The 144179-nt window shown below is 44.6% G+C and overlaps 3 protein-coding genes across 4 annotated transcripts; 2 read left to right on the top strand and 1 right to left on the bottom strand.

Annotated features, from left to right (window-relative positions):
* The first annotated feature begins 4090 nt into the window (after nucleotides 1-4090).
* Nucleotides 4091-12023, top strand: PHOSPHO1 (phosphoethanolamine/phosphocholine phosphatase 1). Its single transcript, XM_056547566.1, has 2 exons — nucleotides 4091-4479; nucleotides 8996-12023. The coding sequence occupies exon 2, from the start codon at nucleotides 9005-9007 to the stop codon at nucleotides 9746-9748; it is 744 nt and encodes a 247-aa protein (XP_056403541.1). The 5' UTR covers nucleotides 4091-4479; nucleotides 8996-9004; the 3' UTR covers nucleotides 9749-12023.
* A 35249-nt stretch (nucleotides 12024-47272) lies between these two features.
* Nucleotides 47273-111382, bottom strand: LOC130296576 (ABI gene family member 3-like). Of its 2 annotated transcripts, none has more exons than XM_056548254.1 (11): nucleotides 111220-111382; nucleotides 103584-103751; nucleotides 98290-98463; nucleotides 96108-96184; nucleotides 95233-95298; nucleotides 91149-91246; nucleotides 85268-85372; nucleotides 76933-77013; nucleotides 60157-60258; nucleotides 56748-56849; nucleotides 47273-48151 (listed from the first exon to the last, which is right to left on the bottom strand). In XM_056548254.1, the coding sequence occupies exons 1-11, from the start codon at nucleotides 111373-111375 to the stop codon at nucleotides 48093-48095; spliced, it is 1188 nt and encodes a 395-aa protein (XP_056404229.1). In that variant the 5' UTR covers nucleotides 111376-111382; the 3' UTR covers nucleotides 47273-48092. The 2 variants fall into 2 exon arrangements, with proteins under 2 accessions (XP_056404229.1, XP_056404230.1); XM_056548255.1 differs by lacking the exon at nucleotides 111220-111382 and adding an exon at nucleotides 107349-107470.
* Nucleotides 104756-137423, top strand: GNGT2 (G protein subunit gamma transducin 2). Its single transcript, XM_056548260.1, has 3 exons — nucleotides 104756-104834; nucleotides 129672-129893; nucleotides 137283-137423. Exons 2-3 carry the CDS (start codon nucleotides 129810-129812, stop codon nucleotides 137406-137408), a joined length of 210 nt encoding a protein of 69 aa, XP_056404235.1. The 5' UTR covers nucleotides 104756-104834; nucleotides 129672-129809; the 3' UTR covers nucleotides 137409-137423.
* The last annotated feature ends 6756 nt before the right edge of the window (nucleotides 137424-144179 follow it).

The following is a 144179-nucleotide window of genomic DNA, read 5'->3' as shown; positions in this document are numbered from 1 at the left end:
GTACAGATTGAGGAAGAGGATAATGAGTTGTGTTCTTCCCTCAGTAGCCATGTGTACGGATTGGAGAGCCTCTATGTGACAGATGTCGCCTCCACAATGACTTTGCACATTCTGCACAGGTGCATGCGTGAGAACCTGTCACTATAGATGGGAGTACGTCAACCCCCCCGGGAGAAGAAGGGCTGACAAACCTGTTCCAGCCTGACGAAGCCTCATCCCCCGGATATTAGAAGAAGCATTACTACACTGGAACTGCAGTGGATGCTGATCGTAGCCACTGCCAGGGCATGCTGAGCCATGCAGTCCACAACTAATGGAGAACCACAGGTTGGAGACCACTGATATATGTACTCGATGACTTCAATAGTGATATCTACAGCAGCAAGATAAGAAGGAACGTGCAGACAGGACAAGTAAAAGGCTGTCATAGAATGCTGGGAGTTCTAGTCTTACAACAGCTGGAGGCACCCTGGTTGGAAAAAACTGGTATATGTGGAGAACTAGACCCAAATTTATTAAAGGAGATATCCAGTGCTGAACAACGTATCCCCTATCTTAAGGATAGGGGATTAGTTTATGATCCCAGGGGGTCCGACTGATGGGGCCCCCCGTGATCTCCTGTATGGGGCCCCGGCTTGCTGGCCAGATAGCGCGTGTTGACCACTGCACGAAGCGGCGGCCGACACGCCCGCTCAATACAAATCTATGGCAGAGCCGGAGATTGCCAGAGGCAGCGCTCCGGCTCTGCCATAGAGTTGTATTGAGGGGGCGTGTCAGCCGCTGCTTCATGTAGTGGTCAACACGCCCCCTTCCCGCCCCGGGGCCCCGTACAGGAAATCGCGAGGGGGCCCAGCGGTCGGACCCCCCGCTATCAGAAACTTATCCCCTATCCTTAGTATAGGGGATACGTTTTTCAGCACTGGATATCTCCTTTAACCTGTTGGGGACGAAGGGCGTATGCATACGCCCTTGCGTCCTGGTACTTAAGGACGAAGGGCGTATCCATACGCCCGTGGGAATTTCGGCCCCCGCCGCGCGCCGGGCGGGGACCGGGGTGACTGCTGATATCTATCAGCAGGCACCCCGTGCAAATCCCCAGGGGTGTCATTAGACCCCCCCATGTCGGCGATCGGCGCAAATCGCAAGTGAATTCACACTTGCGATTTGCGCCGATTCCGGGTCATTACGGGTCTATGGTGACCCGGTGACCCGGAATAGAAGGGGGATCGTGGGTGTCTAAGACACCCACGATCCCCCTAAAGCGATAGGAGTGAGGTGGCAGAGTTGCCACCCCTCCTATCTCTGCTATTGGTGGTCTAGACGCGACCACCAATAGCAGATCAGGGGCGGAGGGGTTTACTTTCGTTTTCCCCGTCCTGCCCTCCCACAATAGGCGGGGCAGAACGGGGAAAACGAAGAGGAGCGGCGCCGGAGTCCACTTACCCCTCCAGAGACAGCGGAGCGTCGGGGATCGGCGGCGGCGAAGGAGATCTGCGGCGGCGTGCGGCAGAAGAGGACGGCTCCCGGATGCGACGGAAGCCGGTGAGTAGTTGCCTAGCAACATCTAGAGGGCTACAGTCTGACACCACTATAGTGGTCTCTAGACTGTAGCCCTCCAGATGTTGCAAAACTACAACTCCCAGCATGCCCAGACAGCTGTTTGCTGTGTGGGCATGCTGGAATTTGTAGTTTTGCAACGGCTGGAGGTCTGCAGTTTAGAGACCACTGCACAGTGATCTCTATACTGCCCTCTAGATCTTGCAAAACTACAACTCCCAGCATGCCCACACAGCTGTTTGCTGTCTGGGCATGCTGGGAGTTGTAGTTTTGCAACATCTGGAGGTCCACAGTTTGGAGATCACTGTTCAGTGGTCTCTAAATTGTAGCACTCCAGATGTTGCAAAACTACAAATTCCAGCATGCCCACACAGCAAACAGCTGTCTCGGCATGCTGGGAGTTGTAGTTGCGTACCTCCAGCTGTTGCATAACTACATCTCCCAGCATGCCCTTCTGTGATCAGACATGCTGGGAATTGTAGTTTTGCAACAGCTGGAGGCACACTGGTTGGAAAATACTGAGTTAGGTAACAGAACCCAACTCAGTATTTTCCAACCAGTGTGTCTCCAGCTGTTTCAAAACTACAACTCCCAGCATGTACTGACAGACCGTGCATGCTGGGAGTTGTAGTTTTGCAACAGCTGGAGGCTCACTGGTTGGAAAATACTGAGTTAGGTAACATAACCTAACTGAAGGTTATGTTACCTAACTCATAATGTTCATGAAACCGCATGGTCAATGGCAGAAACGTAAAAAAATACCAACGTCCAGAATTGCTGATTTTTGGTCACATCATTTACCAGAAAAAGGCATAAACAGCGATAAAAAAATTAATAAATAAAAAGTCCTATAAAAACAAAAGTGGTACTGATAAAAAAAAAAAAGACAGATCACAGCGCAAAAAATGAGCCCTCACACATAAAAAAGTCATAGAGGTCAGAAGAGGACAATTTTAAGCATACTCATTTTCGTACAAAAACTCGTAATTTTTTTTAACCCCTTAACGATGCAGGACGTAAATGTACGTCCTGGTGATGTGGTACTTAACGCACCAGGACGTACAATTACGTCCTGAGCATAACCGCGGACATCGGAGTGATACCGGCATCATGCGCGGCAGGTCCCGGCTGTGCATCGCAGCCAGGGACCCGCCGGTAATGGCGGACACCCGCGATCCCGCGGATGTCCGCCATTAACCCCTCAGATGCCGTGATCAATACCAATCATGGCATCTGCAGGATCGCGGTCACTTAACAGGATGATCAGATCGCCCGCAGCGCTGCCGCGGCGATCCAATCATCCTGCACAGTAGACGGAGGACCCCTCACTTGCCTCCGATGTCTTCCGGGAGTCTTCTGCTCTGATCTGCCTTCCTGCAGACCAGAGCAGAAGATGACCGATAACCCTGATCAGTGCTATGTCCTATACAAAGCACTGAACAGGATTAGCAATCGAGTGATTGCTTTAAATAGTCCCCTATGTGGATTATTAAAGCGTAAAAATAAAAGTTAAAAAAGTTAAAAAATAAAGTAAAAAAATTTGAAAAACCCCCTCCCCCAATAAAAACGTAAATTGTCCCATTTTCCCTATCTTACCCCCAAAAAGTGTAAAAAAAATTATTTTATATACATATTTGGTATCGCCGCGTGCGTAAATATCCGAACTATTAAAATAAAATGTAAATGATCCCGTACGGTGAACGGCGTGAAAAAAAAATCCAAAATAGCTGCTTTTTTATAACATTTTATTCCCAAAAAAATTTATAAAAAATGTAATAAAAGTTTTGTATAACCAAATATGGTATTAATAAAAAGTACGGATCACGGCGCAAAAAATTAGCCCTCATACCACCGCTTATACGGAAAAATGAAAAAGTTATAGGTCTTCAAAATAGGGGGATTTTAAACGTACTAATTTGGTTAAAAAGTTTGTGATTTTTTTTAAGCGCAACAGTAATAGAAAAGTGCATTATCATGGGTATCATTTTAATCGTATTGACCCAGAGAATAAAAAACACATGTCATTTTTACCATAAATTGTACGGCGTGAAAACAAAACCTTCCAAAATTTGGAAAATTGCGGTTTTCTTTTTAATTTCCCCACACAAATAGTATTTTTTTGGTTGCGCCATACATTTTATGATAAAGTGAGTAATGGCATTACAATGGACAACTGGTTGCGCAAAAAACAAGCCCTCATACTAGTCTGTGGATGAAAATATAAAAGGGTTATGATTTTTTGAAGGGGAGGAGGAAAAAACGAAAACGTAAAAATAAAATTGTCTGAGTCCTTAAGGTCCAAATGGGCTGAGTCCTTAAGGGGTTAAATTAAAGAAGTAAAATAAAACAAAACCTGTATAAATTGGGTATCTTCGTAATTGTATGGACCTACAGAATAAAGATACTGAGTAAAAACAAAAAACCTCCAAAATTTACAAAATAGCTTTTTTTTAAAATATTTTGGCCCACAAATATATTGTTTATTATTACAATGTGGTAAAACAAGTAATGTAATGCCGGAGCGTGTTCGGACATACTGGGAGTTGCTTGTAGTTTTGCAACAGCTGGAGGCACCCTGGTTGGAAACCGCTGAATTATACAAAACACACAGCACGGATAGAGGCGTCTCTTCAGCGTTACTTAACTTGTAGGCGTGGTTACAGATGTGGGCGTTCCTCTCTCGCGCCCACCTGGCTACTTGTGAATGGAAGTAGGCGTGGCTACATGGCGTGGGGCGCCTGACGCCCCTCCCTCTTGCGGCGTCCTCCGTTCTCCGCTGACGCGTCCCATTGGCTGCTCCGTCGGTGACGCGTTGCGATGCGATGCAGCCGGTGCTCCCTTGTGATATAAAACATCGGAGGAGATAACAGATAGAACAGCATCTAACCACTGACAGAAGAGAGCAGCCGTCAGGAAAAGAACGTAAGATAATCCTGTCTCCCCCCAGTGCATGACATGGACTGTCTTGACCTCCCATTTTAAATAATAAGAGGGGAGATACCACTGGGGGGTAGCAAGGGGGTTTACAAGTAGAGGGCAAAGCAAGCAATGGAAGCAACCACTAAATAGGGAGGGAGGATGATATTGTAATATTACATTTTTAAGAGAGGGGGGAAGAGGTCATTTATATTAGGGGTACATGGACATCAGCTGGCAATATTTCTTCTTTAATACACAATGTATCATATTGGGCATTGCTTTGGTGGCTGTACTGCATGTATTGATACAAGGATTCATAATATCTAGGTTTCAAAACTACAACACCCAGCATGCCCGGACAGCCGATGGCTGTCCGGGCATGCTGGGAGTTGTAGTTTTGCAACATCTGGATGTCCGCAGGTTGAAGACCACTGTACTATATCAATTTGGATTTGTCATAAATGCAACAATGTAGCAAAGTTCACATCTTGTTTGTGTGTGTGTATATATATATATATATATATATATATATATATATATATTTTATTTTTATTTTTTTATTACTAAACAAACTATAACTTAACTGATGATCACTAAGAGATATATTTTTTCATATATCATAGGGTTCAACACCAGATAATTTCATTGGTAAGGTTAACATCATGACCTCTATGGCTACTTTTACATATATGCCCCCTATGTCCTATGCGGAGGTGGGGGATGGGCAAGGAAACTGCCTCGAAACAGCAGCAAGCAAAACATGATGCAATGGTCTGTCAGGGATGGCATTACAGAGGCACTGAGAAAGTTACATCCAATTGCACCCAAGGGCATATGACACCATAAGGGCAGATCATGAGAGTGCTGTGGGGCCCTCAAAGAGAGGCAACCCCTTTTTGGTTGGTCCCATTCCTTTATCTACTGCAGTGTTTCCCAACCAGTGAGTCTCCAGCTGTTGCAAAACTACAACTCCCAGCATGCTTGAACGGACTTTGGTTTTGCAACAGCTGGAGGAACCCTGGATGTAAAACACTGATCTATTGGTAAGAAACTGCAGAACTCCCCTCTCCAGCAGCAGAGAGCAATGTGGACAGACTGGAAGGAACAACACAACTTCCTCTGGAGGATACAGCAGCTGATAAGTACTGGAAGGCTTTTAAAAAAGACAGAAGAAAAAGAACTTTCGATTGCCACCTACTGAAGGTAGCTTCCCTTCCAGGGCCGTTTGAAGGAATTTGGGGATCCCAAGCAAAATAGACATGGAGGCCCCCCCCCCCCCCAGATGAGGGGGTTCATCTGAGGGTACTACCTTCCTACTGGCGGGAAGAGGGGGTTAATTTCAGGGTACTACCTTCTTACTGAGGGAGGGGGTTAATCTGGGGGTACTACCTTCCTATTGGGAGGAAGAAACGGTTAATTTCAGGGTACTACCTTCTTACTGGGGGAGGGGGTTAATCTGGGGGTACTACCTTCCTATTGGGAGGAAGAGGGGGTTAATTTGAGGGTACTACCTTCTTACTGGGAGGAAGAGGGGGTTAATTTCAGGGTACTACCGTCTTACTGGGAGGAAGAGGGGGTTAATTTCAGGGTACTACCTTCTTACTGGGGGAGGGGGTTAATCTGGGGGTACTACCTTCCTATTGGGAGGAAGAGGGGGTTAATTTGAGGGTACTACCTTCTTACTGGGGGGAAGAGGGGGTTAATTTCAGGGTACTACCTTCTTACTGGGAGGAAGAGGGGGTTAATTTCAGGGTACTACCTTCTTACTGGGAGGAAGAGGGGGTTAATTTCAGGGTACTACCTTCTTACTGGGAGGAAGAGGGGGTTCATTTCAGGGTACTACCTTCTTACTGGGAGGAAGAGGGGGTTCATTTCAGGGTACTACCTTCTTACTGGGGGATAATGTGATTTTATTCACCCATCAGGTCAAAGGTGCTACGTTTTGGTCTGCACCATTAGACCTTTCTTAAGCCATTGAGAAAGGTCTCATAGTGCAGACCGAAACGTAGCACCTTTGACCTGATGGGTGAATAAAATCACATTATCACGTATTTGGAGTGCCGCTTCTTCTTCTATGGATATACAAGTCATGGGACAGTGAGTGGTGTCCCCAGCAGCAGAGTTCCAGAAACAGCACCACTCCTGTCCATAGATTAGAAGTAAATTATCACTCAGCCCTGTCTGCTTCAATAGAGCTGCAATACCAGCTTCAGCCTACAGGCACGTGTGGCGTTGTTTCAAGAATAAACTAACCATATCTTTCTAATCCTGTACAGTTCCTTTTTACGGAAATAAATCAAATAAAATCTGCCTTCTTCCAGAAACAGCACCACGCCTGTCTACAGGTTATAAGAGAAGCGCCTGCTGCGGACGGGACGTGCATTGGTTATTTCAATGGGAGAACCAGAGATGCTCAAGTACAGCGCTCGGGTCTCTTTTGCACTCCTCTCAGGGTGCCATTCAGGAGATAACGGCACCCTGGCATTCTCTGCTATCCCATAGATAGGGGATACGTTGTCTTTTACTAGAGAACCCCTTTAATAGAGATCTAGTAGGCTGTGACTGACAGCTTTACATCAGCATTGCCAACTGCTCTGCCCAGCAATTTGCAAGCCAGTTTTTTATTCGCTTTTACTTCCAGATCTCTGATCACTGTATGAGTCTATGTATACAATTAACCTATATTTAGCTGCTTATCTCTTTGGAACTGTGTTAGAGGGAATCAGTCACTAGGTTTAGGCCCTATCTGAGTGCAGCATAAACTGGTTACTGAGAAGCTGATTACAATGATCTATTACACACATTGTATAATGCAGCTGTTCCCATTCTCCTGGTATCCAGGTCCGCCTGCCCATCTGCCACCGATTGACAGCTGTAGGCTGTCACTCAATGGGTGGTGGGAAAGGGTCCTCCTGAATATGGAAGACTACTGATCGTTTCTAATGGGGAGGACTACTTCCCTGCCCTGCAAAGATCATCAATATCTGCATTGCACATACATCAACTTAAGCATCGGCTCTGTCTCTTGTTTATGCTGCCCTCAGTACATATACATATAGGGCATCTAAATATATACGATTCTTTATAGCTCGGGAGTACTAGATGTGTGTATATATATATATATATATATATATATATATATAGAGTAGCATTGCTATAATCCGGATATTATAATTGCCTCCTGCGGACCTCCCAAATGTTGCAAAACTACAATTCCCAGCATGCCTGGACAGCCGACGGCTGTCCGGGCATGCTGGGAATTGTAGTTTTGCAACATGGCTGCTTTCTTTTAGAAATATCATCCCAGCGATATTATGATATATCATTGATCTATGTGAGCAGATCTGAGTTTCCAGATTTCACCACTGTAATATGATGGATTATAGTTGCATGTATACCATTGGTACACTTGTGCATTCGTGTATCAGTAACGTGTTGTCATGTGCTGCTTCTGTATGGGTTGCTTTGAAGCTCCGACTATACCCATAATGCATCTCAAAAAAGTAGACCGCATTTATATAACACAGGTATTAAATATGTAACAACACAAACACAAAAGTCATTTACTCACTACCAAGCTTAAAGGGGAACTCCAGCCAATATGAACAAATCCTCTATTCACAGGATAGGGGATGAGTAGCGGTTGGACCCCCGCGATCTCCGGAACGGGACCCAGCTCTCAGTGGTGAGCGTATGTAGTAGATGGCACGCCATCCATTCCTATTTCTATGGGAGTGCCGAAGAGACCCGAGTACAGCACTCGGGCATCATCAGTGCTCCCATTAAAATTAATGGAGCGCGTGGAGTTGGGGTCCCGTTCCCGGGGGTGGGGGTTGTGGGTGGCGGGGGTCCCATCAGCCGGTTTAGTTCCAATACACACAAAGGGAATAAACATGTGTATAGCAAAAAAAGGTGTTACTGCAATCCTTTTCTGTGAGAAATACTTAAAGGAAAACTGTCAGATATTTTCTCCCGCACTATCCACACTACTGGTGGATAGTGCTGGAGATGCTGATTAAAACTAGCCCTACCTTACCCGGATCCGCCTGGCCGTTCGCCCGCAATTGTAGTTTTAATCTATGTGTATAGCTTGCTGTAACTGGCACGGGCGGGGCTTCTGTAGGTTAACTGGCACTGACATCAGTACTGCTTATGAATGTTCATCCCCCCTCCCTCCAGTTAGGAGCGGTGAAGAGAGGGAGAGCTGGAGGGAGGATGAATATTCATAAGCTGCGCTGACGTCAGTGCCAGTTAACCTGCAGAAGCTCTGCCCGTGCCAGTTACAGCAAGATATACACATAGATTAAAACTAAAATTGTGGGTGAACGACGGGCGGATCCGGGCAAGGTATGGCTCGTTTTAATCAGCGTCTCCCGCACTATTCACCAGTAGTGTGAATAGTGCGGGAGAAAATATCTGACAGTTTTCCTTACATTTTCTAGAAGAAGTTATGCGTCTAAGGAGTCCAAGAACAATGTTGTTGCTTGTACAATTAACTGACTGTGGCATTGTCTTATAGGTGACAAAGATGGCCTCCACCCACAAGTACCTTCTCATTTTTGACTTTGACGAGACAATCGTCAATGAGAACAGTGATGATTCGGTGGTTCAGGTTGCACCTGACCAGGAACTTCCTGACTGGTTACGCGAATCCTTCCAAGATGGCTTTTACAACCAGTACATGCAGAGGGTTCTCAAATATCTTGGAGATAAAGGAGTGAGGCTCAATGACCTCAAAGCTGTATATGAGAAAATCCCTCTATCACCTGGAATGCCTACTCTCTTCCGTTTCCTGGCCAAGAACCAAGATCGGTTCGAGATCATCCTTATCTCTGATGCTAATATGTTTGGCATCGAGAGCAATATAAAAAGGTATGGCTATCATTCTCTCTTCCGCAGGGTTATCAGCAACCCTACCAGCCTGGAAAAAAGCGGATACCTGACCCTCGGACCTTATCATTCTCATAGCTGTCCTCAATGCCCGGCAAACATGTGCAAGAGGAAGATAGTGGCCGAGTACCTCAATGAACGGTCCCAAGAAGGAGTAAAGTTCGAGAGCCTTTTATATGTTGGTGATGGGGCCAATGATTTTTGTCCAACTGCTATATTTACTTCCACCGATGTTGCTTTCCCTCGAAAGAATTATCCCATGCACAAACTTATCAGAAAGATGGAAGAAAAGCAGAAGGGATCCTACAAAGCTAAGGTGGTGCCGTGGGAATCGGCAGATGTGGTTGCACAGTATCTACAGGCGCTTCTGAACAAGTCTTAAGAGGAACGATAACATTTTATGTTAGAACAAGGACTCTGAGCACTTTAACGTGTCTCTGTGTCTATGCTCTGTCCTACTATGCAGTTATCAACTTCCAACAACCTGTCCATAGGGTTGTTGAGTTGTCCCTCGTATGCCAGTGTTCAACTATACTAATGTCTTCGCAAGGTACTATAGACTGTTCTTTCCTATACTCATCAGCAGAAAGACTTAAAATATTGTATCTATCTTCACCGAAGAACAAAGAATAGTAACTTTTTAACCTCTTAACATTGTCATTCGTTGCTTAAGCATGAAGATGCTTTTTCTATATACCTCTGAAATCTATACAAGACGTTCAGCATTCTGACGGAGAAGTGGGATATTAAAATGTACTGGGGGGTTCCCAGTATGGGAAATGATGTGGAGCCATTTTTTGCACACACTGCTCTTCATATCATAGAGTAGAAAGTTCTTGCATGGGTCAATGGGGCCATCAACTATTACGAGATCATAGTCAGCATGAAGGGGTTCAGGTATGGGTTCAGTACCAAGTAGTAGGTGCATGTTACTCTCTATATAGATATGTTCTTATCTTAGTATGAGTCAACTCTCCAAATAGGTTGTCGGGTTCCTAAATCATAGAAAGATATTCTAAGTTAATAGAGGAGGGATCCTCCATTCATTACCTTATCTACAATCTAGAGCAGTGGTCTCCAACCTGCGGACCTCCCGTCCGGGCATGCTGGGAGTTGTAGTTTTGCAACATATGGAGGTCCGCAGGTTGAAGACCACTGATCTAGAGTATTGTTTCCCAAACTTTGATCATCAGAACTAGTGATCGACTGATATCGATTTTTTTTAGGGCCGATACTGATAATCTGTCACCTTTCAGTCCGATAGCCGATAACTTATACCGATATTCCGGTATAAGTTATCGGCTATTTCGGCTGTCCAGGCATGCTGGGAGTTGTAGTTTTGCAACATCTGGAGGTTCGCAGGTTGAAGACCACTGAGCTAGAGTATTGTTTCCCAAACTTTGATCATCAGAACTAGGGATCGACCGTTTTTTCGGGCTTATACCGATAATCTGCGACCTTTCAGGCCGATAACTTATCTTGGCGGTGGTCTCTGGCCAGGGAGGCGGGGCATTATTGGCAAGGTAATTGCCGATACCTATAATGTCCAAAATCGTGAATATCGGCCGATAATATCGGCGAAACCGATAATCGGTCGATCTCTAATCAGAACATGATGGGAATTGTAATTTTGCAACAGCTGGAGGGCCACTGATTTGGGAACACTGACCGAGATTGTGGCTACAAGGAGCATCTCTTGTGCTGGAGGATCCAGCATGTTTGTAATTATTGACTGTCTGGGCATGCTGGGAGTTGAAGTTTTGCAACAGCTGGGGGGCCATAGTTTGAGACCACGGCTGTACAGGTACCAGAAAGCAGTGCTGACGAGAGGGGAGTAGGAGTTGTCAGAACTGCAGTATTTGGCTCCTTTCACATCGTTGTAATGACACGGCAGTGTGATGCCCGTCAGGGAAGCCGGGGAGAATAGAAGGAGAAAAAATACTGCTTGCTCCCGCTATTCCCTTCAAAAAACGGTTCCCGACTGACCTAATAATAGTAAATGGGAGCCATTGGGAACCGTTGTTACCCGTCATGAGAACGGCCGTTAACCCCTTAATTACCACAGACGTAAATGTACGTCCTGGTTTGGTGGTACTTCGCGCACCAGGACGTACATTTACGTCCTGTGTATGACCGTGAGCATCGGAGCGGTGCTCGCGGTCATACACGGCAGGTTCTGGCTGCTATCAGACCCACCGGTAATGGCCAACCATTAACCCCATGGTCCGCCATTAACCCCTCAGATGCCGTGATCAGTACAGATCACAGCTGATGCGCATGATAAAATAGAATGTGTATAATAAAATAGATGATCGGATTGCCCGCATCGCTGTTGCGGCGATCCGACCATCTGTAATGGCGGACGGAGGTCCCCTCACCTGCCTCCGTCCGTCTCCCGGTGTCTCCTGCTCTGGTCTGAGATCGAGCAGACCAGAGCAGAAGATGACCGATAATACTGATCAGTGCTATGTCCTATGCATAGCACTGAACAGTATTAGCAATCAAATGATTGCTATTGATAGTCCCCTATGAGGACATAAAAAGTGTAAAAAAAAAAAATAAGTTGAAAAATGTAAAAATAAAGTTTTAAAAAAGTGAAAAATCCCCTCCCCCAATAAAAATGAAAATTGTCAGTTTTTCCCATTTTACCCCCAAAAAGGCAAAATAAATTTTCAATATTTTTTTGCTATTGTCGCCTGCGTAAATGTCCGAACTATCAAAATATAATGTTAAGTATCCCATATGGTGAACGGCGTAAACGTAATTTATAATTTTTTTTAAAGTCTAAAAATGCAGCTTTTTTGTCACATTTTATTCCAGAAAAATTTCTAAAAAAATATATAAAAGTTTTATTTATGCAAATGTAGTATCGAAAAAAAGTACAGATGACGGCGCAAAAAATGAGCCCTCATACCGCCCTATATATGGAAAAATGAAAAAGTTATAGGTGGTCAAAATAGGTGATTTTAGATTACTGATTTTGTACAAAAAGTTTTAGATTTTTTATAAGCGGTACAAAAATATAAAAGTATCTAGTCATGGGTATCATTTTAATCGTATTGACCCACAGAATAAAGGACATATGTCATTTTTACCGTAAATTGTACAGTGTGAAAACAAAACCCTCCAAAATGTGCAAAATTGGGGTTTTCATTTAAATTTCCAACCTAAAAAAAATGTTTGGGGGGGGGTTCGCCGTACATTTTATGGTAAAATGAGAGGTTTCATTACAAAGCACAATTGGTCTCGCAAAAAACAAGCCCTTATTTGGGTCTGTAGATGGAAATATAAAAGAGTTATGGATTTTAGAAGGCAAGGAGGAAAGAACGAAAACGAAAAAATAAGGTGAAAATGGGCTTGGTCCTTAAGGGGTTAAAGGCACACACACACAACAACAAAAAAACGGGGCTTAATGACAGTGTGAAGGGGGACAGTGTGAAGGGGGACTTTGAGGTTAGGGTAGGTGAGTATGACTTCTTTGTAACTTTTGTCAGCCAAATATAAAAAAATTCTGCCCTTGGGAAACCCCATTCCTGTGGACTGCGTAATGCTACATTTTACCTGTGGTGGCGCTGCAGGGAAACTGAACACATGCTCTCACAGTTTACTGTTGATTGCAGGACACCCTAGAGACAGAGTTTTGAAAACTGTCTTTGTTCCCCATAGTAACCAATCACAGCTCAGCTTTCATTTTACAAGACTACAAAATGAATGCTGTGCTGCAATTGGTTGCTATGGGCAAAGTTTGAATAATTATGTCCCTCCTGTGATCAGTTTATCATCAATGGATCTTTCGGTTAAATAGATGGAATGTCCAAAGTAGACGACTGCTTAATCTTAACCCCTTAAGGACCAGGCGTTTTTGGTTTTTTGCACTTTCGTTTTTTCCTCCTTACCTTTAAAAAATCATAACTCTTTCAATTTTGCACCTAAAAATGTGTATTATGGCTTATTTTTTGCGCCACCAATTCTACTTTGTAATGACATCAGTCATTGTACCCAAAAATCTACGGCGAAACGGAAAAAAAAATCATTGGGCGACAAAATTGAAAAAAAAATGCAATTTTGTAACTTTTGGGGGCTTCCGTTTCTACGTAGTACATTTTTTTAAAAAAATTACACCTTTTCTTTATTCTCTAGGTCCATATGGTTAAAATGATCCCCTACTTATATAGGTTTGATTTTGTATTACTACTGAAAAAAAATCATAACTACATGCAGGAAAATTTATATGTTTAAAATTGTCATTTTCTGACCCCTATAACTTTTTTATTTTTCCATGTTCAGGGGGCTATGAGGGCTCATTTTTTGCGCCGTGATCTGAAGTTTTTGTCGGTACCATTTTTGCATTCATCTGACTTTTTGATCGCTTTTTATTCATCTTTTCATGATATAAAAAGTGACCAAAAATACGCTATTTTGGACTTTGGAATTTTTTTGCGCGTACGCCATTGAATGTGCGGTTTAAAAAGAGGTATATTTTTATAAATCGGACATTTCCACACGCGGCGATACCACATATGTTTATTTTTATTTTTATTTACATTGTTTTTTTTTTTTTTTTATTCTTGGAAATGCCAGGTGATTCAAACTTTTATTAGGGGAAGGGATAATTGAAAGGGTTAATGATTTTTTTTTTACACTTTTCTTATGCCATATTATAGCCTCCGGGGGGGCTATAACATTGCACGTACTGATCTTTACCACTGATTGATGCATCTCCATAGGAATGGATCAATTAGTGTTTTCGGCGATTGAATGCTCAAGCCTTGGCTTGAAGCATTCAATCGGCGATCGGACTGCAGGAAGGAAGGTAAGAGACCTTCCTCCTGTAGTACAGCTGTTCGGGATGCCGGGACGAACAGCGGCGATCCCGAACAGCTCCCTGAGCTAACCGGCACATTTTATTTTCACTTTTAGCCGTGCGGCTCAGCTTAAGGGTTAATAGGGCGCGGCACCGCGATCAGTGGCGCGCGCTATTAGCGTTGGGTCCCTGCTTCACTATGACGCCGGGCCTGCCGTGATATGATGCGGGGTTACCGTGTAACCCCGTGTTATATCACGGGAGCGGGACTAGGGGCGTAAGTTTACGCCCTTGGTCCTTAACAGGTTAAAGGGGTACTCCGGTGGAATTTTTTTTTTTAAATCAACTGGAGCCAGGAAGTTAAACAGACTTGTAAATTATACAAACACAGGCAAGAAAGGGGAGAGCACATTAAGGGCATATATCACCTGAACCGTAACATAACCAAACCTTGGTACCTATCTTCGTGTCTCCTGCGGGGGGCACACACACAAGTGTAAAGTATCAAAAAGGTACAAAAAGACAAAACGTAGGTGCACTCACCGCTCAATGGAGACTGTAGCGCGTAGGGGTCCGGTTCACCAGGAGCTGGATCTCAGCGACGGCGCAGGAAGTATGGCACACAGAGGTTATGCCGGCAGTTTCGCACGTGAGTGTGTGCTGCGTCCGGCCTCAAAGGCCGGCCGAAGCACGCACACACGTGCGAAACTGCCGGCGTAGCCTCTGAGCGCCATACTTCCTGCGCCGTCGCTGAGATCCAGCTCCTGGTGAACCGGACCCCTACGCGCTACAGTCTCCATTGAGCGGTGAGTGCACCTACGTTTTGTCTTTTTGTACAGACTTGTAAATTACCTCTATGAAAAAACCTTAATCCTTCCAGCTCGCTCTGCCGTGACTTTGTGACTGCTGGCAACACTACAGGACAGTACAGGAAGTGATAAAGTATTTTAGCATCAACATTTTTAGAATCATGATTAATAATGTAGGACTAGATAGATAGATATCTTCTTACATATTTATACACCCTAGATTCATAGAACAAGTCAATATAAGATTTTGCGAGAAATAAGGCAAAGCAAAAACATTTTCCATTTTAGGCTAAGTCTCCACTTGTTTTTTTGCACTGCATTTTTAGGGATTAAAAAAACTCCTGAAAAATCGCCAGTGCAAGTGACGTCATCATGCGTTTTTTCTGGCGTTTTTTACATTTGTGTGGAAACTGCACCTTGGCGTTTTTTTTTTGGTACCCAAAATTTCTTGGGTACCAAAAAAAAAAGGATGCAGCAGTGATGGAATTTTTTTTATTAAACGCAATGTATATATTTTATAACCCAATTTTTATTATTTTTTAATAAAGTGTGTGTTTCACTTTTTTTTTAAATACATTTTTAACATTTTTTATGTAGTACTACTACTCCCAGCATGGAACAGACTGTGCCATGCTGGGAGTGATAGTACCTGTACTATAGACATATATCGTCCATAATATAGCAGAGAAGCGAGCGGGTCTATACAGCGCTCGCCTCTCTGCACTATACTCCGGCCACTGATGTCAACAGAAATTCATATTTCCCACCCAGAGCTGTGATTGGCCGGATGGTTTCAGCCAATCACAGCTCTGAGGAAAAGATGAATGAGTGGCCGGCCCGGAGTATAGCGCAGAGCAGGGATGCGAGCGATGTATACAGCCGCTCCATCTCTGCTATAGACAGCCGCTCCATCTCTGCTATAGACAGGACCATCACAGCGGGTGTCAGTAGTGACATCCACTGTTATGTGTCCTTAAGCAGGCACTACTACTCCCAACATGGAGCCCACTCTGCTCCATGCTGGGAGCTGTAGTACCTGTATTAATAGACAGATCGCAGCGAGTGTAACTTCTGACACCCGCTTCGATCTGTCTATTAATGCAGGTACTACAGCTCCCAGCATGAGGCAGAGTTTGCTCCATGTTGGGAGTAGTATTACCTGCAGTTATGGAAAGATCACTGCGGGTATCACTCCTGACACACGCTGTGATGCTCCTGTATAATGTATAGATGCGGCGGCCGCTCTCCTATGGTCCCCTGCACGGCCGTATATATACACATGTTCCTATTTCTCACAGAGAGCTGTGATTGTCTGGAACCATCTGGCCAATCACAGTTCCTGCGGGAAATATGAATAAGTGTAAATATACGTCAGGGCAGGGGACCATAGAAGAGCGGCAGCCGCATCTATATATTATACAGAAAGATCGCAGCGGGCGATCTGTCTGTTAGTACAGGTAGTACTACTCCCATCATGGAACAGTGTGTTCCATGCTGGGAGTAGTAGTACTAAAAAAAAAGAAAGCAAAAAAGTGAAAAACACACACACAATATCATTTTTATAATTGTCGGCTACATTTTTATTTCCCCGCACACAGAAATTGATCCCTGTTTAAAAAGTAATATTTTTTTTTCTTCAATAATATACATTTCGTTAGATACAATTTTTTCCTTCACTACTGTAAATTTTTGAATTTTTTTTTTAATGGTACCCTACGAAATTTTATTAAAGACAGCTATCTACATCACTTTTTGGATCGCTAAAGTCCAAAAAAGATTAAAAAACGCCTGCAAAAACGCCAAAGTTAAAATCCACATAGCGCCACGATTTAGCAAAGCGCCACGATTTAGCCAAAAATCGCCGGTTTGAGGGAACTACAGCGTTTTTTTCAAAAGGCCAAAGAGTGGAAAAAATGCAGAAAAAGTGAAAAAACGCCAAAAGGATTAAAAAAACGCCAAAGTGAAAAAACGCAAAGTGGAATTCAAAATTTGCGATTTCTCATCAACTTACAGCTAACATCTGGCCGCAGCGTTTTTTGACCCAAAAAAACACCATGCGGCAGAATTGGCGTTTTATTTAGCGTTTTGCAAAAAAAAAAAAAAAAAAAAAACAAGTGGAGACTTAGCCTTAGAGTTCTCCTTTACCACAGTAGGGTCTGTTTCAGTATCACAAACTAAATCTTTTTCCTTTCTAGAAAAAACACCTTTCTTTTCATGGGCTGTTCCTGAAATTGCAGCTCAGACCCATTCAAGTGAACCTGCAAAGAAAGAAAAGAAAACCATGTAGCCAGTTAGGGCTATACATTTCAGATAGCTCTTGACCAAATGCCTATTTGGCGCACACCAATATCTCCTGATCCCACTATACAAGTAAGATAGCTGTTGACTGAATGCCCATTTGGCTGACCCCAATCTCTCCTTTATTCTCCTTTATACTCTTGCAGGCTCTGATGGCTCATCTCGCCTTAGAACAAAGGTATCTCCAACATCTGCTGTTCGGGAGATTCACGACTAACCTCAATAGTATGGACACCCAACCTTGCAACCACACATGGTGCCCAAATCTATAGAAAGACAGATGCACAGGCTATTGGATTATTCTGCAGTGTTATTTAGGTATAGTACGAATCTATTACTTTGGCACCACATGGTGCACCATAAGGGAAATAGGGCAGAGGAAAGGGAACACACAGTATCATGTGAGAAGAAGGCGAGTCAAGAGTCATGGCTAGCCTTTCCTTCACTAGTGGCAAAAGATCAAATTTGCTGTGCTAGTCCTTCCCAATAACCCTAGTCAAGACAGAGTGGCTTCTTGCTTCTACCTCAACACTCTTTGGCGCCCAACAATCGGGGTGCATGGAACCCTGCCCAGTTCTACGCTAACTTTGTACCAAAGTAGTAAAAAGGGTGCAGATAGGATGGCACAGATAGTAGGAGATGAGTAGTCCTATTGAACAGAGCTGAGAGTATGATCACTCCTATATGAAACTTATACCATATGCATAATTACCTTGTAACAGCATCATAATGCATACAAAGTTAAAATGATCAGATTGATAGGAAGGCATGAGATTCCCAAAGGGATTGTCCAGATTTAGAAAAACATGGCAACTTCCCACCCGTTCATTTTAAGCTAAAATGAAGCTGAGCTTAAATACCAGAAACAACATGGAGAGTGGTATGAAGCAATGTTTTCTAATCCTGAACAACCCCTTGAAACATATAGGCCCTCATTTACTAAGAGTGTTGTGTAGGTTTCTTTGTGGGTTTTAATTCCCTACAATTTATTTTCCACGGTATTTACTAAGGTTTCCCTACATTTTCCACTTTTCCCTACATTTTGTTTTTTTTTACACATGTTCTGATCTGTCTGGTTTTCCTCAGCTGAAATCCACCACATTTTATGTGGAAACCTTAGTAAATATGTTGTTTTTTTTTTGTGTGAAAATGTCAGGGGCAAGCCCCTTTTTGGAGACCACGCCCCTTCCCGACGGCCACGCCCTTTTTTTAAAGGTTTTCATAGCAAAATGGAGTTAGTTGGGGGTTTTTCAATTCTGGCGCAAAATCTGGCACAGACAGAATGTCTGGCGCAATGCAACAGAATCTGGCGCACAACCCGACAAAACATGTCGGGTTTGCAATAGTAAATGAGGGCCATTGTCTCTCATCAAGATGACCCCAGTACATATGACCTGTTACATCATATGGTAGTCATGGAGGGAAATGACAGGGTTTGATGTATTTAGAACTGGCATCTTCTGGCACTGCCATCACACCAGGGCTGTGGAGTCGGAGTTGAGGAGTCGGAGGAAATTTTGGGTACCTGAAGTCGGAGTCGGCAAACAATGCACCGACTCCTACTAAATTTAGATTGGAATAATAAAAAATAAAAAAGCAAGTTTAAATGTCCCAATTCACAAAAAGTTATAATTAATGACTTCTCTACTGTAAGAATAAAGACCAATGAATGCAGTGCCTCACGTAACCGCAAAACAAAACAAACACATTAAGTGACCGTGAAGAAGCTTTTCATGTGCTTCACTATATGGCACGCAACGCACAATTAGGAGCGGCAATACTTATACTTTTCATAGTGTTGTGTTCTGCTGTTACAGGGAACCCATGGGTAACCTAGCCTCTCACTGATAAGGGATTAAGTAAATATGTTTTTTGCAGGACTAGAGACACTTGTATAAGTGAAGGGAATGGATGGGTCAATAGTTCAAGACTGAAGATGTAAACGATTGGAAAAAGGCTATAAAAACTTGTAAACTCGATTGTTAGCTTAAAGGGGTACTCCGCCCCTAGCCATCTTATCCCCTATCCAAAGGATAGGGGATAAGATGTCAGATCGCCGGGGTCCCACTGCTGGGGACCCCCGGGATCGCCGCTGTGGCACCCCGCTATCATTACTGCACAGAACGAGTTCGCTCTGTGCGTAATGACGGGTGATACAGGGGCTGGAGCATCGTTACGTCATGGCTCCGCCCCCTTAATACAAGTCTATTGTATTGAGGGGGCAGGCCGTGATGTCACGAGAGGCGGAGCCATGACGTCACGCTGCTCCGTCCCCTGTATCGCCCATCATTACGCACAGTGCGAACTCGCTCTGTGTAGTAATGAAAGCGCGGTGCCGCAGCGGCGATCCCAGGGGGTCCTTTGGATAGGGGATAAGATGTCTAGGGGTGGAGTACCCCTTTAAACATGACTATGGGATTCTACAAGGGAAATCATGTTTTATAATAAATGCCCCTTCCTGGATCCTCCCACTACCCTATTTTCAGCAGCAGATCAACACACAAACTGTTCAATACAGTAGACTGTTGGCTTCCCAGCCAGTAGTCCTGTGGTAATGACATGTATGTTGCCTTTCTTTCCTTCAAGGAATGTATAAAATACATTCACATATTAATATAGAGGAGTTGGGGAGTCGGAGTCGGAAGTACAAAATACTCTGGAATCGGAACATTTATCTACCGACTCCACAGCCCTGCATCACACTTACTAACAAGCACAATAAGCAATAGCTCTAAGTATGTGTAAGCATGTATGTGTGTGTGTGTGTGTGTGTGTGTGTGCTAGACCTCAGTGCTAGTCTAAAGTCTTACATTAAGAAGGTATCATTTTTTAGACTAAATTATTAGGTCTCGTCGTTCACATTGCCGTCGGACTCCGCTATTCTTAGTTCCGTCGCCAATCCGGCCAGAAGGATGGGAGTTTAGCGGAGAAAATTCCTGTAAAATTACCAGATCACCAACGGACCGCATGCAAGTGAATGGTGTTCATCAGGACCCGGTAGTAGCTGTTTGCATCTGACCCGTTTAAGGGTCCAATCGGCTCAAAAAAGATACATAAAAGGAGCCGATCGGATCCTTAATGGGTCGGATGTGACCGGCAATGTGAACCTAGCCTTACCTAATTGGTTTTTTTGTTGGGTGTCTTTCTCTGCAGAAGGAACTCAGTACTACCAAGGCACAAAATAATTTTATAGAAAGGGATCCTCTTAGTATAATAATTTATTGTGGAGTTATAAGATGGAGCACAGACCTCAGGAAACTTAGTGACCAATAAGTGTATTTATTCCATGCATTGCTATGACATAATAGAGAATATGCTCAGATTGTCTGCTAATCTGTTACTTTCTATGTAACTATTTATTATTCAATCCAAGGTTAATGCCATTGCACTTTAGGAATCCACATAATAAACCTATTCAGATGATTGTCCTGTATCTCCATATATTCTTTTACTATATGTCCTTATACTCTCTCCATATAATCTTTCCCTATAACTCCTCCTATTACTCCATATAATCTCCCCCATATCTCCTCCTATTACTACATATAACCTCCCCTATATCTCCTCCTATTACTCCATATAATCTTTCCCTATAACTCCTCCTATTACTCCATATAATCTCCCCCATATCTCCTCCTATTACTCCATATAATCTCTTCTATATCTCCTCCTATTACTCCATATAACCTCCCCTATATCTCCTCCTATTACTCCATATAACCTCTCCTATATCTCCTCCTATTACTCCATATAACCTCCCCTATATCTCCTCCTATTACTCCATATAATCTCTCCTATATCTCCTCCTATTACTCCATATAACCTCCCCTATATCTCCTTATATTACTCCATATAATCTCCTCTATATCTCCTCCTATTACTCCATATAACCTCCCCTATATCTCCTCCTATTACTCCATATAACCTCCCCTATATCTCCTTATATTACTCCATATAATCTCCTCTATATCTCCTCCTATTACTCCATATAACCTCTCCTATATCTCCTCCTATTACTCCATATAATCTCTTCTATATCTCCTCCTATTACTCCATATAACCTCTCCTATATCTCCTCCTATTACTCCATATAACCTCCCCTGTATCTCCTCCTATTACTCCATATAACCTCCCCTATATCTCCTCCTATTACTCCATATAACCTCCCCTATATCTCCTCCTATTACTCCATATAATCTCCCCCATATCTCCTCCTATTACTACATATAACCTCCTCTATATCTCCTCCTATTACTCCATATAACCTCTACTATATCTCCTCCTATTACTCCATATAACCTCCCCTATATCTCCTCCTATTACTCCATATAACCTCCCCTATATCTCCTCCTATTACTCCATATAACCTCCCTATATCTCCTCCTATTACTCCATATAACCTCCCCTATATCTCCTCCTATTACTCCATATAACCTCCCCTATATCTCCTCCTATTACTCCATATAACATCCCCTATATCTCCTCCTATTACTCCATATAACCTCCCCTATATCTCCTCCTATTACTCCATATAACCTCCCCTATATCTCCTCCTATTACTCCATATAACCTCTCCTATATCTCCTCCTATTACTCCATATAACCTCCCCTGTATCTCCTCCTATTACTCCATATAACCTCCCCTATATCTCCTCCTATTACTCCATATAACATCCCCTATATCTCCTATTACTCCATATAACCTCCCCTATATCTCCTCTTATTACTCCATATATCCTCCCCTATGTCTCCTCCTATTACTCCATATATCCTCCCCTTTATCTCCTCCTATTACTCCATATAACCTCCTCTATATCTCCTCCTATTACTCCATATAACCTCCTCTAGATCTCCTCCTATTACTCCATATATCCTCCCCTATATCTCCTCCTATTACTCCATAAAACCTCCCTATATCTCCTCCTATTACTCCATATAACCTCCCCTATATCTCCTCCTATTACTCCATATAACCTTCCCTATATCTCCTCCTATTACTCCATATAATCTCCCCCATATCTCCTCCTATTACTCCATATAACCTCCTCTATATCTCCTCCTATTACTCCATATAACCTCCCCTATATCTCCTCCTATTACTCCATATAACCTCCCCTATATCTCCTCCTATTACTCCATATAACCTCCCCTATATCTCCTCCTATTACTCCATATAACCTCCTCTATATCTCCTCCTATTACTCCATATAATCTCCCCTATATCTCCTCCTATTACTCCATATAACCTCCCTATATCTCCTCCTATTACTCCATATAACCTCCCCTATATCTCCTCCTATTACTCCATATAACATCCCCTATATCTCCTCCTATTACTCCATATAACCTCCCCTATATCTCCTCTTATTACTCCATATATCCTCCCCTATGTCTCCTCCTATTACTCCATATATCCTCCCCTTTATCTCCTCCTATTACTCCATATAACCTCCTCTATATCTCCTCCTATTACTCCATATAACCTCCTCTAGATCTCCTCCTATTACTCCATATATCCTCCCCTATATCTCCTCCTATTACTCCATATAATCTCCCCTATATCTCCTCCTATTACTCCATATAATCTCTTCTATATCTCCTCCTATTACTCCATATAACCTCCTCTATATCTCCTCCTATTACTCCATATAACCTCCCCTATATCTCCTCCTATTACTCCATATAACCTCCCCTATATCTCCTCCTATTACTCCATAAAACCTCCCTATATCTCCTCCTATTACTCCATATAACCTCCCCTATATCTCCTCCTATTACTCCATATAACCTTCCCTATATCTCCTCCTATTACTCCATATAATCTCCCCCATATCTCCTCCTATTACTCCATATAACCTCCTCTATATCTCCTCCTATTACTCCATATAACCTCCCCTATATCTCCTCCTATTACTCCATATAACCTCCCCTATATCTCCTCCTATTACTCCATATAACCTCCCCTATATCTCCTCCTATTACTCCATATAACCTCCCCTATATCTCCTCCTATTACTCCATATAACCTCCCCTATATCTCCTCCTATTACTCCATATAACCTCCCCTATATCTCCTCCTATTACTCCATATAACCTCCCCTATATCTCCTCCTATTACTCCATATAACCTCCCCTATATCTCCTCCTATTACTCCATATAACATCCCCTATATCTCCTCCTATTACTCCATATAACCTCCCCTATATCTCCTCCTATTACTCCATATAACCTTTCCTATATCTCCTCCTATTACTCCATATAACCTCTCCTATATCTCCTCCTATTACTCCATATAACCTCCCCTGTATCTCCTCCTATTACTCCATATAACCTCCCCTATATCTCCTCCTATTACTCCATATATCCTCCTCTATATCTCCTCCTATTACTCCATATAACCTCCCCTATATATCCTCCTATTACTCCATATAATCTCCCCTATATCTCCTCCTATTACTCCATATAACCTCTCCTATATCTCCTCCTATTACTCCATATAACCTCCCCTATATCTCCTCCTATTCCTATTACTCCATATAACCTCCCCTATATCTCCTCCTATCACTCCATATAACCTCCCCTATATCTCCTCCTATTACTCCATATAACCTCCCCTATATCTCCTCCTATTACTCCATATAATCTCTTCTATATCTCCTCCTATTACTCCATATAACCTCCTCTATATGTCCTCCTATTACTCCATATAACCTCCCCTATATCTCCTCCTATTACTCCATATAACCTCCCCTATATCTCCTCCTATTACTCCATATAACCTCCCCTATATCTCCTCCTATTACTCCATATAACATCCCCTATATCTCCTCCTATTACTCCATATAACCTCCCCTATATCTCCTCCTATTACTCCATATAACCTTTCCTATATCTCCTCCTATTACTCCATATAACCTCTCCTATATCTCCTCCTATTACTCCATATAACCTCCCCTGTATCTCCTCCTATTACTCCATATAACCTCCCCTATATCTCCTCCTATTACTCAATATAACCATTCCTATATCTCCTCCTATTACTCCATATAACCTCTTCTATATCTCCTCCTATTACTCCATATAACCTCCCCTATATCTCCTCCTATTACTCCATATAACCTCCCCTATATCTCCTACTATTACTCCATATAACCTCCTCTATATCTCCTCCTATTACTCCATATAACCTCCCCTATATCTCCTCCTATTACTCCATATAACCCCCCTATATCTCCTCTTATTACTCCATATAACCTCCCCTATATCTCCTCCTATTACTCCATATAACATCCCCTATATCTCCTCCTATTACTCCATATAACCTCCCCTATATCTCCTCCTATTACTCCATATAACCTCCCCTATATCTCCTCCTATTACTCCATATAACCTCTTCTATATCTCCTCCTATTACTCCATATAACCTCCCATATATCTCCTCCTATTACTCCATATAATCTCCCTATATCTCCTATTACTCCATATAACCTCCCCTATATCTCCCCCTATTACTCCATATAACCTCCCCTATATCTCCTCCTATTACTCCACATATAACCTCCCCTATATCTCCTCCTATTACTCCATATAACCTCCCCTATATCTCCTCCTATTCCTATTACTCCATATAACCTCCCCTATATCTCCTCCTATCACTCCATATAACCTCCCCTATATCTCCTCCTATTACTCCATATAACCTCCCCTATATCTCCTCCTATTACTCCATATAATCTCTTCTATATCTCCTCCTATTACTCCATATAACCTCCTCTATATCTCCTCCTATTACTCCATATAACCTCCCCTATATCTCCTCCTATTACTCCATATAACCTCCCCTATATCTCCTCCTATTACTCCATATAACCTCCCCTATATCTCCTCCTATTACTCCATATAACCTCCCCTATATCTCCTCCTATTACTCCACATAACCTCCCCTATATCTCCTCCTATTACTCCACATAATCTCCCCTATATCTCCTCCTATTACTCCCTATAATCTCCCCTATATCTCCTCCTATTACTCCATATAATCTCCCCTATATCTCCTCCTATTACTCCATATAACCTCCTCTATATCTCCTCCTATTACTCCATATAACCTCCCCTATATCTCCTTCTATTACTCCATATAACCTCCCTATATCTCCTCCTATTACTCCCCATAACCTCCCCTATATATCCTCCTATTACTCCATATAACCTCCTCTAGATCTCCTCTTATTACTCCATAGATCCTCCCCTATGTCTCCTCCTATTACTCCATATATCCTCCCCTTTATCTCCTCCTATTACTCCATATAACCTCCTCTATATCTCCTCCTATTACTCCATATAACCTCCTCTAGATCTCCTCCTATTACTCCATATATCCTCCCCTATATCTCCTCCTATTACTCCATATAATCTCCCCTATATCTCCTCCTATTACTCCATATAACCCCCTCTATATCTCCTCCTATTACTCCATATAACCTCCCCTATATCTCCATCTATTACTCCATATAACCTCCCTATATCTCCTCCTATTACTCCACATAACCTCCCCTATATATCCTCCTATTACTCCATATAACCTCCTCTAGATCTCCTCTTATTACTCCATATATCCTCCCCTATGTCTCCTCCTATTACTCCATATATCCTCCCCTTTATCTCCTCCTATTACTCCATATAACCTCCTCTATATCTCCTCCTATTACTCCATATAACCTCCTCTAGATCTCCTATTACTCCATATATCCTCCCCTATATCTCCTCCTATTACTCCATATATCCTCCCCTATATCTCCTCCTATTACTCCATATAACCTCCCCTATATCTCCTATTACTCCATATAACCTCCTCTATATCTCCTCCTATTACTCCATATAACCTCTCCTATATCTCCTCCTATTACTCCATATAACCTCCTCTATATCTCCTCCTATTACTCCATCCATATAACCTCCCCTATATCTCCTCCTATTACTCCATATAACCTCCTGTATATCTCCTCCTATTACTCCATATAACCTCCCCTATATCTCCTCCTATTACTCCATATAACCTCCTCTATATCTCCTCCTATTACTCCATATAACCTCCCCTATATCTCCTTCTATTACTCCATATAACCTCCCTATATCTCCTCTTATTACTCCACATAACCTCCCCTATATATCCTCCTATTACTCCATATAACCTCCTCTAGATCTCCTCTTATTACTCCATATATCCTCCCCTATGTCTCCTCCTATTACTCCATATATCCTCCCCTTTATCTCCTCCTATTACTCCATATAACCTCCTCTATATCTCCTCCTATTACTCCATATAACCTCCTCTAGATCTCCTCCTATTACTCCATATATCCTCCCCTATATCTCCTCCTATTACTCCATATATCCTCCCCTATATCTCCTCCTATTACTCCATATAACCTCCCCTATATCTCCTATTACTCCATATAACCTCCTCTATATCTCCTCCTATTACTCCATATAACCTCTCCTATATCTCCTCCTATTACTCCATATAACCTCCTCTATATCTCCTCCTATTACTCCATCCATATAACCTCCCCTATATCTCCTCCTATTACTCCATATAACCTCCTGTATATCTCCTCCTATTACTCCATATAACCTCCCCTATATCTCCTCCTATTACTCCATATAACCTCCCCTATATCTCCTCCTATTACTCCATATATCCTCCCCTATATCTCCTCCAATTACTCCATATAACCTCCCCTATATCTCCTCCTATTACTCCATATAACCTCCTCTAGATCTCCTCTTATTACTCCATATATCCTCCCCTATGTCTCCTCCTATTACTCCATATATCCTCCCCTTTATCTCCTCCTATTACTCCATATAACCTCCTCTATATCTCCTCCTATTACTCCATATAACCTCCTCTAGATCTCCTCCTATTACTCCATATATCCTCCCCTATATCTCCTCCTATTACTCCATATATCCTCCCCTATATCTCCTCCTATTACTCCATATAACCTCCCCTATATCTCCTATTACTCCATATAACCTCCTCTATATCTCCTCCTATTACTCCATATAACCTCTCCTATATCTCCTCCTATTACTCCATATAACCTCCTCTATATCTCCTCCTATTACTCCATCCATATAACCTCCCCTATATCTCCTCCTATTACTCCATATAACCTCCTGTATATCTCCTCCTATTACTCCATATAACCTCCCCTATATCTCCTCCTATTACTCCATATAACCTCCCCTATATCTCCTCCTATCACTCCATATAACCTCTCCTATATCTCCTCCTATTACTCCATATATCCTCCCCTATATCTCCTCCAATTACTCCATATAACCTCCCCTATATCTCCTCCTATTACTCCATATAACCTCCTCTATATCTCCTCCTATTACTCCATATAACCTCCTCTATATCTCCTCCTATTACTCCATATAACCTCCTCTATATCTCCTCCTATTACTCCATATAACCTCTATATCTCCTCCTATTACTCCATCCATATAACCTCCCCTATATCTCCTCCTATTACTCCATATAACCTCCTGTATATCTCCTCCTATTACTCCATGTAACCTCCCCTATATCTCCTCCTATTACTCCATATAACCTCCCCTATATCTCCTCCTATTACTCCATATAACCTCTCCTATATCTCCTCCTATTACTTCATATAACCTCCCCTATATCTCCTCCTATTACTCCATATAACCTCCCCTATATCTCCTCCTATTACTCCATATAACCTCCTCTATATTTCCTCCTACCGTATTACTTCATATAACCTCCTCTATATCTCTTGCTATTACTCCATATAACCTCCCCTATATCTCCTCTTATTACTCCATATAACCTCTTCTATATTTCCCCCTATTACTCCATATAAACTCCCCTATATCCCCTCCTATTACTCCATATAACCTCCTCTATATCTCCTCCTATTACTCCATATAACCTCCGCTATATCTCCTATTACTTCATATAACCTCCCCTATATCTCCTCCTATTACTCCATATAGCCTCTCCTATATCTCCTCCTATTACTCCAAATTAACTCCCCTATATCTCTTCCTATTACTCCATATAACCTCCCCTATATCTCCTCCCATTACTCCATATAGCCTCTCCCTATATATCCTCCTAATACTCCATATAACCTCTCCTATATTTCCTATTACTCCATATAACCTTTCCCTATATCTCCTCCTATTACTCCATATAACCTCCTCTATATCTCCTCCTATTACTCCTTATAAGCTCCCCTATATTTCCTCCTATTACTCCATATAACCTCCTCTATATCTCCTCCTAATACTCCATAGAACCTCTCCTATATCTCCTATTACTCCATATAACCCCCCCTATATCTCCTCCTATTACTCCATATAACCCCCCTATTTCTCCTCCTATTACTCCATATAACCTCCCATATGCCTTTGATCCACCCCCATGCTTAACAGTTGGACAGAGGTTCTTTTAATTAAATTCTGTTCCCCTTCTTCTCCAAATGTACCTTTGCTCATTCCAGCCAAAAAGTTTAATTTTAACCTCATCGGTCCATAAAACTTGTTTCCAAAATGCATCAGGCTTGTCTATATGTTCATTTTCAAAGTTCAAACGCTGATTTTTGTGGTGAGGACGTGGAAGAGGTTTTCTTCTGATGACTCTTCCATGAAAACCATATTTGTACAAGTATCTCTTTATAGTGGAATAGTGTACCACAACTCCAGTGTCTGCCAGATCTTTCTGTAGGGATTGTGCAGTCAAACGTGGGTTTTGAATTGTCTTTCTCACAATCCTGCGAGCTGTTCTGTCTGATATTTTTCTTGGTCTTCCAGATCCTGCTTTAACTTCCACTGTTCCTGATGACTGCCATTTCTTAATTACATTCCGAACAGAGGATATTGACATCTGAAAACGTTTTGCTATCTTCTTAAAGCATTCTCCAGCTTTGTGAGTGTCAGCTATTTTTAGTTTCAGATTTCTAGACAACTGCTTAAAAGAACCCATGGTGCTGATTGTTGGGGCAAGGTCAGATGAGTCTTGGCATTTAAAACCTTTGAGATTGACATCAAAGGTGTGTGTGATATAAGAATTACGTAGGGCCACATGATAAAATGATGGATTGTATGTTCATCCCTCTTCTCCCATCGTATGTTGGTTGCCCATCCCTTAACAAAAGGCTCCTGGGTGTGGTGACAGCTAATAGGATTAAGACACCTGGAATTTGCAGCATTGCTCTATGTTATTTCTGACTGCAGAATGTGTACTTTTGTGGTCTCCTTAAATGGGGTTGCATGAGATTAAGGTAAAGTTTTTTTTTCTTCTATAAACAATCGAACTATTAGGTACAGGCTTTTGCAATGTTGCAATATTTAAGTGAATGGGACGGATCTGCAATACCAGGCATAAACCATGGATGAGAGGGGAGTTCTGAACTTCAGCCCATACTGTTAGGTCAAAAGGTAAAAATCAGTCATAAATGGTGGGCGGTATTATCAACAAGATGGCACCGAAATAGCTGAGTACAATTTTCGGTTGTGTCTGGCAGTTCCCATGCAGAATGAATGAAGCATCTGCGCAGATGCGAGACCTGCTGCTCCATTCCGACAGGAGACCCCAATAGTCGTAAAGGGGAATAACCATCTCTATATATAATATAAAACAGAAATAGAAAAAGAAACATAGCCGCACATCCACCATTAGTATTTTGATCTACTTGCTTCTCAGCATAAATTCAAAAACTAACAGGTTGTTATTATGGATTTTGATTAAAAAGTACAAGCCCACTCGCTACTCCACCTATTTAGAGTGGATCCCTAACCTAACACTGGCATAGTGCTGGGCGGCGAACACTGCCTCCGCGACACCATGCCGACAAGGGGAATAACCCAGTGGCCAGGCAGCCCCACTTCTGCCCGACTCAGCCCCTAGCTCCGGGCCACTCCACCCCACAGACAAAGCATCACAGTAATAATGATCGCCGCAGAGCACCACAACAGTGTGAACACCCACCATGTGCTCCCTGCCAGAGGGCTGGGAGAATGTTTGGAGGAAACCCTTTTGCAGTCTCCTGCTAATTAAAAACGCCTGGGCCGAATGGGTGGAGCAAAGTGCTGACTATGAAAAAGGGGAGAGACTATAATTGTAAAACACAAAGAGAAAAAGAAACACAGCCGCACAACCACAATTTGTATTTTGAACTACTTGCTTCTCAGCATAAATTCAAAAACTAATGTTAGTATACATATTGATCAATTCAAGCCCACTCGCCACATCAAGGCCACCTATGTAGAGTGGGTCCCCAACCTAACACTGGCGTAGTGCCGTTAGCCCTCTGGTGGGGAGCACATGGTCGGTGTTCACACTGGTGTGGTTCTCTGTGGCGGCCATTGTTTCTTTGATGCTTTGTCTGTTGGGTGGTGCGGCCCAAAGCCAGGGGCTTGGTCGGGTAGAAGTGGGGCTGCCTGGCCACTGGGTCGTTCCCCCTGTGGGCATGGTGTCTCAGAGGCAGTGGGCGCTGCGCCAGTGTTAGGTTAGGGACCAACTCTGACTAGGTGGCCTTGACGTGGTGAGTGGGCTTGTACTTTTTGATCAAAATGTATACTAACAATATGTACGTTTTTTAAATTATGCTGAGAAGCAATTAGATCAAAATATAAATGGTGGATGTGCGGCTGTGTTTCTCTATTCATGTTGTATCTATGTATAATATACCCCTCCCAATTACCATTTATAAAATTGGTGGTTTCCTATGTGGAAAAGGGGATTCTAGGAGGAGCAGTGGCCATCACTATGTTATGCATGATGCAGTCAGACTATATGTTATAAGCTGGTTTCAGACAAGTGTAATACTGTATTACAGCCTTTAGTCCTGGACTGACCACGTCTGGAGACCGGAAATGAAAGCCACAATAAACTCTCACTTGCCTCCGTAAAACAGACACAAAAATGCAGCTGTAGTACGTTCCTCCGGTACCAACCTTACAACTTTCACAATACCAGGCACACCATGTAAGAACACAGAGGACGACAGGAACAACTTTGCTATTGTTTTTTTTTTTTCTTATTTGGCTTTCATCCTTCAGATTGGGAGTTTTTTTTTCCTTCAGGGCTTCCAAACCAGAAATAATTACTTGGGGTGAACTGAGGACGTGTTATGTTGAAAGCAGAGATCATGACAATGCAACTATTATCCAAGACAGACATAGACCATTATAAAATCCAATATGATTTTGTAGTATTTCAGCCCGAGGAGTTGCGTGATATAGATGGAGGGAATGATCTAGCCTGGCATCACTTTCATGCTGCCTGAACTACGTGTCATCGGGTGGTTTCGGGTAGCTTCTCCCTGCCCCACCAGCCTTGATTGATCTCTCTTTGTTTGTATACAGGGAGAAATATATTAAATAAGGCTGGTGGGGCAGGGAGAAGCCACCAGGGACCACATGGTTCAGGCAGCATAAAAATGATTACAGGTTCCCTTTTATAAATGTTTTCCTTCCTAGGAAATTTGATCCTTAAAGGGGTACTCCACCCCTAGACATCTTATCCCCTATCCAAAGGATAGGGGATAAGATGTCTGATCACGGGGGTCCTGCCGCTGGGGACCCCCGCATTCTACCATGTGGCACCCACCTGTAACGGCTTCTGGAACCGCTGGAGGCTCTCAGGCTAATACCATCCCGACCATGTGGACGTAAGATCGTGATGCCACGACTCCGCCCCGTGTTACATCACACCCGCCCCCTCAATGCAAGTCTATGGGAGGGGGCGTGAAAGCTGTCACGCCCCCTCCCATAGACTTGCATTGAGGGGGGGGGGGGGGGTGTGATGTCACAAGGGCGGCGGAGTCGTAGCATCACAATCTTACGTCCCCATGGTCGGGATGGTATTAGCCTGAGGGCCTCCAGCGGTTCTGGAAGCCGTTACAGGTGGGTGCCGCATGGTCGAATGCGGGGGTCCCCAGCGGGCGGACCCCCGCGATCAGACATCTTATCCCCTATCCTTTGGATAGGGGATAAGATGTCTAGGGGTGGAGTACCCCTTTAAATAAGACCCTCAGCTGATACATTCCTAGTGTAGGCCACAGCCTGGTGGCGCTTGTTCCCAGTAGTCAGACTCTTACGTAGATCACCTAGTTATGCCCTATCTTGTGGAAAAGGGATGATTTTAAAATGTGGAATAAACTCTTTAACAGCAATAATGTTGTCACCTGATATTAGGAGGACCTCCTATACTGACCGACTGAGGGGACACAACGTTAAACACTGTTATACAGGCTGTGCACCCACTTCTTTATATTGTAGCAGAGGGTCATTTCTTCAGTGTTGTCACATGTAAAGATAGAAGAAAATATTTACAAAAATGTGAAGGGTGTATATACAAATGCAAACATATAAAGTTGCAGAAATTGATTTATCATATGTAATGGGTACAGGAACGCAGGTATTATAGCAAAAATAGACAAAATTTACAGCAAAATGCATATGAAAAATGAGAGAAAAACAAAAGAAATACAGTCATGGCCGTAAATTTTGGCACTCCTGAAATTTTTCAAGGAAATGAAGTATTTCCTACAGAACAGGATTGCAGTAACACATGTTTTGCTATACACATGTTTATTCTCTTTGTGTGTATTGGAACTAAACCAAAAAAGGAGGAAAAAAATTGGACATAATGTCACATCAAACTCCAAAATTGGTCTGGACAAAATTATCGGCACCCTTTCAAAATTGTGGAAAAATTAGATTGTTTAAAGCATGTGATGCTCCTTTAAACTCACCTGGGGCAAGTAACAGGTGTGGGCAATATAAAAATCACACCTGAAATCAGATAAAAAGGAGAGAAGTTCACTTAGTCTTTGCATTGTGTGCCTGTGTGTGCCACACTAAGCATGGACAACAGAAAGAGGAGAAGAGAACTGTCTGAGGACTTGAGAACCAAAATTGTGGAAAATATCAACAATCTCAAGGTTACAAGTCCATCTCCAGAGATCTAGATTTGCCTTTGTCCACAGTGCACAACATTTTCAAGAAGTTTGCAACCCATGGCACTGTAGCTAATCTCCCTGGGTGTGGATGGAAGAGAAAAATTGATGAAAGGTGTCAATGCAGGATAGTCCGGATGGTGGATAAGCAGCCCCAAACAAGTTCCAAAGATATTCAAGCTGTCCTGCAGGCTCAGGGAGCATCAGTGTCAGCCTGAACTATCCATCGACATTTAAATGAAATGAAACGTTATGGCTGGAGAGCCAGGAGGACCCCACTGCTGACACAGAGACATAAAAAAGCAAGACTACATTTTACCAAAATGAACTTGAGTAAGCCAAACTCCAAAAATGGGCTGGTCAAAATTATTGGCACCCTTAACTTAATATTTCCCACACACTGCGCTCCGGCCGCAAGTACCGGCCATGAGCGCATGGTCCCTGAATCCCCGACTGCCGGCGGGGCTGGGATTCACATCGTTGGACGCGCCCGCATGCAAATCCCAGCCCGTCACTCACCATGCTCCGCTGCCGCCTCCTCCTCTGTGTCTCAGCTCCGGTGCGCGCATTCCCTTCTGCTAAAGGGCCAGTACGCCCATAATTAGTTGTTACACCTGACACTACATTATAAAGTCCCTGCACCTCCCACACTTCCCTGCCGGATCTTCAGTGCCCCTAGCCTGAGATTAAGCAACCCTTTTAGCCTGTTAGCCTTACCCGTGTATAAAGACCTTCCGCTAAGTTATTAGACTCCGCACCTTTGCATCCTGCCTTGACCTTCTGCTACGTTTGACTACGCTACTGCCTTATCCTTCAGTACCTCGCCTAGCCCAGCTACCTGTGTGGTCGAGCCATGTCGGGGGGTAGAGACCTGGGTGTCACCTGCTGCAGCAAGCCGATCCTGCCTTGCGGCAGGCTCTGATGAAAACCAGCGGCACCTTAACCCCTTAAGGACTCATGACGTACCGGTACGTCATGAGTCCGCTCCCGATCTATAACGCGGGGCAACGGCGGGACCGTCATAGCGGGTCGGGCCCGGCTAATAGCCATGGCTAATAGCGCGCGGCATTGATCGCGCTGCCGCACGCTATTAACCCTTTAGACGCGGCGTTCAAAGTTGAATGCCGCGTCTAAAGTGAAAGTGAAAGCATGCCGGTTAGCTCAGGGAGCTATTCGGGATAGCCACGGCAAAATAGCGGCATCCCAAACAGCTTACATGACAGCTGGAGGATCCCTACCTGCCTCCTCGCTGTCCGATTGCCGAATGACTGCTCAGTGCCTGAGATCCAGGCATGAGCAGTCAAGCGTCAGAATCATCGATCACTGGTTTCTTATGATCAATGGGTGATCAATGTAAAAGATCAGTGTGTGCAGTGTTATAGGTCCCTATGGGAGCTATGACACTGCAAAAAAAAGTGAATAAAGATCATTTCACCCCCTTTTTCCAATAAAAAAAAACTGTGTAAATAAAAATAAACATATATGGTATCGCCGCGTGCGGAAATGTCCAAATTATAAAAATATATTGTTAATTAAATTGCATGGTCAATGGTGTGCGCGCAAAAAAATTCAATAAGTCCTATCAATGCAAAAATGGTACCGCTAAAAACTTCAGATCATGGTGCAAAAAATGAGCCCTCATACCGCTCCATATCTGGAAAAATAAAAAAGTTATAGGGGTCAGAAGATGACAATTTTAAACGTATACATTTTCCTGCATGTAGTTATGATTTTTTCCAGAAGTACGACAAAATCAAACCTATATAAGTAGGGTATCAATTTAATTGTATGGACCTACAGAATAAAGATAAGGTATCATTTTTACAAAAAAATTTACTGTGTAGAAACGGAAGCCCCCAAAAGTTACAAAATGGCGTTTTTTTTTCAATTTTGTCTCACAATGATTTTTTTTTTCCATTTCACCGTAGATTTTTGGGTAAAATGACTGATGTCATTACAAAGTAGAATTGGTGGCGCAAATAATAAGCCATCATATGGATTTTTAGGTGCAAAATTGAAACAGTTATGATTTTTTAAAGGTAAGGAGGAAAAAACGAAAATGGAAAAACGCTGAGTCCTTAAGGGGTTAAACTCCCCGATACGGTCCGAGTCATCAGTCACACAGGTTAGATGATCCACATCCAGCTCCAATACAATATTTGGTTGCACACCCTTTGGAAAAAATAACTGATATCAGTCGCTTCCTATAACCATCAATAAGCTTCTTACACCTCTCAGCCGGAATGTTGGACCACTCTTCCTTTACAAACTGCTCCAGGTCTCTCTTATTGGAAGGCGCCTTTTCCATCTCTCCACAGGTGTTCAATGGGATTAAGATCTGGACTCATTGGTGCCACTTCAGAACTCTCCAGTGCTTTGTTGCCATCCATTTCTGGGGCTTTTTGACGTATGTTTCGGGTCATTGTCCTGCTGGAAGACCCAAGATCTCTGACGCAAACCCAGCTTTCTGACACTGGGCTGTACAGTGCGACCCAAAATCCATTGGTAATCCTCAGATTTCATGATGCCTTGTACACATTCAAGGCACCCAGTGCCAGAGGCAGCAAAACAACCCCAAAACATCACTGACCTCCACCATATTTCACTGTAGGCAGGGCTCGAGTCCTGCAGGAACGTACAGTAGTAAGGATATTACATGAGTAGGAGGTTTGTTACAGTGTGTCACCCCAGTAGTAAGGAGATTACATGAAGAGGAGGTTTGTTACAGTGTGTCACCCCAGTAGTAAGGTGATTACATGAGGAGGAGGTTTGTTACAGTGTGTCACCCCAGTAGTAAGGTGATTACACCAGGAGGGGGTTTGTTACAGTGTGTTACCCCAGTAGTAAGGAGATGGCATGAGGAGGAGGTTTGTTACAGTGTGTCACCCCAGTAGTAAAGAGATTACAAGAGGAGGAGGTTTGTTACAGTGTGTCACCCCAGTAGTAAGGAGATTACATGAGGAGGGGGTTTATTACAGTGTGTCACCCCAGTAGTAAGGTGATTACATGAGGAGGAGGTTTGTTACAGTGTGTCACTCCAGTAATAAGGTGATTACATGAGGAGGAGGTTTGTTACAGTGTGTCACTCCAGTAGTAAGGTGATTACATGAGGAGGAGGTTTTTTACAGTGTGTCACCCCAGTAGTAAGGTGATTACATGAGGAGGAGGTTTGTTACAGTGTGTCACCCCAGTAGTAAGGTGATTACATGAGGAGGAGGTTTGTTACAGTGTGTCACCCCAGTAGTAAGGTGATTACATGAGGAGAAGGTTTGTTACAGTGTGTCACCCCAGTAGTAAGGTGATTACATGAGGAGGAGGTTTGTTACAGTGTGTCACCCCAGTAGTAAGGAGATTACATGAGGAGGAGGTTTGTTACAGTGTGTCACCCCAGTAGTAAGGAGATTACATGAGGAGGAGGTTTGTTACAGTGTGTTATCATCAAGATAGGGACATCAGGAGGTTTTTGTTACAGTGTATTATCAGAATGATATCCCCTTAAGAACATTGGGGGAGATATATAAAGACCTGTGCAGAGGAAAAGTGAAGCAGTTGCCCATAGCAACCAATCAGATCGCTTTTTTCATGTTACAGGGGCCTTTTAAAAAAAATAAAGAAGCGATCTGATTGGTTGTTATGGCCAACTGGTCAACTTATCTTCTGCACTGGTCTTAATAAATCTCCCCCATTGGAGGTAAATATACGTCTTGGTGCCCTGGTACTTAATGCACCAGGAAATACACTTACATCCTGAGCAGCAGATCAAGCGAGTGCAGGAGCTGTCAGCAGCCGCGCACTTACAGTCAATGACAGAGAACAGCCTTCTTGATGTCCTTCATTAACCCCTTAAGTACCGCAATCACTGTCTCCCTAAACCGATTGGACCCCAGCAAACATGTTGCGGCGTAGCCAATCAGTTTGCTCCCCTGTCTGAGTTCCTCTCACCTGCTCCGTGTGGGTCCCGCCTCCAACCTGCTGATAGAGCCTGAGCCTGGCTCCACTAGCAGATCACCAATAACACTGAGCAATGCTATGCAACAGCGCAGCATTACTCAGTGTAAGCAATCTGAAGATTGCATGTAAAAGTTCCCTATGGGGGACCTAAAAAGTGAAAGTAAACTAATAAAAATGTTGTTGTTTCATGTTTATTTTTTTAACCCCTTAAGGACCACAGGTTTTTGCACTTTTGCACTTCCGTTTTTTCCTTATCACCTTCTAAAAATCATAAAGCTTTCAATTTAACCTTCACCTACAGACTCATATGAGGGCTTATTTTTTGTGCCACCAATTGTACTTTGTAATGGCATCAATTATTTCACCACAAAATTTACGGCGAACCCAGAAAAAAATATTTTTGGGGCAAAATTTGAAAAAAAAAAACATTTTGTAATGGCTTCTGATTCTACGCAGTGCACTTTTCAGTAAAATAAAGACACCATATATTTATTTTGTAGGTCCATACTCAATTTATATAGGTTTTTCTTTATTTTACTACTTTAAGGACCAGGGGTTTTTCCGTTTTTGCATTTTCGTTTTTTGCTTCTTACCTTTGAACGCCGCATCTAAAGGGTTAACAGCACGCCGCACTGCGATCAGTGCCGCGCGATATTAGCAACGGGTCCTGGCCGTTGTTAGATGCCAGGCCCGACCCGCTATGACGTCGTGGCCCCGCGTTATAGATCAAGAGCGGACTCATGACGTAACGTTACGTCACTGGTCCTTAACAGGTTAAAAAAATTATAACTACATCAAAATTTGTATGTTTAACCCCTTAACCTCTTCAGGACATAGGGCGTATGGATACGCCCTGCATCCCGAGTCCTTAAGGACCGAGGGCGTATCCATACGCCCGTGGGAATTCCGGCCCCCACCGCTAGCCGGTTGGGGACCGGAGCCGGATGCCTGCTGAAATCGTTCAGCAGGCATCCCGGCATATCGCCCAGGGGGGTCATTATGCCCCCCCATGTCGGCGATCGCCGCAGATCGCTGGACAATTCAGTCCAGCGATCTGCGGCGATTCCGGGTCAATCGGGTCTCCAGTGACCCGGTGACCCGGAATTACTGGCTGTTCGGGGCCGTCTCTGATGGCCCCGAACAGCCAGAGCCTGCAGGGGTGAGGTGGCACTGTTGCCACCTCACGATCGCCCTGATTCGTCGGCCGGATTACCGGCCGACCAATCAGGGTGCCTGCTGCGGGTGTCACTCCCGCACCCGCTCCGCCCCTCTTCCGGAGGACGTGAGCGGGTGTGGGACGTGCACCCCGGGTGCTGGGGACCCCGATCCCCGGCGTTAATGTTGGGATCGGGGCCCCAGGAGCAGCTGCGGCGGCGGGACTGACCTGCAGCGTCTGGATCGTTGGAGGTGAGTGACAGCCTCCTGCTGTTGCTTAGCAACAGCTCCCAGCATGCAAAAAGGGCATGCTGGGAGCTGTAGTTATGCAACAGCAGGAGGCAGACCACCACAACTCCCAGCATTCCCTTATGGGCATGCTGGGACTTATGGTTTTGCAACAGCTGGAGGCACATTCTTTCTATGGAAAAGTGTACCTTCAGCTGTTGTATAACTACAACTCCCAGCTTGCACAAACAGCTAAAGTGCATGCTGGGAGTTGTAGTGGTGCATCTGCTGGTTGCATAACTACAACTCCCAGCATGCCCGTTGGCTGTCGGTGACTGCTGAGAGTTGTAGTTTTGCAACAGCTGAAGGCACACTGGTTGTGAAACTCAGAGTTTTTTTTTACCTAACTCAGTGTTTCACGACCGGTGTGCCTCCAGCTGTTGCAAACTACAACTCTCAGCAGTCACCGTACACCATGCACCGTACATGCTGGGAGTTGTAGTTTTGCAACAGCTGGAGGCACACTGGTTGTGAAACACTGAGTTAGGTCACAAACTCAGTGATACATAACCAGTGTGCCTACAGTTGTTGCAAAACTGCAACTCTCAGCAGTCACCGACAGCCAACGGACATGCTGGGAGTTGTAGTTATGCAACAGCTGGATGTCCCCCCCAATGTGAACGTACAGGGTACACTCACATGGGCGGAGGATTACAGTAAGTATCTGGCTGCAAATTTGAGCTGCCGCAAACTTTCTGCTGCAGCTCAAATTGCCAGCGAGAAACTACTGTGAACCCCCGCCTGTGCGACTGTACCCTAAAAACACTACACTAACACACAATAAAATAAAAAGTAAAAAACACTACGTATACACATACCCCTATACAGCCCCCCTCCCCTCCCCAATAAAAATGAAAAACGTCTGGTACGCCACTGTTTCCAGAACGGAGCCTCCAGCTGTTGCAAAACAACTCCCAGTATTGTCGGACAGCCGTTGACTGTCCAGGCATGCTGGGAGTTTTGCAACAGCTGGAGGCACCCTGTTTGGGAATCACTGGCGTAGAATACCCCTATGTCCACCCCTATGCAATCCCTAATTTAGGCCTCAAATGCGCATGGCGCTCTCACTTTGGAGCCCTGTCGTATTTCAAGGCAACAGTTTAGGATCACATATGGGGTATCGCCGTACTCGGGAGAAATTGTGTTACAAATTTTGGGGGGTATTTTCTGCTTTTACCCTTTTTAAAAATGTAAAATTTTTGGGAAAACAAGCATTTTAGGTAAAAAACATTTTTTTTTTTACATATGCAAAAGTCGTGAAACACCTGTGGGGTATAAAGGTTCACTTAACCCCTTGTTACGTTCCCCGAGGGGTCTAGTTTCCAAAATGGTATGCCATGTGGTTTTTTTTTTGCTGTTCTGGCACCATATGGGCTTCCTAAATGCGGCATGCCCCCAGAGAAAAATTTGCGTTCAAAAAGCCAAATGTGACTCCTTCTCTTCTGAGACCTGTAGTGCACCAGCAGAGCACTTTTCACCCCCATATGGGGTGTTTTCTGAATCGGGAGAAATTGGGCTTCAAATTTTTAGGGGTATTTTCTGCTATTACCCTTTTTAAAAATAAAATTTTTTGGGGAAAACAAGCATTTTAGGTAAATTTTTTTTTTTTTTTTTTACATTTGCAAAAGTCGTGAAACACCTGTGGGGTATTAAGGTTCACTTTATCCCATGTTACATTCCCCGAGGGGTCTAGTTTCCAAAATGGTATGCCATGTGTTTTTTTTTTGCTGTTCTGGCACCATAAGGGCTTCCTAAAGGTAACATGCCCCCCAAAAACCATTTCAGAAAAACGTACTCTCCAAAATCCCCTTGTCGCTCCTTCCCTTCTGAGCCCTCTACTGCGCCCGCCGAACACTTTACATAGACATAGACACATCTCGGAATCAGAATGATAACTAAAAGCATTCCAGAGTTATTAATGTTTAAAGTGACAGTGGTCAGATGTGCAAAAAACGCTCCGGTCCTTAAGGCCAAAATGGGCTCCGTCCTGAAGGGGTTAAGGACACTGTGTTTTTCCGTTTTTGCATTTTCATTTTTCCTAATCACCTTCTAAAAATCATAACTTCTTTAAATTTTGCACCTAAAATTCCATATGATGGCTTATGTTTTGCGCCACCAATTCTACTTTGCAGTGACATCAGTCATTTTACCAAAAATTCCACAGCCATTTTGTAACTTTTGTGGGCTTCTGTTTCTACACAGTACATTTTTCAGTAAAAATGACACCTTCTCTTTATTCTGTAGGTCCATACGATTAAAATGATGCCCTACTTATATAGATTTGATTTTGTCGTAAATTACAACTACATGCAGGAAACTTTTTTATTTTTCTGCGTACGGGCCGGTATCAGGGCTCATTTTTTGCACCGTATTCTGACGTTTTTATCGTTACCATTTTTGTATTGATCGGACTTTTTTATCGCTTTTTATTCATTTTTTCATTATATAAACGATATAACAAACGGTTTAAAGGAGAACTCCGGAATATAAAAATTGTCGCCCATACTGCCGGCAGTAAAAAAATAAAGATGTACATACCTCCCCCGGTCTCCGCCGCGATCCACTTCCTAGTTTCCGGTGGTCGGATGAATCATACTGCGCTCAGCCAATCACCAGCCGCAGTGAAGTCCGACTCGGCCGGCGATAGGCTGAGCGGCAGTGTGAAAACACTTCAGGGCACAAAATTCTTCACTACACCGGCACCTGCGGCCGGGGCCGAAAGCGTCACACTGCTGCCGGCAGTCGGGACTTCACTGCGGCTGGTGATTGGCTGAGCGCAGTATGACTCACCAATCACCGGCAACCAGGAAGTGGATCACGACGGTGGCCGGAGCCGGTTACCGAAGGCCCCGGGGGAGCGGAGGAAGGTATATACATCTTTATTTTTTTTACTGCCGGCAGTATGGAGGACAATTTTTATATTCCGGAGTTCTCCTTTAATTAACGATATATTTTTATAATTCGGACATTTCTGCACGTGGCGATACCACATATGTTTATTTTTATTTACACAGTTTTTTTTTTAATGGGAAAATGGGGGTGGTTTAAACTTTTATTAGGGAAGGGGTTAAATGACCTTTATTAACTTTTTTTTCTGCAGTGTTATAGCTCCCATAGGGGGCGATAACACTGCACACACTGATCTTTTACACTGATCTCAGGATTGGAGCAATCAATCGTCCTAGCTTATTGGGACATCGCGATTTTATTGCGATGATCCCGATCAGCCCGACTGAGCTGCCGGGAAGCTTTCACTTTCATTTTAGACATGGCGATCAACTGTGACCCTGCGTTATATACTGGGACCGGTTGCAGGGCCTACAGGTACGACCTGCGTCCTTAAGGAGTTAAAATTGTCCTCTTCTGACCCCTATATCTTTTTTATTTTTCCATATACAGGGTTTTTATCGGTACCATGATTGTTTTGATTGGACATTTTGATAACTTTTTATATATTATTTTAAGGTATATAAAGTGACCAAAAAAAAAGCAATTTTGGACTTTGGAATTTTTTTTTACGTGTATGCCATTGATGGTTTAATTAACATTATAATTTTTATAATTCGGACATTTATTTACGTGGCAATACCACATATGTTTATTTTTATTTTTGTTTACATTTGTTTATTTTTTATGGGAAAAGATTTTATTTAGGAAGGGGTTAAATCACATTTATTAACTTTTATTTTTTTAAAACTATTTTTACACTTTTTTTAGCCCCCATAGGGGACTATAAGGCTGCTTTCACACTGTGAAATAGTTCCGTTTGGGAACTTCCGTCAGAAGTTCCGTCACTATATAAGCGAAACCCGGCCGTTACAAAACCCCTGACGGTTTTACTCCAGCCTGCATGCAGTAATTTTTCCGCCACGATGTCCCGTCACTATATAATGCCCGTAATGAATTACGGGCATATGCGGGTGCAAACGGGCAGTTACAAAACCCCATAGGCTGCAATGCAATTTAGTCACGGCTGTCAGGGGTTTTGTAACGGCTGGGTTTCGCAGCTGTAGTGATGGAACTTCCTAAACGGAGAAATTCATAGTGTGAAAGGAGCCTTACTTGCAATCCTTTGATTGCATACACTGAACAATGCTATGCCATAGCATAGCATTGATCAGAGTAATCTGCGCTCGATTACTCCAGCCTGGATTTCAGACTTGGAGCAATCAAATGACGATTGGACAGCGTAGGGCAAGGTAAGGCACCTCCTGCTGTCCTCTCAGCTGTTCGGGACGACGCGATTTTACCGTGGCGCTCCCGAACGGCTCCGCTGAGATAACCGGCATTGATTTCTCCCGTTTTAGATGCCGCAATCTTTGATCGTGGCGTCTAAAGGGTTAATACCGGACATCAGCCCGATCGGCGATGGCCGGCATTAGTCGCAGGTCCTGGTTGCTGATAGCAACCGTGATCCAGCAGATACAAAGCGCGCTCAGTTTCTGAGCATGCTTCACATTATGGGAGCCGGCCACGGATGTAAATATACATCCTTGGTCATTCAGGGGTTAAAACACACATAAGCCCTCCCCTAATAAAGATTGGAATCATTCCCTTTTTCCATTTTTTAAATAAAAATAAATAAAAAACCCTTCATATTTGGTATTACTGCATGTGAAAATATCCAAATTATTAAAATATAATGTTTATGATCCCATATGGTGAACGGTGTAAATGTAAAATAATGCCAATGTCCACATCACAACCCAGAATAAATTGAATATAAAAGTAATCAAAAAGTCTTTTATGTGCAAAAGTGGTACTGATGAACACTACAGATCATGGCACAAAAATGAGCCCTCATACAGCCCCATATAGGGAAAATTTAAAAAAGTTATAGGGGTCAGAATAAAATTTTTTTTTTCTTTATGCTTGTTTTTTTTTCTTTTTTTAAGCAGTACAATAATAGAAAAACATGTAGGCATGGGTATCATTTTAATCATATTTACCCACAGAATAAAGATGGCAAATCATTTTTACTATAAAGTGCACTCCAAATAAACGAATCCCGCGAAAAACAAACTGCGTTTTTCTTTTCAATTTCCCTCACAAATTATATATATTTTTTGGGTTGCACCATACGCTTTATAGTAAAATGAGTGATGTCATTACAAAGTACAATTGGTCGTCCAAAAACAAGCCTCTTATGGGTCTGTGGATGGCGAGGAGGAAAAAATGAAAACACAAAAAAAGTTAACTTTCTGTGACTTCAAGGCTATAATGGGCTGTTTCCTTAATTCTATGAAGGGTTTGTTACAGTTTGTTTTCAGAAAGGTGATTTGTTACAGTGTATATTCTTGAGTCACAGTCACTCAGGGCCGTCACCACCACATTAGGAATGCAGCCGACCATGACCACTTTAACGGGGCAGTGGCTGCTTGGAGTAGACGTGCTGAGACAGTCACGTCTGCTAGAATACACCGGGCCCTCTGCTGCCCGCCAATGAGGAGCAGAACAGCCACTACTGTGGAGTCGGACTGTGATAGTAACTAACTTCGGTCGGGGCCTACTGCCATATAGGGGCTATACAGGAGGGCTAGTAATCTCTACAGGGGGCATTATTACTGTTTGGGGCACTATAGGTGCCTGAAAAGTGCAGAGTCTAAAATGTTTGTCTTGCAGGTTCTGTGGAGACGAGTTGTGTCTGGAATTAATCGCCATGACATTCTGGGCCGGATGAAGAAGAAAAAGGAAAGTAACCGACTCTGATCAGAAAAGACGTCACATGCGAGCCACCTGATGCAACTGTATATAATTGCTTATATGGTCTGCAGAGCCAGTGTGAAGCTGATATCTACCATTATATAGTCACCGTATGTGGGCATATTTGTAGAAGTGGAGGTAGGGTGCAGTAGTTACCTCTGTTCTCTCCTTCTCTGGCTACTATATATGGTCCTTTACAGTCATGGCCGTAAATGTTTGCACCCCTGAAAATTTTCAAGAAAGGAGGTATTTCTCACAGAAAAGGATTGCAGTAACACGTTTTGCTATACACATGTTTATTCCCTTTGTGTGTATTGGAACTAAACCAAAAAAGGGAGGAAAAAAAGCAAATTGGACATGATGTCACATCAAACTCCAAAAATGGGCTAGACAAAATTATTGGCAAAATGAGATTGTTTAAAGCATGTGATGCTCCTTTAAACTCACCTGGGGAAAGTAACAGGTGTGGGTAATATAAAAATCACACTTGAAAGCAGATAAAAAGGAGAGAAGTTCAATTAGTCTTTGTATTGTGTGTCTGTTTGTGCCACATTACATATGGACAATAGAAAAAGGAGAAGAGAACTGTCTGAGGACTTGATAACCAAAATTGTGGAAAAATATCAACAATCTCAAGGTAACAAGTCCATCGCCAGAGATCTAGATTTGTTTTTGTCCACAGTGCGCAACATTACCAAGAAGTTTGCAACCCATGGCACTGTAGCTAATCTCCCTGGGCATGGACGGAAGAGAAAAAAATTGATGAAAGGTTTCAATGCAGGATAGTCCGGATGGTGGATAAACAGCCCCAAACAAGTTACAAAGATATTCAAGCTGTCCTGCAGGCTCATGGAGCATCAGTGTCAGCGCAAACTATCTGTTGACATTTAAATGAAATGAAACGCAATGGCAGGAGATCCAGGAGGACCCCACTGCTGACACAGAGACATAGAAAAGCAAGACTCCATTTTGCCAAAATGAACTTGAGTAAGCCAAAATTCTTCTGGGAAAATGGAATGAGGCCTACAAAGAAAAGAACACAGTACCTACAGTGAAATATGGTGGAGGGTCAATGATGTTTTGGGGTTGTTTTGCTGCCTCTGGCACTGGGTGCCTTGAATGTGTTCAAGACATCATGAAATCTGAGGATTACCAACAGATTTTGGGTCGCACTGTACAGCCCAGTGTCAGAAAGCTGGGTTTGCGTCAGAGATCTTGGGTCTTCCAGCAGGACAATGACCCCAAACATACATAAGAAATGCACCCGGAAATGGATGGCAACAAAGCGCTGGAGAGTTCTGAAGTGGCAGCAATGAGTCCAGATCTAAATCCCATTGAACACCTGTGGAGAGATCTTAAAATTGCTTTTGGGAAAAGGCGCCTTCCAATAAGAGAGACCTGGAGAAGTTTGCTAAGGAAGAGTGGTCCAACATTCCGGCTGAGAGGTGTAAGAAGCTTATTGATGGTTATAGGAAGTGACTGATTTCTGTTAGTTTTTCCAAAGGGTGTGCAACCAAATATTAAGTTAAGGTTCCCAATAATTTTGTCCAGCCCATTTTTGGAGTTTGGTGACATTATGTCCAATTTGCTTTTTTCCTCCCTTTTTTGGTTTAGTTCCAATACACACAAAGGGAATAAACATGTGTATAGAAAACATGTGTTACTGCAATCCTTTTCTGTGAGAAATACTTCATTTTCTTGAAAAATTTCAGGGATGCCAAAATTTACGGCCATGACTGTACAAAAAATATAGGTATAATAAATGGAATAGTGATTCAAAAGTCATCATGAATAACTCCCAGCAGATAGATGTTCTTACAATGTGTCAAATAAATTATGCTCACTTTGAGGAAAATTTGCACAAAATAGACTAGGGGGCACTATGAGGTCATTTATTATTCCTGCACCTGGTGAATACTGCAAAAAAGTCACAAAAAATTATTTGCAAGCACCCACTTTGTATACAAATTTGACAATATTGAGTGGGCTAGGCTGACAATGGAGGGGGTGTGATTTCACACAAAGGCATGTGGTCGCCCTGCACGCTGAATTTACTACAATTTATGCACAACCCATTCTGACAGATTGTTGACATGCAGCCAAGACTGTGATCTCCTAAAAGGGGTCACCCCAAGATTGAAATGTATCACTCACTTATCCATAGGACCAAAGGCTATCCACAGAATATAACTAGCTAATCGGTGGTGGTCCGACTGCTAGGATCACCACCAATCACGAAAACGGAAGTCAACTATCCCCTGGGTGAATAAAGCAGCAGCGCACATGCTCGGCCTTTGCTCCATTTACTCTCACTGGGATTTCTATTGATCAGCTGGGTATTCTATGGACAGGTGATAACTCTTAATATTGGGAAACCCTTTTAAATTTTTCACCCCTTTTCTTCTTTTTCCTTTTTCTAGGAGGGGACTTAAAGGGGTAATCTGGCGCTTAGACATCTTATCCCCTATTCAAAGCATAGGGGATAAGATGCCTGATCACAGGGGTCCCGCCGCTGGGGACCCCCGTGATATTGCACACAGCACCCAGTTACAATCAGTCCCCGGAGCATGTTCACGCCGGGTCTGATTACTGTCGATCACGGGGCCGCAGCGTTGTGACGTCAAGGCTCCGCCCCGTGTGACATCACGCTCCCTCCCATAGGCTTGCATTGAGGGGGTGGAGCTGGATATCACACGGGAAGGCGCCTTGACGTCACAATGCTCTGGCCCCATGATTGACAGTAATCAGACCCGGAGCGAACATGCTTCGGGGACTGATTTTAAACGGGGTGCGGCGTGCAAGATCACGGGGGTCCCCAGCGGCGGGACCCCCGTGATCAGGCATCTTATCCCCTATCCTTTGGATAGGGGATAAGATGTCTAAGCGCCGGAGTACCCCTTTAACAAAATTAGAAAAACATAGATGCTTTCTTTAAAAAAACAGTGCCACCAGGGGCAAACTTTGGTATTGCAGCTAATTACAATTTCCTTGCAAGCCAAAAATGATCCAACTCCCATGCTCCGCACTCATTGACCTTATCTTCATTCGACAGGCAATACTGTCTCATTCCTCTCCAGCTACACCCTCTGGCTCAGTCTGGGTGCGATAAGTAGAGGTCTAAAAACATTAACAAAGGGTGACTAGCGGAAAATGTTGTATGTACTGCCAAAATCGATGAATCCATATTTACTGCTTGTATGTAGGGTGGAGTACTATCTACCAAGGTTATGTATATCAAGCTTATGTTAACATGGGCAGAAGATCATGACCCCCTGGCCTCAGTGCTCCGAAGTGACCTGTTCTGCATAGTCATCAAGATACCAAGACAATAGACTAACAGTGGGGAGATAAAGTTAAAAAAGCATTAAAAGCAGTGAGAGGCCAGAAAGAAAGTTGTGTAGTTCAGCACTTTCAATGATCACAAGTAAGTTACACAATGTCCCAGGATTTGGCGCCTCTGGCAGTACTTAGCTCTGATATAACACACCTTAAGTCTTGTGTAAACGTCTACGTTCCATGCTGCAATGAATCCTGCCAGCTCAACACTTCTTAATGCAGTGAAAGAAGACAAGAAGATCAGGACCAGGCAACAACCTGCGCTGGAAGCCAAAGTCCATCAAGTTTGAATAAAATAGTTTTTTAATAGATCTCAGGTTTAAAATGTGTTTTAAGGTTTAGCGACCAGCTACATTTCATTTTGTGAGCAGGCCTGATGTTCACATTTCAGACGGAGGGGGAAGATCATCCAAGGAAGTCGGGCTCTTCATGATATCAGCTGCAAAATGATAGAAAATGAAAGGTTTTATTAGTATGGAACTTGACTAGAACACATTCTAAAATGTACAATAGTTTTCCATTGGAGCTATTCATGAGGGAGTCATTTATGACAGTGTTAACAACATCTCACCCCAGGGGTTAACACCATCCTACCCCATCACTCACTGCAACACCCGTGGCCCTGCCACTAACCACAGTAGTCACCACAATAACATCTTCTATAATCCAAACCTCTCCCTCCTGTCTCCAAGACTTTGCTTGTGCTGCACCAGTTCTCTGGAATACAATACCCCGAACCCTCAGACTTATACCCAACATCCACAGTTTTAACCTCTTAAGGACTCAGGGAGTACCTGCACGCCCTGAGCCCGGTCCCTGTGTTTAAAACGGGGTCACGCCGTGACCTTACATAACAACGGATTGGTCCCGGCTGCTATTCATAGCCGGGACCCTGGGCTAACAACGCGTGTCAACCCTTCAGATGCGGCGATCAAAGTTGACCGCCGCATCTGAAAATGAAAGTAAACGCTTCCCGGCCGCTCAGTCGGGCTGATCGGGACATCGCGATAAAATCGCGATGTTCCGATCAGCTAGGACGCAAGCGGAGGTCTCCTTACCTGTCTCCGTGGCGTCCGATCGGGGTTTGATTGCTCCAAGCCTGAGCTGCAGGCTTGAGCAATCGAGCCCCTATCTGACTGATCCCTGCAAAGCTATGGCTTTGCAGGGATCAGCATAGGAGATCAGTGTGTGCAGTGTTATAGGTCCATATGGGACCTATAGCACTGCAAAAAAAAAAAAAGTGAAAAAAAAATAAAAAAGTTAACAAAGGTCATTTAACCCCTTCCCTAATAAAAGTTTTAATCCCCCCCTTTTCCCATAAAAAAACTGTGTAAATAAAAATAAACATATGTGGTATCGCCATGTGCGTAAATGTCCGAACTATAAAAATATATCGTTAATTAAACCGCACGGTCAATGGCGTACGCGCAAAGAAAAATTCCAAATTCCAAAATAGCGTATTTTGGTCACTTTTTCTATCATGAAAAAATGAATAAAAAGCGATCAAAAAGTCTGATCAATACAAAAATGGTACCGATAAAAACTTCAGAACACTTCAGAAAACTTCAGCCCGTATGCGGAAAAATAAAAAAGTTATAGGGGTTAGAAGATGAGAATGTTTAACATATAAATTTTCCTGCACGTTGATCATGATTTTGTTCCGAAGTACGACAATATCCAACCTATATAAGTAGGATAACATTTTAACCGTATGGATTTACAGAATAAAGATAAGGTGTTATTTTTACCGAAAAATGCACTGCGTAGAAACGGAGGCCCCCAAAAAGTTACAAAATGACATTTTTTCTTAAATTTTGTCGCACAATGAACTTTTCTTCCGTTTCGCCGTGGATTTTTGGGTAAAATGACTCCAAGGACAGAAAGACGTTCTTTTTAGCTGTTCCCTACTTTGGCTAGCAGATGGGCGCCCTTCTTGAATAGGGTGTTAGACAATGTGTCTGAGCCAGACAACCCCATTATTGTTCACAAGGAATGATGTAAGTTAGAAGAAAGTAGAAGTTAAGTAGTGATAATCCTCTACAAGTCACATGTACAATGTTCCTTTTCATAAGAAACACTTGATGACTGAGAAGCAAGACTTTTCTTAGAAACATGACTCAGGCTTTCTAGATTTCTATGCACTCCTTTCTAAAGCAGGTGAGAATTTTTCCTCTAGGTATAAAAACACAGGAATCTGAACCATGTCACACAAATGTCATTCAGTTGTATTTACATAGAAGGATAAAGATGGCCGATCGGCAATGTGAACCTGGTCACCCTGGTTCCTGCGAAAGTGATATGGTAGATGTTATCTTGCAGTGTCCTCCAGATTTTTTTTTTTTTTACATCAACTGGTGGAAAAAGTTAAACAGATTTGTAAATAACTTCTATTTAAAAATCTTAATCCTTCCAGTATTTATCAGCTGCTGTATGCTCCAAAGGAAGTTCTTTTCTTTCTGAATTTATTTTCTGTCTGACCACAGTGCTCTCTGCTGACACCTCTGTCCATGTCAGGAGAGGTTTGCTATAGGGATTTGCTCCTACTTTGGACAGTTCCTGACATGGACAGAGGTGTCAGCAGAGAGCACTGTGGTCAGACAGAAAATAAATGAACTTCCTCTGGAGCATACAGCAGCTGTAATGTCTGTTTATTTGTTTTTGTATTTTTCTGTTTAGGTGTGTTTTCACACTAGTTTGTTCTGAGCAGGTTGCTATTCTCCCTGGATAGGGAATAGTTAATGCTCTGAATGAATGAGAACTCAGGTGGGTCTATTTTAACCAGAGTTCGCCTGCATTCTAGCTGCTGGTTATTTTGTGCTATAATACTACTATGATGTCTGTTTGTGCAATTCTCTGACTATATCTGTTTGTGCAATATACTTCCAAGTCTGCTTGAGCATTTACCTTGTATTTATCTTGTTATTTTATCTGAGTTTTAGCCATGGTTAAAGGGGTACTCCGGTGAAAACCTTTTTTCTTTTAAACCAACTGGTGGCAGAAAGTTAAACATATTTTAAATTACTTCTATTAAAAAATCTTAATCCTTCCAGTACTTATTAGCTGCTGAATGCTACAGAGGAAATTCCTTTCTTTTTGGAGCACTGATGACATCACGAACACAGGGCACTCTGCTGACATCTCTGTCCATTTTAGCAACCATGCATAGCAGATGCATAGCAGATGTATGCTAAGGGCAGCATGGTGGCTCAGTGGTTGACTCTGCTGCCTTGCAGTGCTGGGGACTTGGGTTCAAATCCCACTAAGGACAACAATAAATAAAGCATTATTATTATAATAATGTCAGCAGAGAGAACTGTGGTCATGATGTCATCAGAGAGCATTCCAAAAAGAAAAGAATTTCCTCTGTAGAATTCAGCAGCTAATAAGTACAGGAAGGATTAAGATTTTTTAATAGAAGTAATTTACAAATATGTTTAACTTTCTGCCACTAGTTGATTTAAAAGAAAAAAGGTTTTCACCGGAGTACCCCTTTAAATAGTCTTTTTTATTGTAGATTTTAGTCTGTGTTATTTGATGGTTTTTAGGATCAATATGTCCATTCTGCTTAGTCGGTGTTCACATTGTGTTAGTCTAGTTTTACCGTGCTCTGTATGTACAATTCCTGTTTGGTATCCTGGAGTCTATTTAGATTCATCTGGTTCTGATCTAGAGTTTCATGTATTATATTTCTGTTTCCTACTGGGTCAGCATCCTGATCACATGGTAGAGTGTGCCTGCTGGTCAGTAGTCTATTTGGCTTTATTGTAATGTCTACTCATTTAGTGGAGTGGGTGTCCAGTTTGTTTGTTCTGTGTCCCAGTGTGAACAGTGTCCTATGTTCCTGATCAGTTTAGTGTTTTAGCTTTCAGTTCTTCTGCTCATCCCCTGCAATTCCTGGTTTCTGCTGTATACTCGTACCACCATGCCTAGTCTTGTTCATTTTATCCATGTTTGTTGTTTATCTGATATCTGGTATATGAACTGTTTGTTAATACACAATTTTCTGCCCTGTTAGTATTTGTATCCCGTCTGGTATATCTGCTTGTCTTGTAGTTTTCTGTTCCTGCTTCTGGCCTGTGACCGACTATGTATATAATTTGTTTTTATGCCACTGCACTGTAGCGTAGGGAGGGTCCCGCTCCATTCGATTCAGCACTTAAGGTGTATGGGCAAGTAGGCAGGGAGAGTGCCACTAGGGACAGCTTAGGGCTCACTCTCCCTGTTCCCCCAGTTGGTCAAGACAGCAACTAATAAGTACTGGAAGGATTAAGATTTTTTTAATAGAAGTAATTTACAAATCTGTTTAACTTTCTGGCACCAGTTGATTAAAAAAAAATAATAATAATAATTTTCCCACTGGAGTACCCCTTTAAAGCCCCGTTCAGAGGCTGCTTGTCACGTATCGGCAGGATAGGTAGTGGATCCTCTGTTCCAGAGAGGCGATGGCACGGGTTGTACTGGAGGACCTGTTCTAAGCAGTTACTGGTTTTCACCGGAGCCCGCCGCAAGGCGGGATGGACTTTTTGCGGCGGTAACTACCAGGTCGTATCCCCCAGTAACAACTTGATCTCTCTGGCAGCTGATATAGCGTGGTACACAGGGAGCAGGAAAGAGCATAGTCAGACGTAGCAGAGGTCAGGGCAGGCAGCAAGGGTTCACAGGCGAGTATACGGTAGCAATGGGTTCGGCAACTGGCAAGGCAATATCACAGTAGGGAACGCTTTCTCAAAGGCACTAGGACCAAAGATCCGGCAAGGGCAGTAAGGGGCAGATGCCTTTTATTGGGAAAGGCCAGTGGGAGGTGAGGAACCAGCGCACCAATTACCGGTGCGCTGGCCCTTTAAATTTACTGAAGCCGGCGCGCGCGTGCGTGCCCTAGAGAGTGGGGCTGCACACGCCGGGATCCAGGAGAGCAGAGAAAGTCAAACAGGGACGCAGCGCGTGAGCAGGGACCAGCCGCCACGCTAGCCGCGTCCCTACCACTGTGAGACCCGCGCTCCCGGTCAGTACATTTGACCGGGAGACGCCGAGGCCCCGGAGCAGAGGACCGAGGCAGCGGCGCTCCGGTCCGGAGGTGAAGACCGGAGCGCTCGCTGTGACAGTACCCCCCCCCCCCCATTAGGTCTCCCTCTCTTTTTGGCACCAAGGAAGTTGAGGATGAGACTGCGGTCCAGGATGTTATTTTCAGGCTCCCAAGACCTTTCCTCAGGACCGCAGCCCTCTCAGTCGACCAAAAAAAATCTTTTCCCCCAAACAAGCTTGGTGGCTAGGATTTCTTTAACAGTAAAAATATCAGAGGTACCAGTGACAGGGGTGAGAGAAAGAAGTTAGGAGAGAAGCGATTAAAGATAGCAGGCTTGAGAAAGGAGACATGAAAAAAGTTATGAATTCTGAGGGAGGGAGGGAGGAAGATGGAGCTGGTAGGACACCGGATTAATGCGGCTCTTGACTCTGAAGGGACCCAAGTAACGAGGGCCCAACTTGTAACTTGGTACCTTAAATCTGATGTACTTCGAGGAGAGCCACACCTTGTCACCGGGACTGAATTCTGGAGGAGCTCTACAACTTTTGTCGGCCTGGAGCTTCATACGGGTCGAGGCCTTGAGGAGGGCTGAGTGGGTCTCTCGCCAAATAGAAGTGAAGTCCAGAAGGAGGTCCTCCACAGCTGGTACAGAGGAGGGGCGGAGGTCCTAGGCAGAGGAGGCAGAGGATGACGGCCATAGACCACAAAAAATTGAGACATATTGGTGGCGTAAGATTGTTTGAAATTATAAGAGAACTCTGCCCAAGGGAGTAAGTCCGACCAATCATCTTGGCGAGAGGACACAAAATGGCGTAGGTAATCTCCCAGAGTCTGGTTCACCCTTTCTACTTGGCCGTTGGACTGAGGGTGATACGAGGAAGAAAAATCCAGCTTGACTCCGAGTTGACCACAGAGAGCCCTCCAAAACTTGGAAATGAACTGCACCCCACGGTCTGAAACGATGTGTTTGGGAAGATCATGGAGGCGGAAGATGTGAAGAAAAAACTGTTTGGCCAACTGAGGCGCAGACAGGAGACCAGGCTGGGACACAAAATGAGCCATCTTTGAAAAACGGTCAACCACGACCCAAATGACTGTCATACCATGGGAGGAGGGAAGATCAGTGATAAAGTCCATGGCGATGTGTGACCAAGGGGTCTCCGGAACAGGGAGGGGCAGAAGAAGGCCCGCAGGTTTCTGACGAGGAGTCTTGTCCCGGGTGCAGATTGCACAGGACTGGACAAATTCAGTGACGTCTCTGACTAGCGAGGGCAACCAATATCTTTGAGAAATTAATTGCAGAGACTTCTTTATCCCAGGATGACCGGCAAGGAAGGAAGCGTGGCCCCACTTGAGAACTTGCAACCGCTGGCGAGGAGGAACATAGGTCTTACCCGGAGGAAGAAGCCGTAAGTCCACAGGTGCTACCGAGATGAGACACTCAGGTGGAACAATGTGTTGAGGAGTGGGTACGTCGCCCACCACATCTGAAGAGCGAGAAAGGGCATCTGCCCTGATGTTCTTGGCAGCGGGACGGAAGTGAATCTGGAAGTTGAAGCGGGCGAAGAAGATGGACCAACGGGCTTGGCGGGGATTTAGTCTCTGAGAAGACTGGAGGTAGACTAGGTTCTTATGGTCCGAGAAAATGGTCACAGGGTGAGGAGCACCCTCGAGAAGATGTCTCCACTCCTCCAAGGCCAATTTAATTGCCAACAGTTCTCTGTCCCCAATAGCGTAATTCTTCTTGGCTCTATAATCGATGCAGGGTCGTAGAGAACCATCCTTTTTAGACACAAAGAAAAACCCGGCTCCAGCAGGAGACGAAGACTTCCTAATAAAGCCTCTCTGTAAATTCTCACGTACATAGTCCGACATGGCCTGAGTCTCTAGAGAGGAGAGAGGATAAATTCTGCCCCGAGGAGGAGTAGAGCCCAGTAACAGGTCAATGGGACAATCATAAGGCCTGTGAGGAGGAAGAGTCTCCGCTTGATTTTTACAGAAGACGTCCGCAAATTGATGGTAAGGCTTGGGGAGACCTGGTGGCGGAGGAACTGGTGGGACCCGTTTGATAGGAGCAGGCTTGAAGCACCGGTCAGGGCAGGAGGAACCCCAACGCAGAATCTCACCGGTGGACCAATTCAATACAGGAGAGTGGCGTTGCAACCACGGTAAACCCAGAAGGAGTTCGGAGGAGCAGAAGGGAAGAACAAGAAATTCCAGAGTCTCGGTATGGAATATCCCAATGCCCATCCGCAGGGGCTGGGTGCGGTATCAGGGTGACTCCAGCTGTTAAAAATTACAACTCCCAGCATGCTTGTAGTTATAATTTTGCAACAGCTGAAGACACCCAGGTTAGGAACCTGTCCTAGCCTAATGATAAGAGTGAGGCCAGCAGGTGATGACAGTTCTATGCCTTGTTTATCTGTAATAATGCTGCTAATCTTCTTTTTCGTTTTACACTCATAGGATCACATGGAAAATTCTGTCAGTATTTAGCTCAAAGAGGATTGTCTATACTTAATACAACTGTAGCAAATATCCAGCTCTGGGAAGTATTAGAGCTTTCAGCCTCTCCATATAAATGTGGTTTATATATTGACAATTATGAGATCTGCAATATGAACTAAGATCTCAAAAAACCCACCCAGAATTTCTGTAGTGTGAACAGGCCTATCCTCATCACATCCCATCCTCATATCCCGACCTCATATCTCGTCCTCATCACATCCCATCCTGATATCCCGACCTCATATCTCGTCCTAATCACATCCCATCCTCACATCCCGACCTCATATCTCATCCTCATCACATCCCATCCTCACATCCCGACCACCTTTCTCGTCCTTATCACATCCCATCCTCATATCCCGACCTCATCCCATCCTCATATCTCGACCTCATATCTCATCCTCATCACATCCCATCCTCACATCCCGACCTCATATCTCGTCCTTATCACATCCCATCCTCATATCTCAAACTCATATCCCGTCCTCATCACATCCTTATATCCCGACCTCATATCTCGTCCTCATCACATCCCATCCTCATATCCCGACCTCATATCTCATCCTCATCACATCCCATCCTCATATCTCGTCCTCATATCCAGTCCTCATATCTTGTCCTCATATCCCGACCTTACATCCCGTCCTCATATCCCGACATTATATCCCATCCCCATATCCCATCCTCATATCCTGTTCTCATATCCGGACCTTACATCCCGACCTCATATCCTGACCTCAAATTCCAACCTTATATCTCGTCCTCATATCCTGTTGTCATTACCTCAGTTTATATCCTGTTTTCATATCCTGTTCTAATATTCCGTCCTCATATATATTTCATAATTGAGTTATTACCGCACGACACTCCTATCCCATCCTCATATCCCAACCTCATATCCCATCCTCATATCCGTCCTTATATTGAGGAAAAAAAACAAGGGAGGAAGATTTTGACTGCATATCACGTCCTCATATATTGTTGTCATATTCCAACCCCATATTCCGTCCTCATATCCTGTCCTCCTATCCCGACCTCCTATCCCCACCTCCTATCCCGAGTTCCTATCCCATCCTCCTATCTCAACCTCCTATCCTGTCCTCCTATCCTGACCTCCTATCTTGACCTCCTATCCCGACCTCATATCTCGACCTCCTATCTCGACCTCCTATCCCGTCCTCCTATCTTGACCTCATATCCCATCTTCATATCCCGTCCTCCTATCATGACCTCCTATCCCGACCTGTAATATGTGTACCAGGTATTGAAATATCTCCAGCCGTACAGAAGTTATGTGGGAGCATACATTTCTCATTGATTTGGGACTTTAAACAAAAACCACGACCCTGGCAAATGGGGGTAGTTAAGGGTTGACATATAAGTAAAATGTGTGCCAAGTTTCATGTTAATATCTTTAGCCGTTTGGACGTGATGCTGTAACATACACACACACATTGAGTTTTATATAGATAGATAGATATATTGTCATCGACCCCTGACATACCATTGTTCAATGGCCATACTGTATTTGTCACTTCATAGTCTGGAGCAGGAGGTGGGGGGAGGTCATCGGCGGATAGTTCTCTGCACCCTGGGGATGTAAGACCTGCAAACAAATGGGTCCATATTAATATACAGTATATGTTGTATTATCATGATACAAGGATAATAATGAAAGGATAATAATGAAATGGGTGCAGAGGATGTGGTTATACCCAGGTTCAGGAGCCCATATGGTTTATATAGCTGGGGGCCCCTTTGCAGATTGGGGTCCTGCATCTTCAAGTTACGCCTCTGTTTAACCAACCTGTATGGTAGTACTCTGCTCACAGCTTCAGCTGCTATATGGCTTCTTTGGGGGATTTTCTTTCCCCTATACACTAAAGTAGAAGTTAAAGGGGTATCCTGTGCTGGTGTAGAAACTTCTTTCCTCTAAATGTAGAGGATGCCCCATTGTTATAGATACAGTCCTGGGTATAAATAGATCATAGGAGAGATCTCTGTACTGCCCCCTGATATATTTATACATAGTTATTAGGTCGCCCCTAAGCCTTCTTTTTTCAAAATTAAATAACCCTAATGATAATCTTTCTGGGTACTGTAGTCCTCCCATTCCCCGTATTACTCTTGTTGCCCATTCCCCGTATTACTTTGAACCCTCTCCAGCTCCACTAGATCTTTTTTGTACACTGGTGCCCAGTACTGTACACAGTATTCTATGTGTGGTCTGACTAGTGATTTGTACAGCGGTAGAATTAGTTCCTTGTCGTGGGCATCTATGCCCCTATTGATGCACTCCATGATTTTATTTGCCTTGGCAGCAGCTGCCCGACACTGGTCACTACAGCTAGGTTTGCTATTAACTAAGACTCCCAAGTCCTTTTCCATGTCAGTCGTCTTGAGTGTTCTCCCATTTAATACATTATCCCCACCTTGATTTTTCTTCCCCATGTGCATAACCTTACATTTATCAGTGTTGAACCTCATCTGCCACTTCCCCGCCCAAACCTCAAACCTATCCAGATTTATTTGTAACAGTGCACTGTCCTCTATTGTGATATCTACTATATACAATGCACAGTCCTCTATAGTGTTAACCACTTTTTAGTATACTCTGCAAAGATTGCTACTTTACTATACAGCCCCTCTACAAGGTCATTAATAAATATATAGAATAGGACCCAAAACTGACGCCTGTGGTACCCATATGTTACCTTATCTGTTAATGAAAATTAACTCTGTTTACTTGAATGGGGCTAAACTATAGTACCAGACATGAATACACACATAGAGGGTGCTGTGTTGGGTACTGCAGTGAAGGGACACAATGTTACAGCAAGTCTCTTCTTTCAGATGATTGGTTGGGGTCTCAAAGGATCAGATATCCAATAAACGGACTGTGCCGCCAACAACACTTATCCCCTATCCACAGAATACCTGGTGGCGGAGGAACTGGTGGGACCCGTTTGATAGGAGCAGGCTTGAAGCACCGGTCAGGGCAGGAGGAACCCCAACGCAGAATCTCACCGGTGGACCAATTCAATACAGGAGAGTGGCGTTGCAACCACGGTAAACCCAGAAGGAGTTCGGAGGAGCAGAAGGGAAGAACAAGAAATTCCAGAGTCTCGGTATGGAATATCCCAATGCCCATCCGCAGGGGCTGGGTGCGGTATCAGGGTGACTCCAGCTGTTAAAAATTACAACTCCCAGCATGCTTGTAGTTATAATTTTGCAACAGCTGAAGACACCCAGGTTAGGAACCTGTCCTAGCCTAATGATAAGAGTGAGGCCAGCAGGTGATGACAGTTCTATGCCTTGTTTATCTGTAATAATGCTGCTAATCTTCTTTTTCGTTTTACACTCATAGGATCACATGGAAAATTCTGTCAGTATTTAGCTCAAAGAGGATTGTCTATACTTAATACAACTGTAGCAAATATCCAGCTCTGGGAAGTATTAGAGCTTTCAGCCTCTCCATATAAATGTGGTTTATATATTGACAATTATGAGATCTGCAATATGAACTAAGATCTCAAAAAACCCACCCAGAATTTCTGTAGTGTGAACAGGCCTATCCTCATCACATCCCATCCTCATATCCCGACCTCATATCTCGTCCTCATCACATCCCATCCTGATATCCCGACCTCATATCTCGTCCTAATCACATCCCATCCTCACATCCCGACCTCATATCTCATCCTCATCACATCCCATCCTCACATCCCGACCACCTTTCTCGTCCTTATCACATCCCATCCTCATATCCCGACCTCATCCCATCCTCATATCTCGACCTCATATCTCATCCTCATCACATCCCATCCTCACATCCCGACCTCATATCTCGTCCTTATCACATCCCATCCTCATATCTCAAACTCATATCCCGTCCTCATCACATCCTTATATCCCGACCTCATATCTCGTCCTCATCACATCCCATCCTCATATCCCGACCTCATATCTCATCCTCATCACATCCCATCCTCATATCTCGTCCTCATATCCAGTCCTCATATCTTGTCCTCATATCCCGACCTTACATCCCGTCCTCATATCCCGACATTATATCCCATCCCCATATCCCATCCTCATATCCTGTTCTCATATCCGGACCTTACATCCCGACCTCATATCCTGACCTCAAATTCCAACCTTATATCTCGTCCTCATATCCTGTTGTCATTACCTCAGTTTATATCCTGTTTTCATATCCTGTTCTAATATTCCGTCCTCATATATATTTCATAATTGAGTTATTACCGCACGACACTCCTATCCCATCCTCATATCCCAACCTCATATCCCATCCTCATATCCGTCCTTATATTGAGGAAAAAAAACAAGGGAGGAAGATTTTGACTGCATATCACGTCCTCATATATTGTTGTCATATTCCAACCCCATATTCCGTCCTCATATCCTGTCCTCCTATCCCGACCTCCTATCCCCACCTCCTATCCCGAGTTCCTATCCCATCCTCCTATCTCAACCTCCTATCCTGTCCTCCTATCCTGACCTCCTATCTTGACCTCCTATCCCGACCTCATATCTCGACCTCCTATCTCGACCTCCTATCCCGTCCTCCTATCTTGACCTCATATCCCATCTTCATATCCCGTCCTCCTATCATGACCTCCTATCCCGACCTGTAATATGTGTACCAGGTATTGAAATATCTCCAGCCGTACAGAAGTTATGTGGGAGCATACATTTCTCATTGATTTGGGACTTTAAACAAAAACCACGACCCTGGCAAATGGGGGTAGTTAAGGGTTGACATATAAGTAAAATGTGTGCCAAGTTTCATGTTAATATCTTTAGCCGTTTGGACGTGATGCTGTAACATACACACACACATTGAGTTTTATATAGATAGATAGATATATTGTCATCGACCCCTGACATACCATTGTTCAATGGCCATACTGTATTTGTCACTTCATAGTCTGGAGCAGGAGGTGGGGGGAGGTCATCGGCGGATAGTTCTCTGCACCCTGGGGATGTAAGACCTGCAAACAAATGGGTCCATATTAATATACAGTATATGTTGTATTATCATGATACAAGGATAATAATGAAAGGATAATAATGAAATGGGTGCAGAGGATGTGGTTATACCCAGGTTCAGGAGCCCATATGGTTTATATAGCTGGGGGCCCCTTTGCAGATTGGGGTCCTGCATCTTCAAGTTACGCCTCTGTTTAACCAACCTGTATGGTAGTACTCTGCTCACAGCTTCAGCTGCTATATGGCTTCTTTGGGGGATTTTCTTTCCCCTATACACTAAAGTAGAAGTTAAAGGGGTATCCTGTGCTGGTGTAGAAACTTCTTTCCTCTAAATGTAGAGGATGCCCCATTGTTATAGATACAGTCCTGGGTATAAATAGATCATAGGAGAGATCTCTGTACTGCCCCCTGATATATTTATACATAGTTATTAGGTCGCCCCTAAGCCTTCTTTTTTCAAAATTAAATAACCCTAATGATAATCTTTCTGGGTACTGTAGTCCTCCCATTCCCCGTATTACTCTTGTTGCCCATTCCCCGTATTACTTTGAACCCTCTCCAGCTCCACTAGATCTTTCTTGTACACTGGTGCCCAGTACTGTACACAGTATTCTATGTGTGGTCTGACTAGTGATTTGTACAGCGGTAGAATTAGTTCCTTGTCGTGGGCATCTATGCCCCTATTGATGCACTCCATGATTTTATTTGCCTTGGCAGCAGCTGCCCGACACTGGTCACTACAGCTAGGTTTGCTATTAACTAAGACTCCCAAGTCCTTTTCCATGTCAGTCGTCTTGAGTGTTCTCCCATTTAATACATTATCCCCACCTTGATTTTTCTTCCCCATGTGCATAACCTTACATTTATCAGTGTTGAACCTCATCTGCCACTTCCCCGCCCAAACCTCAAACCTATCCAGATTTATTTGTAACAGTGCACTGTCCTCTATTGTGATATCTACTATATACAATGCACAGTCCTCTATAGTGTTAACCACTTTTTAGTATACTCTGCAAAGATTGCTACTTTACTATACAGCCCCTCTACAAGGTCATTAATAAATATATAGAATAGGACCCAAAACTGACGCCTGTGGTACCCATATGTTACCTTATCTGTTAATGAAAATTAACTCTGTTTACTTGAATGGGGCTAAACTATAGTACCAGACATGAATACACACATAGAGGGTGCTGTGTTGGGTACTGCAGTGAAGGGACACAATGTTACAGCAAGTCTCTTCTTTCAGATGATTGGTTGGGGTCTCAAAGGATCAGATATCCAATAAACGGACTGTGCCGCCAACAACACTTATCCCCTATCCACAGAATAGGGGATAAGTGGATGATTACTTTGGGTCTGACTTTTAACACCTTAACGACCATGGACATGTATACACGTCCTGGGGGGATGCACGTTCCCGCACCAGGATACATGTCCATGGTTCTGGTGGGTGCTGCCCAGTGCACCCACGAGATCGCGGCAGGGACTCGGCTGGAACACACAGCCGGGACCCTGCCGCACCGAAGTAAACTTCGGTCCCGGCAGTCTAACCCTTACAGACGCGGTCGGAAGTGACCGCGGGCTGTAAGCGTTTTGACAGGGAGGGAGCAGACAGCATATAACTGCAATGCTTTGGAATACTAAGTGTTCCAAAGCATTAACAAAAAAAAAGTGTAAAAAAATATTAAAAAAATAAAAGTGTAAAAATAAGTGTAAAAAAAAAATAAAAAAAAGTGTAATAAAATAAAATAAAAATAGATTTATTAAATAAATATGCATAGTAAAAAAATAAAAATGCATAATGTGTAGGATCACACGGCGCACATCCGCAGCATATTATATGCTGCGTATGCTGCCAGCAGTCACAATAATGAGCTCCCTACTGCGGCTGGGTAGCTTTGTGTGTCCACTCATAGCGGCGGATTTCCTGCCCTTGTGACTGCTGGGGGGCATCCACGGTGTGAAATATGCTGCGGATGCGCTCTATGTGACCCCTACACTGCGTCCTGTTCATACTGCGTTTCAGCAGTATATTACAGCCACGTGTCACTGCTAGCCGACCGGAGACCGATCAGAGCGGTGCCTGGTCCAGCCAAAACACTTGTAGGGGTGCGGTATTGTTCTGACAGCTCCGATCCTTTGCAGGCACGGGGTGGGGTCTATAATTCATATAATTATGCTGTGAAAGCCAAAGGGGGCTCCTCTCCTTCTTGGTCCTACCAGGTGGTCAGGCAAACAGATATGGCCTAAGTAGGGGTACTGCCCAGCCCAGAACGAACAGCGCGATAAAATATGGGCGCATTTCCTCCATTTCAAAAGCGACTTACCAAAATGATGTCCCACAAATAAAGAATTTGTGGGAAAAAAAGTTAATTGATATTTTTTCCACTGACTTTGAAATAATTCTAGCCATACAATAAGGGCTCAACGTACTCACTTTTGCCCTGGGTGAATACTTTAGGGGGTGTAGTTTCGAAAACAGATGTCACTTCCGGGTGTGCAGTATTGTTCTGACAGCTAGAATGCTTTGCAAGATGAAGTGCGGGCTATAATTTGTATAATGATATCCTGGAGGCCAAATGGTGCTCCTCTCCTTTTGGGTCTCACCATATGGCCATGCAACCAAATATTGCCTAAGCATGGGTGTTATCGAATAAAATATGGGGTGCATTTTCTTCTTTTCAGATGCAATGTACAAAAAATATGTCCTACAAATTATGCATTTGTGAAAAAAAAAAAAGAACATTAAAATTTTTCCACTGACTTTGTAACCATTACAGCCACACAAAAGCTCAAAGTACTCACCTTTGGTCTAGGTGAATACTTTAGGGGGTGTAGTTTCCAAAATGGGGTCACTTGCGGGGGTCATATATGGTTCTGGCAGCTAAAACCCTTTGCAGGCATGAAGTGCGTCCTATAATCCATTCGGCCCAAAATTACATCCTTCTGGCTCCTACCACGCGGCCAAGGAACCAAATATGACCTAAGCGGGGGTATTTCCAAACACGGGCCGAGCAGCTCAATAAAATATAAGGTGCATTTCTTTAAATATCAGAAGTGATGAACAAAAAATATGTCCCACAAATGATGCATTTGTGAAAAAAAGCTAATTTTGAATTTTTAACACTGACTTTGTAATAATTCCTGCCAAAAAACTATGGTCTTAAAATACTCACTGTACCCCCTAGCGAATACCTTAAGGGGTCTTATTTTTAGAATGGGGTCATTTTGAGGGTGGGGGGGGGGGGGGGTGTCATATGTTCTACCACCTTCAAATTTCTGCAAACCTTGCATAGCACATATGATGTACTTTTAAAATTTTCCAAATTTCAAGTAAAATTGTTAGGCTTCTAATTCATTTAAAATGTTAATTAAAAACAAAAGAAATGCTTACAAAATAAAGTAGACATCTGAAAGTATATGTTTCATAAGCTATTTGGTCAGAAAGTATAAATATTTGCAACCTATTAGTGTTAAAATAGCAAAAAAATAGTTTTTTTAATTTTATGATTTTTTTGCATTGTAAAAAAAAACTACCAATGATATCGGTTTACTTTTACTATGTACATGAAGGACAACTTGTGACAAAAAAAACAAAGTCAGAATTATCGTGATTGGCAAAACGTTACCAGTTATTCTCTAATTAAGTCAGACATCCCCGATTTAAAAAAAACAGGCCTGGTCTTTCAGGGGCGTACAGGTTTACTTGTGTTGGTCCTTAAGGGGTCAAGACCCCCAGCGATCTTTACGCCTTAACCCCTTAAGGACAATGGACGTACACCTACGCCCCCGTTTCAGAGTCCTTAAGGACCGAGGACGTAGGAGTACGTCCTGTCCATTCCCGGCCCCCCGCCGCTAGCCGGAGGGGAGCCGGTGCCCGATGCCTGCTGAAATCGTTCAGCAGGCATTGCGGCATATCGCCCAGGGGGTCATGATATCCCCCATTCAGCCCAGCGATCTGCGGCGATTCCAGGTCAATCGGGTCTCCAGTCTCCGACGGCCCCGAACAGCCATAGCCAGCAGGGGTGAGGTGGCACTGGTGCCACCACATGATCGCCCTGATTCATTGGCTGGTTTACCGGCCGACCAATCAGGGCACCTGCTGCGGGTGTCACTCCCGCAACCCGCTCCGCCCCTCTTCTGGAAGACGTGAGCTGGAAGAAGACCCCGGGAGCTGGGGACCCCGATCCCCGGCGTCAATGTAGGGATCGGGGCCCCAGGAGCAGCGGCAGCGGCGGCGGCGAGGGACTGACCTGTGTCCTGGCAGCAGCAGGTGAGTGACAGCCTCCTGCTGTTGCTTAGCAACAGCTCCCAGCATGCAAAAAGGGCATGCTGGGAGCTGTAGTTATGCAACAGCAGGAGGCAGTCCACCACAACTCCTAGCATTCCCTTATGGGCATGCTGGGACTCATAGTTTTGCAACAGCTGGAGGCACATTTTTTCTATGGAAAAGTGTACCTTCAGCTGTTGTATAATTACAACTCCCAGCTTGCACAATCAGCTAAAGTGCATGCTGGGAGTTGTAGTGGTGCATCTGCTGGTTGCATAACTACAACTCCCAGCATGCCCGTTGGCTGTCGGTGACTGCTGAGAGTTGTAGTCTTGCAACAGCTGAAGGCACACTGAGTTAAGTAGCAAACCAGTGTGTCTCCAGGTGTTGCATAACTACAATCCCCAGCATCCCCAGCCAAAGTAGTATGCCTCCAGCTGTTGCATAACTACAAGACCCAGCATGCCCTTCCGCTGTCCGTACATGCTGGGGGTTGTAGCTTTTGCAACAGCTGAAGGCACACTGGTTGCAAAACACTGAGTTTGTTACCAAACTCGGTGTTTCACAACCAGTGTGCCTCCAGCTGTTGCAAAACTACAACTCCCAGCATGCACTGATAAACCGTACATGCTGGAAGTTGTAGTTTTGCAACAGCTGGATGTTTCTCCCCCCCCAATGTGAATGTACAGGGTACACTCACATGGGCGGAGGTTTACAGTAAGTATCTGGCTGCAAGTTTGAGCTGCAGCAAATTTTCTGCCACAGCTCAAACTGCCAGCGAGAAACTACTGTGAACCCCCGCCCGTGCGACCGTACCCTAAAAACACTACACTACACTAACACAAAATAAAATAAAAAGTAAAAAACACTACATATACACATACCCCTACACAGCCCCCCTCCCCTCCCAAATAAAAATGAAAAATGTCTGGTACGCCACTGTTTCCAAAACGGAGCCTCCAGCTGTTGCAAAACAACTACTCCCAGTATTGCCAGACAGCCACTGACTGTCCAGGCATGCTGGGAGTTTTACAACAGCTGGAGGCACCCTGTTTGGGAATCACAGGCGTAGAATACCCCTATGTCCACCCCTATGCAAGTCCCTAATTTAGGCCTCAAATGTGCATGGCGCTTTCACTTTTTGGGGGGTATTTTCTGCTATTACCCTTTTTAAAAATGTAAACATTTTGGGAAACCAAGCATTTAAAAATAAATAAAATATATATATATTTTTTTACATATGCAAAAGTCATGAATCACCTGTGGGGTATTAAGGTTCACATTACCCCTTGTTACGTTCCCCAAGGGGTCTAGTTTCCAAAATGGTATGCCATGTGTTTTTTTTTTGCTGTTCTGGCACCATAGGGGCTTCCTAAATGCGGCATGCCCCCAGAGCAAAATTTGCTTTCAAAAAGCCAAATGTGACTACTTCTCTTCTGAGAGCTGTAGTGCGCCAGCAGAGCACTTTTCACCCCATATGGGGTGTTTTCTGAATCGGGAGAAATTGGGCTTCAAATTTTGGGGGGGTATTTTCTGCTATTACCCTTTTTAAAAATGTAAACATTTTGGGAAACCAAGCATTTAAAAATAAATACATTTTTTTTTTTTTTTTACATATGCAAAAGTCGTGAATCACCTGTGGGGTATTAAGGTTCACTTTACCCCTTGTTACGTTCCCCAAGGGGTCTAGTTTCCAAAATGGTATGCCATGTGTTTTTTTTTTGCTGTCCTGGCACCATAGGGGCTTCCTAAAGGTGACATGCCCCCCAAAAACCATTTGTCGCTCCTTCCTTTCTGAGCCCTCTACTGCGCCCGCTGAACAATTAACATAGACATATGAGGTATGTGCTTACTCGAGAGAAATTGGGTTTTAAATACAAGTAAAAATTTTCTCCTTTTTACCCCTTGCAAAAATTCCAAAATTGGGTCTACAAGAACATGCGAGTGTAAAAAGTGAAAATTTTGAATTTTCTCCTTCACTTTGCTGCTATTCCTGTGAAACACCTAAAGGGTTAAAACACTTACTGAATGTCATTTTGAATACTTTGGGGGGGTGCAGTTTTTATAATGGGGTGATTTGTGGGGTATTTCTAATATGAAGACCCTTCAAATCCACTTCAAACTGGGAAAGAAATGTATAAAGTTGTGTAGCTCACTTAGTAGTAGATTGTACCTGAGGTTAAAGGTGTTACCTTTGCCCAAGAAGGCCTATAATTAAAATATATGGAGGTATATAAACATAATTTATATAAAACCAGTCCTCAAGGTACAATTTGAAAAATAGGTAATATAAGAGTTGGTCCAGTAAAAGTTAATAAATGGTATTTATTAGATACAACAATTGATTAATATATATATATATATATATATATATATATATATATATATATATATTATAAAGGACACCCTATAAAGCCCCAGCAGGGCCCTTGCATGGGGTATAGGGGTCCAAGAGAATGGAAAGAATGGTAATAAAAATTATAAAAAATGTAGGGGTATGCTGTATATCGGAACAATTAATAATAGTCTCTAGTATAGATGAAATTCATCCGGTTGAAGCACTTATTAGTCAATTTGTCACAGTTCACTCAAAAATGTTTAGAATGTTCAGCGCTGAAGAGAAATTATACTGTGATAATAAGCTGGTAGGTTATCACAGTTCATTCATAGATTGGGGATACAGAGTTGTTGTAGTAATGCAGTGTAACAATATTGACACAGTTCATGTGGCAGTATACTAATGTTATCACAGCTCAGTCATCGGTAGGTGATACAGAGTTATTGTAGGAGAGCGCTGCACTGAGATATCGTACTGAGTCTGAATGGCTGTTTATGACAGGGTTCGGTGCACAGCACCACTCACCGACTCCTAAGGGGAACAGGACAGGATAGGCTGGCACGGCTGGGCAGTCGGCACAAATGGGTAAGTGCCTGTCCGGCAGTTGGGAGGCTGAGTCCTGGGCTGGCACGGCTGGCGTCCGGCCTATTGAAGTAGATGTCCTGGACTCTGATTTGCCGCTGGGTGTTCCAGAGCTGGTTGCAGGATTGGTGATCTGTGATGGCGTCCTCGTGTCTGAACAGAGCGCTGACTGCGCGCGTGACGCGGTGGTCACCGAACAAAGGGCATCCCGCAGTTGCAAATGCCGGAATGGCAAATTGCTTCTGAATGTCGATATACAGTATATTATAGAATGGCCATACGCGTTTCAAGGCCTCGGGCCTTTTCTTCAGTAGCAATGGGGATGTGTTGAGAGGAAAATATAGAACTATTTATAGTGTCTATACTGTGATATCATTATCGTTTAGGGTCGGTGTAAAAACCTGGAAATCAGGTGGTGATTAAAGAGATGGTTACTGGACCGTGACAGAAAAATAGAAAGAAAAGGGAAAGTAGGTATAGATATAAGAAGAGAAAGGAATTAAAATATAAGTTAAAAATAAAGTTGGTATATATTCATAAAATTATGTATGTAAGGTCTTATAATTAATTAATTAATTATTAAGAGGAGATCATGGATACAGAAATATAAAATTTTTGGAAATAACAGATGGAATATAATGATAGTATATCTTGTGTACATATATATAAACACAATATACACATACATATATGTACATACATGTGCACATAGATATGGGCACATATAAGTCAAATTAATTCAGAAGATAGGTGGTGTGATAATAGAGTGGGTATGGATTATCAAATATGTAGATGTCTATAGATTAAATATGATTATAAATATTAACGGACATTTTGGACTTATAGATAAGTAAATTTGTAAACATAAAGGGAATGGAGAAAATAGTAAATGAAAACATGGCATGGATGGTGATATGAGTAAATAAAATAAAAAAAATGAAAATAAAAATAAACATAAATTAAAAAAGATAATAAATTATAAAAATAATAAAAAAATGAAAATAATAATAATAATGATAATAATAATAAAAATAATAATAAAAATAATAGAAATAGAGAAAAATAAAAATACTAATAAAAATAAAAGAGTATAAAGATGAAATAAAAATGAATAAAAATAAAATAAAAATGAAAATAAATAAAATAAAAATAAAAATAAAGGTAAGGGTAAAGATAAAAATACTAATAAAATTAGATATATGTAGGTATGTGAATAAATATGCAGTAAATAAACTTCATGTCTTGTGAGAGGCAATTCTTGGATAGGCTTGTTCCCAGGAACCGTCGCTGCATCGATATGCGACCAGGCAGTGACGGGTCGTGAGAGCGAGCCAGATCCAGGATCTACAGGAAACCAAAGATCTCGAGTTCTGCATTGAGTCCTCTTGGTGCCAATGAATCGAACTCGAAAATCTTTCTTGTTTCAGCCTTCGACATTCGTATAATCGCCGCCTCTCCAACATTTTCGTACACTCTGTATGGCTGTGAAAAAAAGTTCGGATGGATTCTGTTTGTGATGTTCGAGAAAATGTAATGATAGTGGGTGAGATTTTAAACCTTTTCTTATATTGTACATGTGTTCAATGATACGAATTTTAAGTTGTCTTTTAGTGCGGCCTATATATTGATTATATTGCATTGTATCAAATAGATTACGCCTTTGCTGTTACAATTAAGGCATTCAGAGATTGTGTGTGAAAATTGATTAGAGGTGGAAGTGATTTCTGTGATTTTTCTCGGAAAATCTGTGTTTTTACAGGCTATGCAAGTTCCACATCTGTGGAACCCTTTAGTCTGCAACCAAGTGGATGAAGATTTGGTATCAGGTGGTTGTTTAATGCTTGGGGCAACTTTTATACCCAGATTGGGGGCCTTAGTATAGACTATTGGTGGACGTGAGGGGATGTCCTTGCCGATTACTTTGTCATTAGTTAGGAAATGCCAGTTTTTCATCATAATGATGGTTTCGATTTTTTTATGATCGTTGCTAAAAGGTAGAATGAGTTTGGGATCATCATTTGTATTTGAGTGGTCATTAACCTCTTAAGGACCCATGATGTATGCGTACGTCATGAGTCCCGGCCCTGCGATATAACGCGGGGTCACACGGTGACCCCGCATCATATCGCGGCGGGCCCGGCGTCATAGTGAAGCCGGGACCCGCCTCTAATAGCGCGCGGCACTGATCGCTGTGCCGCGCGCTATTAACCCTTTAGCCGTGCGCTCAAAGCTGAGCCGCGTGGCTAAAAACGAAAGTAAAATGTGCCGGTTAGCTCAGGGAGCTGTTCGGGATCGCCGCGGTATAATCGCGGCATCCCGAACAGCTGTAGCACAGGAGGAGGTCTTCTTACCTTCTCCTGTGCTGTCCGATCGCCGAATGAATGCTTCAAGCCTGAGATCCAGGCTTGAGCAATCAATCGCCGAAAACACTGATTGATCCATTCCTATGGAGATGGATTAATCAGTGTAAAAGATCAGTTAATGCAATGTTATAGCCCCCTATAGGAGCTATAATATTGCATAAGAAAAGTGTAAAAAAAATCATTAACCCTTTCAATTATCCCTTCCCCTAATAAAAGTTTGAATCACCCGGCATTTCCAAAAATAAAAAAAACATTATGTAAATAATAATAAAAATAAACATATGTGGTATCGCCAAGTGTGGAAATGTCCGAATTATAAAAATATACTGCTTTTTAAACCGCTTGTTCAATGGCGTACGCGCAAAAAAATTCCAAAGTCCAAAATAGCGCATTTTTGATCACTTTTTATACCACAAAAAAGTGAATAAAAAGTGATCAAAAAGTATGATCAGAACAAAAATGGTACCGCTAAAAACTTCAGATGACGGCGCAAAAAATGAGTCCTCAAAGCGCCCTGAACACAGAAAAATAAAAAAGTTATAGGGGTCAAAAGATTACCATTTTAAACGTATACATTTTCCTGCATGTATTCATGATTTTTTTCGGAAGTGATACAAATTCAAACCTATACAAGTAGGATATCATTTTAACCGTATGGACCTACAGAATAAAGATAAGGTATCATTTTTGACAAAAAATGTACTGCGTAAAAACAGAAGCCCCCAAAACTTACAAAATAGTGTTTTTTCATCAATTTTGTCGCACATTGATTTTTTTTTCCCGTTTCACCGTAGATTTTTGGGTAAAATGACTAATGTCATTACAAAGTAGAATGAGTGTCGCAAAAATTAAGCCATTATATATAATTTTAGGTGAAAATTTTTAAGAATTATGATTTTTTAAAGTTAAGGAGGAAAAATTGAAAATGAAAAAACGGAAAAAGCCCGGGTCCTTAAGGGGTTAAATTTAGGAGTAAAAAATGATGATCTCTCTAAGGTGCATATCTTGTTGTAAGATGTATCAAGAATCTTTTTGGGATAATTTTTATCCAGGAATTTGTCTGTAAGAGTTTGGGCTTCCTCTTTAAATTTAGAGTCCAGGGTACAGTTGTGTTTTAATCGGCGATATTGACCCATAGGGACGTTTAAAAGCCATCTTGGTAAGTGGCAACTGTTAAAAAGAATAAAACTATTCTTCGCAACTGGCTTATGGTATGTACTACAAATCAGTTTTGGTGGTTCTATAGTGACTAAAAGATCTAAAAATTCTAAAGTGCCAGTGCTGATGTGTGGGGTAAAATTTAAATTTGAAGTATTGTTATTAATTTCCTGGATAAAATTTTCTAACGTGTCTTGTGTCCCTTTCCAAATAAAAATGATATCATCTATGCAGCGCCGCCATAGTACGAGATCCGCGCCGATCCTGGGAGTTATGTGTTGGTCTTCCCAGGATGCCATAAATAAATTCGCATAACTGGGCGTGAATTTCGTACTCATGGCGGTGCTGGTGGCTTGTAGGTAAAATTCATTGTTAAAATAGAAATAGTTTTGTGTTAAAATGAAATTAATAGCATGTAAAATAAAATCAGTTTTTTCGAGTTGGACATTCCCTTCTGTCAAATAATGTTTGACGGCCCTAAGGCCGTCTTCATGTTTTATAATTGTGTACAATGAACTGACGTCAAGGGAAACCAAGATGTAATCTGGTTTCGATGTGATGCTTTCTAAAATCATAATTGCCTGAGTTGTGTCTTTTAGGTAAAATCTGGTTGTTTGCACAAAGGGTTGGAGAAGGCGGTCGATGAGCTGAGAGAGGTTGGAGTTAAGTGAATTTATACCTGATACTATTGGGCGACCAGGGGGATTGTGGGGATCTTTGTGTATCTTGGGGAGGCAGTAAAAGACTGGAAGTCTCTCCTGTGTCCCCAAGATAAATTCGTGTTCTTTGGTTAGTAGGATCTCTGACTGAACTGGTCCCTGAAAAATTGTGAGTTTGAAAATTTTGTGAAAAATTTCAAAATTGCTGCTGAACTTTGAAGTCCTCTGGTGTCTTCCAAAAGTAAAAACTCATAAATTTTATGATGCAAACATAAAGAAGACATATTGTATATGTGAACAAACATTTTTTTATTTTGAATATCCATTTTCCTTACAAGCAGAGAGCTTCAAAGTTAGAAAAATGCTACATTTTCATTTTTTTCATCAAATTTGGGGATTTTTCGCCAAGAAAGGATGCAAGTTACCATAAAATGTTACCACTATGTTAAAGTAGAATATGTCATGAAAAAACAATCTTGGAATCAGAATGATAACTAAAAGCATTCCAGAGTTATTAATGTTTAAAGTGACAGTGGTCAGATTTGCAAAAAACACTCTGGTCCTTAAGGTGTAAAATGGCCTGGTCCTTAAGGGGTTAAAGTGTACCCATTGTTTACAAAAACTTTTTATATAATGTAGAAAATAACATTACAGTAAAATCTCCCTTAGTGGACACCTCACAATAGGGGACACCTCCCAATAGCCGACAGTTTTGAAATTGAGTTCTATAAGACTTAAAGGTGAACTTTTAATATATTTTAGATTAATGAATGTTGAATAACTTTCCAATAGCATGTTAATGAAAAATATGCTTCTTTCTATTGTATTTTTCCCGATCAGTCCTGTCAGCAAGCATTTCTGACTCATGCTGGAGTCCTAAACACTCAGAGCTGCCAGCCTGCTTTGTTCACAGCCAAACAGGCTGTGAACAAAGCAGGCTGGCAGCTCTGAGTGTTCTCCTTTGTGAACAAAGCAGACTGGCAGCTCGTAGTGTTTAGGACTCCAGCATGAGTCTGAAATGCTTGCTGCCAGGACTGGTAGGGAGACCCCTAGTGGTCATTTCTTCAAAGTGGAAAATTAAATAGAAAGAAGCATATTTGTTAATAATATGCAATTGTAAAGTAACTGGTAGGGAGACCCCTAGTGGTCATTTCTTCAAAGTGGAAAATTAAATAGAAAGAAGCATATTTGTTAATAATATGCAATTGTAAAGTAATTCTGCATACATTAATCTATAATATATCAAAAGTTTTTTTGATGAGAGGTATCCTTTAATGTATGTGCACTCTCCGTATAGGGGACACTCCCAATAACGGTCACAGACACACCTGAAAGGATACAAAACACTCCCAATAGGGGACAAATCACTCCCAATAGGGGAAAATAGGGGACAAAACACTTCCATTAGGGGACAAAAAACTTCCAATAGGGGACAACAAGGCTTATGTGCCGACCCTACCTTGTACACACGGCCTCATGGGGGGGGGGGGGGGGGGGGGTAATTAAACGGCACTGGGAGATTCTACTGTAATATTGCTTTTTATCATGTTCTATAGGCAATTACACTATGGGGGGGAGTACAGTACATTATTTGGACATTTAGAAAGATTTTTGAGCCTTTTTTCCCAATAGGGGACATCTCTCAATAGCGGACACTTTTTTATTCCCCGTTAGTTTCCGCTATTAGGAGATTCAACTTGTATATGTATATTTGTAGTATACATAGGTTAAAAAAATTGTATATTTTTCTCCCTGCAGCTATTACCTGTGTGTCTCTGTGAGGAGTCCAAATACAGGAAGTGTGGGTGGACAAGCATGGCTCTGTACACTGAGGACAAGCAGGGCTTTGTACACTGAGGACAAGCAGGGCTCTGTACACTGAGGACAAGCAGGGCTCTGTACACTGAGGACAAGCAGGGCTCTGTACACTGAGGACAAGCAGGGCTCTGTACACTGAGGACAAGCAGGGCTCTGTACACTGAGGACAAGCAGGGCTCTGTACACTGAGGACAAGCAGAGCTCTGTACACTTAAGACAAGCAGGGCTCTGTACACAAAGGACAAGCAGGGCTCTGTGCAGTGAGGACATGCAGGGCTCTGTGCAGTGAGGACAAGCAGGGCTCTGTACACTGAGGACAACAGGGCTCTGTGCACTGAGGACAAGCAGGGCTCTGTACACTGAGGACAAGCAGGCCTCTGTACATTGAGGACAAGCAGGGCTCTGTACACTGAGGATAAGCAGGGTGCTGTACACTGAGGACAAGCAGGGCTTTGTACAATGAGGACAAGCAGAGCTCTGTACACTCAGGACAAGCAGGGCTCTGTACACAAAGGACAAGCAGGGCTCTGTGCAGTGAGGACAAGCAGGGCTCTGTACACTGAGGACAAGCAGGGCTCTGTACACTGAGGACAAGCAGGACTCTGTACACTGAGGACAAGCAGGGCTATGTACACTGAGGACAAGCAGGTTTCTGTACACTGAGGACAAGCGGGGCCCTGTGCACTGAGGACAAGCAGGGCTCTGTACACTGAGGACAAGCAGGGCTCTGTACATTGAGGACAAGCAGGGCTCTGTACACTGAGGACAAGCAGGGCTCTGTACACTGAGGACAAGCAGAGCTCTGTACACTGAGGACAAGCAGGGCTCTGTACACAAAGGACAAGCATGGCTCTGTGCAGTGAGGACAAGCAGGGCTCTGTGCAGTGAGGACAAGCAGGGCTCTGTACACTGAGGACAACAGGGCTCTGTACACTGAGGACAAGCAGGGCTCTGTACATTGAGGACAAGCAGGGCTCTGTACACTGAGGACAAGCAGGGCTATGTACACTGAGGACAATCAGGGCTCTGTACAATGAGGACAAGCAGAGCTCTGTACACTGAGGACAAGCAGGGCTCTGTACACAAAGGACAAGCATGGCTCTGTGCAGTGAGGACAAGCAGGGCTCTGTACACTGAGGACAAGCAGGGCTCTGTGCAGTGAGGAAAAGCAGGGCTCTGTACACTGAGGACAAGCAGGGCTCTGTACACTGAGGACAAGCAGGACTCTGTACACTGAGGACAAGCAGGGCTATGTACACTGAGGACAAGCAGGTTTCTGTACACTGAGGACAAGCGGGGCCCTGTACACAGGTGACAAGCAGGGCTCTGTACACTGAGGACAAGCAGGGCTCTGTACACCGAGGACAAGCAGGGCTCTGTACACTGAGGACAAGCAGGGCTCTGTGCACTGAGGACAAGCAGGGCTCTGTACACTGAGGACAAGCCGGGCTCTGTACACTGAGGACAATCAGAGCTCTGTGCACTGAGGACAAGCAGGGCTCTGTGCACTGAGGACAAGCGGGGCTCTGTGCACTGAGGACAAGCAGGGCCCTGTACACTGAGGACAAGCAGGGCTCTGTACACTGAGGACAAGCAGGGCTCTGTACACTGAGGACAAGCAGAGCTCTGTACACTGAGGACAAGCAGGGCTCTGTACACAAAGGACAAGCATGGCTCTGTGCAGTGAGGACAAGCAGGGCTCTGTACACTGAGGACAAGCAGGGCTCTGTGCAGTGAGGACAAGCAGGGCTCTGTACACTGAGGACAAGCAGGGCTCTGTACACTGAGGACAAGCAGGACTCTGTACACTGAGGACAAGCAGGGCTATGTACACTGAGGACAACCAGGTTTCTGTACACTGAGGACAAGCGGGGCCCTGTACACTGGTGACAAGCAGGGCTCTGTACACTGAGGATAAGCAGGGCTCTGTACACCGAGGACAAGCAGGGCTCTGTGCACTGAGGACAAGCAGGGCTCTGTACACTGAGGACAAGCCGGGCTCTGTACACTGAGGACAATCAGAGCTCGGTGCACTGAGGCTCTGTGACATGCCCTTGACTCACACATGAGGATGATTGACAAGCCAGGAGTCTGCATGTCCTATCCTCACTTCCTGTATTTGGACTCATCACAGAGACACACAGGCAATAGTTGCAGGGACAGCATTTGTTTTTCCTAATGATATACACATTTTTTAACAAATGTATATTACAACTATACATATAATGGTATTTATATTAAATTAATTTTTTCTAAGATATTTTCTTTTGACATGTTTTACTTTATCTTTTTTCTTTTACCCCTTTAGAGACTTGACGCTGCGATTGCATGGTCATTAGTATAATATAAAGCAGTACATCTGTACTGCTGTATACTACATTGACAGTTTGCCTGTGAGACCCAGCCTATGGCTGGTCCTCAAAAGCTTCCGCACATGGCAGACTGGGAGGTGATCTGACCCCAAGTTTGCAATAAGTGACGCCCCCGTCAATCCTACAAATGCAGCATTCAGTACTGACATTTGCATCTATAGGGTTATGCTTGAAAAATTCGGCGCAATCTTTAGTCTTGGAAGTTGCGGCGAGAGCGTGACGGTGTCTGACAGCCGTCTTCAGCCGCTGAGCCGGTATGCTCTGCTTTGGAGCTCATGGAATCGGTATGACATAAAGACATACATATATGTCGTAGGGTAGGAAGGGGTTATGAACGCGGGTCCCAAGTCTTCTATTAGAAGGAAGCAGTGGTTGTTGTTTAAAGGGGTACTCTGACTCTAGACATCCTATCCCCTATCCAAAGGATAGGGGATAAGATGTCTGATTGCGGGGGTCCCGCCGCTGGGACCCTCGTGATCTTTGTGCAGCACCCGGTGTTCGTTTAGAACACTGGGTTTGGGTGCTGGGGGCTCGTGACATCACTGCCACGCCCCCTCCTGTAGACTTGCATTGAGGGGGCGTGGCATGACATCACAAGGGGACGTGACCGTGAAGTCACGAGCCTCGGCGCCTGCACTCATCGTTCGGAACAAAATGTTCCGAACGCTGAGGCAGTGGAGTACCCCTTTAAGGGACTGCTGGAGATAGCTAAATCCTTAAAAAAAATTGATGGTCTAGTGCTTAGCAGTCCCATAGACAATGGGGGAGATTTATCAAAACCTGTGCAGAGGAAAAGTTGTCCAGTCGCTTCTTTCGTTTTTCACAAGCCTTCCTAAAAATGAAAGAAGCGAGCTGATTGGTTGCTATGGGCAACTGGGCAAATTTTGATAAATCTTCCCCATTATGAATGGAGGGCAGTGCACTCATATGACCTCTACCACATTCTGATGGGTTTCATGAGATAACCCCATTTTACACACCACATTCCACTATACACCAACCCCACAATAGAAATGTTTGCATCAAAACATATATTCTCCTCCTGTTCCTTGGGACCCGGAAAGGGGGTGGATGTCACAAAGGGGACAGATCAAAGTTATAATAAGAAAATACCATTTTCTGTGAGCCATGATGAATGTTTATCATCGTTGTCAATGGCTGGTGGGGGTGGAGGTAAAGATTCATCGAAAAGGTCTAAAAAACAAGAGAAAAAGATTATAATCAGTGATAAAAGGCAAATAAATCAACCTTAGCAACTCCGGTACCGCCATCTAGTGTTGACACCGATAAATGCGTACATGCCTGCAGGTATTGAAAACTAAATTAAATACGATGCTAGCTGGGTGATCACCTGAAGGAGACAGATACATGGAGTACAGGGAAAAACGCACTTATGAGCAAAGAGTTAAGCCTAAAAGGGCATATATAACACCAGAGTATACATAAAGTCAAATAGTAAATAGTATATTACAGGAGTATAAATGTCAAAGTTAGCAGAGAAACACAAAAGATCAATAACATCCTGCCATGCATTGCCTACCTACCACCTCCAACCCCAACGTACCTTTCGCTGGTACTTGTGCTTCGCCCCCTGACGAAGCACAAGTGAAACGTACGTTGGGGTTGGAGGTGGTAGGTCGGCAATGCATGGCAGGATGTTATTGATCTTTTGTGTTTCTGTGCTAACTTTGACATTTATACTTGTCAGGATCCGGACTAGCGGCTGGTGAGGACACTGAAGGTGGATCCTCTGTGCCAGAGAGGCGATGGCGCGGGTCGTACTGGGGGATCGGTTTTAAGTAGTTACTGGTCTTCACCAGAGCCCGCCGCAAAGCGGGATGGATTTGCTGCGGCGGTAACTACCAGGTCGTGTCCCCCAGTAGCAACTCGACGCCTCTGGCCGCTGAGACAGGCGTGGTACAAAGGACAAGGCAAAGGCAAGGTCAGACATAGCAGAAGATCAGGGCAGGCGGCAATGGTTCGTAGTCAGGGGCAACAGCAGAAGGTCAGATACACAGGCTAGGCAATACACAAAACGCTTTCTCAGGGCACAAGGCAACAAGATCCGGCAAGGGGAGGAAGAGGAAGTAAGTATTTATGCATTTTAACTTGATTGGGCCAGGCATCAATTAGTGGTGCACTGGCCCTTTAAATTTCAGTGAGCCGGCGCGCACCAGGAGGAAGACACAGCAGGACCCGACTGGTAAGTGACTTGGGATGTCCAAGAAGGCCTCCGCAGAGAAGGAGGCTTTAGCGGCTGGAGAAATCCGTACTGGAATAGTCAGGCGTGGAGAGGAAGAATTTACACCCAGTGATGCCTCTCCCACGTTCACTAGGTGCGAGCGTTTCCCTGACGCTGAGGACGAAGAGGACAGTCCTTTAAGAAATGTTCAGAGCTCGCACAGTATAAGCATAAGTTCTCGTTCCTCTGGCGAGTCCTCTCTTGCTGGGTCAGGCGAGACCGGTCCACTTGCATGGCCTCCTCAGCGGGAGGCACAGTAACAGGCTGCAAAGGATGCTGGAAAAGAGGAGCCAGGCGTGGGTTTCGCCTGGTGTGAACAAGATCTTTCTCCTGGCGGAGCTCTTGACGTCTTTCTATGTAGCACATATCAATGCGGGTAGCCAACTGGATGAGTTCAGTCAGGGAGGAGGGTATCTCTTGTGCGGCCAGACAATCCTTATTGTGGCTGGATAAACCTTTTTTAAAGGTCACGCAGAGAGCCTCATTGTTCCAGGCCAACTCAGAGGCCAAAGTACGGAATTGTATGGCATATTCGCCCGCTGTAGAGTCTCCTTGGAAAAGGTTCAACAAGGCTGTTTCCGCGGATGAGGCACGGGCAGGTTCCTCAAAGACACTGCGGACTTCAGAAAAGAAGGACAGGACGGAGGCAGTGGCAGGATCGTTGCGGTCCCAGAGCGGCGTGGCCCAGGCCAAGGCCTTCCCAGATAGTAAACTGACCACGAACGCCACCTTAGACCGTTCTGTGGGGAACTGGTCCGACAACATCTCCAGGTGCAGGGAACATTGGGACAGGAATCCCCGGAACCTCTTAGAGTCCCCGTCAAACTTATCCGGGAGAGACAAGCGGACTCTAGCAGTGGTAGTGGCAGCTCGGAGAGGAGGGGATGCTGGAGCTGGTGGAGGAGATGGTTGAGGCTGTGGAGGCAGAAGCTGTTGAATTATGGCGGTCAACTGTGACAGCTGTTGTCCTTGTTGGGCAATCTGCTGGGACTGCTGGGCGACCACGGAAGTGAGGACAGCGAGGCTTGGCAGCGGCACCTCAGCGGGATCCATGGCCGGATCTACTGTCAGGATCCGGACTAGCGGCTGGTGAGGACACTGGAGGTGGATCCTCTGTGCCAGAGAGGCGATGGCGCGGGTCGTACTGGGGGATCGGTTCTAAGTAGTTACTGGTCTTCACCAGAGCCCGCCACAAAGCAGGATGGATTGGCTGCTGCGGTAACTACCAGGTCGTGTCCCCGAGTAGCGACTCGACCCTTCTGGCCGCTGAGACAGGCGTGGTACAAAGGACAAGGCAAAGGCAAGGTTAGACGTAGCAGAAGGTCAGGGCAGGCGGCAATGGTTCGTAATCAGGGGCAATGGCAGAAGGTCAGATACACAGGCTAGGCAATACACAAAATGCTTTCTCAGGGCACAAGGCAACAAGATCCAGCAAGGGGAGGAAGAGGAAGTGAGTATTTATGCATTTTAACTTGATTGGGCCAGGCACCAATTAGTGGTGCACTGGCCCTTTAAATTTCAGTGAGCCGGCGCGCACGCGCCCTAGGGAGCGGGGCCGCGCGCGCCGGGAGCAAGACACAGCAGGACCTGACTGGTAAGGGACTTGGGATGCGACCCACGGGCGGGGACGTCCCGCCATGCGGATCGCATCCCCGCCGCAGGCAGGGGGACAGCGCTCCCGGTCAGGGACAGTGACCGGAGCGCTGCTACAAGCCGAACGCCGCGAGCGCTCCGTGGAAGCCGCGGGACCCGGAGCGCTCGGCGTTACAATACTCCTGTAATATACTATTTACTATTTGACTTTATGTATACTCTGGTGTTATATATGCCCTTTTTGGCTTAACTCTTTGCTCATAAGTAGTGTTGAGCGGCATAGGCTATATTCGAATTCGCGATATTTCGCAAATAAATGGACGAATATTCGTCATATATTCGCTAAATTCGCATATTCGTAATATTTGCGTTTATTTTCGCATATGCGAAAATCCGCATTTGCGAAAATCCGCATATGACAAAATTAGCATATGCAAAAAATTAGCATATGCAACTTTTCGCATATGCGAAAATTTGGACGCCAGTCTCACACAGTAGTATTAGAGCCTTCTTTACACCACACAAGCTGGAAGCAGAGAGGGATGACCACTGTGGTGTGTACTGTTGAATAAAAAAAACAAAAACACGAATATTCGTAATTGCGAATATATAGTGCTATATTTGCGAATATTTGCACATTCGCGAATATGCGATATTCGCGAATAAAATTCACATTGCGAATATTCACGAGCAACACTACTCATAAGTGCGTTTTCCCTGTACTCCATGTATCTGTACCTACTATACCCTCTCTACTTTTCCGCAGTTCTTGTTGTGCCTTGATTTTAACATCTCTTTATATTTTAAATGTATGTCAAATTGCATATTTGTTAAATAAATTACATCTCTCATTACTGGTTTTTCTTTGTCTGCGTATATGTTTTTGGAAAAACGAATGTAGCTGCTTAGTATGGCTAATTTTTCTGCAAAAGAATTGCAACTTTTTACTCCCCCCCCCTTGCCTGTTTTCTGGTGTATTTTGCACTATTTTCCTGCCTTTGACTTTTTTTTTTTTTTATACCAAGCATTTCATTATTTATTTATTTATTTTAACTTTTCCCAATGCTCATCATTTTTAGTTCCTGACCTAAAAATGGAGTATTGGTTTAAATGTTGTGCCTTATTAGACGTTTCAAAAAAGGCACAAACTGTTTGCACAACTCCTCTCTGCTTCTCTCCATTCATGTTGACGTAAAAAAAAAAAAAAAAATAGTGCACTGAAACAAATAAGCAAGCTCATCATTAATTATGTGATATATCTTAACAATGGAAACTGACATAAAGTGCCAAAAAAAGGGGTGAAAATATAATGTGTCAATTTTATGAAAAATAGGCACATTTAAGTACTTTGGAGTACCCCAAAAACAGCTTCTAGTTCCCCTGAATGGGCAACTTTTGTCTGGTTTAATTGAATCACATCCATTTTCAAGTTTGGTTTTAAGTATAAAGGGGTTCTCTGGTTTAAAACTATTTTTTTTTATTTTTTATCAACTGATGGTAAAAAGTTAAACAGATTTGTAAATTACTTCTATTGCTAGCTATCTTAATCCTTCCAGTACTTATCAGCTGCTTTATACTACAGAGGAAGTTGTGTAGTTCTTTGTAGTCTGATCACAGTGCTCTCTGCTGACACCTCTGTCCATGTCAGGAACTGTCCAGAGCGGGAGAGGTTTGCTATTGGGATTTGTTCCAGCTGTGGACATTTCCTGACACAGGGTGTCTGCTGACTCAGTCAGCAGAAAGCACTGTGGTCCGACTGGAAAGAACTACACAACTTCCTCTCTAGCATAAAGCAGCTGATAAGTACTGGAAGGATTAAGAATCTACAAATCTGCTTAACTTTTTGCCACCAGTTGAGTTAAACATTTTCCCCCCACCAGAGTACCCCTTTAAAGGAAGCTTGTTATAATTTCTAGGCTTCCTGAACAGAGAGCACCTTGAATGGTCCCTGGCAGTTTCCACCCCAATCACATGTGTTTCAGACAACATTAAAGCGTACCTGTCAGAGTTCACAGTGTAACAAATCCTCTCAGGGGAAGGGGGAGTGTCCCTCCCTTGTGGTGGTGGGAGATGATTGGTGTGTCTGCTCATGTAGCCTTGTCCATGAGTCATCTCTTGTCCATGACTCATGGAAAGGCCTGATGCTGCTGCAGGGCTGGTTAGTGTCCCAGTAGGTATGAGGACCCCATAGTGGTATTACAGTGGTCCCTCAACATACAATGGTAATTTGTTCCAAACGACCCATCGTTTGTCGAATCCATCGTATGTTGAGGGATCCGTGCAATGTAAAGTATAGGAAGCTGTACTCACCTGTCCCCGCCGCTCCGGACTAGGTCCTTACCGCTCCCGATGCTGTTCCCAGGGGCTCCCGATGCTGTCCCGCTGCTCCGGTGTCTTCTTTGCGATCCTCCGGCTTCTTCCGCATCTTCTGCAGGGTCCGGGCCTCACTTTCTGGTGACGTTATTACGCTGCTGCGGCGTACGTAGTGACATAATAACGACGCCGGAAAGCGAGGCCCGGACCCTGGAGAAGATGCGGAAGACACCGGAGGATCGCGAAGTGGACCCGGAGCCGCGGGAATAGGTAGGCGAACCTGCTGGGGCACATTACACTGCTATCCGACAGCAGCTTAAGCATTTTGCGCTGTCGGATAGCAGTTAATGCGATGGCCCCGACATATAAATGCATCGTATGTCAATGCTGACATCGACATGCGATGGCCTCTGAGAGGCCATCGTATGTCGATTTTATCATATGTCGGGGCCATCTCATGTTGAGGGGTTACTGTATTTTCTTTATTAAAGAGTACCTGTCGCCAAATAAAACTTTTAATATAGTGTTCTTTGTGTAATTAGCAGGTACTTTCCCATTCACTTGCTTTTAAAATTATCAACATAAATATATTTAAAATGTAATATAAAAAATGGACACTAGGTGGCTCTGTTCTGTTCCTTGCCACAATTAATACAGTGAGTTTGGTCTTTTCCCGGCCTGGCAGAAGTCCGAACTCAGGGAGTGCTTATCTGCACTGAGCTTGACTGACAGCTGCACAGAAAGTGAAAGCTCCACATTAGGTGTGCGGTACAGTTCCCCCACATTAGGTATGGAGTACAGTTCCCCCACATTAGGTGCAGTACAGTTCCCCCACATTAGGTGCAGTATAGTTCCCACCACATTAGGTGCAGTATAGTTCCCACCACATTAGGTGCAGTATAGTTCCCCCCACATTAGGTGCAGCATAGTCCCCCACATTGAGGGAACTATACTGCACCTAATGTGGGGAACTATACTGCACCTAATGTGGGGAACTATGCTGCACCTAATGTGGGGGGAACTATACTGCACCTAATGTGGGGAACTATACTGCACCTACAGACATACAGCCTTCAGCCATATGCAGCGTATGGCTGGAGGCTGTATGTCTGTGTACTGCCCCACTTCAGTGTTCCGACCACCGCTCCTCTGGTCCGGGGTCACAAGCTACTGCTATGGCCTATAGGCCATAGCAATAGGTCCCGGGAATGGAGTAGCGGTGGTCGGAGCTCCAAAGATGACGTTCAATTTACCATGCGCGCGTCGTCCTCCTCCTCGATGCACCGCTCCTCCACTCCTCCATTCACAAGGGCGCACGCACGTCAGTGACGTCCCTGTGTACGCTACCTCCCCTTGGCCCCTGCGTTTTTAAAGTTAACGCGGGGCAGCCGCAGAAATGTAACAGGGACATCCTTGTGTCCTGAAAAGATCTTTCGGGACACAGGGATGTCCCGAATGTGACACCCCGTGCGCACGCCTATGGTAACAACATATAAAAAGTTTTTGGATCTGACAGGTTCCCTTTAAACATCCTTCAAGAATTTTTTTTCCCCAATGATCTAGGAGCAACGTGGTGATGAACAAGGCTTTTCCAACATGACGGAGACCATGTCACAAAGCAGAAGTGATAACTAAGTGACTCTCCAGATCTCAGTACCATTGAAAACCTGAGGTCAAGCCTCGAAAAGGGGATGGACAATCAATAATATAGAAATTATGATAATCTCCAAGAACTGATTGGGTCAGTGTTTCCCAACCAGGGTGCCTCCAGATGTTGCAAAACTATAACGCCCAGCATGCCTGGACAGCCTTTGGCTGTCCAGGCATGCTGGGAGTTGTAGTTTTGCAACACTTGGAGGAACCCTGGTTGGGAAATACAGGATTAGGTAACAATGGTGACCAGTCAGGGTTTGGCCCAGAAGCTGATATCCACCATGTCAGGGGGAACTGACGACGTCTTCAAAAAGAAGAAGGGGAAGCGCTGTAAATATTGAGTCTTAGCATAAACTTGATGCATTTGTCCATAAAAGACTAAATGAATGAAATGTATTTAAATTTACTTCAGTAAATATCTAAATAAAAGCTCTAAAAACACTGAAACAGCAAACTTTTTAAAAGCCAAAACTTGTTGGTCTCAAAACTTTTGGCCACAACTGTAGGATAGCTGTAAATGCCCCACCTCTTAGACCCCCAGCTCTCATTCCCAGTTTCTGGCTGCCACATGCAGCAGGAGACTAAATGGGCAAGTGACCATTCTCTCCATAAGGGTACGTTCAGTCGAGCAGATTTACAGCGTATTTTACGTTGCGGATCCGCCGAAGGACCCCTGTATGCTGCCTTTACATGTGCCTGCTCGGAGCGGCAATACGCCACTACGTGCAGACACACTGAAGAGATGTGCAAGTCGCTGCGCATGCGCGGTGTACTCGCACACATCGCGGCTGCTCCCCCTGCTCTATGAGCTAGGCTGAGAGCTGCCACAATGTGCGAGTATACTGTGCCTGCGGCGTATTGCCGCTCCGAGCAGGCACATGTAAAAGGCAGCATACAGGGGTCCTTCAGCGGCGGATCCGCAGCGAAATACGCGCTGTAAATCCGCTCGTCTGAACGTACCCTAAGAGTGTCTCTGGATTAAATGTAACTCCCATAGACATGAATGGAGAGAACTGCAGACATGCATGGCCAACTCTTTATTAAAGGGGTACTCCGGTGCTGAGCGTTCGGAATAGTTCCCAAAGCTTAGAGCTGGTGTCGGGGCTCGTGATGTCACGGCCCCACCCCTCGAGACATCACACCCCGCCCCCTCAATGTAAGCCTATGGGAGGTGGCGTGGCGACAGCCATGCCCCTCCCATAGACTTACATTGAGGGGCGGGGCATGACATCACGAGGGGGTGGGGCCATGATGTCATGCGCCCCGACGCAGGCTGTAAGCTTTTGGAATTATTTGTTCTGAATGCTCAGCACCGGAGTACCCCTTTAAGTGTCTCATCAATGCAGTGGATGCCTCGCCTGGCCCAGAGATAAGACTAGAGATGAGCGAAGTTATAGTGATTCGATTCGTCACAAACTTCTCGGCTCGGCGTTGCTGACTTCAGCCTGCATGGTGATTGCGAAGTCCTGTTATATACAATTTTATCACTAGATGGTGCCATACTCCAGAATATTATTTATGCAGCATGTACAATTGTTTTGTTCATGCTCATTCCTAGACTCATGATGGATTATTCAGGGTGGCTTCCCAGATTTTATGGGGTCGGCTATAGCTAAAATTTCTAAAAAAAGAGAGTTGCAAAAGTACCTTCCATGATAGGAGCAGGGAGCAATAGTGATCCATTCACTTCAGGTTCTGGAGGAGGAGGGAGGTCACTGCACATCAAAGTATATTGGTCAGGGAAACAGGAGCCTAAACAATGAAAGAAAAAAGAGTCACTAAAGAAATACAGATGGGAATATATAGAGCAATTCTGACATCATAAAGTTATGTAGCAATTTGCAAAAAAAATAAAAAAATACACTTTGAATGCAATAACTTGTTTGCTTGTCTTTATAACATCTGAAAGAAACTTTATAAAAACTTTACACGACCATATTGCAAGGCGGTGGACTATGTGTAATGAACTAGGGAGGCACAGGTTCGGAATGGTGTGGTAATCATGGCGGACTGGAAAAGAAAATGCGCAAATCTCTGTGCACAAAACTATTTGCACAATCTTTAAATAGGAGGCGCCCGTGACTATATGTGGCACTGCCTACGTCTATCCAGCCACATGGGTGACCCAGGAGCAGTCTATAACCAAATGGTAGCCATCATCAACATGTGTACAGTCCCACTGTATATTAGGACCCCCCTCTCCTCACACACCCACAGGTTCACCATTTGTTGCTGCAGCCATCACGTCTACAGGGACTCTCTGTAATGGCACTCCTGTGGGAAAGAAACTCTGACATTCCTTCTTGGTTAGAGGGGCTGAACTGCTTGGCTCTAAAAAAAAAGGCCATGATGCTATTTACAGCTGATAAATGGCACAACTTATCTTCTCCACACCCTAAATCTCCACCTGCAACCAATCCATTGCTCATGTCACGTGTTTCTACTCCGGAGTTGTACAGTTCCTTCTGCTGTGGGTCCACCGACCACTATTGCATCATTCTGCCGACTACGCCAGAAGATGCAAAGGAAGGGCTAGTGCAGGGGTCTGCTGGTTGGCAAAATTCTAGCTAGGCAAAGTGGAGAAAACACTTAAAGGGGTACTCTGCCCCTAGACATCTTATCCCCTATCCAAAGGATAGGGGATAAGATGTCAGATCGCCGGGGTCCCGCTGCTGGGGACCCCCTGGATCTACCATGCAGCACCCACCTGTAGTGGCTTCTGGAACCGCTGGAGGTCCTCAGGCTGAGTCCATCTTGACCACCGGGACCGAAGATCATGACGTCACGACTCCGCCCCCGTGTGACGTAACACCCTACCCCTCAATGCAAGTCTATGGGAGGACGCTGCTAAGATAGTCTGATAGGTGATGATGTCATCCTGTGGTTCACAGGAAATCAGCTGACCCAGGACTGACCACTTTCTGACACACTAAGTACTGTGATTTTCTGTGGGTCAGACTTGTGATCACATGACCCAGGTACAGTATTATAAAATGTGGATGTAGCTGTGCTGGAATAAAAGAGAGGGTGCTGTAGGACTAGTGATGGTGAATGCATGATAAAGGCAAAAAAATCAAAAACAAAACCTGGAGTGCTTCATTAACCCCTTAAAGGAGTACTCTGGTATATGAAAACTTATCTCCAATCCTTAGTGGGGGATCCAATCGCTGGGACCCCCTGCAATCTCCCATACGGGGCCCCCGTAGTCAGCGGCAAGGGTCAAACCACTGCATTACGTGGCGTCAGACACGCCCCCTCAATACATCTCTATGGGAGAGCCAGACCTCTGCATTCGGCAGTCTCCGGCTCTGCCATAGAGATGTATTGAGGGAGGGCGTGTCGGCCGCCGCAACATGCGGTGGTCAAAACGCGCTATTTCGGCAAATGGAGCCAGGGGCCCCGTACAGAAGATCGCTGGGGCCCTAGCGGTTGGACCCTTTGCAATAAATTTTCATACCCCAGAGTACTTCTCTAAAGACACGGACAATTTTATTTTTGCATTTTTGTTTCTTCCTCCTCTTCTAAAAATCATAACTATTTTATATTTCTATCCACAGACCCATGTGAGGGCTTGTTTTTTGCGCTACCAATTGTCCATTGTAATGACATTACTAATTTTACCATAGAATGTATGGCACAACCAAAAAAATATTGTGTATATTTAAGTTTTTATTAGCTTTTTATAAAAAATTTTTAAATGTGATGTGACAAAAAAGCATCAATTTTGGCCTTTTTTTTACGTTTACACAGTTCACCCCACAGGATTATTAACATTATATTTTGATAGTTCGGACATTTATGTGCGCGGTGATACCAAATATGCTTATTATTTATTTTTTTCATGCTTAATGTGGGAAAAGGGGGCCATTCAAATTTTTATTGGGCGAGGGGCTTTTTCACATTTATTAAAACTTTTTATGTCACCATAGGGGACCATTCACAACATTCCTTAGATTGCAGATACTGAACAGAGCTATGCATAGGCATAGCACTGATCAGTATATTCGGTGATCTTGTTTTCTGGTCTGGTTGATGTCAGACCATAGAAGAATTTCGAAAAAGGAGAAAAAGAATTCACTGATACAGTAACACACCAAAATTCATTAATTAAAATTTTATTCAGAAAGATATCAATAAATACACAAGAGAACCAAATTACACACATAATGACTAATTAGTGCATGACACAAACACATTAAAAACATTAAAATTCTGGCTTACACAGGCCTCTCACCTACACTGACACCCGTCCTCATATGCAATGAATAAGATCAGTATTCCATAGCCCTAATATAAGCACCAGTCAGAGTGGAATTATACAATATGATATTAAGAGATGCAACTCATAAAGTACAAAATAGCAGCAAAAAGAATCATCTAAAGTGACCAGTGCCTGTGCAAAAAATACATATCAGGGAATGATAATACCAAAATAAATGCAACAGGTAAGTAAAAGTCAAATCACTCTAAAAGAATTGCAACTAATACTGTGTACTCTGATACTTAGCAAAAGAAATCCATGATCAGAAGCGAGCGTCCCAGACTGGAGCTGACCTGATGTATTAGACTGTAAAAGAGGACGGGGTCACCCGAAAACCCCACGTGTTCCGTTGCCTATGATGGCAACTTCCTACATCTTAGGCAACGGAACACGTGGGGTTTTCGGGTGACCCCGTCCTCTTTTACAGTCTAATACATCAGGTCCGCTCCAGTCTGGGACACTCGCTTCTGATCATGGATTTCTTTTGCTAAGTATCAGAGTACACAGTATTAGTTGCAATTCTTTTAGAGTGATTTGACTTTTACTTACCTGTTGCATTTATTTTGGTATTATCATTCCCTGATATGTATTTTTTGCACAGGCACTGGTCACTTTAGATGATTCTTTTTGCTGCTATTTTGTACTTTATGAGTTGCATCTCTTAATATCATATTGTATAATTCCACTCAGACTGGTGCTTATATTAGGGCTATGGAATACTGATCTTATTCATTGCATATGAGGAAGGGTGTCAGTGTAGGTGAAGGGGGTTCATGGTCCCTTCCCTAAGTTGTGCACTGGCATGTGTAAGCCAGAATTTTAATGTTTTTAATGTGTTTGTGTCATGCACTAATTAGTCATTAGTGTTGCTCACGAATATTCGCAATTCGAATATTATTCGCGAATATCGCATATTCGCGAATTTGCGAATTTCGCGAATATTGCGCTATATATTCGTAATTACGAATATTCGTTTTTTTTTTTGTTTTTTTTTTTCACAGTACACATCACAGTGATCATCCCTCTCTGCTTCCAGCTTGTGTGGTGTAAAGAAGGCTCTAATACTACTGTGTGAGACTGGCGTGCGAAAATTCGCATATGCGAAAATTAGCATATGCTAATTTTCGCATATGCGAATTTGCGCGTGTGTTAACTTTGTATGTGCTAATATTCACATATGTTAATTTTCGCATAGGCGAATATTCGCATATGCGAAAATATAACGAGAATATAACGAATATGCGAATATTCGCGAATATATGACGAATATTCGTCCATATATTCGCGAATATTCGCGAATTCGAATATGGCCTATGCCGCTCAACACTATTAGTCATTATGTGTGTAATTTGGTTCTCTTGTGTATTTATTGATGTCTTTCTGAATAGAATTTGAATTAATGAATTTTGGTGTGCTACTGTATCAGTGAATAATTTTTCTCCTTTTTCAAAATGGTTATGGTTCTTTCACTGAGTAGCACCCATTAATAGTATTTGGTTGAGCCCCCCTTGTTCTTTTCTTGTAGACCATAGAAGAAGACCCATGTTGGATCTCCAGCCGCCATGTTGGATGATCGGATCCCCGCGGGCGATCTGATCATCCATTCAAACATCCTCAATGTCGCAGATCAATACAGATCATGGCATCTGAGGGGTTAATGGCAAACATCAGCACTATCGCCGATACCCGCCATTACCGGCGGGTCCCTGGCTGCTGATAGCAGCCGGGACCTGCCGTGCATGATATGTCCTGGTACGTCCATGAACGTCCTGGTGCGGTAAGTACTAAGACACCAGGATGTACATTTACGCCCTGTGTCGTTAAGACGTTAAAATTTTGCTGGTTCTTCCTGCTAGAAGGATGGCGAAAGATGCTTAAGGCTGATCATTAGAGATGAGCGAAGTTACAGTAATTCGATTTGTCACAAACCTCACGGCTTGGTGGTTGCTGACTTTAGCCGGCATAAATATGTTCAGCTTTCAGGTGCTCAGGTGTGCTGGAAAAGGTGAATACAGTCCTAGAAGAGAGTCTCCAGTCCTGAAAGCACCTGAAAGCTGAACATATTTATGCAGGATAAAGTCAGCAACCCGCCGAGCCGAGAAGTTCGTGACAAATTGAATCACTGTAACTTCACTCATCTCTACTGATCATACATGGTTAAGTGACTGAACTATACCAATTAAACCAACAACAAATCATAGCTGAGCTTTATCTGGTTCCTTTGGGCAACAAACCCATGTGGTAGCCCTTGGGGGGGTGTATGGTAGTTGGGGTGTTGTTTCGGTAAATGAGGGGTTAATGTTAACCCTATAGTTCGTGATGCCAGGCTGAGGGCTAGTATGCTGAGGTAATTCTCCGGCCTATTGCCGCCCTTCCCAGTAACGATAGGTGCATGTATAAAATGACTGAAGGTCCACAAGGTACTTGAATTTGAACAAACTTTACTGAAAGGCTTGCGGTACATCCAATGCACAATAACAGTCTCTATATAGTGCAATGACTGACAGTTGCTGCGGACCTTGACTTTTAGATACAGTCTCTGAATTTAGGGTAATATTTGCAGATCCATCCGGATTTAGGGGATAGATAAGGTCCGGTGATCATGCAGAGTGCTTAGGGATTGATACACATCAATTTAGACTCGATCAGCCGTTGCCGCAAGGCTCGGGCCTAACTCACTGCGGGAGGTAGCTGTACAGGTCCTTCCTCGTCAGGAGCACAGGAGCAAAGAGAGAGAGCAATGGCCGCCGCTCCCTTATATTGGCATGGGCAGGACCGTTTTGGATTGGTCCCAGTAACTGTCACTCACCGTTACAAGGAGTGATGGGTAGAATACATTATAGGGACCTCCAAAGGTCCTAAAGCAAAAACCATAGAATTTTCCTGACCACGTGACCCACAGGTCCTGCTACGCTGTATACAGGTAATTAACTATTTATAGACATCTATACAATCATATTTACATGCATCCTAAATAAACCATTAGCTCAATAACTATCTAGATGAGAGGTGACTAGGGGTGAACTAGACAATGGGGACCCTGACGTCCTAGGGACTCTGGCTAAGGGGACCCACATACCCAGGTACCGGATAGGATACGGTACCGGGACACCACACCCAGCTTTATAAACAGGATCCACCGTGAATTCACCCTTTATGATTTCCTTCACAATAAGTACAGCTATTCACTTGCCATTTTCTACTTATTTTTTCCATTACACATTATAAAGGAGAATTTCTGCCCATATTTAAAATACTTCCACTCACCTTTTTCTAGTGGGCGTTGTGTCTCTAAGGCTAAAGGAGCTGGATACTCGGGTGGGGGCAAAGGTAAGTCACCATTCATTCTAGAAGGATCATGGAAGCTGGAAGTGTATAAAAACAAAATAGGACATAGTTAGGCCAGCTACTGTCAGAATAATAGGTAAATAAGAGGAGATATAAGGGGAGGTTATATGAAGTAATATGAGGAGATATAGGAGAGGTTATATGGAGTAATAGGAGGAGATATAGGGAGGTTCTATGGAGTAATAGGAGGAGATATAGGGGAGGTTATATGGAGTAATAGGAGGAGATATAGGGGAGGTTATATGGAGTGATAGGAGGAGATATAGAGGAGGTTATATGGAGTAATAGGAGGAGATATAGAGGAGATTATATAGAGTAATAAGAGGAGATATAGGGGAGGTTATATGGAGTAATAGGAGGAGATATGGGAGAGGTTATATGGAGTAATAGGAGGAGATATAGAGGAGGTTATATGGAGTAATAGGAGGAGATATAGAGGAGGTTATATGGAGTAATAGGAGGAGATATAGAGGAGGTTATATGGAGTAATAGGAGGAGATATATGGGAGGTTATATGGAGTAATAGGAGGAGATATAGGGGAGGTTATATGGAGTAATAGGAGGAGATATAGGGGAGGTTATATGGAGTAATAGGAGGAGATATAGGGGAGGTTATATGGAGTAATAGGAGGAGATATAGGGAGGTTATATGGAGTAATAGGTGGAGATATAGAGGAGGTTATATGGAGTAATAGGAGGAGATATAGAGGAGGTTATATGGAGTAATAGGAGGAGATATAGGGGAGGTTATATGGAGTAATAGGAGGAGATATAGAGGAGGTTATATGGAGTAATAGGAGGAGATATAGAGGAGGTTATATGGAGTAATAGGAGGAGATATAGGGGAGGTTATATGGAGTAATAGGAGGAGATATAGAGGAGGTTATATGGAGTAATAGGAGGAGATATAGGGGAGGTTATATGGAGTAATAGGAGGAGATATAGGGGAGGTTATATGGAGTAATAGGAGGAGATATAGGGGAGGTTATATGGAGTAATAGGAGGAGATATAGAGGAGGTTATATGGAGTAATAGGAGGAGATATAGGGGAGGTTATATGGAGTAATAGGAGGAGATATAGGGGAGGTTATATGGAGTAATAGGAGGAGATATAGGGGAGGTTATATGGAGTAATAGGAGGAGATATAGAGGAGGTTATATGGAGTAATAGGAGGAGATATAGAGGAGGTTATATGGAGTAATAGGAGGAGATATAGGGGAGGTTATATGGAGTAATAGGAGGAGATATAGAGGAGGTTATATGGAGTAATAGGAGGAGATATAGGGGAGGTTATATGGAGTAATAGGAGGAGATATAGGGGAGGTTATATGGAGTAATAGGAGGAGATATAGGGGAGGTTATATGGAGTAATAGGAGGAGATATAGAGGAGGTTATATGGAGTAATAGGAGGAGATATAGAGGAGGTTATATGGAGTAATAGGAGGAGATATAGGGGAGGTTATATGGAGTAATAGGAGGAGATATAGAGGAGGTTATATGGAGTAATAGGAGGAGATATAGGGGAGGTTATATGGAGTAATAGGAGGAGATATATGGGAGGTTATATGGAGTAATAGGAGGAGATATAGAGGAGGTTATATGGAGTAATAGGAGGAGATATAGGGGAGGTTATATGGAGTAATAGGAGGAGATATAGGGGAGGTTATATGGAGTAATAGGAGGAGATATAGGAGAGTTTATATGGGGTAATAGGACGAGATGTAGAGGAGGTTATATGGAGTAATAGGAGGAGATATAGGAGAGATTATATGGAGGAATAGGATGAGATATAGGGGAGGTTATATGGAGTAATATGAGGAGATATAGGAGAGTTATATGGAGTAATAGGAGGAGATATAGGGGAGGTTATATGGAGTAATAGGAGGAAATATAGGAGAGGTTATATGGAGTGATAGGAGGAGATATAGGGGAGGTTATATGGAGTAATAGGAGGAGATATAGAGGAGGTTATATGGAGTAATAGGAGGAGATATAGAGGAGGTTATATGGAGTTATAGGAGGAGATATAGAGGAGGTTATATGGAGTAATAGGAGGAGATATAGAGGAGGTTATATGGAGTTATAGGAGGAGATATAGAGGAGGTTATATGGAGTAATAGGAGGAGATATAGAGGAGGTTATATGGAGTAATAGCAGGAGATATAGGGGAGGTTATATGGAGTAATAGGAGGACTTATACAGGAGGTTATATGGAGTAATAGGAGGAGATATAGGAGAGGTTAAATGGAGTAATAGGAGGAGATATAGAGGAGGTTATATGGAGTAATAGGAGGATATATAGGGGAGGTTATATGGAGTAATATGAGGATATATAGGGGAGGTTATATGGAGTAATATGAGGAGATATAGGGAGGTTATATGGAGTAATAGGAGGAGATATAGGAGAGTTATATGGAGTAATAGGAGGAGATATAGGAGAGTTATATGGAGTAATAGGAGGAGATATAGGGGAAGTTATATGGAGTAATAGGAGGAGATATAGAGGAGGTTATATGCAGTAATAGGAGGAGATATAGATGAGGTTATATGGAGTAATAGGAGGAGATATAGGGGAGGATCTATGGAGTAATAGGAGAAGATATAGGGAGGTTATATGGAGTAATAGGAGGAGATATAGGGGAGGTTATATGGAGTAATAGGAGGAGATATAGGGGAGGTTATATGGAGTAATAGGAGAAGATATAGGGAGGTTATATGGAGTAATAGGAGGAGATATAGGGGAGGTTATATGGAGTAATAGGAGGAGATATAGGGGAGGTTATATGGAGTAATAGGAGGAGATATAGGGGAGGTTATATGGAGTAATAGGAGTATATATAGGAGATTATATGGAGTAATATGAGGAGATATAGGGGAGGTTATATGGAGTAATAGGAGGAGATATAGGGGAGGTTATATAGAGTAATAGGAGGAGATATAGGGAGGTTATATGGAGTAATAGGAGGAGATATAGGGAGGTTATATGGAGTAATAGGAGGTGATATAGGGAGGTTATATGGAGTAATAGGAGGAGATATAGGGGAGGTTATATGGAGTAATAGGAGGAGATATAGGGGAGGTTATATGGAGTAATAGGAGGAGATATAGGGGAGATTATATGGAGTAAAAGGAGGAGATCTAGAGGAGGTTATATGGAGTAATAGGAGGATATATAGGGGAGGTTATATGGAGTAATAGGAGGAGATATAGGGGAGGTTATATGGAGTAATAGGAGGAGATATAGGGGAGGTTATATGAAGTAATAGGAGGAGATATAGGGGAGGTTATATGGAGTAATAGGAGGAGATATAGGGGAGGTTATATGAAGTAATAGGAGGAGATATAGGGGAGGTTATATGGAGTAATAGGAGGAGATATAGGAGAGGTTATATGGAGTAATAGGAGGAGATATAGGGGAAGTTATATGGAGTAATAGGAGGAGATATAGGACAGGTTATATGGAGTAATAGGAGGAGATATAGGAGAGATTATATGGAGTAATAGGAGGAGATATAGGGGAGGTAATATGGAGTAATAGGAGGAGATATAGAGGATGTTATATGGAGTAATAGGAGGAGATATAGGAGAGATTATATGGAGTAATAGGAGGAGATATAGGGGAGGTAATATGGAGTAATAGGAGGAGATATAGGAGAGGTTATATGGAGTAATAGGAGGAGATATAGGGGAGGTTATATGGAGTAATAGGAGGAGATATAGGAGAGGTTATATGGAGTAATAGGAGGAGATATAGGAGAGGTTATATGGAGTAATAGGAGGAGATATAGGAGAGGTTATATGGAGTAATAGGAGGAGATATAGGGGAGGTTATATGGAGTAATAGGAGGAGATATAGGGGAGGTTATATGGAGTAATAGGAGGAGATGTTTTGCAGCAATCTGACATTCCTATCTCGGTACATTATGTACTTATTTTATTTGTCAACATATGTATTTATGTACCTGCATATGTTGTATATTAAACCATACCTGTATACTTACATTGGACATGGGACCTTTTGTGCTGGGATGCTTGGAGGGGATACAGGCTCTCTAGATCGACTTCTCCTATAATAAAGGTAAATATGATTCACTATAACCCTATTATATTGTTGAATCCTCTAGATTACCTTCACCATACAATAGTCCCCTTTACTTATATGTTCTCATTGCATAATTCCAGCGCTGATACTGACTATATGATTGCGCTAACAACAATCCATAAAATAATCCCTGCCTTAGTAGTGCCCATTTACAGTGCCAGTTATAGTAGTGCCAAAACTATATATACTGTCAGCTATTGTGCCCATAAGTGATGACACATGACATTTTTGATAGTTCTTTGCTCTGACTAAGGCTTCATTCTCATCCCAATTTATGCCTCAGAGGCACAGATACATTGGGAAACTGACACAGGCCCCATTTAATTATTTTGTTTTGGTATTATACATGTTTTTGCTCAGACTGAAAAGTGTACCTTGTAGCACTTTTCAGTCCAAGACAAAGCTCAGCTACACTCAGAATATGACTAAATGGTAGTCACTAGCTGACTACACTCAGACATTTGAAATGAATGGAGATTGTGCCTGTCCAAGCTCAGACACGTCACACCTTGGAGGCACAAACAGTGATATGAATCTAGTCTAATAGACAAATATGTTTGATGTTTTTAACCTTCTATGATGCCTATATGCTCTTATAAAGTACTGCCGTGCCTGTGATGCTTCTCCCATCACATATACAGAACTGGAGGTATAGGCCCACTAGACTACACCCCTGCTCAGTATCAATATGTTACTATTACTACAATATAATACATGATGTACACTGGAATCTCTCTAAGGCTCAGACAACTGATGTCTCCATACTCTACTTACCCCAGTGTCTGGCTCATGGTTTTCACACTTATCTTGCGGGACATAGTTCCGGTTTTAGATAGCTGTAAGTCAGAATCCTATGATATTGGAAACATAAAATAAATGACCATCTGATCATTATTAATATGTATAAGTCCATACAGCATCCTTTAGAGAAATAGAAAAAAGGAAAGTGACCGACAAGCGGTGCCTCGTGTATTACCCCAGGATATACGTGGGAGGTGCGGGGAATGGGGGATGTCCCCATAGGGCTTATAGATGGCCGCTCACCTCAAGGTAGAAATAATAGGAGTGTATCCCCTATATAGTGGGGTACCCTCAGTGATGACTCACTGACAAGCCAGTGGGTTGCAGGAAAGACCCAGGTCATCCTATGCATATGATGAGGAGAACCCTCCCTTCCTCAGATCAGATCTGAGGAAGGGAAGGTTCCTCTCGAAATGCGTAATCTACTATTCTTATTGTTTTATTTTATGTTTGTTTAATAAATGATCCTGCACAGGATCTTTTACTTCAACCTGGACGTTCTTTTCTTCATGATCAAGAGTCACAGCGCCGGTATTTAAGGGTTCCTTTCTACCTCTCCTCCTCATAAAGCATCCTTATCCCTTAAGCCAAAAGGTGTAACCTGAAGCTCTTGGACCCAAACACATGTAGCCCGAGGCTTCCTTCAGAGATGATTTTTTTTTTTTGTCTTCCACTATCCAGTTTTTGTGGAGTTTTTTTTCTCCAAAATAGTGTGTATTAGTATATGCGTTTTTTGTGCAGTTTTTCTTTTCGCCTGTGTTTTTCCTCATTACAAGTTGTGTGATTTTTTTTCATCATGTTATTTGATTCTAGGTTTTCTAGATCCTCTTGTCAGCAGAACCTGCTTCAAATCAGAATGAGGACATGTTCTGGCATAAATTATGTTAATGCACACAGCAGACATATTATTCTGAATTTATACAGTACAGTGCATAAAGTGAATACTAGGTGGGACAAGCCCAAGGCAGGAATTTTCACAATGTACCCATTGCCTTATATTGTGTAAGCCGCCCTCATACCACCAAAACAGATCTGGCATGGACTCCATAAGAACTCTGAAGATGTCCTATCATAACCAAGACATTAGCAGTAGATCCTATAAATTGTGAGGTGCGGCCTCCATGAATGTATTTCCAGCACATCCTAAAGATGCTCGATCAGATTGTGATCTGGGGAATTTAGAGGTCAAGTCACCACTATGATCTCCTTGTTATGTCCCTTAAACCAGTGCTAAACAATGTTTGGTGTGTGGCATATAGATTACTATTGATTTATAAATTGTGCACCCCTATAATAGTGCTCTTCGAGTGATCACCTTCTTGGACCTTTTAAGATATGCCCTTTTTTCTAGGCTCCATTTATGAAAAGGATCCCTGGATGTCTCTTTCTTGCTGTCTTCAAGATCTTTGTCTAAGTATCAGTGCTGGGAAAAAGCTTGTTTCACACTTTTGTCTTTTTATATCACCACTTCTCCTTTTCGTTATTGCTCAGTGCTCCTGCCCTGAGGTCTGCATGGTGCCACTCTGTACAGCTGACACTACTGTAATATCAATGAGGCTGCCAATGATAGAGGGAAGTAGTGTTTTCTTACACAGTTTAGATCATTTTGTGAAAACTGATTTTTTATTTTTTACTAAACTGCACTTGTGTCTATCGGGCAAAAAGTGTGTCTCTGTATGAATGGATATACATTATATGGCATATGTAAATTTTCCATCATTTGCATAGCAGAGCCCATGGTACAAGCTGGAGACCAAGTGAACGGTATGCACAAGGCTCTAAATCTATACAAGGGGTCGAGACAAGGTCCAGGTTGGCAAGCAGTATATACCTTCTCAACCATACTTGTCGCCATTTTGTATGTTCGAAATCCCTAATGGTCTAAGGTTATAAAGGGACCTATGTTGCTTTTAAGGTATTCTAACCTTGTTAGGCCCCCTATACAATTGGGGCCCTGGTCAATTGCCTAGTTTATCCCTTCTATAAAACTGAACGTGAAATGTCCATATGAAATTAGAGTCATCATTGCAATCCCCTTGGTAACTGAAAGTTGCCTTCAGAAGCCAAAAATAGTTTCTGATGCAATGTGACGCACATTCTCATTTAATTTCTGCCTCCTCTACCCCAATGGTTTGTAGAACAGTAGAAGTCTTACCAGGATCCCATGACCAGTGTTATCAAGAGAAGTGAAGTTAATGGGCATTCTGGTATAAGAGCCCAAAGGTCTGTCCTGTCCACTTTGGATTTTCTGAGTGTGCTGGAATTTCTTGGCTGTTGTCAACTTTCCAATCTTCTGGCGGGAAACTTTTTCGGCATGGATATCTAGTAACTGAACATATAAAGCATTAGTCCGATTTATCACTTTGCTTCCCCTACTAGGGGTACTCCGCCCCTAGACATCTTATCAAAGGATAGGGGGATAAGATGTCTAATCACGGGGTCCCCCCTCTGGGAACCCCCGCGATCTCTCCTTCAGCACCCCCTGTCATCTTGTGCATGGAACGAACTTCGTTCTGTGCCTGATTACGGGCGATACAGGGGCCTGAGGATCATGACGTCAAATGCTTAAATATTGTACCAAAATCATTTATATATACAGTGCCCAATTGTCCACCAACCAGACCATTTACTACTGCAGTGACATTTCTATAGCGGTGCAGATTTCAGAAACAGGAGCTGTCTTACCTAGCTTTTTGAGGCTCATGAATGGCACATCTACTTAGTACAGCAACCACATGGCCGCCTTTGAAAGAATTATTATATCATTTCTTAAGTTTGCCTGTGCATAAACGGATCCAGGTATAGTGTAGGGTCACACGGAATGGATCCGCAGCTGTGAATTCACAGATGATGAACTCTACAGTGGGCTTTGAGCTGTGCCTGCTGGTAGAAGCAATCCGCCACTACATACAGACTTTTATTTTATGCTGCAAATTCGCTGATGATGGACCCTACAGCGTGCCTCCAGCTGTGCCTGCTCGTAGAAGCAATCCGCCGCTACTTGCACACACCGCGGCCGCTCCCCCTGCTCTCTGAGCTAGGCCAATATGCAGCCGCAATGTGTGCAAGTATCCTGCGCATGCACACGGCGACTCGCAGATCGCGGTGTGTCTGCTTGTAGCGGCGGATTGCTTCTACGAGCAGGCACAGCTGGAGGAACGCTGTAGGGTCCATCATCAGCGAATTTGCAGCATAAAATACGCTGCGGATCCATTCATTATGACCCTACCCATAAGCAGATATGCCATTCAGGAGAATAGAAATGATAGGTGAAAATATCTGATCTAGCTTTTTCATGCTCCTGAAGGGAAAATCTTCTTATAGCTGGATCCCTTTATGCACAGGAAAAATTAAGAAATCATGATATAATCCCTGCAATGGTGGCCATGTGGTTGCTGTACTAAGCAGGTGTGCCATTCAGGAGCCTGGAAAAGCTGGTGGACAGTATAAAAGGGGTTATTGGCATAAATGTTAGCAGGAGCGAGCAAGATTAAACACACATGTTGCAGGGAGTGTGCGGGATTGGACACACATATAGCACTAAGCAGGTGGTAATGGTTAGAAATTTATCAAAAGAAGATGCATTGTGGGAATAACAACGACACCTGCAGGTGTCTGAAATATTATACAGCTGATGCCCTGCTCAAATGGGGTAGTGTAAATGTTACCATGAGTGGCATTTACATTTACTGAGGATATTTCTGGAGTAATCACGTAAGATCAGCATTGTAATTTGGTAGTATTCTTGGTAGCCGTGCTGCATGGCACACAGCAACATCTTTCCATGCAGAGGTACCGAGCAACTTCTTTAATACCTCAACATTTAAAATACTAAAAAAATTACAATTTAATAAATTCAATATACAATAAACCTAAATATACCCCTATAAATAGTCACACATCCCTAAACACATTATAGATGTGTATACACATACAGTATACAAGTCACTCATACACAATCTGCACATTTCACACATTCACAAGACATTAACATACAAATACACCTACATTTATTTTTTAAATAAGTTGTGCGCAGTTGAAAACGAGTCAGCAGCTGTGGAGGCAGGGGTGTGAGCTTCATAGTGCTGTACACTACCTCCCGTCCTCCTCGTCTCGACTGCTCAGCTGTACCCCAAAGAAGCATCCCGGGTGAGGAGAGGGACCGGGAGAAGGGGAGGGGGGGGGTTCTTAAAGGCTCAGATCACCGACTGCACATACTGCATTCTTTTACTGTACACTTTTGCTGTTAGCAGTAATCAGCTGCAGCGAGGTGCACTTCCATATGCTGCAGGCTGCTGCGGATTCACTCTGCGCGATCCATGTGTGTCAGGGAAGCTGCAGGGGGCCCTCTGGAGGATGGGGGCCCTGGCAATTGCCCTGTTTGCCCCCCCATAATGCCGGCCCTGGGCGTGGCAGTTGAGTCAGCTCTCGGTCAGCCACTGTGGACCATGACACTGTGTTGTATTTAGGAGGTGTATACCCAGGAACTGTCTCCAGTCCACTTTGAAGGGGTATCTATTTCTTCTACATTTGTGTTCCTACTGAAAGAGTGCGTTCACACTGAGGAATTCAAGAGGAATTCACAAGGAATAATTTAGGTCAGGAAATTGTTGCCTTCTGTCATTCTGTCCAGTAGGAGGAATTCACACGGAATTTGAGCGGATTTCAAGCGGAATTCAATCGGAATTTGAGCATAATTCATGCAAAAATGAAGAGGAATGAGGGAGGAGGCTATTTAATCTACTTTTCTGAATTCCGCTCGAATTCCGCTTGAATTTCGCTTGAATTCCGCTAGAAAACGATGTCCGGCAGAATTTTGTTTTTACCATTGACTTCTATTGGATTCTGCTTTCGGTTGAAGAATGAGCATGTTCTTTCTTCAAGCGGAAAGGAATTCAGCGTCGGAATTCCGCTAGCAGAATTTTCGCAGTGTGAACAGAACAGCAGAGAAAACATTAAAGTCAATGGGCAGAGGAGATGTGAATTAATTTGGAGAGGAGAATTCAAGAGGAATTACTCGAGTAAATTCCTCTTGAATTACTCAGTGTGAACGCACCCTAAGAGGGCATAGAGTTCCAAACCAGAAGAGAATCTGTACAAGTGCTCTTCTGTTATCACTTGACTCTTTGTGGGCTTCTGGCCAGAGTAAGTGCCACATGTCTTACAAGCCACAACCTTTTTCACCTTACGCCCTGCAAATTGTAATTGTAACTCCTCTAATGGTGAGTAAAGTCTACTGCATGTGCACCACAGTGTGTCAAGCTGTGATGACCCCTTTTAGTAGAATTAACCTTAACTGGACTGTGTATATCCCTTCTCTAAACCTCAAGTGCTCTCAGGGTTATTAGAGACCTTACATTACTTCTACCAACAAAGCTACTAAAGGATATTGGGGGAGATTTATCAAAACCTGTTGAGAGGAAAAGTTCACCAATCAGATCACTCCTTTCATTTTTGAAAAGGCCTCCTGTGAAATACATAAGAAAACTTCTTTTGTGAATCAAGAGACAAAGAGGAAGAGCTCCTCATAGGACAGTACCGTCTGGTACACAGCATAGATAAATAGGCTGAATGTACCATTTACAGTATAGTACAATTTATTCAGCCAGGTGGCTGAATAAATTTTACTATACTGTAAATGGTACCTTGCCTTTGACTGATGGATTACCTCTGAATGGTGGATTGCACTGATACCCGGTTCCTGTTCTTCTTCTCCTACTACCATCATTTTTGTATAATCTTATATCTTGATCATCGCCATCTGTTTGTAAATGGTTGTGGTTTCCTCTTATCCCTGATGAACCCCAAATATTAATGGGTGAAACGCGTTGGAAAGAAAGGTCTACTAATCATCTACCAGTAGCCATCTTTGTTGTTTTTTTCCTACCCCCATCAACACGTAGAAATAGGAGTCTCTTACCTAGATAGGTAGGGCTCTCAGTGTAGGTTATCACCAGTTACCCTATCCCTTTCCCTTTAATTTGGCACTTTGTGAATTTTTTGTGAATTATTGTTAACTCACTTTATATTATTTGCATTGGCATGAGTAAAATTGACTTGATTTTATGATATCTAGAGCCCAATTGGTGTGTTTCCTATAGTTTTCAATTGAAAAGGCCTCTGAAAGATGAAAGAAGCAATCCAGTTGCTATGGGCAACTCAGCAACTTTTCCGAGGTTTTAATAAATCTCCCCCATTGTGCCCAAACCTTATACACTGAAACCAAAGACTGTGTAAACTTACTCTATCCTGTGCTGTAAGGAGTCTTTATTTTTGTATTCATGTGCACAGAGGATTTTTGCAAGTAAAGATGCCTACTTTTTTTTTTCCAGTTTCCACATGTGTCTGGCTCAAGTGATGAACACCAGCATTCAGACACTTACACCATAGTGTACTTAGCGGCAAGGACTTCCTTTGTGCAAACCCCAGGGTTCAGGCCTCAGACCACAAACTACTGTGGCTGATCAGTGTATGCAATAGTATATAAAGATATATTTCCATGTGGTAGCCCTTGGGGGGGGGGGGGGGTGTATGGTAGTGGTGGTATGGTATAGGTATATAAGGGGTTAATGTTAACCCTAGAGTTCGTGACGCCAGGTTGAGGGCTGGTATGCTGAATCAATGTTCCGGCCTATCGCCGCCCTTCCCAGTAACGATAGGTGCATAAAATAACTGAATGTCCACAAGGAGATTTGAACTTGAACTTGAATAACTTTTACTGAAGTGCTTGCAATATCCACGGCACAGTAACAGTCTCATACAAACAGTCTTTAGGTTGCTTAGCGACTGGCAGTAGTTGCGGACCTTGAGCTAGACATACAGTCTCTGAATTTAGGAAGAGATTTGCAGATCCTTCCGGATTTAGGGGAGTTATTAGGTCCGGTGATGCTGCAGAGTGTTTGGGAAGTGATACACTCAATAATTAAATTGTTCAGCCGTTGCCGCAAGGCTCAGGCCTATCTCACTGCGATAATTGCTGCGCAGATCCTTCTCTCATGACAGCCCACGAGGTAAAAGAGAGAAATATGGGCGCCGCTCCCTTATATGGGCAGGGGGCGTGGCAAATCTGATTGGTCCGAACGTCCGCCATTCACCATTACATGGTGTGATGGGATTGTTTACGTCACAGGGTCTCCAAAGGTCCTTAAGCCTAATACCATAGAGTTCACCTAGTCACATGACCCGCAGGTCCTGCAACGCTAATGGAAACAAGTAATTGACCCTTTATTTACACATATTATTCTATTTACATTAACCTATGAATAAATTACTGATTATAAACTAGAATAGAGGCGACTAGGGGTAGACTGGCTGACAGAGATCCCTATGTCCTAGGGACTCTGGCTATGGGGACCGATACATAAATAAGTACCGTATAGAATGCGGTACTGGGAAACCACAACCATAATTCCTGATTCTCAGATTCTTTAGTTCTTTTTGGTGACTGACCTGAGAGACATACCGGACTCTTACTTCCTCCTTCTGCAGCATCAGGCTTTGTACCTCCAACAAATCTGACACATGGCGGGCAGCCACCCCTACTTGACAAGCCACACTGGCCAGTGTCTGTGTGACTAGGGACATGGTGCTTTCCAGGGCTTTACGCTTGTCAGGAGCCTAGAAGAAAAAGTATGGAGGAAAGCAATGTAAGGTTTGTGTTTCTTAATAGTTCTACTAAAAATATGAACATTTTCCAAAAGAGGATGAGATTGAAGTGAGCTGGGGAGTGCTAAGCTTCATTGTCCTATTTCTGCTGCCAGCCGCAGGTGAATAGGCTCTTTTCTTTATACAGTCCAGATCTCTATCCATCATCTAGAACAGTGGTCTTCAACCTGCAGACCTCCAGATGTTGAAAAACTACAACTCCCAGCATGCCCGGACAGCCAACGGCTGTCCGGGCATGGTGGGAGTTGTAGTTTTGCAACATCTGGAGGTCCGCAAGTTGAAGACCACTGATCTAGAAGAGATCAGCTACCCTCTTTGTATCTGCACTTGTGGATGAGAGGATACTGTCTTGTGGGAGTGCAGGGTGTTTAGGGTGTCGTTGTGCAGGATAGTTAAGGGCGCTGTTAACCCTTGTCACTCGTGACGCCAGGGTGAGGGTTAAATGCTGTGTTTCTTGATAGGCCTATTGCCACCCTTCCCGAGAGCAATAGGTGATGCAGAAATAAAGGATTGTCCACAACCGCTGTTAACTGAAAACTTGCAGGAACTTTTACTGAGGAGTTTCTGTGCATGTAACAGTAGTAACAGTCCAGATAACAGAGTCTCTTTACATATAGCGTGAGCAGCGATTGACAGTTGGTTGGGATCAGATAAGCCCAATTTAGCTTTTGAAGAATTGTATAGCAGAGATCCGCTGGATTTAGGCGAATATTGAGGTCCAGTGATCTTGCGATGAGTAGCGGGGAATTGCTTAGTCTATCCGCTAGGTTAGAGGCTTTGGCCTAGTAAATTGTCTTGTAAGCTGCGGAGGTCCTACCTCATCCAGAATCAGCAACCCAAGAGAGGGATCAAGATGGCGCGGGTCCCTTATATGGGCAGGGGCCAGCCGTTTTGGATTGGTCCATAACAACTGTCACTCACCGTTACATTGCATTGTGGGTGAACACGTCACCGGAACCTCCTAAGGTCCTATAGCAAAACCATAGAGTTTCAACCTATTCACGTGACCCGCAGGTCCTGCTACTCTCCGAACAGGTAGATAACTAAATATATACATATATATCCTTATACTTATATTAATATTGAATAGAACTGCTATATAGTTATAGACTAAATGTGAGGTGACAAGGGGGGATCTACAACAGAGGGACCCTGACGTCCTAGGGACTCTGGCTATGGGGACCTCTACACAGGTAACGTGTATAATACGGTACCGGGACTCCACACACTAAATGTAAAACTTATATTTTCTCAATGGAATTTTATTTTGCGTGTGGGGAATTGGCAAATAAAATGAAGACTTTTTCTAGTTCTCTTGCAGATTATAAGAGACATGTAAAGAGAATGAGCTGTATGTTCTCTGTTGCAGGAAATGCATTCTTTGCATATAGTTGCCTTTTGCACCAGTAGAGGGAGACACCATAAAACAGTTTTGAAGTCATAACACTTTACAGCATTGTGAAACGACGGGAACGGGTCAGTAGACAGTAGAACCAGAGAACAGAAAGGTCATAGCATGTATAGTTTTAACAACAGGTGAGATGTGGTCTGGCACTGCTCTACTCAGGTGCTCCTCAACACTTCCCTCCACCGGTATAGTATCCTGATCCTGAAGTGTAGAGTGGTGCTGATATAATATCTGGCAAGTCCATAGAATACAGCAAACAGAAGAGAAGATATCGCACTCACCGGTACTGCAGACTTCTTTATTTTCCTTACTCACATACAGCAGCGGGGGTGTACAGAAAGGAGGACTCTTTTCTGTACACCCCCGCTGCTGTATGTCTAAGTCTGTACTTTATTGCAAATCCATAGATGCAAAGTAGATGAACATATTCAGCTAGTAAGCCGGGAGGTGCAGCATGGCAGGTACAGGGGCTTGGACGAGGGGACAGTCTGTTTCGTGTCAAATGACGCTTCTTCCTGCTTCTCTTCATCCCGTTGTTCCTAAGGTGCTTATTTACAAGTGATGGTGAAAAACATACAGAGACTCTCACATACAGCAAAAACAATAACATATACTTATAAAAACATAACATGAATTGAATAGAAACATAGCATGTTACCTAGAAGAATGAGTTTAGATATTTGCCCTTAATTAGTCCCATAGGACCTATGACATTAAAGGGGTACTCTGCCCCTAGACATCTTATCCCCTATCCAAAGGATAGGGGATAAGATGTCAGATCGCTGGGGTCCCGCTGCTGGGGATCCCCGGGATCACCACTGCGGCACCCCGCTATCATCACTGCACAGAGCAAACTCGCTCTGTGCGTAATGACCGGCGATACAGGGGCCGGAGCATCGTGATGTCACGACTCCGCCCCTCATGACATCACGGCCCGCCCCCCTAATGCAAGTCTATGGGAGGGGGCGTGAAGGCCGCCACGCCCCCTCCTATAGACTTGTATTGAGGGGGCGGGCTGTGACGCCACAAGGGGGCGGAGCGGTGACGTCACGATGCTCCTGCCCCTGTATCGCTGGTCATTACGCACAGAGCGAGTTTGCTCTGTGCAGTAATGATAGCGCGGTGCCGCAGTGGAGATCCCGAGGGTCCCCAGCAGCGGGACCCCAGCGATCTGACACCTTATCCCCTATCCTTTGGATAGGGGAGAAGATGCTAGGGGCGGAGCACCCCTTTAAGCCGCATTATCCATTGGGTTTCCTGTTAAAGGGGTACTCTGGTGGAAATGTTTTTTGTTTTTTTTTATTACCTGGTGCCAGCAAGTTTAACGGATTTGTAAATTACTGCTATTTAAAAAAAAATCTTAATCCTTCCAGTGCTTATCAGCTGCTGTATGCTCCACAGGAAGTTCTTTTCTTCTTGATTTTTTCTGTCTGACCACAGTGCTCTCTGCTGACACCTCTGTCCAGTGGGGGGCTATTGGGCAACACAATATTGGAGTCTCAGGGGGCAACAAAATCTACGTAAACCAAATTATCACGTGCAAGAGTACCTACATAGTTTACATTATCATCTGCCCTTGTGGGTATTACTACGTGGGTACAACCAAGAGAAATGTGTTTTAAAAAATATAGTACCACTTTTATCCATTAAAAAACTAAGAAATGTATCACCGACATATAAGAATGCCATTGCCGTAAGTCCTGCAGGTTCGAAATTTGTTGAGTTAGAGAGAATCTTATTGGTGGCAGGGTTAGAGCAAGAGACTCATTTGCTTTAACAGTCAGCCATAGGGATAATACAGCTAAATTCTGTAAGTCCTATGGGACTATATGAGTGAAATGATCTAAACTCATTTATCTAGGTCAAACACAATGTTTCTATTCTGTTTTTATACCTACATGTTTTGTTTGTATATGGGTCACTATATACTATATTTTTCTGTATTCATCTGTATATAAACACCTTAGGAACACCAGAATTAAGAGAGAGGCAGGAAGAAGTGTCATTTGACGAGAAACAGGCTGTGCCTTCTCCAAGCCCCTGCAACTGCCACGCTGAACCATCTCCAGTGCCAAGTCGCCCCCACCCGCCTGTAACCCCGGTGCTTGGCAATTAATGTTTGGCAATCAGATACCACTTACCAAGACCACTTTAGAGGCACAGAGGATTCCACACCCGCTGAGGCTTTGCATATGAACAGACCCATAGCCAGACCGATGCAAATACAAGTCGTGGATTCACAAAGTGACTGTAGTCTACTAACTGGCACTACATTAACAAGCAGGAGAAAATGTCAACATAGCAAGAGTTCTCCTGCCATGCGTAACACAGAAGAGATTAAAATAGCCAGATAGATGGTGGAAAGTAAGTGATGTGTGTGCACCTGTGTAAAGTAACAGGGACCTTAAAGGGATTATCCAGGAAAAAACTTTTTTTTTTTATATATCAACTGGCTCCAGAAAGTTAAACAGATTTGTAAATTACTTCTATTAAAAAATCTTAATCCTTTCAGTACTTATGAGCTTCTGAAGTTAAGGTTGTTCTTATCTGTCTAAGTGCTCTCTGATGACACGTGTCTCGGGAACCGCCCAGTTTAGAAGAGGTTTGCTATGGGGATTTGCTTCTAAACTGGGCGGTTCCAGAGACACGTGTCATCAGAGAGCACTTAGACAGAAAAGAACAACCTTAACTTCAGAAGCAACAAATCTGTTTAACTTTCTGGAGCCAGTTGATATATAAAAAAAAGTTTTTTCCTGGATAACCCCTTTAAACAGATTTCATACTGTTCAATATTGTTGTATTTCTAAAACTGGCACATAATCATGCCATTTAATGTGGCTATAGCCGCTGAGGAAAAGATGTCAACATGACAGGAGCTCCCCTGCCATGCCTAAAACAGGGTCTGAAAGAGAGAAATACCCAGATAGAGAGTGGAAAGTGAGAGATGCATTTGGACCTGTGTGAAGTAACACAGTCCTTGGAAAAACTCCTGTGGAGAGAACAGGGATCTGAAACCGATTCCATACTGTTAAATAGTGTTGTATTTCTAGAAAAGCCACATAATAGTGCAATCTATTGTAAATGTGGCCACTAATCTCTATTGAGAAGCAGTGTGGGTCAGCTCACCCGACGTGGACCAGCTGCGACACGGACAGGTGCAGACTTCACCTTTTATAGAATGAAAAAGAAGAGCAAGTCCAGCACAGTACTGGTATGAGTAAGGCCGGGTGCCGCCGGTGCATTGCCATAGAATGAGATTTGCCATAGAATGAGATGGTCCGCCTCCATCACATCCTATTGGCTCACACTTGTCACATGACATATTTAAACGTCACGCATCGACGCGTACAGCAGTCTCAGTTTGGCTATCACAGGGAGAGGATCTCCTCTCCCTGAGATAGCTGAAGCTGCACGGAGCTCTCATGGCCTCTGTGGCCCGACAGAAGCTCACACATTTACGCAGCTCATACGGCTGCCTCATATACATTTACTCTATTATTACATGTACTGTTGATCCCTATGCCCGATGGCGCTGTCATCAGTGTGCGTCCCCGTGAGCGCCCCACGCCCGCAGCTCTACTCCCCGTCCCCCGTAGCTCTACTCCCCGTCCCCCGTTAACGCTCAGGGAGCGATCCACAGCGCTATCGGGATCCCTATGCCCAATCCAATGGCGCTGTCATCAGCGTGCCTCCCCGCGAGCGCCCCACGACCGCAGCTCTACTCCCCGTCCCCCGCTGCTCTACTCCCCATCCCCCGTAGCTCTACTCCCCATTCCAATGTTAACGCTCAGGGAGCGGGGAACAGAAAGTAGAGCATCGGGCGGAGGTAAAGTTATTTGCGTAGTGCTGCGCATGCACAGTACTACTTTACCTGCGCCCGATGCTCTACTTTCTGTTCCCCGCTACCTGAGCGTTAACGGGGGAAGGGGAGTAGAGCTGCGGGCGTGGGGCGCTCGCGGGGAGGCACACTGATGACAGCGCCATCGGGCATAGGGATCCTGATAGCGCTGTGGATCGCTCCCTGAGCGTTAACGGGGGACGGGGAGTAGAGCTGCGGGCGTGGGGTGCTCGCGGGGACGCACACTGATGACAGCGCCATCGGGCATAGGGATCCCGATAGCGCTGTGGATCAACAGTACATGTAATAATAGAGTAAATGTATATGAGCCAGCTGTATGAGCTTCTGTCGGGCCACAGAGGCCATGAGAGCTCCGTGCAGCTTCAGCTATCTCAGGGAGAGGAGATCCTCTCCCTGTGATAGCCAAACTGAGGCTGCTGTGCTCGTCAATGCGTCACGTTTAAATATGTCACGTGACAAGTGTGAGCCAATAGGATGTGATGGAGGCGGACCATCTCATTCTATGGCAAATCTCATTCTATGGCAATGCTCCGGCAGAAACGCGTCACTGCCATGTTCGTCTTGTGTTCTATGTGCAATATTGAATAAACCGCACCTTCTGCATCAAGTACTGCGCTGGACTTGTTCTTCTTTTTCACTAATCTTTTATGCCTCATGTAAGAACTGTAACCATCAAAGTTACTGTGCCACTGTATGTGAATAAGTATTAAGTTAACTCGACCCGCTGGAATTATATTGGTCCACGATTGTATTTTAAGGGGAACCACACATGAGAGCAAATTGAACCCCTCATTTTAGATCGGTAAGGGTATCACAAATGGTATACACAATGATCAACCTCACACCAATAGTAGTATAGACATTTACACAATGAAGGGTGACTACACAAGGTTAGCGGTTCAGGCCCTAGTAAAAGCAGATAATGGAGTTGACACGTTAATACTGTGTTAGTAGCTGTCACATCTAATTGCTGTCTTAACAGTATATGGAGGGTATGCTAAACCTAGGGATTATTGACCTTTACTACAATAATGTTGCACAGAATGAAGACGAGATGCCGGATTAGTACATCTAATACCATATTTATCTATATTCCCCCAAATCTTTCCTTTTCCTGAGCATTTGCTATATGCGGAGCTCATATGGACCTTTTTACATTGACACATTTACTACAAATATGGAGCAAGGGCGAAACCTAATTTTTAGGATTAAAACTAACTAGAAACTGGAGTGAGGATTCTGCATATGGGGAAAAAGCTTCCTAATACCAAAGAGGACTAAAACCTAAATCTACGAAGCACGGATAGTACTGAATGGAAATATATACGTCATCTATATAGTGTTCTTTGTCACATAACAAATATTTGGGACACATATAATTTTGTGACAATTTTTTCCTCCCACATTATTTTATTATGGCATAGACTGGAGCAGCAGATGTAAGTTTTTGGATACACAATTTACTATCGTGCAAGTTAAATTTCCTCCCCCCCCCCCCCTGTACATAATGGACTGGTTAAATAGTAGCCCATGGTATTCTTCTTGAAATTTGAAGTATAAGTTGAGTCTGTGAATAATCGGTCATTCGCCCTGTCCCAGACACCAACAGTAGCAAAACTGGAACTCAAACTTGACAGAAGATCCCATAGGTTCTTCCAGGTAACGAACAACACATAGGGGCAGGCTGCACTTTACTGCATGCAATCTTAATTCAAGCAACGTTTTGGCCAGATACCGGGCCTTTATCATGCTTAATAAAGGTCTGGTATCTAGGGAAACATTGAATAAAGAAGATTGCATCCAATATTGAAGTGCTGTTCCTCTACATTAGTGGTTTCAAACTGGCCCTCTAGATGTTGCAAAACTTCAAGTCCCAGCATGCCCGGACAGCCAACGACTGTTCGGGCATGCTGGGGGTTGAAGTTTTGCAACATCTGGAGGGCCACAGTCTGAGACCACTGCTCTATATATTTTTTTATCACTTCAATGTTCTACCATTGGGATTCGGAGACATGCACCACATCTCTACACTCTACACGTACGTCTTGGAAGTGCTGTTAATTTTTGTCTAGATTTACAAAAATATAAATCCCCCCCCCCCAGCCAACTTTGGTTTTGACACTGGAGACAATGGTTTTCCGTTGTCCACCTACCTCCATGTAGTTCTTCTCACAATAGTCAGCAACATTCTGCAGGTTCTGGTAGCTGTCCCTCAAGGCTTGCCTTGCTGTGGACACCTCTCTGTAGATGTCTCCCATTTCGTGTCTTGGTGTAGAGACATCTGGCTTCTTCTTCAGTAAGTCAGCCATTCTGCGCCGTAGCTCCTTTTAAAGCATCTTAAGAGTGAGCCTGAGAACAACAGACGGTGCCTCTGAGACACTTCCTCACATGAAACCACAATGTGCTGTGTCGCCTGCAAGGCAGTCACTATATATGTCATGCTCTTCTGTCATTACTTCATGCTCTTTTTACATGTTCAAGGAACAGAATTTTTTTTTTTTGCAACCAAGATATAGACAACATTCAAAAACTACTTCTCTCTTGGATCAATGAGGAAGTAAAAGATGAAACCTTCACACCCATAAGAGTAAAGTGTGATAATGTACTACAAGTGCAATATTTTTTGGTTCTCAAGAAAGTTTTCCCACAGATAGCATGTGTGGTGTCCCGGTACCGTTTTGCATTCCGTACCTAGTGCAGAGGTCCCCAAAGTCAGAGTAACTACGTTCAGGTAGGGTTCCTCAGGTGGGATAGCCCTCAAGTCTAATTCTCTAATGTTAATACATGTATATATTTAGTAATAATGTATATTTAATATAATGTATAGTGCTTACCTTGTTTAGCGACGAAGGACCTTCGGTCATGTGACCATGCTAATAACCTCTATGGTATGTTGGAGGACCTTTGGAGGTCCTTGGATCATGTGTTACCCACAAGTCTTTGTAATGGTGATTGACATCAGTATGGACCGATTAGCACTAGTCCAGCCCCTGCCCATATAAGGGAGCTGCGTCCAATTATCGCTCTCTTGGGTTGCTGCTCTTGTGGATGCCGGACTAACAGGGCGGTTCTACGCAACTTTCAAAGACACGCTAGGCCTGAAAAACCGGCCAGCCTCAGCTGAACCAAAACCGTGAGTTCAAATCTAAATCCCCGCTAATGCTAGCGTTACTACTGGACCGCAACTAAACCCCTAAATGCAGTGGAACAACGCACAGTACTAAAAGACTCTAAATGCTAAAGTCCCAACCTTTGTCAATCTCCAAGGAAAGCCGTTGTTATGCTTAGAGACTGTTCTGTTATTGAAGCTTGCCAAAATTCTTCAGTAAAAGTGAATCCTGTTTCAGAAAACTCTACGGTTGTGGACAATCTATTATTTTATACCTCCCTATCGCTCTTGGGAAGGGTGGCGGTAGGACAAGCGTTACTGAGGAGCCCTCAACCTGGCGTCAGGAATAGCAAGTGCTAACAAACACCCTTTAATTACAGCACAGCTATGCTCCCCATACCATACATCCCCCAGGCTATCACACATGCTTTAGCACAATGTTCTCCAACCTTGTGGCTCTCCAGCTGTTGCAAGAATAATCATCACTTTGGGAGTTTTGGTATAACTGGACACCCACTGGTTGGAGAACACTGGCATAGATGGAACAATATGTTTATTGTATTCACTTGGAAATCGTTGGTACACATGTTCCTTAGGCTGGAGGCTCCAGCGAAGGTTCCATCAAAATAGAGCAGCGCATTGTGGAATTTTGTCTAGTAAAACGCCTAACACCATACGGTAAACCTGATGGACCCCATTTGGGTCAATGAGATCTCTTTGGTGGCGTTGGTGTCCAGCATGCAACATATCTCCCATCATAATAAAGTAAAAGACAGTGTTCATAAAACCCTAGTGCAGCTCCTAGCTGGTCTTTTAATATATGTGATAGTTAGGAGAGGCCAGAACTTGTTCACCCAAAATCTCTATCATATTTATGGAGAAGTATTTCTGAAACTCTCACAATCCATCCTTTATTCTGGGATTAGGACCTAAAAGTGTACCTGTTGTTAACAAAAACCTTTGATATTATGTAGATAATACTATTATATGTATATTTGTAATATACACTGATTAAAAAAATGGTGTATTTTTGGGTGAAAAAATGCTGTCCCTGCACCTATTGCCTGTGTGTATCTGTGAGGAGACCAAATACAGGAAGTGAAGGCAGTTCAAGTAGGTTGTCCTCAGTGTACAGAGCCCTGCTTGTCCTCAGTGTACAGAGCCCTGCTTGTCCTCAGTGTACAGAGCCCTGCTTGTCCTCAGTGTACAGAGCCCTGCTTGTCCTCAGTGCACAGAGCCCTGCTTGTCCTCAGTGCACAGAGCCCTGCTTGTCCTCAGTGTACAGAGCCCTGCTTGCCCTCAGTGCACAGAGCCCTGCTTGTCCTCAGTTCACAGAGCCCTGCTTATCCTTAGTGTACAGAGTCCTGCTTGTTCTCAGTGTACAGTGCCCTGCTTGTCCTCAGTGTACAGGGCCCTGCTTGTCCTCAGTGTACAGAGCCTTGCTTGTCCTCAGTGTACAGAGCCCTGCTTGTCCTCAGTTTACAGAGTCCTGCTTGTCCTCAGTGTACAGGGCCCTGCTTGTCCTCAGTGTACAGAGCCCTGCTTGTCCTCAGTGTACAGAGCCCTGCTTGTCCTCAGTGTACAGAGCCCTGCTTGTCCTCAGTGTACAAGGCCCTGCTTGTCCTCAGTGTACAGAGCCCTGCTTGTCCTCAGTGCCCAGAGACCTGCTTGTCCTCAGTGCTCAGAGACCTGCTTGTCCTCAGTTCCCAGAGACCTGCTTTTCCTCAGTGTACAGAGCCCTGCTTGTCCTCAGTGCACAGAGCCCTGTTTGTCCTCAGTGCACAGAGCCCTGCTTGTCCTCAGTGCACAGAGCCCTGCTTGTCCTCAGTGTACAGAGTGCTGCTTGTCCTCAGTGTACAGAGCCCTGCTTGTCCTCAGTGTACAGGGCCCTGCTTGTCCTCAGTGTACAGAGCCCTGCTTGTCCTCAGTGCACAGAGCCCTGCTTGTCCTCAATGCACAGAGCCCTGCTTGTCCTCAGTGTACAGAGCCCTGCTTGTCCTGAGTGTACAGAACTCTGCTTGTCCTTAGTGTACAGAGCCCCGCTTGTCCTCAGTGTACAGAGCCCCGCTTGTCCTCAGTGTACAGAGCCCTGCTTGTCCTCAGTGTACAGAGCCCTGCTTGTCCTCAGTGTACAGAGCTCTGCTTGTACTCAGTGTACAGAGCCCCACTTGTCCTCAGTGTACAGAGCCTCGCTTGGCCTCAGTGTACAGAACCCCGCTTGTCCTCAGTGTACAGAGCCCCGTTTGTCCTCAGTGTACAGAGCTCCGCTTGCCCTCAGTGCCCAGAGAACTGCTTGTCCTCAGTGTCCAGAGACCTGCTTGTTCTCAGTGCCCAGAGACCTGCTTGTCCTCAGTGCCCAGAGACCTGCTTGTCCTCAGTGTACAGAACGCTGCTTGTCCCCGGTGTACAGAACCCTGCTTGTCCTCAGTATACAGAGCCCTGCTTGTCCTCAGTGTACAGAGCCCTGCATGTCGTCAGTGTACAGAGCCCTGCTTGTCCTCAGTGTACAGAGCCCTGCTTGTCCTCAGTGCACAGAGCCCTGCTTGTCCTCAGTGCACAGAGCCCTGCTTGTCCTCAGTGTACAGAGCCCTGCTTGTCCTCAATGTACAGAGCCCTGCTTGTCCTCAGTGTACAGAGCCCTGCTTGCCCTCAGTGCACAGAGCCCTGCTTGTCCTCAGTTCACAGAGCCCTGCTTATCCTTAGTGTACAGAGTCCTGCTTGTTCTCAGTGTACAGTGCCCTGCTTGTCCTCAGTGTACAGGGCCCTGCTTGTCCTCAGTGTACAGAGCCTTGCTTGTCCTCAGTGTACAGAGCCCTGCTTGTCCTCAGTTTACAGAGTCCTGCTTGTCCTCAGTGTACAGGGCCCTGCTTGTCCTCAGTGTACAGAGCCCTGCTTGTCCTCAGTGTACAGAGCCCTGCTTGTCCTCAGTGTACAGAGCCCTGCTTGTCCTCAGTGTACAAGGCCCTGCTTGTCCTCAGTGTACAGAGCCCTGCTTGTCCTCAGTGCCCAGAGACCTGCTTGTCCTCAGTGCTCAGAGACCTGCTTGTCCTCAGTTCCCAGAGACCTGCTTTTCCTCAGTGTACAGAGCCCTGCTTGTCCTCAGTGCACAGAGCCCTGTTTGTCCTCAGTGCACAGAGCCCTGCTTGTCCTCAGTGCACAGAGCCCTGCTTGTCCTCAGTGTACAGAGTGCTGCTTGTCCTCAGTGTACAGAGCCCTGCTTGTCCTCAGTGTACAGGGCCCTGCTTGTCCTCAGTGTACAGAGCCCTGCTTGTCCTCAGTGCACAGAGCCCTGCTTGTCCTCAATGCACAGAGCCCTGCTTGTCCTCAGTGTACAGAGCCCTGCTTGTCCTGAGTGTACAGAACTCTGCTTGTCCTTAGTGTACAGAGCCCCGCTTGTCCTCAGTGTACAGAGCCCCGCTTGTCCTCAGTGTACAGAGCCCTGCTTGTCCTCAGTGTACAGAGCCCTGCTTGTCCTCAGTGTACAGAGCTCTGCTTGTACTCAGTGTACAGAGCCCCACTTGTCCTCAGTGTACAGAGCCTCGCTTGGCCTCAGTGTACAGAACCCCGCTTGTCCTCAGTGTACAGAGCCCCGTTTGTCCTCAGTGTACAGAGCTCCGCTTGCCCTCAGTGCCCAGAGAACTGCTTGTCCTCAGTGTCCAGAGACCTGCTTGTTCTCAGTGCCCAGAGACCTGCTTGTCCTCAGTGCCCAGAGACCTGCTTGTCCTCAGTGTACAGAACGCTGCTTGTCCCCGGTGTACAGAACCCTGCTTGTCCTCAGTATACAGAGCCCTGCTTCTCCTCAGTGTACAGAGCCCTGCATGTCGTCAGTGTACAGAGCCCTGCTTGTCGTCAGTGTACAGAGCCCTGCTTGTCGTCAGTGTACAGAGCCCTGCTTATCGTCAGTGTACAGTTCCCTGCTTGTCGACAGTGTACAGAGCCCTGCTTGTCCTCAGTGTACAGAGCCTTGCTTGTCGTCAGTGTACAGAGCCCTGCTTGTCGTCAGTGTACAGAGCCCTGCTTGTCCTCAGTGTACAGAGCCCTGCTTGTCCTCAGTGTGCAGAGCCCTGCTTGTCCTCAGTGTACAGAGCCCTGCTTGTCCTGTCTGTACAGAGCCCTGCTTGTCCTCAATGTACAGCGCCCTGCTTGTCCTCAGTGTACAGAGCCCTGCTTGTCCTCGGTGTACAGAGCCCTGCTTGTCCTCAGTGTACAGGGCCCTGCTTGTCCTCAGTGTACAGAGCCCTGCTTGTCCTCAGTGTACAGAGCCCTGCTTGTCCTCAGTGTACAGAGCCCCGCTTGGCCTCAGTGTACAGAACCCCGCTTGGCCTCAGTGTACAGAAGCCCGCTTGTCCTCAGTGTACAGAGCCCCGCTTGCCCTCAGTGTACAGAGCTCCGCTTGCCCTCAGTGCCCAGAGACCTGCTTGTCCTCAGTGCCCAGAGACCTGCTTGTCCTCAGTGCCCAGAGACAGGCTTGTCCTCAGTGCCCAGAGACCTGCTTGTCCTCGGTGTACAGAACGCTGCTTGTCCTCGGTGTACAGAACCCTGCTTGTCCTCAGTATACAGAGCCCTGCTTGTCCTCAGTGCACAGAGCCCTGCTTGTCCTCAGTGTACAGAGTCCTGCTTGTCCTCAGTGTACAGAGCCCTGCTTGTCCTCAGTGTACAGGGCCCTGCTTGTCCTCAGTGTACAGAGCCCTGCTTGTCCTCAGTGCACAGAGCCCTGCTTGTCCTCAATGCACAGAGCCCTGCTTGTCCTCAGTGTACAGAGCTCTGCTTGTCCTTAGTGTACAGAGCCCTGCTTGTCCTCAGTGTACAGAGCCCTGCTTGTCCTCGGTGTACAGAGCCCTGCTTGTCGTCGGTGTACAGAGCCCTGCTTGTCGTCAGTGTACAGAGCCCTGCTTGTCGTCGGTGTACAGAGCCCTGCTTGTCCTCAGTGCCCAGAGACCTGCTTGTCCTCAGTGCCCAGAGACCTGCTTGTCCTCAGTGCCCAGAGACCTGCTTGTCCTCAGTGTACAGAACGCTGCTTGTCCTCAGTGTACAGAGCCCTGCTTGTCCTCAGTGTACAGAGCCCTGCTTGTCCTCAATGTACAGAGCCCTGCTTGTCCTCAGTGTACAGAGCCCTGCTTGTCCTCAGTGCACAGAGCCCTGCTTGTCCTCAGTTCACAGAGCCCTGCTTATCCTTAGTGTACAGAGTCCTGCTTATCCTTAGTGTACAGAGTCCTGCTTGTTCTCAGTGTACAGTGCCCTGCTTGTCCTCAGTGTACAGGGCCCTGCTTGTCCTCAGTGTACAGAGCCTTGCTTGTCCTCAGTGTACAGAGCCCTGCTTGTTCTCAGTTTACAGAGTCCTGCTTATCCTCAGTGTACAGGGCCGTGCTTGTCCTCAGTGTACAGAGCCCTGCTTGTCCTCAGTGTACAGAGCCCTGCTTGTCCTCAGTGTACTGGGCCCTGCTTGTCCTCAGTGTACAGAGCCCTGCTTGTCCTCAGTGTACAGAGCCCTGCTTGTCCTCAGTGTACAGAGTCCTGCTTGTCCTCAGTGTACAGAGCCCTGTTTGTCCTCAGTGTACAGGGCCCTGCTTGTCCTCAGTGTACAGAGCCCTGCTTGTCCTCAGTGCACAGAGCCCTGCTTGTCCTCAATGCACAGAGCCCTGCTTGTCCTCAGTGTACAGAGCCCTGCTTGTCCTCAGTGTACAGAGCTCTGCTTGTCCTTAGTGTACAGAGCCCTGCTTGTCCTCAGTGTACAGAGCCCTGCTTGTCCTCAGTGTACAGAGCCCTGCTTGTCCTCAGTGTACAGAGCCCTGCTTGTCCTCAGTGTACAGAGCCCTGCTTGTCCTCAGTGCCCAGAGACATGCTTGTCCTCAGTGCCCAGAGACAGGCTTGTCCTCAGTGCCCAGAGACCTGCTTGTCCTCGGTGTACAGAACGCTGCTTGTCCTCGGTGTACAGAACCCTGCTTGTCCTCAGTAAACAGAGCCCTGCTTGTCCTCAGTGCACAGAGCCCTGCTTGTCCTCAGTGTACAGAGTCCTGCTTGTCCTCAGTGTACAGAGCCCTGCTTGTCCTCAGTGTACAGGGCTCTGCTTGTCCTCAGTGTACAGAGCCCTGCTTGTCCTCAGTGCACAGAGCCCTGCTTGTCCTCAATGCACAGAGCCCTGCTTGTCCTCAGTGTACAGAGCCCTGCTTGTCCTCAGTGTACAGAGCTCTGCTTGTCCTTAGTGTACAGAGCCCCGCTTGTCCTCAGTGTACAGAGCCCTGCTTGTCCTCAGTGTACAGAGCCCTGCTTGTCCTCAGTGTACAGAGCCCTGCTTGTCCTCAGTGTACAGAGCTCTGCTTGTCCTCAGTGTACAGAGCCCCTCTTGTCCTCAGTGTACAGAGCCTCGCTTGGCCTCAGTGTACAGAACCCCGCTTGTCCTCAGTCTACAGAGCCCCGTTTGTCCTCAGTGTACAGAGCTCCGCTTGCCCTCAGTGCCCATAGACCTGCTTGTCCTCAGTGCCCAGAGACCTGCTTGTCCTCAGTGCCCAGAGACCTGCTTGTCCTCAGTGCCCAGAGACCTGCTTGTCCTCGGTGTACAGAACGCTGCTTGTCCTCGGTGTACAGAACCCAGCTTGTCCTCAGTATACAGAGCCCTGCTTGTCCTCAGTGTACAGAGCCCTGCATGTCGTCAGTGTACAGAGCCCTGCTTGTCGTCAGTGTACAGAGCCCTGCTTGTCGTCAGTGTACAGAGCCCTGCTTATCGTCAGTGTACAGAGCCCTGCTTGTCGACAGTGCCCAGAGACCTGCTTGTCCTCAGTGTACAGAGCCTTGCTTGTCGTCAGTGTACAGAGCCCTGCTTGTCGTCAGTGTACAGAGCCCTGCTTGTCCTCAGTGTGCAGAGCCCTGCTTGTCCTCAGTGTACAGAGCTCGGCTTGCCCTCAGTGCCCAGAGACCTGCTTGTCCTCAGTGCCCAGAGACCTGCTTGTCCTCAGTGCCCAGAGACAGGCTTGTCCTCAGTGCCCAGAGACCTGCTTGTCCTCGGTGTACAGAACGCTGCTTGTCCTCGGTGTACAGAACCCTGCTTGTCCTGAGTATACAGAGCCCTGCTTGTCCTCAGTGCACAGAGCCCTGCTTGTCCTCAGTGTACAGAGTCCTGCTTGTCCTCAGTGTACAGAGCCCTGCTTGTCCTCAGTGTACAGGGCCCTGCTTGTCCTCAGTGTACAGAGCCCTGCTTGTCCTCAGTGCACAGAGCCCTGCTTGTCCTCAATGCACAAAGCCCTGCTTGTCCTCAGTGTACTGAGCCCTGCTTGTCCTCAGTGTACAGAGCCCCGCTTGTCCTCAGTGTACAGAGCCCCGCTTGTCCTCAGTGTACAGAGCCCTGCTTGTCCTCAGTGTACAGAGCCCTGCTTGTCCTCAGTGTACAGAGCTCTGCTTGTCCTCAGTGTACAGAGCCCCGCTTGTCCTCAGTGTACAGAGCCTCGCTTGGCCTCAGTGTACAGAACCCCGCTTGTCCTCAGTGTACAGAGCCCCGTTTGTCCTCAGTGTACAGAGCTCTGATTGCCCTCAGTGCCCAGAGACCTGCTTGTCCTCAGTGCCCAGAGACCTGCTTGTCCTCAGTGCCCAGAGACCTGCTTGTCCTCAGTACCCAGAGACCTGCTTGTCCTCGGTGTACAGAACGCTGCTTGTCCTCGGTGTACAGAACCCAGCTTGTCCTCAGTATACAGAGCCCTGCTTGTCCTCAGTGTACAGAGCCCTGCATGTCGTCAGTGTACAGAGCCCTGCTTGTCGTCAGTGTACAGAGCCCTGCTTGTCGTCAGTGTACAGAGCCCTGCTTATCGTCAGTGTACAGAGCCCTGCTTGTCGACAGTGCCCAGAGACCTGCTTGTCCTCAGTGTACAGAGCCTTGCTTGTCGTCAGTGTACAGAGCCCTGCTTGTCGTCAGTGTACAGAGCCCTGCTTGTCCTCAGTGTGCAGAGCCCTGCTTGTCCTCAGTGTACAGAGCCCTGCTTGTCCTCAGTGTACAGAGCTCGGCTTGCCCTCAGTGCCCAGAGACCTGCTTGTCCTCAGTGCCCAGAGACCTGCTTGTCCTCAGTGCCCAGAGACAGGCTTGTCCTCAGTGCCCAGAGACCTGCTTGTCCTCGGTGTACAGAACGCTGCTTGTCCTCGGTGTACAGAACCCTGCTTGTCCTGAGTATACAGAGCCCTGCTTGTCCTCAGTGCACAGAGCCCTGCTTGTCCTCAGTGTACAGAGTCCTGCTTGTCCTCAGTGTACAGAGCCCTGCTTGTCCTCAGTGTACAGGGCCCTGCTTGTCCTCAGTGTACAGAGCCCTGCTTGTCCTCAGTGCACAGAGCCCTGCTTGTCCTCAATGCACAAAGCCCTGCTTGTCCTCAGTGTACTGAGCCCTGCTTGTCCTCAGTGTACAGAGCCCCGCTTGTCCTCAGTGTACAGAGCCCCGCTTGTCCTCAGTGTACAGAGCCCTGCTTGTCCTCAGTGTACAGAGCCCTGCTTGTCCTCAGTGTACAGAGCTCTGCTTGTCCTCAGTGTACAGAGCCCCGCTTGTCCTCAGTGTACAGAGCCTCGCTTGGCCTCAGTGTACAGAACCCCGCTTGTCCTCAGTGTACAGAGCCCCGTTTGTCCTCAGTGTACAGAGCTCTGCTTGCCCTCAGTGCCCAGAGACCTGCTTGTCCTCAGTGCCCAGAGACCTGCTTGTCCTCAGTGCCCAGAGACCTGCTTGTCCTCAGTGCCCAGAGACCTGCTTGTCCTCGGTGTACAGAACGCTGCTTATCCTCGGTGTACAGAACCCTGCTTGTCCTCAGTGTACAGAGCCCTGCTTGTCCTCAGTGTACAGAGCCCTGCATGTCGTCAGTGTACAGAGCCCTGCTTGTTGTCAGTGTACAGAGCCCTGCTTGTCGTCAGTGTACAGAGCCCTGCTTATCGTCAGTGTACAGAGCCCTGCTTGTCCTCAGTGTGCAGAGCCCTGCTTGTCCTCAGTGTACAGAGCCCTGCTTGTCCTGTCTGTACAGAGCCCTGCTTGTCCTCAATGTACAGCGCCCTGCTTGTCCTCAGTGTACAGAGCCCTGCTTGTCCTCGGTGTACAGAGCCCTGCTTGTCCTCAGTGTACAGGGCCCTGCTTGTCCTCAGTGTACAGAGCCCTGCTTGTCCTCAGTGTACAGAGCCCTGCTTGTCCTCAGTGTACAGAGCCCCGCTTGGCCTCAGTGTACAGAACCCCGCTTGGCCTCAGTGTACAGAACCCCGCTTGTCCTCAGTGTACAGAGCCCCGCTTCCCCTCAGTGTACAGAGCTCCGCTTGCCCTCAGTGCCCAGAGACCTGCTTGTCCTCAGTGCCCAGAGACCTGCTTGTCCTCAGTGCCCAGAGACAGGCTTGTCCTCAGTGCCCAGAGACCTGCTTGTCCTCGGTGTACAGAACGCTGCTTGTCCTCGGTGTACAGAACCCTGCTTGTCCTCAGTGTACAGAACCCCGCTTGTCCTCAGTGTACAGAGCCCCGTTTGTCCTCAGTGTACAGAGCTCCGCTTGCCCTCAGTGCCCAGAGACCTGCTTGTCCTCAGTGCCCAGAGACCTTTTTGTCCTCAGTGCCCAGAGACCTGCTTGTCCTCAGTGCCCAGAGACCTGCTTGTCCTCGGTGTACAGAACGCTGCTTGTCCTCGGTGTACAGAACCCTGCTTGTCCTCAGTATACAGAGCCCTGCTTGTCCTCAGTGTACAGAGCCCTGCATGTCGTCAGTGTACAGAGCCCTGCTTGTCGTCAGTGTACAGAGCCCTGCTTGTCGTCAGTGTACAGAGCCCTGCTTATCGTCAGTGTACAGAGCCCTGCTTGTCGACAGTGTACAGAGCCCTGCTTATCCTCAGTGTACAGAGCCTTGCTTGTCCTCAGTGTACAGAGCCCTGCTTGTCGTCAGTGTACAGAGCCCCGTTTGTCCTCAGTGTACAGAGCTCCGCTTGCCCTCAGTGCCCACAGACCAGCTTGTCCTCAGTGCCCAGAGACCTGCTTGTCCTCAGTGCCCAGAGACCTGCTTGTCCTCAGTGCCCAGAGACCTGCTTGTCCTCAGTGTACAGAACGCTGCTTGTCCTCGGTGTAGAGAGCCCCGCTTGTCCTCAGTGTACAGAGCCCCGCTTGTCCTCAGTGTACAGAGCCCTGCTTGTCCTCAGTGTACAGAGCCCTGCTTGTCCTCAGTGTACAGAGCCCTGCTTGTCCTCAGTGTACAGAGCCCCATTTGTCCTCAGTGTACAGAGCCTCGCTTGGCCTCAGTGTACAGAACCCCGCTTGTCCTCAGTGTACAGAGCCCCGTTTGTCCTCAGTGTACAGAGCTCCGCTTGCCCTCAGTGCCCAGAGACCTGCTTGTCCTCAGTGCCCAGAGACCTGCTTGTCCTCAGTGCCCAGGGACCTGCTTGTCCTCAGTGCCCAGAGACCTGCTTGTCCTCGGTGTACAGAACGCTGCTTGTCCTCGGTGTACAGAACCCTGCTTGTCCTCAGTATACAGAGCCCTGCTTGTCCTCAGTGTACAGAGCCCTGCATGTCGTCATTGTACAGAGCCCTGCTTGTCGTCAGTGTACAGAGCCCTGCTTGTCGTCAGTGTACAGAGCCCTGCTTATCGTCAGTGTACAGAGCCCTGCTTGTCGACAGTGTACAGAGCCCTGCTTGTCCTCAGTGTACAGAGCCTTGCTTGTCCTCAGTGTACAGAGCCCTGCTTGTCGTCAGTGTACAGAGCCCCGTTTGTCCTCAGTGTACAGAGCTCCACTTGCCCTCAGTGCCCACAGACCTGCTTGTCCTCAGTGCCCAGAGACCTGCTTGTCCTCAGTGCCCAGAGACCTGCTTGTCCTCAGTGCCCAGAGACCTGCTTGTCCTCAGTGTACAGAACGCTGCTTGTCCTCGGTGTACAGAGCCCCGCTTGTCCTCAGTGTACAGAGCCCCGCTTGTCCTCAGTGTACAGAGCCCTGCTTGTCCTCAGTGTACAGAGCCCTGCTTGTCCTCAGTGTACAGAGCTCTGCTTGTCCTCAGTGTACAGAGCCCCACTTGTCCTCAGTGTACAGAGCCTCGCTTGGCCTCAGTGTACAGAACCCCGCTTGTCCTCAGTGTACAGAGCCCCGTTCGTCCTCAGTGTACAGAGCTCCGCTTGCCCTCAGTGCCCAGAGACCTGCTTGTCCTCAGTGCCCAGAGACCTGCTTGTCCTCAGTGCCCAGAGACCTGCTTGTCCTCAGTGCCCAGAGACCTGCTTGTCCTCAGTGTACAGAACGCTGCTTGTCCTCGGTGTACAGAACCCTGCTTGTCCTCAGTATACAGAGCCCTGCTTGTCCTCAGTGTACAGAGCCTTGCATGTCGTCAGTGTACAGAGCCCTGCTTGTCGTCAGTGTACAGAGCCCTGCTTGTCGTCAGTGTACAGAGCCCTGCTTGTCTTCAGTGTACAGAGCTCTGCTTGTCCTCAGTGTACAGAGCCCCACTTGTCCTCAGTGTACAGAGCCTCGCTTGGCCTCAGTGTACAGAACCCCGCTTGTCCTCAGTGTACAGAGCCCCGTTTGTCCTCAGTGTACAGAGCTCCGCTTGCCCTCAGTGCCCAGAGACCTGCTTGTCCTCAGTGCCCAGAGACCTGCTTGTCCTCAGTGCCCAGAGACCTGCTTGTCTTCAGTGCCCAGAGACCTGCTTGTCCTCAGTGTACAGAACACTGCTTGTCCTCGGTGTACAGAACCCTGCTTGTCCTCGGTATACAGAGCCCTGCTTGTCCTCAGTGTACAGAGCCCTGCATGTTGTCAGTGTACAGAGCCCTGCTTGTCGTCAGTGTACAGAGCCCTGCTTGTCGTCAGTGTACAGAGCCCTGCTTATCGTCAGTGTACAGAGCCCTGCTTGTCGACAGTGTACAGAGCCCTGCTTGTCCTCAGTGTACAGAGCCTTGCTTGTCGTCAGTGTACAGAGCCCTGCTTGTCGTCAGTGTACAGAGCCCTGCTTGTCCTCAGTGTACAGAGCCCTGCTTGTCCTCAGTGTGCAGAGCCCTGCTTGTCCTCAGTGTACAGAGCCCTGCTTGTCCTGTCTGTACAGAGCCCTGCTTGTCCTCAATGTACAGCGCCCTGCTTGTCCTCAGTGTACAGTGCCCTGCTTGTCCTCGGTGTACAAAGCCCTGCTTGTCCTCGGTGTACAGAGCCCTGCTTGTCGTCGGTGTACAGAGCCCTGCTTTCACGTCAGTGTACAGAGCCCTGCTTGTCGTCAGTGTACAGAGCAATGCTTGTCGTCAGTGTACAGAGACCTGCTTGTCGTCAGTGTACAGAGCCCTGCTTGTCCTCAGTGTACAGAGCCCTGCTTGTCCTCCGTGTACAGAGCCTTTCTTGTCATCAGTGTACAGAGCCCTGCTTGTTGTCAGTGTACAGAGCCCTGCTTGTCCTCAGTGTACGGAGCCCTGCTTGTCATCAGTTTACAATGCCCTGCTTGTCCTTAGTGCCCAGAGACCTGCTTGTCCTCAGTGTACAGAGCCCTGTTTGTCATCAGTGTACAGAGCCCTGCTTGTCCTCAGTGTGCAGAGCCCTGCTTGTTCTCAGTGTACAGAGCCCTGTTGTCCTCAATGTACAGCGCCCTGCTTGTCCTCAGTGTACAGAGCCCTGCTTGTCTTCGGTGTACAGAGCCCTGCTTGTCCTCGGTGTACAGAGCCCTGCTTGTCCTCGGTGTACAGAGCCCTGCTTGTCATCAGTGTACAGAGCCCTGCTTGTCGTCAGTGTACAGAGCAATGCTTGTCGTCAGTGTACAAAGCCCTGCTTGTCGTCAGTGTACAGAGCCCTGCTTGTCCTCAGTGTACAGAGCTCTGCTTGTCCTCCGTGTACAGAGCCTTTCTTGTCATCAGTGTACAGATCCCTGCTTGTTGTCAGTGTACAGAGCCCTGCTTGTCCTCAGTGTACGGAGCCCTGCTTGTCATCAGTGTACAATGCCCTGCTTGTCCTTAGTATACAGAGCCCTGCTTGTCCTCAGTGTACAGAGCCCTGCTTGTCCTCAGCGTACAGAGCCCTGCTTGTCCTTTGTGTACAGAGCCCTGCTTGTCCTCGGTGCACAGAGCCCTGCTTGTCCTCGGTGTACAGAGCCCTGCTTTTCGTCAGTGTACAGAGCCCTGCTTGTCCTCAGTGTACAGAGCCTTGCTTGTCATCAGTGTACAGAGCTCTGCGTGTTGTCAGTGTACAGAGACCTGCTTGTCCTCAGTGTGCAGAGCCCTGCATGTCTTCAGTGTACAGAGCCTTGCTTGTCGTCAGTGTACAGAGCCCTGCTTGTCGTCAGTGTGCAGAGCCCTGCTTGTCCTTAGTTTGCTGAGCCCTGCTTGTCCTCAGTGTATAGAGCCCTGCTTGTCCTCAGTGTACAGAGCCCTGCTTGTTGTCAGTTTACCTAGACCTGCTTGTCATCAGGGTACAGAGCCCTGCTTGTCCTCAGTGTGCAGAGCCCTGCTTGTCCTCAGTGTACAGAGTCCTGTTTGTCCTCAGTGTACAGAGCCCTGCTTGTCCTCAGTGTACAGAGCCCTCCTTGTCCTCGGTGTGCAGCACCTTGCTTGTCCTCAGTGAGCAGAGCCCTGCTTGTTGTCCGTGTACAGAGCCCTGCTTGTCCTGTCTGTACAGAGCCCTGCTTGTCCTCAGTGTACAGAGCCCTCCTTGTCCTCGGTGTGCAGCGCCCTGCTTGTCCTCGGTGTGCAGAGCCCTGCTTGTCCTCAGTGTACAGAGCCCTGCTTGTCCTGTCTGTACAGAGCCCTGCTTGTCCTCAATGTACAGCGCCCTGCTTGTCCTCAGTGTACAGAGCCCTGCTTGTCCTCGGTGTACAGAGCCCTGCTTGTCCTCGGTGTACAGAGCCCTGCTTGTCCTCGGTGTACAGAGCCCTGCTTGTCGTCAGTGTACAGAGCCCTGCTTGTCGTCAGTGTACAGAGCCCTGCTTGTCGTCAGTGTACAGAGCCCTGCTTGTCCTCCGTGTACAGAGCCTTTCTTGTCATCAGTGTACAGAGCCCTGCTTGTTTTCAGAGTACAGAGCCCTGCTTGTCCTCAGTGCACAGAGCCCTGCTTGTCATCAGTGTACAATGCCCTGCTTGTCCTTAGTATACAGAGCCCTGCTTGTCCTCAGTGTACAGAGCCCTGCTTGTCCTCAGTGTACAGAGCCCTGCTTGTCATCAGTGTACAGAGACCTGCTTGTCATTAGAGTACAGAGCCCTGCTTTTTCTCAGTGTACAGAGCCCTGCTTGTTCTCAGTGTACAGAGCCCTCCTTGTCCTTGGTGTGCAGCGCCTTGCTTGTCCTCAGTATGCAGAGCCCTGCTTGTTGTCAGTGTACAGAGCCCTGTTTGTCCTCAGTGCACAGAGCCCCACTTGTCCTCAGTGCACAGAGCTCTGCTTGTCCTCAGTGCACAGAGCCCTGCTTGTCCTCAGTGTACAGAGCCCTGCTTGTCCTCAGTGTACAGAGCCCTGCTTGTCCTCAGTGTACAGAGCCCTGCTTGTCCTCAGTGTACAGAGCCCTGCTTGTCCTCAGTGTACAGAGCCCTGCTTGTCCTCAGTGTACAGAGCCCTGCTTGTCCTCAGTGTACAGAGCCCTGCTTGTCCTCAGTGTACAGAGCCCTGCTTGTCCTCAGTGTACAGAGCCCTGCTTGTCTTCAGTGTACAGAGCCCTGCTTGTCCTCAGTGTACAGAGCCCTGCTTGTCCTCAGTGCACATATCCCTGCTTGTCATCAGTGTACAGAGCCCTGCTTGTCCTCAGTGAACAGAGCCCTGCTTGTCCTCAGTGCACAGAGCCCTGCTTGTTCTCAGTGCACAGAGCCTTGCTTGATTTCAGTGCACAGGGCCCTGCTTGTCCTCGGTGTACAGAGCCCTGCTTGTCCTCAGTGTACAGAGCCCTGCTTGTCCTCAGTGCACAGAGCCCTGCTTGTCCTCAGTGCACAGGTCCCTGCTTGTCCTCAGTGTACAGAGCCCTGCTTGTCCTCAGTGTACAGAGCCCTGCTTGTCCTCAGTGTACAGAGCCTTGCTTGTCGTCAGTGTACAGAGCCCTGCTTGTTGTCAGTGTACAGAGCCCTGCTTGTCCTCAGTGTACAGAGCCCTCCTTGTCTTCAGTGTGCAGCGCCTTGCTTGTCCTCAGTTTGCAGAGCCCTGCTTGTCTTCAGTGCACAGAGCCCTGCTTGTCTTCAGTGTACAGAGCCCTGCTTGTCAGTGTACAGAGCCCTGCTTGTCCTTAGTGTACAGAGCCCTGCTTGTTGTCAGTGTACAGAGCCCTGCTTGTCCTCAGTGTCCAGAGCCCTGCTTGTCCTTTGTGTACAGAGCCCTGCTTGTCCTCGGTGTACAGAGCCCTGCTTGTCCTCGATGCACAGAGCCCTACTTGTCCTCGGTATACAGAGCCCTGCTTTTTGTCAGTGTACAGAGCCCTGCTTGTCCTCAGTGTACAGAGCCTTGCTTGTCATCAGTGTACATAGGCCTGCTTGTTGTCAGTGTACAGAGTCCTGCTTGTCCTCAGTGTGCAGAGCCCTGCATGTCTTCAGTGTACAGAGCCTTGCTTGTCGTCAGTGTACAGAGCCCTGCTTGTCGTCAGTGTGCAGAGCCCTGCTTGTCCTCAGTTTGCTGAGCCCTGCTTGTCCTCAGTGTACAGAGCCCTGCTTATCCTCAGTGTACAGAGCCCTACGCTTCCTGTATTTGGACTCCTCACAGAGACACACATGCAATAGCCGCAGGGATAAAAATATACACATTTTTTTAACCAATGTATATTACAAATATACATATAATGGTATTATCTACATTACATAAAAAGGGTTTGTTAACGACAGGTACACTTTAAGTAAGATCATACTATTATTCAGAGTCCCTAGAACTGTGGGTGGGACCTGACAACCTCTGTGTTGGCAGGTTACCTAAATAAATAGAGGGAAGTTTTTCATGTGTAACCTTTTTTCAAGGAACCATAATAGAGAGCAACTACAAACAGTGTCTTCCTCTTTGTGGGGGGGGGCTGCACTTCCATATTACATGAGTTTCAGTCTGTAATTGCCTTTTTCCCTGTGGTGATTCTATAAGGTAAATTAATACTTGCTGTTTGGTTTCCCCACAGATCAAAGATGATAGCTGGGGTCTCGACAGTAGGACAGCCTACCTAATTGTGGTCATTACTGAGGTCAAATAGGTTATTTGTGAATTATCCAAAAAGAACTACACCCTAGTGGCAAGATGTTGGCTTTAAAGTCATATCCAAATGATCTGTGGACCTTTAGGGCCAGAACATAGGCCCACAAGAGGCTTCTGTGGTACTCTGTTGGGCCAGTTGAAGATTGCTTTCAACCTATACAACCGGAACTAGGCTGATGAAAGAATATTGTAGATCTGTGATGCTCTAAATGTTTGCAGACCTATCTCTTTATCTCTTACTGTTTAAGTTGATAAATATTAATAACAGTACGCTTTCAGGCTCTTTATGCGTTGAACTAGCCAAATGACAACTTCAAACTTGAAGACATTTTAACTTCTTCATTATGATGTCCAGACCTGGATGCTTAAATGTATATAGAGAAAGGCCCTATAGCAAAAGAAAAAAATAATAATAATAATAATCTAAATGGAGCCCAGTCCAGGTTTTGGTCCATGACATTTCCATTGTCCATAGATAGCAGGTGTTTGTTTATTTCTAGAATGCCTCTGATATATAATATATGTACATCTTATCCAAAGGATGGGGGATAAGTGTCTGATCTCAGTGGGTCTGACTGCTGGGACCCTCTGTGCTCTCCTGCATGGGACCCCAGCCTTCTCTGGGAACAGGGCGTGTTAACCTCTGCACAAAATGGCGGCTGACCTGCCCCATCCATGTATCTCTATGGATAGGGGATAAGTTGTCCTGCATTAGATTCTCTTTTAAGGGGCTCACTGGGTAGGCTCACAACACCAAAAGGTAAGGGGAGCTAAGTTGTGCCCCAACCCTGCACAAATGCCTCTTATCTTGGTCCTTATGAGCTACCACATTGGGTTGATAAATGTTCTTCTCCGGCTGTCAATGTTATAATGATCCAGTAATAATATAAAATCTTCTCAATCTGTAATTTGCCCATAGCAACAATGGCACCAGCAGGCACCATTTCTCTTCGGCCTAGTTCTTAGCTGTTAAAGGGAAATAGAAACAATAATACTAAGTAGACCAGACAGGGCTCCAGCTTAATGAGCGGAGACTGAACCGAGATACAATTAATTGTAATGGATAAGGGATTCAAAGCCTCCTGTAATTCTCAGATGCACATATATTATATATCAGAGGCATTCTAGTATGTATGATAACTGTATGTGGACTGAACACCTCGCTTGTTGTGCTAGACATGAAGACTTTTTTCTTTATCTGACACATAGATGTATATACTGTATATGCCCATAGAGCTGTAAGCAGGTTAGATGCTAAACCCTTTATCAGATTAGGATTAAAGGAGATCTTCCATCTGTGGTCTTCCACAGTGTGGGACTGAGCGTGAGGGATGAGACATGAGGGGAGATAGTAGAACCTGGCTCAGAATCCCCAGTACATAAAGACATTATTTTCATACATTTAGATAAGCAGCAACATACCATCTTCTGAGAAGCATTTGTGATTTCTCTTCATACTTACCTTCTTCTCCTGGAGTGTATCAGAGAGCTTCAACCTATTACCATATTGCTGACTACTCCACCAATAACAAAAGAGCTGCAAGATGGCCCAAGACATGACAGAGAAAGACCTTCTAAGGATGGAGGTGGAGCAGTTACGGAAGGAAATCAAAACAGAAAGGGTGTTGGTATGCGTCAAATTTTTTAACTCTTCTCCGACTAGAGCTGTCCATTCATTTATATGTAAAAGCTGGGTGGTGTTTTAGCTGTAGGTTCACTTGTGTTATGTTGTTTTCTGTTTTTATATATATTTTTTTGTTATGTTATTTTCTATAGTTTTAAACGTTTGTGTAGTATAATATTTGTCATCTGTTTTGTAGTTGTAAGTTCTGTTGTATAGTTTGCTTGTGTAGGTGTGTTACTCTTGTCATGTCTTTTTATATAGTTGCATGTTCCTTTGGGTGTAATGTTGTTGTTTTTTAACTACTCTTGTTGCATGCTTCCTTGTGTTTTGTTCTTGTATTTTTTTTAAGTAGGTGTATGTTTTCTTGTGTAATATTTTGTATGTCTCTGTTCTCTTGTGTAGTTGTACCTTTTCTTGTGTTATGTTATCTTTTCTCGTGTTATTTTGTGTATAGTCATATGTACTTCTTGTATGTTCTCTTGTATAGTTTGATTGTGTAGGTGTATGTTCACGTGTGTCATGTCATTTTATACAGTTGTATGTTCCTTTGTGTGTTGTCTAGTGTTATTTTGTTTATAGTCATATGCAGTTCCTATATGTTCTATTGTGTTGTGTATGTTATTTTGTTGTATAATCTCATGTGTAGTTGTAGATCATCTTGTGTTATGTTCTCTTGTGTAGTTATATGTCTAGCTGACGGTCTCCTTGTGTTGTGTCATTTTGTAAATTTATATCTTTTCTGAGTACTGTATTTTCTAATGTATGTATGAAGAATACATTCTCCTTTCTGGTTGCATAATCACTTGTGTTGTATTTTTCTTTATAGATGTATGTTCTCTTTAAAATATCATTTAGTATAGTTGTATGTCTTTGTATGTTCTATGCTCCATTTTATACTTGTATATTCTCATATATATATATATATATATATATATATATATATATATATTTTGATGACTCGCTCTTGCAGATAAATGCGGTTGCAGTTTTGAGGTAAGTAGACAGCAATTTTAAATCAAAGTCCAGTGTTTTATTCACACTTGGGCATACAGCAAAACAGTCTTTAAACTCAGAACAAAGGAAAACATAACCAAGTCCACCTGTATTTCCTTGGTGTTTGTTCACACCTTAGTTCGTGCCGTGTGGCACTAAGAAGGACTTTTCCAAGCCTCCAGCTAGGCTGTTCAGCAGCTTCCACTCTAGGAGCAACCAGGGGGAAGAACTCTAAACACAGCTTTCACTTGCACTGTGAGCTGCAAATAGCAAATCCCCCTCAGCTGGCGAAGCAGCCTAAACAAAACAAAAGCCGGCCTGGATTGTGGGGAATGACCCCCCCCCCCCCTTGCACTTGGTCATTCCCAGTATGAGCGATCTCGGATTGGCCTTCCAGCCATACTACAGTCTAAGTGTCAGACTTCATCTCAGTATAGATATTGAATAATACCGGCTCTTACTTCACCAAAGCCAGGAGCCTTGGTGACACATAGCGTCCATCGACCACCATACCCTTCACACTATATATATATATATATATATATATATATATATATATATATATATATATATATATATAATTATATATATATACACATATATATATAATGTTGAAGTTATATGATTTTTTTGGGTAGCTCTAGGTTTTGATGCATGTATATAATAGGATCTATTATTTTAAAGTGGATGCCAAGCCTATAACCAGCTACCTTTAAAATGCCTCCTCTAGTTAAGAACTTTTATTATTATGATACCTAAATAGACAGGGTGTATTATATGTTCAACAAAAATAAAAAATCGTTAAAAAATTTCCTTTAAAGGTGTGCTAAAGTTAAATGGAACCTATTATTACTTTCATGCTGCCTGAACCATGAGTCACTAGGGTGGTTCCTGGGCAAGATCTATCAATCAAGGCTGGAGGAGGATGGTAAGGGAACCTGTTACCTCAAAGATTCGTGGTTCAGGCAGTATGAAAGTCATGTCTTGTTCCCTTTGATGTAAAGAACATGTAAGAAAAGCTCATAACAAAGAGCAATTAATAATACATTCTTCCCACTATTACCTATTGTCAGTGATGTTCTACAGCCATGACTTACATTGTGTTCTCCAGATAAAAATTGATTTGACTTGAGTTAACTATAGTTTTTTTTTTTTTTTTTTTAGGAAAATGATTTAGGAACTTAAAGGGGGTACTCCACTGCTCAGCGTTTGGAACAAACTGTTCCGAATGCTGGAGACGGGAGCTTGTGACATCATAGCCCTGCCCCCTCATGAAGTCACGCTCCGCCCCCTCAATGCAAGTCTATTTGAGGGGGCGTGATGGCTATCACGCCCCCTCCCATAGACTTGCATTGAGGGGGGGGGGGGCGTGATGTCATGAAGGACGGGGCTATGACATCACAACCTACCGGCGCTGACTCCAGCGTTCGGAACAGTTTGTTCCAAATGCTGGGCAGCAGAGTACCTCTTTAAGGAGCTTCCCACTTTCTATTTTTTGGTTCCTCAATTTTCCCCCTGAGTAATAAAATTAATGTTGTACTTAATTTAGTTTTATGGTATGATACTATAAATTTATATTAATCCTGAAATATCACAATTTTCACACTGCTGTTTACACGGAGGATGGGGCCAACATTTGTCTACTTATCATAGGGGTATTCCATCCATCTGGTCCCCAACAAACCTTACCAGAATGCAAGTAAAAAAACACACACAGCTATCCCATATTGATTTGAAAATATATTAAATTCGTCCAATGTTTTGGCTACATAAGAGTCTTTACAAGCATATATATAATTATAAGTCGGATAAGTCCTATCTATGTCAGTGCATCATCTTCTGACTTCCCTATGTCTCGTGCCATCCTCTTAGGCACAGCAAATTGTATCAGTTCTCCTCTGTGTTCTTTTAAATATTTCATGTTTAGTAGGTATTGTTTAAACTCTTCAGAGCTGTCCGTACATAAGGATCAGCCAGAACTGCTGATTTTGGAAGTTTTAGTAGACCATTTCATTTGTATGTTGGCTTCTCAACTCGCCCCAATCGCAGTTGTTGCAGAGAGAAGGATCAGACATGTTGGATCCCACCTGTCCTTTGCTTTTGTTTCTTAGAGGGATAAACAGCCACCAATAGTGTCTGGTAGGGCTTTCTTTCCTCTTACCATTTTTTCCACCGACAGTTATCTTATGTGAATCGCCAGCTTAAAAGGAGACTCCTGAAAAAAGAATAGACCACATGAACTCCTTAAAAAAGTAGGGTGTTCCCCTGCATCTTGCCCTCCTCTGGCTTTTGGTGCTGTATAATATTGGGTGTAGTGTGGGAAGTCAGAGAACATACTTATCTAAAGATGTTGTGGTGCAACAGGCAATTTAGTGGCTGAAATCCCCATCTGAGGTCTGGGTGCTCCGGTCTGGATGCTGGGTTCTGAGAAGGATCCAGTACACTTTAGGCTAGGTTCACACTTTAAGTTAATGCAGTACTTTACTAGAATCCATCAGCACCCTATCAAAAAAAACTGTGCTGTAGCATACTTTGGCACACTGCAACGAGCCCTATTCTTTGCAAATGGCCTGAATGTAGTCATACGGTGACTACATTTGGGCCACTTCTCACTGCTATACACTAAATTAACAGGGCTCAAAAGCTCAGCAATTTTCGTAGAAAAGGACCACTATAATCCAGGCGCTGCTTAATCCAAAGATGCAAGGATGCAGGGAGGTATTTGTAAAACCAGAAGCTTTTATTGTATTACAGCATACAAGTTAACAGAATCATGATGCGTTTCGGGGTCTATTGCCCCTTCCTCAGATGATCATCTGAGGAAGGGGCAATAGACCCCGAAACGCGTCATGATTCTGTTAACTTGTATGCTGTAATACAATAAAAGCTTCTGGTTTTACAAATACCTCCCTGCTTTCTTGCATGTTTGGATTATCAGCGCCTGGATTATAGTGGTTCTTTTCTACGAAAATTGCTTCAGTTTCTACAGGAAGATACCCGTCTTCCTGTGACCATCAGGCTTGGCAGCTGATCCCTATCTCTCGATACCCCGGATGAGGGGTGATATGCGCAATTTCTTCATTTATAAGGTGAGCGGCCATCTTCACTAAAATTCTGGGTTTATTCACCCAGTAAGTGTAGTGGATTCCTCACCTGCCAAGGGTAATACACGAGGCGCTGCCTCCCGGTTGTCTCTTTTTTTGCCTCTACTTTTATACAAAAGCTCAGCAGACCACTCTTTTCAGTTCCATTAAATTAGGGTACAGCTGCAGGAAGCGGCCCAGATGTAGCCACTAGGAGGGGCATTTACTAAGGGCTTTAGTCATTTTTTTCTGACTATTTTTGGCGCTAAATTGTCGCAATTGCGCCTACCCTATTTTTCGTGCGACTTTCTCTAGCAAGAGCTAGACAGTAAAAAAAAGTTTCCCGCTTGATTTACGCTAGTTTGCATTTTTGACTTGCAGTGGTCAGGTATTTATTAACTGCGACAGTCGCAGCTGCGCAATAAACAGTCGCAACGGCCGTAAAAATTGACTAAATTTACTCCAGCTCCAACATGGAGCAAGAAAAGCTACTGCCGCCTGGGCTCCGACATACTTTCTCCCCGCTACCCTCACTGCGCTACAGGGACACTGCAGTGATTTACATCCCCCCCCCCCCTCACCTGCCAGCACCACACAACTCCCATCTGTCTGCTAACTGTTGCAAAACTACAAGTCGCAGCATGCCCTTACAGTGAGGACACGCTGGGAGTTGTAGTTTTGTAGCAGCGGGAGCTGAGCGGCGCGGGCGGGAGACAAGGGGGGGTATATATCAGTGTCCCCATAAGTGAGGGTAGCGGGGAGGCAGTATGAGGAGCCTGGGCGGCTGCACTGTAATGTCAGACCGGGCTCCTGCCCTGACAGCCAAAGGCTTTGGCTGTCAGGGCATGCTGGGTGTTGTAGTTTTGCAACAGCTGGAGGGCCACAGTTTGCAGACCACTGGTTTGTGGTCTGTAAACTGTAGTCCTCCAGCTGTTGCAAAACTAAACAGCTGAAGGGGACCGGCGAAGACGTTCACTTACCCTTCCGAGGCTCCAGCGACGATCGGTGACGGAGATCGTCGGGCGGCAGTGTCGTGCAGCGCTGGATCCTACGGAAGCTGGTAAGTTGCCCAAGCCCTAAAACAGTGTTTCCCAACCAGGGTGCCTCCAGATGTTGCAGACTACAACTCCCAGCATGCCTGGACAGCCTTTGGCTATCCAGGCATCCTGGGAGTTGTAGTTTTGCAACATCTGGAGGCACCCTGGTTGGGAAACACTGGCCTAAAACAGTGTTTCCCAACCAGGGTGCCTCCAGATGTTGGGAAACACTGTGCCAAGCCTCCTCCCCACCTTACTGTAAGGGCATGCTGTGAGTTGTAGTCCTGCAGCTGGGGGCAGGGGACAAGCTTGTCACTTGCCCACACATCTCCTGCACCACACAACTACAACTTCCAGCATGTCCTTACTGTAAGGGCATGCTGGCAGTTGTAGTCATGCGGGGCGGGAGATGTATGAGCAGGTGATAATAAATGTACTTAACCCATTTTTTTTCTTCTCATTTCAGATCCGTGTATCCTGTGGACTCCTTCGGATTCAGTGGACTACTTCGATGACCAGCGTTTTTCTTTGTTTAATTTTAATAAAATGGTTAACGAGGGCTTGTGGGGGTGTGTTTTTTGTAACAAAAATTTTTTAAAACCTGTTTTTTTTCCTTACTTTACTTGACAGGCTTAGTAGTGGAAGCTGTCTTATAGACGGAGTCCATTACCAAGCTGGGCTTAGCTTTAGCCACAAAAACAGCTAGCGCTAACCCCCAATTATTACCCCTGTACCCAACGCCACAGGGGTGCCGGGAAGAGCCGGTACCAACAGGCCCGGAGCGTCAAAAATGGCGCTCCTGGGCCTAGGCGGTAACAGGCTGGCGTTATTTAGGCTGGGGAGGGCCAGTAACAATGGTCCTCGCCCACCCTGGTAACGTCAGGCTGTTACTGTTTGGTTGTATTTGGCTGAGAATAAAAATAGGGGGGACCCTATGCATTTTATTTTTTTAAATAAATAATTAAATATAAAAAAAAAAACACATAGGGTCCCCCCTATTTTTATTCTCAGCCAAATACCAACCAAACAGTAACAGCCTGACGTTACCAGGGTGGGCGAGGACCATTGTTACTGGCCCTCCCCAGCCTAAATAACGCCAGCCTGTTACCGCCTAGGCCCACAAGTGCCATTTTTGACGCTCCGTGCCTGTTGGTACCGGCTCTTCCCGGCACCCCTGTGGCATTGGGTACCAGGATAATAATTGGGGGTTAGCTCTAGCTGTTTTTGTGGCTAACGCTAAGCCCGGCTTAGTAATGGACTCCGTCAGTAAGACAGCTTCCACTACTAAGCCTGTCCAGTAAAGTTTAAAAAAAACAAAAACACAACAGGTTTTAAAAAAAATTTATTACAAAAAAACACTCCCCCACAAGCCCTCGTTAACCATTTTATTAACATCAAGCAAAGAAAAACGCTGGTCGTCGAAGTAGTCCACCGAATACGAAGGAGTCCACAGGATATACGGATCTGTTGAAGAAGTAACAAAAAAAAAAAGAGTAAGTACATTTAGGGAGAAAAAACTGTGTTAAAATTTTTTTATAAACACACACACACACACACACACACACTAAACGCCGTTTACCACTATTCTGAGCCCTGACAACAATTTAGTTATTGAATTATTAAGTGTGGTGAAAAAGCTAAAAAAAAACTCAAAAACAAAAGATCCAGAAGGAAACCAGCAGCCAAACCTATTCAGACAGCAGGAAAAAGGAACAGACTATTTTTTCTACTACATGAAGTAAATTTCCCACTTTTGCCTATGTGTACCAAATTTATTAACGCCGTGCAACAATTAAGTAATTTTGTCGCACATAGTCAAAAATGAAGTAGAAAAAAACAGGGTAAAAACCAGACGACATAGTAAAAGATTAGTAAATGCCCCTCTAGGTGACTACATTTGATTCATTGAAATGCAGAATGCCACAGTACACATTTGTATCCCTTTTTGATGGATGGATCCTAATAACGTCCTACATTAAATCATTGTGAGCCTAGCCTAGCCAGACAAACCCATTGACTTTGATGGGACTGGCCATCTGTGTAAAGATAATGTAAGGGGGTAGAATGGCCAGGCATGTTGGATTAGGCCTTCACATTCATGTGTAATGAGAGAGAGAGTTCATGTGTAATAGTCATCAGGAGAGATAGCTGTTGGCCAATTTAATGGTCAGCCAACAGCTATTGAAGGTGTATGGCCTACTTAACACAGGTATAATTCACAGGTGTAGGGGCATGACCTATAAGTTCATTATAACTTATTTTCTTTATATTTCTTTGAAGGTCTCTAAGTCAGCCCAGGAAATGAAGGCCTTTGTGGAATCTCTAGCAACAGAAGATCCCTTGATTAAAGGAGTTCCAGAAGATAAAAACCCCTTTAAAGAGAAGGGTGGCTGTTCTGTGTCCTGACGTTCACACTGAGCCGGATTCCTGGAGCCATGCAATGAACTTCTCTCATTTTCCTATTGTAGTCCAGCGCTTAGAGTACATTGTGTTTGTAAGATTTTGGAAATGAGGCTTCTCTTTTGACTTGCAGAAGAAGATGTTGGGATATGTAGTTAGAATGTCAAATTCACATAAATTGGATTACATCTGTAATAAAACAGACCAATATGTCATTATAAATGAACTTATTTATTGTATTTCACATTGACATTCTGATGCAATATGTAAAGCAGGCAGATCTACTTAAAGGTTAAAGGCCACCTATGTTTATTATTATCTAAATAACAGGAACATAATTCCTTATAAATTCAATCATGTGAAAGGGCAAATGATCAGCCTCCGAATGAGAAACCGGTCGTACGTTTGCCGATTTTAGATATATTTTGCAGGCCACAAAATCATTGTTGTCAGCCGCACACTGCCCGTGGAAACAGGGGTCGTGCGTCCAACCACAAAGAAGTTAAAGGGCCGCATGAGTGATCCAGCAATCATTTGTGCAGCCTGGCCTACACAATGATTGAGCTTTGTGTATTAATTAAGTGCCGATCAATGAGATTGGCTCTTGTTGTCGGGACCTTCTAGGTCTCTGCAAAAGGGTCTTAATTGAGTAGATTAGTGAAAGTGTGTCAGTGGTCAAACCAGACCCATTAAAGTACTGTAAAAAAAAAAGTGTTCCCACTGTAGACAATCCTGTTGATAGTCTTTAAAAGTCTGATACGTGTGGGACCCCACTGACACCTGTCCAGCCTGTTGAGACAGCCCCTTAGTCACTGCATCCTGGATTTATTCTGCTGATAGGTAGGGGACCCAGAGATAGGCTATGGATATGTCATAAATTCTTGTAGAAGTACCACTTTAAATATAACCTTTCCATATTGGCCTGGCCAAAACTTGGTTGTAGGATAGTTATGTTGAGGTTTTTAGACTAGAAACAAATCTAGACTTTCCTTAACCTGGGACAAAGATTCAACTTATTGCCCTAGTCCTGTATCAAATTACCCTTACTAACAATTGATGCAAGACTCAAAGACTTGATCTATACTCTGAAGGTTCTGAACATAAACACTAGGGAGGACATTTATCAAAGCATTTAGTATTTTTTTTTTTTGCTTAAAATTGTCGCAAAAAAGTCGCACTTGCAACTACTCTTTTTGATTGTGCAGTGTCCTAAGCAAAAAATAAAATCTTGCTTACCAAAGCAAAAAGTGATTTTTGACTTGCAGTGGTCAGAGATTTATCAAGTGCGAAAGTCGCAAAAAAGTCGCATTACATGAAAAATCCTACTAAATTTACTCCAGCTCGGACATGGAGCAGAAAAAGCCACTACCAAAGCAAAAAAAGAATAATTGCTTACATGAAAGAAATTTATCAACAGGCTGAAGGCAGTTGATAAATAAGTCGCACATAAGCAAAAAAATTTGAAGAAAAAAAATAACTAAAAAAAGGAATACATAAGCAAACATTGATAAATGTCACCCTAGAAGACTTTAGTTATCCTGCTTAAGTCCCTTTTGCTAGAATATTAATGTATATCAGCCACATATAGTACTTTATAGGTGTGAAACAAGCCTTAGCTCTTCATCTACTGTCACCTGTAAATAAAATGGTCCAATCCACTCACGTGACACTAAATGTAACTATATTCTTAACCATACTGTAGACATAACGGCATCACTTCATAGAACATTGAATGGGGGCATGCACAGTTTTGCAACCATTTTTATACTGACCCAATGTATCTACAATTAAAAAATAAAGCAACTTTGCAATAAGTATTGCTAAATACCGTATTTATCGGCGTATAACACACACTTTTAAAACTTAAATTTGAAGGGCTATTCCAGGAAAAAACTTTTTATATAGATATCAACTGGCTCCAGAAAGTTAAACAGATTTGTAAATTACTTCTATTAAAAAATCTTAATCCTTTCAGTACTTATGAGCTTCTGAAGTTAAGGTTGTTCTTTTCTGTCTAAATCCTCTCTGATGACATCTGTCTCGCGAAACGCCCAGTTTAGAAGAGGTTTGCTATGGGTATTTGCTTCTAAACTGGGCGTTTCCCGAGACAGGTGTCATCAGAGAGCACTTAGACAGAAGAGAACAACCTTAACTTCAGAAGCTCATAAGTACTGAAAGGATTAAGATTTTTTACTAGAAGTAATTTACAAATCTGTTTAACTTTCTGGAGCCAGTTGATATATATAAAAAGAGTTTTTTTCCTGGATAACCCCTTTAAGGCAAAAACCCTGTCTGTGTGTTATACACCGATAAATCTTCTGGTCCCTGATTTAAAGCGGCCGCAGCAGCGGCTGCTTGTTAAGTATTAGCAGCACAGCCGCGGACACTTTAAATCAGTGACCAGCGGCGTCTCCTCCCCGCTCTGTAAAACTGTCACTTGTTTTTTCCCGTACTATCCACAGGTACTGGTGGACAGTTCGGGAGACGTTGATTAAAATGAGCGCTACCTTGTTCGGATCTGCCCTACCTTTTTATCAGCGTCTCCCGCACTATCCACCAGTACCTGTGGATAGTGCGGGAGAAAACAAGTGACAGTTTTACTTTACATTTTTCTTACCTCCCCCCCTCCCTCATCATTCCCATTTTTCCCTGCTTTTTATATATTTTTTTTAATTTTCCTTACCTGGCTGCGCTTCGGCAGGTCAGGTCAGGCGTGGGGGTCTTGCGGGCTGCGGTCAGTGAAGCAGATGAGTGACGTCCTCTCCCGGCTTCTCTGCGCGGCATCAGTGACGTCACTTTTCATTTCCTGTAGTCGCTGCCGAAAAGTGACATCCCTGATGCCGCGCAGAGAACCCGGCAGAGGACGTCACTCATCTGCTTCACTGACCATAGCCCGCAAGACAGCCGAAGCCCAGCCAGGTAAGGAAAAAAAACAAAAAACTATGAAAAGCAGGGAAAAGGGGGAATGATGAGGGAGGGGAAGAATAGCATACAGTGGTCTTCAAACTGCGGACCTCCAGATGTTGCAAAACTACAACTACTAGCATGCCCGGACAGCCGTTGGCGGAGGTCCGCAGGTTGAAGACCACTGGCTTGAGACAGGGGGAAATGATGAGGGGGTGGGGTGATGAGGGTCATGATGAGACAGGTTGGGGGATGATGAGACAGGGTGGGGAGATGATGAGGGGGGAATGATGGGGGACATGATGAGACAGGGTGGGGGGGATGATGAGACAGGGGGAAATGATGAGGGGGGAATGATGGGGGACATGATGAGACAGGGTGGGGGATGATGAGACAGGAGGAAATGGGGGGGGAATGATGGGGGACATGATGAGACAGGGTGGGGGATGATGAGACAGGGGGAAATGATGGTGGGGGAGGCACTAAATGATTAATGTCTGTATGGCTAGTGGTGGTCTATGACAGGGGGAAATGATGAGACATGGAGGGATGATGAGACATGGGGGGTGGCGATGAGAGGGGTAAATGTGGCACAAGGACTGATAAAAGGGAAGGAATGATGTGGCACTGGAGGGCACGGGACCAAACTGAGGTGCAGAAGAAAACGAAGTGCCAGTGCGTGTCATACACCGATAAATACGGTAATCTTCTACAGTTTTGTGTATACAGCTCCTATGCAAATTTATGTATTACTAACTGCAAGCATATCCTGTAGGTAGCTTGAATATACCGTCATATACTACTCTTCCTGGTGGGTCGCTCCCAGTCTAACTTGTCCCATTGTTTCAGGATGTCAGAGATGACATGATCTTTCTATGTCTTCTTTTGTCAGGGGAGGATTGAATCCATCTCAGTAATCACTCAGTTAAGACGGACATCTCAGGCTAAATCCTGATACCCTGATATTAAACTACGAGGCCTAAGTAATCTCATCGGGGCTTCTTAGCTTGACTGCCACAGACTTTAAGATTTATGTCAATCACTGCAGATGTTGCAGAAAATCACAGTGACCTTATGACAATGACATGGAAGATTACGCTCTGTGTATAAGACACAAACCATTACCTACATATAACCTCATGTATAAAATGAAACATATTTTAATCATATTGGAATATAAAGGAATCACCGATGCATAAGGGGCTGTCAAGGATTAGAAAATAGGGCCAACTAATTTTTCATTAACAGCTCCACCCTTGTCTATGACTAGTTCTAGTATTGCAGCTAATCTTTATTTATGCGAAAGCTGCAATACCAGACACATCTCATGACCAAGAGTGGAGATGTTCCTGGAAAAATAACCAACAAAAGCAGCTACTGGTTGGTTGATTAATCTTCTTGTTGAAGTTATTAATAATTCCAATGACCTCCTTTCAGGATCCTCTTCTAAGAGCATCTCTCTTGGTCTGGAGGACCTGGCGTGACATGGAAATCCCTTTAAAGAAGAAGTCCTGTTCAGAAGTTTCTTGCACCATTATGCCTGGGCTTCCAGCATCTAAAACATCAAACTAGACTCACCTGCCGCCACTCCCTCGGTGCCCCGGTATTGCCATTATTTTCCTTCGCTGCCATCTTCTTCCTGGTTACCTGTGGTTAATGTGCCACACTGCTTATGAGCAAATTGCCAGCTGCAGCAATGTCCCGCCTCGGCCAGTAATAGGCTGAGCAGCAGTGTGAGTCCAGCCACTGGTCACACTGTTTTAGAGGCTGGCTCCCCCGCCATAATGGCTCAAAAACTTCTGAACGAGACTACTCCTTGTGTGCGAACATGTGTAATGTTTAATTTCCCCTGGGGGGGGGGGGGGGGGGGGGCACTGTTTGAAAATTGAACACTTGCCACCAGGTGTCTACATATTATAACTGAATCGCTGTAGGTCACAGCAGTATTGTCATGGCACAGAGAAAGTGTAACAAAAAAACCCTAACAATTTCTATGTACATAAAGAGCCAATATAAAGCAAAAAACAAGCAGATTTGTAGGAGGCGTGCCATGGGTTCTTAGGATGCCAATAGCTTGGCTTCTGCATATGAAGGTCTATTGATAGAATGCTGTATGCTTTTTATGGGGCAATTGGCATCCGCCTCATTGAGACATTTTTTTTACTTAATCTGGATCTAGCATTATAGGTCAAATTTAATGGACACTGGCCTTTTTTCAACCTAGTGAACTAGGAAACCTCCCCAAAAGACCACCTATTTGAGAAATTGTTATTCCTTTTTCTTGAAGACCACCTCCCTAAAAGACCTTTTTTTGTGCAATTTTCTGTGGCTGTCTCAAAGACGTTTACTGTGATTTAATTCAGGAACCTACAGAAACACATTGTGGGCATTGTTGAAACTACCAGGGCAAGGAGGAAACCAAAAGAGAGAGGAAACCCACATAAACACAGATCACACACATAATTTAATATGTATCTATTGATATATGGTAATCATTTTTATATCCTTATATAAATACCCTCCTCCCCTATGAGGGTTTCAACCCCACATAATCTCATGGTGCAGACCCACATACCTTTTTTTCTTATCTCACACTCTGCTCCTTTTATCTGTCACCTATACTTGAGATAGATGTATTAGTTATCTTGTAATATACTGTTATCTTTGGGTGTAGTATGCAGTGTTGTCGGCTGTTAAGACACTTTATGTGCCTACATAGCACATTATTAGCAAACATCTTATTGCAGCCTAATGACTTATTACTATGATAGGATTAATGCCCGGAGCTATGACCTGGCACTGTTCCCATGTAAATGGGTATGTTGAGGCGTGCGTCCAAACCACGAATAAGCAGGTTGTGTAGGATAAAAAATGATAAATGCCATGCAGCTGTATTTTCTGATTCCAGAAATATTTTTCAGTTTCCTCAAATTTGCATCATTTCTTTGTGAGAGTTTGAGTGCAGCAAGAAAAAAAAAATAAAGGTAAGAAATTAGCAATCTCCTAGATCATCACACATAACAAATGTCATCCGCTCAGATAAGGGATAAGATGTCTAGGGGCAGAGTAACCCTATAAAGTAATAACTATAATAAGTGCACACTGTCAATTTTATTTAAACACAAGACGCTCCTATTATACTTTAAAATCTCTTTTACTTTCTAAGCAGCAAAAGACTATGGGGGAGATTTATTAAAACCTGTGCAGAGGAAAACTTGCCCAGTTGCCCATAGCAACCAATCAGCTTGCTTCTTTAATTTTCATGAAGGCCTGTGAAAAATGAAAGAAGCGATCTGATTGGTTGCTATAGGCAACTGGACAACTTTTCTTCTGCAAAGGTTTTGATAAATCACCCCCATATATTAATAATATATGTTACGCCGAGCGCTCCGGGTCCCCGCTCCTCCCCGGAGCGCTCGCTACACCCTCGCTACTGCAGCGCCCCGGTCAGATCCACTGACCGGGTGCGCTGCGATACCGCCTCCAGCCGGGATGCGATTCGCGATGCGGGTGGCGCCCGCTCGCGATGCGCACCCCGGCTCCCGTACCTGACTCGCTCTCCGTCGGTCCTGTCCCGGCGCGCGCGGCCCCGCTCCCTAGGGCGCGCGCGCGCCGGGTCTCTGCGATTTAAAGGGCCACTGCGCCGCTGATTGGCGCAGTGGTTCTAATTAGTGTGTTCACCTGTGCACTCCCTATGTATACCTCACTTCCCCTGCACTCCCTCGCCGGATCTTGTTGCCCTTGTGCCTAGTGAAAGCGTTCCCTTGTGTGTTCCTAGCCTGTGTTCCAGACCTCCTGCCGTTGCCCCTGACTACGATCCTTGCTGCCTGCCCCGACCTTCTGCTACGTCCGACCTTGCTTTTGTCTACTCCC

The sequence above is a fragment of the Hyla sarda genome, chromosome 12 (assembly GCF_029499605.1).
Source record: "Hyla sarda isolate aHylSar1 chromosome 12, aHylSar1.hap1, whole genome shotgun sequence".
Lineage (NCBI taxonomy): Eukaryota > Metazoa > Chordata > Amphibia > Anura > Hylidae > Hyla > Hyla sarda.
The sequence above is the reverse complement of the archived record's forward strand: the minus strand, read 5'-3'. Positions and strand labels throughout refer to the sequence as shown.

What these genes read in the sequence shown, in the direction of transcription:
- PHOSPHO1 (XM_056547566.1), top strand. Translation starts at nt 9,005, where the DNA reads ATGGCCTCCACCCACAAGTACCTTCTCATTTTTGACTTTGACGAGACA.
- GNGT2 (XM_056548260.1), top strand. Translation starts at nt 129,810, where the DNA reads ATGGCCCAAGACATGACAGAGAAAGACCTTCTAAGGATGGAGGTGGAG. An exon ending in TCAAAACAGAAAGGGTGTTG is followed by an intron (nt 129,894 to 137,282) that starts GTATGCGTCAAA and finishes ATTTCTTTGAAG; the next exon opens with GTCTCTAAGTCAGCCCAGGA.
- LOC130296576 (XM_056548254.1), bottom strand. Translation starts at nt 111,375, where the DNA reads ATGGCTGACTTACTGAAGAAGAAGCCAGATGTCTCTACACCAAGACAC. An exon ending in GTGAGAAGAACTACATGGAG is followed by an intron (nt 103,752 to 111,219) that starts GTAGGTGGACAA and finishes TTTTTCTTCTAG; the next exon opens with GCTCCTGACAAGCGTAAAGC. An exon ending in CAAAAGGTCCCATGTCCAAT is followed by an intron (nt 91,247 to 95,232) that starts GTAAGTATACAG and finishes ATACACTTCCAG; the next exon opens with CTTCCATGATCCTTCTAGAA.